This window comes from Canis aureus, chromosome 30 (genome assembly GCF_053574225.1).
Source record: "Canis aureus isolate CA01 chromosome 30, VMU_Caureus_v.1.0, whole genome shotgun sequence".
NCBI classification, from domain to species: domain Eukaryota; kingdom Metazoa; phylum Chordata; class Mammalia; order Carnivora; family Canidae; genus Canis; species Canis aureus.
Genome location: NC_135640.1, coordinates 28,161,555 through 28,305,733, shown reverse-complemented (window position 1 = coordinate 28,305,733; position 144,179 = coordinate 28,161,555). Strand labels below are relative to the sequence as shown.

Here is a 144,179-nt window from a genome sequence, read left to right as displayed (position 1 = left end):
CTAGGACAAGTTACCCTGGGCCTTTGAATTAGGATGTCTGTTCAACAATTTAGTCAAGTAACTAGATTTGAGGTTGTTTGGCAGAAGCCAGCTTTTCATCCCGTTCTTCCTTTTTGGAGCAGATGATGGAGCGGGATTCCTGTGGTGAAAAATAGATACTTAGAACACCCCAGAAGCTGTTTCCCTTTCTGAAAAAGAGCAAAGCCTTGTGGGATCAGTTTTGGGGGCTTCTCTGTTGCTCATAGCTCTCTCTGTGTCCAGTCACTCCTTTTGAGCTCCTGACATTGTTGATAAAGTCTGTGTGCCCCACCACTTCGGGCCTTAATTCAACCAAACAGCCATGGATGCCTAATCTGGGAAGGTGTTCTCCTAAAAGCATCCAAAAGATAAGACTGTGACCTCAGCTAGCAGTTGAGGGTGGATGCAGTGGGCAAAAGGACATTCAAAACAAGTAGAATAATAAATCTCCGTCTACCAAGTACCATCTGCTAAGTGGAGCCTGAGGAGAAGTTCAGTGGAAGAACTGACACTAGAAAAGGATTTTTTTTTTAAGTTTATTTATTTATTCATTTTTATTCATGTTATTAGAGACAAAGATAGAGAGAGGCAGAGACACAGGCAGAGAGAGAAGCAGGCTCCCTGCAGGGAGCCCGATGTGGGACTCGATCCCGGGACCCTGGGACCACGACCTGAGCCGAAGGCAGACGCTCAACTACTGAGCCACCCAGGGGCCCTAGAGAAGGATTTTTAACAGCCCAAGTAGAAGGCCTTCTAGGCAGAACAAACATTTGGTTTTAGTTCCCTACCAACTGATGCCAAGTTACATTTACAGTTTTGGTATTTGCTATTTAACCAGTCATTTAGTTAGACAATTAGTCAAATATTTGTGCACATGTAGGTTAATTATTACTGAGTAATGAGGGAAATGACCCCAACATTCAAGAAGTTAGCAGCCTATCAAGGGAAAAGAATTCCCTGCCACTATGGGAAATTCTCAGAGAATAAACTTTATGTTGGGAGGTCCCCATTGTGGGATGAGACACTGTTTCAACTATTGAAACCACTGGATTTAGATCAGTTGAAATGGTCAGGCTGAGGAAATTGTAACACATACAAAACTAGAAACTCATGACAGAGGTAGACTGAGCTACTGACTTGCTTGCTTTATTCATGATTTCACTGGACAAAGAAATTTTGATTGTGGATCACGGGTCAAAACTATGCCAGGACTTGGAGGCAGAGGATCTAGGCTAATAGTGAATATATTTTAAAGAATCCACAATTTGAGAAGCGAGATTGGGCCTCCAAAATGAAATCTTAATCTTGAGAAAAAAGAAACACTTACCTTCAAATAAAGGCATGTTAAGAAATTCATGAGGACTAGCAGATACTAAAGAGTCACATGGGATGAGACAGTTGGTTCTAGTGGAGGAAAATACATGCAGCAAAATCTGTGCAGTATGAGAGAACATGAATCACTCAACATATTTGTTGTTGTTGCTGTTGTTTAGAAAGAGAGAGAGAGCATGTGAGTGCACATGCCCAAGTGCAGGGGAGGGGTGGGGAATGGGACAGAGGGAGAGGGAGAGAGAATCTTAAGCAGGACACTGAGATCATGACTTGAGCCAAAATTAAGAGTCAGACGCTTAACCGACTGAGCCACCCAGGTGGCACCCACTCAACATATTTGTATTTAATCTAAGAACCCCATGTGGGACAGAAGGTTGAAAGCAGTAGATGAGGGTAAGAATGCTGTCAGGTCAAATATGAGGATGAAAAAGACACTAGGCATGAAGGGCTCATGTGAGGATGTGGTACGTTACTGTGGGAATATACCACAGAAAGAATTTGAGATAGAGCAGCATAGAAGCAATATTTGATATATAATTATGGTATATAATTATGGCATGGAGAATGGGTGCATTCTAAGGCAGAAACTATGTGGAGAAAAGATCTAAGGGATAGACCTTTAGAGTTAAGTAATATGCACAGACATTGTTGGGGGAGAAAACCAGGAAAAAGAACCTGAAGAAAGCCAAGATAAAAGATTGTTAAGATGGTGTCATGGAAGACAAGGCAAAGGACTTAACAGAGAGTGTCATGCATCCTGAAGGAGTCCTTTAGGATAAAAACTGAGAGGTCACCTGATATGGCAATAATAAAGTTGTTGGTGACCTTTACAAGTGTGAACTTGGCACATTGTTGGAAATGGAAAGCAAATTGCAGAGGGTAAAGGGGGAAGTAGGTGGAGAGGAAATACATGTAATGGGCGTAGAAAATTCATTTGAAAAATCTGGCAGAGCTCTTACCTGGCAATGAATGGCCACAGAGAGAACAGAGTTGATAGCTAAGTGAGGAAACATGTTATCATTTACTTTTATACATAATCCATGTGTTCGGCCCAAATCACCTAATCTCAGTCCCCGAGTGTGTACTTGGCATTTCCTCCTCTGCGCTTAGCTCCCTAAATTATTTTTGCCCCTTTCTCTTTTCATCCAAAGGGTATCACTCACTTAATTTAAAACCATGCTGTACATGTAGTAAGTGTCCAGCAAATTTTCAAACTGATTGAAAAGTTTCTTCTTTGTTTCATTGTTTGGAATTCCTGTGAATATAAAACAATTCCAAGAGAAAGACGAATAAAAAGTATTAATGGCATCTTGGAAAGAATAAGCATTGAAGATATCTCACAAAGGAGACATCATATCTCATCATATTGAAGGCATAAATGATTTTTTTCCTGCTAGTTTCTATGAGAAACGTGCACTACAAACTATAATTTTAGGCCAAATTGTTCACTGAGAAAAGCAACAGAGAGAAACAACTTACTTCCCCCCAAATTACCCAAAGAAACTAAATTCATATCTTGAATTACAGAGTTGTCATGGAATGATAGTTTGAAAATTAAGATCTGGAAATGCAAAGACCTAGAAATTTCCCTTCTATTCCTTCTAAAGAAACAGCTAACACTAAAAAATTAATAACAAGGAAATAGAGGTTGATTTTGTGTTTATTACGTAACAGATTATGCCAGGAGCTTTTATGTATGTTATTTTACTTCCTTCCCACAGCAGTCTTCAGAGAAGGGTATATTAGTATGGATTCAAAGATGAGTAAATTGAAGCTAGAGACACCTAGAACAGGTCTCAGGTGATCTTTAAGCCATGTTGCCTCAACACTGACATTATTATTATATTGTATAATCATTTTGTCCCAGAGTTTATATAAGGAATCACTAAAATGTTGATTTTCCCAAAATGACTACTTACTGTAAATGTTCAAGGAGCTAAAAAGAAAAAAAAAAAAAAAAAACCAGAAAGAAAGTGAAAAAATAAAACAAAAGCCAAATTCTGTTAATTGTGAGACAACATGTCTTGGAAATATTAGAAATATCAACACCAAAAATAATAGAAATGCTAATGATGATGCTACTACATTTCATTCTATCATATAGTACTTCAACTATTTTATAAATAAAAATTTTTCCCCCACATGTGCTTCCTATTCAGCTGTGTGGAACTGAGTGCTGGAAAATCCAGAATCTTGCTGCACTGTTTTAATAAGAATCTTCTGGTTTGGAAAATGCACTGAACTACGTATGGTAAAAAAGTTGAACACAACAAAAATCTGTTTCTTTCTATTACAACTGGCCAACCCTGAACATGCAGTAATATCAGAAGAGTGAAGATGGAAACTAAGAGCTTCATCTTATGGTAGAGTTGGTCCTGTGGGATTGGAATGTGGCTTGTGGGTCCCCAGCTCTGGAACACAGATGTCAAGCAGAGCTGGCCAGCTCTGGAAATTTTCAGAGATTTCTGGCTGGTTTGTTGGGGCCTGGCTGGCTGGCTTTAGGGAGGCTGTACTCTGGGTCCTCCCTGGTCCAGAGTATAGTGAGCATAGCCAGCTGGCTCCTACAGCTGGCCAAGTTGGCAGATGAGCTGATTCCACATTTGGGGGACCAAGAGTTAGAGAGGCCCATGATCAGCAAATCCAGGAACAGGGAAGAAGATGATAAATTAGAGGATAGATTTATTCCAGTCACCAAGGGTGGACTGAATAGCATAAAAGTCACAGAACTGACTCAGGTGCCAAAGGACATGTATATTATCATGCTTGGTAATTAATTGGGTCTCCAAAAAGCATGAATGTACTTTAGGTCATATAATATGGACATTACACAGATTCTAGAGGGGCAACCTAGCCAAGGTGCTTCCAGAACTTTGACCTATAGAAACTGTGAGATAAGAATGTTTATTAAGCTACTAAGCTTTGGGGTAATTTGTTATGAAGCAATACAGTGACCCACCTTTGCTCATGTGGCTGACCCATGTTTAGAATGAAATATCCCTGCTCATACATGCATATCTTACATTAATGTGTTGTTCCTATAGACTGTTAAGTTTAAAGAAGATAAAGAAGGAATTATCAAGGCTTTTTGTTTAAAGCAGAAGTTTCTTAACTGGCTGCTGCTATGGTAATAAGGGAAACAGATATTCTTACTTTTATTTCTTCTGGAGAGATTCCATCTGTTTGGATGTGTGCCATGGATATCCATCTTCAAATAAAATTCAAAATTCATACACTGAGGTCAGAAAATACTTAGGGATTCCTCTCACCTACAGTGCAAAATTATTTCCTAAAACCATGTAACTATTGACTGAATCCACATTTAAATGACTTCTTCTGTTTCACCTGAGAGGTCAAGTACAGATAAGAACTACCACTTCCACTTCTGTGGGGGACTTTTGTTCTTCGTTTAATCTACGTACAGATGATTTTATCAGCAGGTCAGCTGGGCTTGCTGTGGCCGGTGTACAGGATTTCCCCCGTATTTATCTTACTTCATCCACTTGACCGTATCCTGAGCACCAGGTTGGATATCATCTTCCACTCAATTTCAATCAGCCTGTGTCAGAATCTCTAAAATAAAATAAATTATTTGTGTAAGCCCTCTCCATGCAGTTAAAAGTCATTTATCTACAGGCTATTATTTGTTTTAGGGGCAATATGCTCAATAGCCCCTAAACTGGGGGAATATTTTGGAACTAAGTTTCCTCTCATCCCTGTCTGGGAACAAACAGCATTATCAAATAGCATTCAGGGAATGTTAAAGAACCCATTGCTTTTTCAAAGTTGGCAAATAAGAAAAATAACAACAACAACAAAAAATCCTTATACTTAGCTGATTGTTTTTCTGAGTCAAATGCTTTACCTGTAAGAACATAATAAATACAAAAAAAAAATTGAAATAGTTGTTATTGCTGTAGTGTTTTACAGATGAGGGAATGGAGGTACAGAAATGTGCAGTAGCTCTTCCAAGGTCACATAACTAGTCAGTGGTAGACCTGTGGTTTAAACCAGGGGCACAGATGGCTTCTGTGCTTGTGCTATCATCCTCTGCACAGGGCTGCCTCTCCAAAGAAGCTATGACCGTGTGCTCTATAAAAACAACTGGAATAGTAGAGTTATTCAGAGTAAGCAACCTTTTATTTGCCCTTCTTTTTAAAAATCCTGGTAGTGCCTATCAGTAAGAACCCCAAGAACAACCCGTGGCCCTTGACCATGATTTTAGAACTGCTTTCGTAGGCCACCCTTCCCCAAAATGCAAAATTGCCATTAGGTCAAACCCCAGATTGGGGCTTGAAAGATGCCTAAGAGTGTCTTACGTGGCCATATGTATGTGGTGAGTAGTTTTGTGTAGGCATGTGTGTATGTGTGCATACTTATGCATATACATACGTATGTAGACACATTGTATGCAGTTCAGAATGAAGCCTTAATTCTATTTTCAGTGAAAGCAATTTCTAATTGTGGTAGGAAACTAATGCCCACTCCCACCCTACCCCCCAAAGATATCCACGTCTGAATCCCTGATATAAGTGTATATGTTATCTTACGTGACATTTTACAGAGATTGTGCAGACTGGATTAAATTAAAGTATCCTGAGATGAGATTATTTTGGATTATTCTTGAATGTCCTGATAAGAGGAAGGCAGAGTAGAGAGACTGGAAGATACTATGATGCTGGCTTTGAAGATAGAGGAAGGGACCATGATCCAAGGAAGGCAGGAAACTTCCAGAAGCCGGAGAAAACAAGATTTTCCCTTAGAGCTTTCAGAAGAAACCAGCTCTCCTGGCATCTTGATTTAATTCCGGTAAAACCCATTTTGGGCCTCAGGCCTCCAGAACTGCAAGATAATAAATTTGTGTTGCTATAAGCTATTGTTTGTAGTGATCTGTTACAGCAGCAATAGGAAACCAATATAACCATCTAAATAGGATAATTTAAGATTGAATTTTTCCATGTTGAAAAATGAAGAAACCCAAATCTGTCTTATGTCCATCATATTGAACAATGCTTTGTTTTTCTCATGCTTATTTCTTTTCCTCTGAATTAAACTCTAATTGTTACTTATAGGCAGTTGACACTTGCTTTATCGATCTCATTGGCTTATCTCTATTTCCTGAATTGAGCATCTTGTTAGCAATTTTCCTGGAAAAATAACTATACAATAAACCAGAATGTAGTTCGAGAAATGATTGCCCATTTTCTCTCTCTTCATTCCTGTTTTTTGAAACATTTAATTTAAACTTAATTTGTGTCAAGATGACTCTCATACCAGAGTTATTACAGAATGTATGAAATACATTTTGAGAGAAAAATAACATAAAACAGATACTCCTTTTCTCCTGATGTTTAAGAAAGAAAAATGGATTCGTATCTGTCCAAATTTTTTGTGTTCATGAAAACTATTCTTGAACTCCCAAAGTCTGTTCCCACCTTCCCATTGGCCTGTGATTTTCTGCATATTTCTATACCCTAACTTCATTCTTTTGCTATGTGCTGTTTATTTAGATGTCTGAACAATGATGTTATCCAAGTTATATGCAAAATGGTCTACTACAAGGATATGTCATAAGTAAGAACTTTAATTTTCCATGGAATCTGAAGTACTAAAAGATGGCATTCTGATCTTCTAGCAGAGTTATTCCAAAAAAAAGTGTTTGCCTCTGCAAAATTAACTCGGTTTTTATAATTCGCTCAGAGACAGTTCTAACCTTGCACAGAAACTTGCTGGTATTGAAAATGAGTTGGCATTTTCCTTTATAAAAATTGAATTACTCATGAATTTTTGTACTGTGCAAATCATGCTTATATATTTTATACACACACATTTTGCTTTCTGAGAGTAAGGGCTTGTCTAAAAATGAGAAATCTTTTTCCATCTTAACTAGCTATGACTTGAAAAAATCATCTAATAACCAGCTTACTATATATATTATTTTGATAAGCAACTTAGATTTTAGTCATATTTTTTGAATATTAATTTGATGAACTGTGATTGTGATCTTCATCTAGAGAAAAGCCAAACAGGGCTCTTGTGGGGACAACTTGGTCACTTTGATTGCCCGTTTTATATTATATGTTTTTCTTAGGGGATGTCAGAGTCTATCCCCAGCTACTCTATAGTTGGGCTATTCCTAATTGAGAAGCAAAGGGTAGAAAGCCTAGCATAGGACCTTATGGTACAAATTACTCTCCTTAATTGAGAACCTGAAGGGAAGGTGGGGTGAATTTTAGGGATTGAGCACCAAATCATACTTCATATTCCTGACAGCTATTCCAGGATACCTAGATGATCTGATGGAAACTAATCACATACAATTCAAGAAAGCTAGAATACTATAATGCAGATGCAGGCGAAATAGTTTAACCAACCAGAAATAGAGATGTTATTTAGCAGTTGTGGAAAATTCATGCAAGAATAACATGGTGGCCTTTTGTGGATGATGTTTTAAACTGTGCATTGGGGGCCCAGGTGGCTCAGAGGTTTAGCGCTGCCTTCAGCCCAGGGCGTGATCTTGGAGACCCAGGATGGAGGCCCACGTCAGGCTCCCTGCGTGGAGCCTGCTTCTCCCTCTGCCTGTGTCTCTGCCTCTCTCTCTCTGTGTGTCTCTCATGAATAAATAAATAAAATCTTAAAAAAAAAAAACAACAACTGTGCATTGAGTATTGCCACTACACAGTGGCATGGATAGCTGGGGGTCCAGGAGGACTGTTCCAGCCTTCCCAGAAATGCAAAGTTTCTAAGCCATATGGAAGAGAGATACGCGTTAAGGAATTGTTAGAGGATGGCTGGGAAGTCTCTTCCCTCTAAGACTATGGGTAAAGCTGCTGGTTCTCGGGGATTCAAGAGGCAGAAAGTAAAGCCCGAAAGGCTCTTCCCTTTATTTTTTTATTTTTAAAGATTTTATTTATTTATTCATAGAGACAGAGAGAGAGTCAGAGACACAGGCAGAGGGAGAAGCAGGCATCATACAGAGAGCCTGATGTGGGACTCGATCCAGGGTCTCCAGGATCACACCCTGGGCTGCAGGCAGCGCTAAACCGCTGCGCCACTGGGGCTGCCCAGGCTCTTCCCTTTAAAGCACAATGACCTTCTTCCCTATACCTCTTCCCTCCTAGTAGAGCCCAGTGCATATCCTGGCTCCTCTAATCTGCTAACAAATGCTCCATATTTCGGAATGAGCTGACAAAGATTCAAAGATAGGGAAAGTGGGAATTTCCTTGCCGCTCTAAGCTAAGAGAAACTCTAATAAGAGGAAAGGGCCCTGGTTTTGCCCTTTAGCTGTGACCATTTTATATGTCATGTGTGCACTTAGAGGGCTGCGGGGAAGACATCAGGGGTCTTAGATTAATTATTCTTGATTAAACAGTAGAAGCAAATCCACACTTTAGTTGAACAACTGTAAGGCAAGAAGCATTAAGGCTCAGCCATTGAATTAGGACCTTTAGAATATCCATAAGTGGGGCAAATAGACTCAAATTTCTATTTTGAAGGTATTATATATGCTTTTATATATATATTATATATATAATATTACATATATATATATTTACTGGTTTGCAGAGACTGAGCTTGTGGTATTTACCAAGTTTTAAATTCATATCACTGACCATGCCTATCTATCTTTCCTATCAATCATCTATCATCCTTTATCATCTACTTATGTCATTAACCAAATAGCCATACAATCAGACTTTTAATCTTAAATTTGAATGGAGATGGTTTGGATTTTCTCTTTATCACTTGGCTATAAAAACATGAACCATTCAGGCATTTAGAAAAGTATATCACTTCCTGGAAAATTCTGAACTTTCTTTCTTTCTTTCTTTCTTTCTTTCTTTCTTTCTTTCTTTCTTTCTTTCTTCTTTCTTTCTTTCTTTCTCTCTTTCTTTCTTTCTTTCTTTCTTTCTTTCTTTCTTTTCTTTCTTCTTTTCTTTCTTTCTTTCTTTCTTTCTTTTCTTTCTTTCTTCTTTTCTTTCTTCTTTTCTTTCTTTCTTTCTTTTTTTTTTTTTTTTTGTTTAAGAGGGAAAGAGAGCACGTGTGCATGAGTGAGCATGAGCAGGGGGAAGAGCAGAGGGAGAGAGACAAGCAGACTCCATGCTGAGTGTGGAACCTTACACCAGGCTCAATCCAACAACCCTGAGATCATTATCTGAGCTGAAATCAAGAGTCAGTTGCTCAACCAGCTGAGCCACTCTGGTGCCCCTCAAGTAATCTTGATTTGAAAATTGAAATGTCACTTTTGGCTCTCTTTCTTTTTTAAACATAGGTAAATTAAAGTAGAAGATGTGACATCTATAATGTAATTTTAATCCATTTGAGATAATTGAGATAAATATTTTATTGCTAATATTAGCTTCTCTTAATTTTTCCTGAATTTAGAAAATTATGTAGTAATTTCTCATTTTGTGTACCATCTTACATTTAAATATGAAGACTGAATTCAACTTCTATATTGCAAAAGTTTATTTGTACGTTCTGTTAGGTTTGTACATTTGCATATTCTGTCATTCTGCAAACGATGTAAAAAATATTTATCTGACAATAGAGAAATGACTACTCTAATGGTCAACTTGCAACCCAGAGTTTGACTCTTTTATTTACTTAATTCTGGGGAAATAATTTTTGTGAATTTTATTAAGGCATAGTATTAACCACAAAGGTATTAAGCAAAACATGTTCTTACCCAGACCATTGCCTTGATGAAAGTTTTTTGGCTTTGTGGAGGACCCCACAGAAATCTGAATAGCCTGGGATTGTTTTATTTGACTGCTGGGGCTCAGTGCTTTTAATTTTCGGAGTGCTTAAACTTTTACTGCAAAAGGAGAGAGAAATCATTACACAGATGTTTTGTAACCCCTCTCACATATATCCTTTAGTGTATTCTTAAGCACATTTTCAAATTTAACAGGATTCTAACATAACATCTCATTTTTGTATATGGGATGACTTAGTGCCTGCTTCAGGAAGTTTATCCAGTGGTGGATTGTTTGAACCAAGTTAGAAACGCAATATTGGAGTAAAATTTTAGTTTCTTTTTTAACCATCTAATATCTGAATTCTCTCGTTGCATAAGAAACAGGCTCCAAACACACAAGACCACTATTTAAAACCTTAACTTTTTTTCTCAACAATACAAATAATAATTACAACAATAAATAATAAAATAATAATAATACAAATTCTGATCTCAAGACAGTGATGCACAATGTCAACTAGAAAAGAACTATACTGAAGTTGGACCTGGTAAAATCCAATTATAGATTTTCTCCAAAAAAAAATATGGCTTTAGTTTTCTGGTAGACCGAATCATGCCCATGCCCCTATCTGCGTTTAATATGATGTTCTATTTTTGGGCAGTTTTATAATCAAGTTTTTTTTTATTATTAAGTTTTTAAAATAGATATAGTCCATGTTTAATATTTAATGTGTTATTTCACATGGAAAAGGAAAGGGATGAAATAAATCTATCACTGCATAGAACTAATACTACACATATTTCAAATAAATATCAGAGCTTGTGTTTACATCTTAGATTTTATAACTTTGATTAACACCGTATTTAAAGCTATATGTCAACTTTTTCACTGTCAATTCATAAAGCCTCCTGAAGTTGAGAAATTTTCTATTCATGTACCCAACTCATAGCCAAGATTTTAAGGCAGAAAACTGAAGAGTGAGCTAGATGGATTACATTTCATCTGTAGCAGATGGCAGAAGAGACTCTAAAATAGCCACAGGTATATTCTGCAGTGATGAGACTAGCCCTGCTTTCTGGCACCTTGCATGATGGCTTGTCAGAGGATGCAGGCTACCTGGGAACTCCAGCAATGGGAAGCTCATGCTTCACTATTCTTATACCTGTGATGTCCCATGGCTCACAAGATAATCAGCAAGTAGAAGAGCTCAACGTTTACTAGACTGACCTACTCAAAGAAGGTGTCTCTTTCTCCAAATGGCTAAACACTTTATTCACATTTTGATTTTAGCATCTTTCATATATCTATGCAATATCTAACCTCTGTTGTTTAAGGAAATCCAATTTCCAGGGGTTTATTTATTTTGATTTCTTTCCTACTTTCAGATAATAGGATATAGTCAATTGAGTTTCTTACAGGTGTTCCATAAACACAGCCCATCTCTGGTGGGTTTGAGTGATCTCACTTGCTAATGATCTGTGACTACCTGCGTTCTCCGACCTTAGGCAGATACTTGCATGCCTTGGTCTCTGTATCCTTCTTTTTCTTCTTCATTCCTGTCTTTCCACTTCAACCCATTAACCTTCTTGCACTTACTTCTTTCTTTTTAGATCCTGTCTTTTGTCTATACAGCCTTTGTTCTCCTTCCAGCTGATTCCAACGACCCTGAAATCCGTGAGCAACACGGCATTACAGTGGCATTAGGTCAGCCATCTTTCACCAAGTTGCCAAAATGAAGATTCCCTGAATTTCCTTTTCACTGTCCAGCTCTCCCTGGAGAGTCCTGCTTTTGTCTCAGTGATCTGCATACCTCAGTCAAATAGACTGTTTTTTTTTTTTTTTTTTGTATGTAAGTCTTAGAGCTAACCTGCATCCATCTTAAATACCAGAGTTGTTTTTGTTTTTGTTTTTTTTATTTTTTCTCTTTTAGAGTCCCCTTTCAGGAGCATGTTTTTAGTGAATAATTGTCAAAGCATGACAATCAATTGCCTTGGATTTTCAATCTCCATGAAAATTTTTGTAAATATAGGTGGCTTCTTATTTTAATTTGAGAATAAGGCTTTCATATTTGGAGGAAACTAGATATTCCAGGAGTCCGTACTTCTAGAGTCCTTTTGCTTTTGTCTTTTCAGTTGTTTATTTGAAATATAAAATTGGAAGGAAAATTCTGCTCTCATTTCAAATCAGCAGACAAATCATGTTAGTCAGCCAGTTGCTGCTATTACTGGAATAGAGGTTATTCCCATTCTTCTAGCTAGGAAACATCCCTCTAGATCAAAGCTTGGCTTGGTGACAGCACATGTTTCTACTAGTTGATTGAGGTCAAAAGGTAGACAGCACTTGCATTGATTTCTGGATCAGGTCTGTGGCAGAATGTGTCTGACAAAGTTAGCAGGTAGGAAGCAGAGAGGGTATAGCAAGTGAAGTAAATCTATGAAAACTGGCAATTATCCATTAGATAATCTTATGTAGACAATCACTTGTGCCTTGCTGCTGCTGGGCATATTCCTATACCAGTGAAAATACCCAGCCCCCCCTTCTCTTTAAGGGTAATAGTGAATGTCACAACTTTTAACAAAATGGAAGATAGAATGTCAAGCAATCATGATCATAAAATAAGAAAGGTTGTCCAAGAAACCATATATAGTGTCTGATGGAGAATTCGAAAATTAGTAGTAGTTAGAAATGGGCTTGTATCAATCAATTCTTTATGCTACGAATATATATTTCTGCTCTTGTTTTGAGGACTGACTGGGTGGTTCTTTTGAGCTAGGCCAACCCAGCTGACATTGTCTTGGCTCATTCATGCGTCTACTGTCAGTTGTGGGGTCAGATGGGAATTGGTTGAAGATGTCTTCAGCTAGGATGATAGGTTTCTGCTCCATGTGGTCTTTCATCCTCCAGCAGACCTGGGCTTGTTCTCATGACAAAGACAGAGACCTGAGAGCATAAAGTGCACAGGGTCTCCTGAGGTCTAGGCTCAGAAGTGGCTCACTGTCACCTTTACCACATGCTAATGGCCAGAGCAAGTTACAACGCCAGCCCTGTTTTCAGTACTGGGGGGCATAGACATCACATATTGATGGAAGGAGATGCCAAGTCATATTGTAAAGGATGTAGGTAGAGGGAGGCCATTACTGGAGTCAACAAAACCCACCACAATCTTCATGCCACAGCCAATTGCAAAGTAAGAGTTGCTGGGGAAAAATAAATGCCCAGATAGACTGACAAATTAGAAAACAGAGCAAACACACACATCTAGAAAGTGAGCTGAGTAAATCATCTGAAGAGTTCCTCCCCTAGAGTAAGTTCCTTTAACACATTTTCTCAATTGTGGAGTGCAACCAAGCGATTTCTGCTAAATTGGCTATAATCATCCGTCACAGCTGGGTTAGGGGTTAGGCGCTGTCCTTCTGGTACTGGTTGGAAATTACTGTGATCCATGACTATTTCACATTGCCAAGCATTCCAGATCTGAATCAAACTGAAATATTAACAAGAAGCAGTTGAATAAAGAAAGGAAAGAAAGAAAGAAAGAAAGAAAGAAAGAAAGAAAGAAAGAAAGAAAGGAAGGAAGGAAGGAAGGAAGGAAGGAAGGAAGGAAGGAAGGAAGAAAGAAAGAAAGAAAGAAAGAAAGAAAGAAAGAAAGAAAGAAAGAAAGAAAGAGAAGAAAGAAAGAAAGAAAGAAAGAAAGAAAGAAAGAAAGAAAGAAAGAAAGAAAGAAAGAAAGAAAGAAAGAAAGAAGAAAAAGAAAGGAAGAAAATGGTGACTCAAATTATTAGGAATATATTCAATGTAACACAAAGGCTATGCAATACAAACATGTAAAAGAAGTTTTGAAGAAAGACAAATACTCATTTGTCCATTAGGTAAGAGCTGAAAGACACAGGCTTTACCTGCAATAAGGAAATACACAGTCATGGAAAAATATATAATTAAAACCATCTGAACAATGGAACACTAGTTAAAGATAAATTTGCAATCCCAGCCACTGGAGAATTAAAGACTAAATTCAAACTGTTTGCAGAGAATTTTCAGAGCACACTTTCTACGTCAGGCAGTTGGCTGGATGACCTCATTTAAGTGGTTTAGTAATTTTTTTTTGTCTTTTTCTTTCTTACCTTTTAGGTTTATCTTATTAGAGGGAGTCTGTTTTTCCGCCAAACATTCTCATGGCCAATTGAAGTTTCTTTAGATAGTTCCTTGCTTCCAGTTCTCTAGAATATCTATTTGGTATCATTCTAAAATTTGCTTCTTTATATTTTCCAAAGAGGCTTTCATAAAACTCAAATTAAAGATTAACTATCAGAGAGAATATTATTATACAAGAGACTTCCTGTTTATGGTCAATCATCCAGGAGTCAAATACCTGGATCTGGATTCTAGATTTCTGTTCTGCAAGTTGTGTAAATAAGACCAAGTTTTTTTTTTTTTCTCCTTTCCCCTTTATTCCCTTTCACTATTTTTTATATTCCCCAAATGAATGAGACCATATCAGAAAGGGAGACAGAACATGAAAGACTCCTAACTCTAGGAAATGAACTAGGGGTGGTGGAAGGGGAGGTGGGCGGGGGGTGGGGATGACTGGGTGATGGGCACTGAGGTGGGCACTTGACGGGATGAGCACTGGGTGTTCCATATGTTGGCAAATTGAACACCAATAAAAAATAAATTTATAAAAAACATAAAATAAAATAAAATAAAAATAAATAAATAAGGCCAAGTATCTTCAAGCCTACCTTTCTCCATCTGTAAAATGGCAATAAAAATAACAGTATTTACTTATGTCAATCTGAAATTGCAGCATAAGGAAAAAACCTACTCAACTGCTTAAAAGCAAGAACAGTAATTATCTCTTGTCATAGGAAGTCCTAAGTCAGGGATGCTGGGTTTAATGATATCAGAAGTCTCCTAGGTTGTCTCCACTGTACTGTCATTAAGAGTTGTCTCTGCTTAGACATCACATCTAGAAATTACAGTATTTAAGTAATGAAGTGGAGAAGGTCTTTTTCTTGGTTTCTCCTTTTATGCAAGCTATGAGCTTAATTGTGTCTCCCTAAAATTCATATGTTGAAGTCCTGACCCCCAATACCTCAGTATTTAGTTGTATGTAAAATGGGGCCTTTAAAGAGGTAACTCAGTTCAAATGAGGTCATTAGGGTGGGCTCTAATCAAATATGACTGGTATAAGAAGAGGAGATTAGGACATAGTCACACACAGAGGAAAGACCAGGTGAGGATATGAGGAAAAGGCAGCCATCTATAAGCCAAGGAGAGAGGCCTCAGAAAAACTCAACCCTGCCACACATTGATCTCTTGGATTTTCAGAGTCAAGAAATGTGAGAAAATAACTTTCTGTTGTTTAAACCACCTACTCTGTGGTACTTTGTTATGGCAGCCTGAGCGAAATAACATGTGAGATGAGAAGGCCTTTTTCCAGAACCCCTTTATCAAGATCTCCCTCACAAATCACTGGTCACAACTGTGCTACATATTCATTTCTAATTCACACACTAGCAAGGGGGAGGGAGGGGATGATCATAACTGACTTAATGAAGTCTCAACTCTGGAAAATAGAGGACACCAGGGAAAAAAGGAGGTTTTTTTTTAGAAAGGAAGGAAAAGAACTTCTAGCAAGGAAGAATCAACATGCAGTGATGTCTCTACCTTATGGGTTGTTTTGAGGATCAAACTAGAAAATATGTGAAGCATTTAGTGTGGTGTACTGAACAGTAGCCAATGATGATTAAGATTATTAAGCTTCATTTAGTTGGAGTTCAAAGCAACAATGCCTGGCGGTTCTTTAGAGGAGAATGTATTGCTCTTTTAGTAACACTCTTTTTGGGTAATAATATATCTCATTCAATATTCTTCTGTACTGGAAGCAATCCTAACTCCAATATAATTCTAACAAGAAATAATAAGAATGTCAGTATTTTATTTTTTCATTTGAAGAAAGGATTACATAATAGTTGATAATTTTTTTTATATACAAGCTCATGCCCTTTGTAGAGAAATAGTTTTGCAGTGAAATACAATCTCTGTGGCAGAGTGAAAAATAACCCATTATGAAATATGGCCACATTCTAATTCCCTGAATCTGTGAACATTACCTTATTTGAGAAAAGGGTCTTTGCTGATGCAATTAAGGTAAGGATCTTGAAATGAGATCATTTTGAATTCTCCAAGTGTTCAGTAAATCCAATGACAAGTATTCTCATAAGACACACAAAAGAGTGGGCACACAAGAAGAAGCTGATGTGAAGACAGATCAGAAGAGAGTTGTGGCCACATGACAAGGAATACCGATAGTAGCTAGAAGCTGGAAGCAGCAGGGAAGGATTCTCCCCCAAAGATTCAGAGGGAATGCAGACTTGCCAATACCTTGATTTGAGACTTCTGGCCTCCAGAATTGTGAGTGAATACATTTCTGTTGTTTGAAGTCTCCAAGTTTGTCACAGTTGTATGGCAACCTCAGGAAACTAACGCAAACCCCATGCCTGTTGACTTCAATTATTTTGATATATTGTTTGGCATGTATATATAATTCCTCAGCTACCATGATTTTTTAAAACAATTTCCTGTGTTGATTTATCTAAGGAGAAAGCAAAAGATGAAATCAAATTGAGCTACTATACGAGTATGAGTCTGAGTGTCTAATTTTGCCATAATTTTGCAACTTCTCCAAGGGCTTCTCTTCTAAAAGTTGAGGATTTCTTTTAGATGTCAAACATTTCATGGATAGTCCACATGCTAGATATTCACTTTTAGTGTCCATGAGTGGGAAAATGCATTTTTATCCCAAGGTTCCTTGTAGATAGCAATAATGATTTTCTTTTGGTGACTTTGAGAGGAGAATGAATTTGGGGATGCTCTTTGAAAGACAACTCTAGAGTTATGCTTAAAGAGGAGACTTTCTTCCATTATTGGCTATCTTTTCTAACTTTCAGATAAATTTTGCCTTTTATCACATATAGTAACCTAAAAATGAAATTCGTTAAATACTTGAGCAATTCTTATTTATGATTTCCTTTATCTATGTGCCTAACAAAGTATGAAAGTATGAAAAATTAACACATGGTCACAATGAAATTCAACATTAAAAAAAAAAAAAAACTAAACTTTTAAGTCAGACTAGGCACATACTGGCAAGTGCTGTTACTACTAAGAAGTAAAAGACACCCCAGTTTGGAGACACACATATACAAAAACAGAAAGAAAAAGAATGTCTAGAATTATAATATTGAATTGTACAAAAACTTTGGGTTTTTTATTTTGATTTTACATAATTGTCGTTCATCTTTTGTCAGTTTAAAATGATTCCAGTAGTGTGCTATTATTTGAAATTTTGTTTGTCTTTGTTTCTTGGTATTTATGTCCATGTTCTACAGGCTATGAGCAAAACATGTCCTTAATTAAGTGCCAAGTTCAATCTAAGTACAACAATAATAAAGACCTCCTAAAAGTGTAGGGATAGTTTGTAATGACTAGTTCTAGGGCCCCAAACACCCACATGGTGGAAACCTCAGGAAATTCCTGCCATTAACATGGTCTTTTCACTTACTTTCTAAAGGAAAACAAGGAAAATAAAAATAATTAATTCCTTGCAGGCACTAAACTCAAGATAATTCACATATTTAAGGCTTTATTTTATTACTTTCACTTGGTTTTGTTAAGGAGTAGTGTATTCTGGCCCCTTGAAGTGTTGCAGGGTTTATTCTAGTTGCAAAGGAAGAAAAGTGTGTCTGAGAATGCTGAGGTCTAAGCAGTTAACACTACAACCTTCTTCAGTTGCAAAGGAAATAGGGAAACTTGAACTTTTCTGCAAAACTGACTTACTGAGCTGTGCCTTTGTGTTGTAACTGTTAACGACTTGCTTTCCAGTATTCGTTTCATCTTTACTATCCCCACATCTCTTTGATTGTTTCTATTTCCTGGTCTCCAGTGGGGTTGTAATAAGGGCGAACTGGCAGGTACCATCTCTAATAGTTTCACTTGACTTACTTGCTTATTCGCAACAGTACATCTTAGGAGAAAATGCAGAGAAAAATTTTGTTATGACTCAGACTACTTTAATTTTAGTTTGCAGCAGACAAGCATTTGTATTTATATGGTGAATATTGTGATAACCCAATTGTGAAGCAGATGGGATTTTTCTTTAGCTCCTTTTCAACATACAATATGCCTCTTCAACCCTAATGAAAGTAAGGTCTTTATGTAACTTACTCTCCCTCTATCTTATTAACTTAGCAAACACGATGCTCATCCCTAATATATATTTGTGCTAGAGAAACTGTTGTGGGGAATTCAAAGAAAACGGGAGGGTAGTAATCTGTTGGGTGATAAGAAGTGTATATTCCCATAAACTATAATTTAAAGTATGATAAATCATGTACTAGTATAATTAAAGAAATGAGGAAAATGGCTTATTTTCGACTAATGAATTAAATGGCATCTTCAAAAATGAGGAAAATGGCTTATTTTCAACTAGAGTAAACATGAATTAAATGGCATCTTCAAAAATAGGTAGCGTTTCATCCAGTATATGTGGAGGTAAGGATGTTGGAAGACTGGCAAAGGGCAGTGGTGAATGTATGTAATGGGAAAGATATGATCCAGAAAGGAGGGCAGAAATAGTATGGCTGGTTGAGAGAGTTAAGTTTGAAAAGTAGATATGGGACATGTCACAGAGGACATTGGGTACTTAGAGTTATTAAACAAGTGGCATATGTTAGTTTTCCTTTAGTAGGATTCATGTGCCCATCACTCAGACTGTATGTAGTACATATTCACTGACCACCTGCATCAGAATCACATGGAGATGCTTTTTAAGTATGCAGATTATCTACTATATTGGTTTATCTGTGGGATATAGTGATCTGAAAGTGATTCTTATCTACAAGGAAGCTTAAGAACTATAGGAATAGAGGAGAACATGCTGGGAAGTTAGAAAACACCCTGGGAAGTAACTAAAATATTCAGGAGAGATTTAAAAAAAACCGAACTACAACTCGTGTAGATGAGGGGAAAGTATAGGCATTGGGTCAAGATATATCTGTGCTTAATACCATCTCTACCACTTTGGACTTTGTATGGCCTTAGAAAAATTTCTCTGAGCTTTAGTTTCCTCATCTATAAAATAACATTAACTCACAGGACTTTAAAACATTAAAAATATGTGAGAATATATTGTACTGAATGTAAAAACCAGGGGCTTAGAATATGATTCCCTATTCATCAAACTTGGATGATAAATGCATGGATGTGAGAGATCTTTTAATCTCAAATAATTAAGAAGATCTTGGAGATCCTTCCTTCACCTTTGGCTTAATTATCACCATGTGTAGTTAACAAAGTTTAACTTTTTAGGTCTGATCTTTCTTCCAAAATCCACACTGCTTACTTACTATCTCTTAGATGATTCAAAAACCTCTGTAAGTTAACATTCTCTAAAATCAACTCATGGTCTTTCTCAAAAATCTGTTGTCTTTCAGTGGTTCCTGTTCTGGCAAATGTCTCCACTACCCATGAAGGTACATACACTAGAAACTTAGAAATCATCCTTGACAAATTCCTTTCTCCACTCCCAATATTAAATAATCTCCTCCTTTTTTTTTTTTTTTTGTATTATCCTCTCTACTAGGTCATTTCTGCTAATATATAAACGTTATCCTCCTTTGTTTCTGCTCTTCTGTACAGTTATTTGACCCATTTCTTGGCCTTTTTGTAAAGAGCAAAACCTTTTATAGGTGTTATTGAACACACTAACTTTACTTATTATTCTCCCTTTCTCTTGAAGCTACTTCAGTCAGATTTTCCTCCTCAAACCTTCACCCAAACTGCCCTGATAAAAGCTCCAATGACCTACATGTTGTCAAATCCAACGGTCAATTCTAAGTCTTGATCTCAATCTGCAGTTGATCACTTACTCTTTTGGAAGCATTTCCTTCACTCAGCTTCTAGAGCACCGTTCCCTTGTCCTACCTTACTGGTTATACTTTTAATTTCATTTGTGGATTTCCTTCCTTTGCCTGATTGCTCTATGTGGAAGTGTCTCAAACCCCAGTGCTCTGTTTTGTTTTGTTTTGTATCTTTCATTCCTTCCAGATAATATCATCTAGACCCATAGCTCTGTAGACCTCTGGTGGCTCCCACACTTGTACCTCCAGCATAGATGGAATTTGAGACTGATTTACTCCACTAGTCAGTTTTTCTACTTAGATACTGAATGGATTAAAATATCCCAAACCAAATAATAGTTGCTCTTTCCAAATTTACTCTTATTCAGCCTTCCACATCTCAGTAAATGGCACAGATTTTGATGTGATTAAATTGTTTGTTTAACTCATGGTAAATTCATAGAAACTTTCATTTAGTGTATAAGTACTTTTACTTAACTCACAATTATAAGAATCTTAATTATCTTTTTCTCAGTCAGTAGCAGATAAACAGAAAAGTAAAAATAGAAAAAGAAGGCTTATAAAGAAGGAAGGCTTCACAGGAAGTCTCATAAAGAAATTCAGAAAAAAAAATGCTGAATCTCAAAGAGGAAGAGGGTTGATTTAATATGAAAAAAAGTGTAAGAGTTGATGTTCATTATTATGTTGATGCCAGCAATAGAAAGATAATTTGTGTTTCCTAAACACTGGAAGTGCTGAATTCACTTGATAAAGCTTTCCATCAGAATGGCTATGAGATAATAAAAATTGGGTGTATGAAGATTCAGGTTTAAAAAGTATTTAATTTCAGCATTTTATTCCTTGACAATGTCTTCAAAATAAAAACATTAGTTTGTTTCGTCATTTTACATTCTACTATTTGTGACTACAAGAAAAACACAATGTAAATGACTTACAAGAAAATCAACCCAACATCGTTTTTTTCATCTATAGTTTTTAATAGCTCTTTCCCTGCATCTTTCTGACACGAATCACAGCTTCAGTTAAGTGGGCTTAAGATTCCTGTTGTATTTTACATTTTTTTTCTAGGAATTCCTGCCTATACAATATCAACTTCCTCTTTCATTAGTGTTAAATTTTTCCTGTGTTCTGGATTTGTAACTTGTGATAATTATTTGGAATGATTTAAACTCTTGGACAATGTTAAGTTATTGTATTGGACATGCTAACAAACTTCCTCTGCTTCTTTCGAGTGCTACTGTGCATCACAAAGAGACAAATGTGCATCAATCTTATAAGTTTTACGGTGGAAGACAATGTAAATATATATATATGCACTACATAAATATATATAAATATATATATTTACACACATATGTATGTATATATATATGATGAAAATCTTTTACTTTTCTTTATATTCCATCTGGCTTGCTTACAATAAACTTAAAATCAACCATTTCATATAATCTCATAATTTATTGAGCAACTAATGATGTGCCAGGAACAATGGGAGATATAATTAAAATGGGATCCATGGTGTTAGTTATTTGGGTGCCTGAGTCTACTAGAGCAGAAAACATATACAGACAACAAATAGAGTTACCAAGGCTATTGAAGGAGGTTAAATACTTGGATAAAGTGATGTAGCCAATAGAGGAAACCCTATAATGTGACAAAGTGCAATGAAATGACTTTGAAATTATCTCTTTAAATTATGGCCACAAAGTGCTCTTACCTGGAACCACAGATATTTTCTTAAGTTGTTTGGGTTGGGAAAAAGCTTCTTTTTATTCTAATAAATTGTGAAACTGAAAAGTTTCAATAAAAGAACCAGAAAATAAGGAAAGGGTTAATAAATAATTCTTCACATTCTCTCAGTACAAGAAAATATGAAGAATAAATTCACTGAATGCCTTTGGGTCTTTCAATGTTTTTTTTAAACATCATAATTCATTATATTAATTCTTATGGTTTGGACAGTGAATTTAATTTTTGAAACAGCCAAAAAGTGTTTTATACCAAATAGTGAGTAAAGTAAGCCTGGGGACAAAAAATATAGTATGGTTATGAAGCATTTAAAAAAATCCTTTATTTATTCATGAGAGACACAGAGAGACAGACAGAGACATAAGTAGAGGGAGAAGCAAGCTCCCTGTGGGGAGCCTATTGCGGGACTCCTTCCTGGGTTTCCGGGATCACGACCTAAGTCGAAGGCTCAACCACTGAGCCACCCAGGTGTCCCAGAACTGTCTTTTGTAAGCCTATACGAAGCATACTGGACTTAATTTCAATGGTTGGATGTTTATCCTAAGATGTCCACTTAGTATTCTGTGACTTGGACTCTTCATTTAATCACATTTAATCCCTGTGAAAACACCTTAACAATGCTTGCTATTTCTGTATCATAGGGTTTAGAAGTAAGCTAGTTCCTAGAAAAGAGGTACTGTGTCTTATCCTTTTTGGCATCCTTAAAACCTAGTTCATTATCTACAAAGAAGGATGCTTGAGAAGTGGAAATAAAAGCAATTTATAAACTGTATTATATTAATATTTTACCTTATTCATTAAAAACCGATTTTTTAGGTACCTACCAAGCTGTCTGTTTTTAAATGACTCTGGAGCAGTGGATAATATTAAATTATTTCAACTCCTTTGAATACAACCCTACCACTAGTCATCTAGATATGATGCATTTAGATCATACATACGTCATCTGCTTCTTGTCCTCAGACTGGCTCAAATGTCAGCACCATCAATTCACAAGTGAGATTAAATTAGTACAATACGAATAATACAGCAGGAGTGCAAGTGGTTTTCACTAAGTTATTACTCTTTGTAAATGAGGCCTATCATTATGTCATGTCTTGATGTAAAGATCATCTAATGGCTGAATGGTGGGCTTGTCTGGAGCATGATTGTTTATTCCCAAATGATTTTACAACTGGTCTAAGCCAAATGCAGTATTCTAAGGCTTATCCTTGAACTAATTTCTTTGATGAGCACTAAATCCAATTTTCTGAAACATAGAAATTGTGTAAAATGAGATTGTGTTTGTGACCTTAACTAAGGAATTATGTTACGTATGCAAATATATTCTGTTTTTGTCTTTTTTTTAAAGCATAATAGTGTTTGTCACAGGATAGAAAAGCTTCCTGATCTAATTTTGAAAGGACAGACTGAAAAATGATCAGAAAATTGAAAGTGTCTGACTCAAAAGAGTTTATGTTGTGTTCTGAATAACTGCCAGTTAACTCTAAACATCACTCTCTAAAACATAAACTTTTCTTCAGAATCCATCAAGTGTTGTCTTTTAAGGAGATTTAGCAATCAAAACTTTATCCTGATGCCCAGGGTCTAGGGAAGGCACTAACCATGTTTTTTTAATAGACTTTCACAGACATGGTGGAAAAACTGTATTTTGGTTAGGATACAAGGTGCAGTGCTGGAACACAAAATAGATGCCTTTTAAGCAAAAATCCCTTAGAGTAGTGATTAGTAGGAATCACAACTATCTTTGTCCTGAAACCCTTCAATCTCATTTCCAACTTAAGTTTATATATGTTATTTCAGTCTATTAGTACTTAGAAAAGAAATGTCCATTACAGATTAGAGAAGTGCTGGAAAATGGGAAAGATTTTTTATTTGGACAGAATGAATTTATTCAATGAGGATTTGTTGCCATCCAATGAACAAAGACATCATTGCCTTGGTTAGTTTTCTGAACATTAATTAATTAAAGGTGATCATATAACGCAAAAATAGGCCAGAAGAATCCTAGCCAGTATGTTCCTCATTGGTTTGTCAAAATCAGCTCCAGCACTTCAGACCCCGGCCCTGTCAGAGTTATAAGGCCTCTTCCCTTACTGGCTGCATCATTGGTTTCGGTAATGCTCAAGTGGGTGCCTATATCAATGTGCAGTGCCTTTGGCACTCTCCTATAAGTTCTGTGGGAATAAAAATGACTACTTTTCTGGAGATAAGTTTGGCACTATTGATCAAAATTTCTTAAAAAGTTAATGTCTCCTAACTAGGTAAATTCTAAGAATCAATCCTAAAGAAAGAATTAGAAGTATATTAAAGATATGATCAAGTGTAAGTGTTCACAAGAATATTTTTTATATAAATAAAAATATGAAATAGAGGAAATTATAAAAATGTGATATTAAATCATTTTTCTACCATTAATTATCATGTGTTTGGAAACAAAGTTAATGTCCATCCATAGGGGAATTATTAAACTACATATGGCAAATCAATTATCTGGAATATTATGTAGCCATTAAAAAGCTCTATATTGAACTATACCAGTTGACTCAGGAAGTCTATAAGATATAGGTGAGTAAAAAGCAGGATTTGAAAAGTATTCATGATATGATTTCATCTAGATAAAACAATACAAGGACAGAGGAAAAAAAAAAGCCTTGTCTATTTCTGTATACATGTAAGCACCCATGTGCATAAATAGGATTATGTAGGCACAGAAGAGATATGGAAAGATAACTACTGGGGTGAGTACGGATTATGCCTTGGTTGAGGAGACATGATATTGAGTGAAAGGTAGGAAAGCAAAAGAAGAAAGGTGGAAAAGCAAAGAAGAAAAAATACATAGCTCAGGAACATGATCACATTTTTTAAATTAAGCAAATTGTATGTGTTCAGTTAATTTTTAAAAAAAATAAATATAATAGATTAAGTTACCCTTGTGATGGCATTTAACAGAAGGGAATGCTTAGGATCCTAGTGTATATAAAAAGGATAAAAAATCTTATTTGGATTCAGTCGCCATCCTTCCATAAAGACTATTCTTATCAAGGTCATCCATGACTTCCATGCTGCCCAATGCAATGGACCCACCTTTTAAAAATTTATTTTAGGCACTTTTTCTATAGCACTGGACAGAAGTGAACATTTCTTTGTTCTGGAAACACCTTCTTCTCATGGCTTGCCTGACTCCACACTTTTCTGAGTTTCCTTCTATTGCACAGGTATCTTCATATCCATCTCTTTTGCAGACCATTCCTTTTTGTGTGTGATCTTGAAATATTGGCATGTCCCAGTTTCTTCTTTCTATATACTGTCCTTCAGAAATATGATCTAGTCCTATGGCTTGAAATTCCATCTAAATTGATGATCATTTGTAAATTTTGCCCCAAATATTTAAGGTATATTTATCCAATTGTCTACTTGTCCCCACCCATATGTCCCCACCCTCCACCCCTCTGCTTTCTGACATCTTAGAAAGAAATTAGTATTCACTCCTTTGTTCTAACAGTAATTCAAGTGTTATCATCGACTCTTCTCTTTCCCTCACATCTATATTGGGTGCCAGGTTCTATTAAGCTTACCCCAGTGACAGATTTTCAGTCCAGGCACTCCTCTGTGTCCTACTTTTGCCATCTTTTGTTCAAGTTACCCTTGTTTCTCCTCTGGACATGACCACAATCACCTCCTGATTTGTCTCCTTCTTTTGCTCAGGTTCATTAATATTCCATTCTTCACCCAGTAGCTAGAGTGATCTTTTACAAATGCAAATCAGATCACTTTAACCCAGCTGCCTACAGCACTCCAGTGGTGTCCTGTTTTACATGGACTAAAACCCACACTACTTTGGATGATTTACCAAGCTCTACATGATCTGGTCCCTCTGACTTCTTTCCCCTAATACCACTTTTCCTCTCATCCAATGGACACCTTCAGCTGGACTGACCATTTTCTGGATTCCTTAAACATGCCAGTATCATTGCTTTGCTGAACCCTTTATCTGACTATTGATCTTGCCTGAAATAAATGGCTGATTCCTTCTTCCAACAACTCTTTTGAGATGCCTCCCTAACAATCCTATTTAAAGTAGCCACTCCATTTTATTTCTCCAAACTACTTTCATCTTTACATGATATTTGTCTTTACTTATTTGTTTATTGTGTGTCTTTATAAGGGAGAAGACCGTGTAAGGATCATTTGCCTTGTTTGCCTCATTGACCAGAACTTGCCACATAATAGATGCTCAGTAAGCATCTCTTGAATGGATGAACTTGCATTGGATGCTATAAACATTTTCCTTATCTGTAATTAATCTGATAATAATATTTACTGAGTAATAACTATGTGTCCTATAGCACGTTTTGTGTATTTTTATTTCATTGACCTTTCAAAAAATATGTGTGACTATAGTCTTCTCTATTTTACATAGAAAGAAACATGAGACTCAAAAAGATTAGGGGCAAAGTCACCCAGGCCAGTATTTTGTGTTAAAATAAGCTGTTAGGTTTATTTGCTTCCCAAATCCATGCTTTTTCCTAAAACATTGTGAAACTTCCTTGACATCTTACTGCTCCTCATTTACTAATGATAATACCCCATTTATATGGATAATAAAATTAAAAATTTATTTGTCTGCTACTTTTCATTGTGGGTTTTGGATGTTTGCCAGGGGACCATCTTAAAGCTATCTTGATGAGTTCCTCCACAAACGTGTGCTATTTCTCTTATGTGCAACCTCACTGGTTTTCCAAAACAGTTTTCTTCATTTTTATGTTTACTTTTTTCCTCAGTGTCTTCTTTTTCAAAACCTCCCCTTATTCTCTAAACTTATCTTCTCTCGTTTCCATCTCAACAAGCTATCTGATCTTTCCTTCTACTTCCCTAGTCTTTGATAGATTAGATTTCAAGAGTATGCTAAAGTTCAGGTCAGTCTATTCTTGATTGCTTCTCTTTCCCAGGTGTTCCTGATTTAGGCTCATTGTTTCAGCAATCTGGGTAGTGCAGATAGCTTCCAGCTTGTTAATATCCACCCTAATATCTGGATATTTCTATATAGATATTTTTCACACAAACCAAACTACATTCATCATTCCTTTTCTTGAAATGACCTCTGCCTTTATTATTTCTCTCTCTTTCACTCTATGAAGTGTTGTTACTTTTATTAATTTTTGCCACTGGCACCATCACTCTTTGGTCGATAGAGTGTGGTTTTGATACCATCTTCCTTTTCAATCGGTCTTAATTTTCATTTTTTTTAAAAGATTTTATTTATTCATGAGAGACACAGAGAAAAAGGCAGAGACACAGGCAGAGAGAGAAGCAGACTCCCTGTGGGGAACCCAATGTGGGACTTGATCCTGGAATCACTACCTGAGGCAAAGGCAGATGCTCAACCACTGAGCCACCCAGGCATCCCTGCAATCGGTCTAAAATTCCTATGTGTTCCACCTTTGCTTCTTTGATTTTAAACATTGAACATTTTCACTAAATGTAACTAGTAAACATCAGCCAATGGGTCTTAAACCTCTTTATTCTAACATTACCTTTTCTACTTGCCTTTGGGAGGCAGTAACAGACTTTTCTTCCCTGACATCTTGGATGGAGAAACATGAATTAAAATGATCAGAGGATGACCTTTTTAATTATAAGAACCAGGGGCTTGCTTGTGGTTTAGCTCTGGAACTTCCTGCATTCATTTCCTTTTAATGAGCCTTTTAAACTTTATCTCTAAAACTATGCAACTTTGACCTTTTGCCTCTTTAGGCTAATAATTACCTAATTAACTTTAAAGGCAAGTCTCTTGCCACAATTTATCCCTTTCCCACAAAGACATTTGGATCAACATTATTTCCACCTTTTCCTACCTTTGTGTGCACAATTCAGATCTCAATCTGCCAATACAAACATCCTTTGCATTTTTAGTTTAGCCTGAGGACAGAGGCTGAGGAAATGCCTGAAAACATAGACCTTTTTTGCACTATACTGAAAGAATTTAGTTCTGATGACAAAATTAATAATTATTCATTGTAGAACTGTTGCCAAACACCAGAAATCTTTTTCTCGTACAAACACACACACATACTCAAACATAGAGCCTGTATTCTACAGTATAGGACTTACAGTAGAACATGTGTGTATATATGTACAGACATAGATATTTGCATATAATATATGCTTAAGTAAGAACCCTCTGTGTATGCTGTTGGGGTAGCTACCTTTTTCCTTAATATTTTTCCATGTAAATAAACATGCTTCCATAATGCTATTTTAATGACTATAGTCTAGTATCATGTAATGATTTTGTAGGTGATTTTAAATCAATTTCTTGTTTTTGAGTTTACACATTGCTTCCAGTTTTTCACTCGAACAAGCAATAAGTAGATAAACACTTGTTAAAACTTAGTTCATATTCATGATTAGGGTAAATTTCTAAAACCAGAAATGTTAGGAAAAATGTATATGTGTGACTATATTTTTGTTCCATATTCATCCAAATAAGTTATATACTATTATCATAGTTTAATAATTGAAAGACTATCACCATTTATTATCTAAAGTTACTTTAATTCATATTTTTGATCAAAAGTGAAGTTGGAAGTTTCAAATATATTGATCATTCATTTGCATTTTTATTTCAGTAAACCATAGATTTATTATATTTTAACATTTTAATATTGAGGTTATTCATCTATTTTTCTAATAGGTTTGAAAAATTTTATAAATTAAAGGATACTATCTCTTTAGTGGAAATAATCTTTCCAACTTTTTCGAATGTCTTTTTTTTTTTTAAGATTTTATTTATTTATTTGAGAGAAAGAAAGAGAGAGGGAGGGAGAAAGGGAAGAAGAAAGAGAATCTGAAGCAGACTCCTTGCTGAGCATAGAGCCAGACGCAAGCAGGGCTTGATCCCAGGACTGGAGATCATGACCTGAGCTGAAACTAGAGTTGGACGCTTAACTGACTGGGCCACTCAGATGCCTCCAAATGTCTTAATTTTAATGTATTGTTTTTAATAAACATTAAAATTTTTTTATAGATGGCTTTTTTTTTTTTTTTTTACCTTCCTTTGCTATTTTTGTTTTTCTGGAATGACCTAATCAATGGATACATCACATAAATATATAAATTCTCCTAATTAACTTTTTTTTTTTTAAATTATGCCTTTGGTTGTATTGTATGACCTATAGATCTAATTTATTTTCTCTAAATCTAAGTATTCATTTTTTCCAGATCAGCTGTAAGATAATTCATGCTTCCTAGCAATTTGAAATATCATTTTGTTATATCCTCAATTCTTGTATATAATAATATATATAATTTGTCCTTCATTGTGGTAGGGAGTTGTTATATTTTGTCCATTTTTTTACCTTCTATTTTCATATATTTTTATATACATATATATATACACACAGAAATACATGTATATATATTTATAAACACACATAGTATATACATATATGTTCTCTTATTATGAATGTTCATCAATCTTTTTAGTACCTTCACCCATTTTTTTCTTCTAAGACTACTTGAAACAATGTTGAGTTAAAGCAAATTCCTTTGGGATTTTGAGATTATGTTAACATATCAATTAATTTGTAAGGAATTTGCAGTACTGAATCTTCCTATCTTAAAGATATTAGATCCTTAAAGTTTAACATTTTCCTTTTTATGGTACTCATTTTTAAAACTTTAATCTTTGGTATTTTACAATAGTTGTTGCTGTTGTAAATAGGGCTGCTTTTTCCTATTTAACTTCTTAAATGTTTATTTGATCCAGCCATTTTGTTAAATTTTATTATTTATAATTATTTTTAATGTACTATTTTAAGACATGACTAATTCATTAGCCATTTCCAAGATCTAGCAGCTTCAGGACACTTGAGCAGTTGATGGTCTGTGAGAAGTCCCTGTGGGAAATTTTGTTAGGACTGGTTCATGTTCATTTTGGTGACCATGCTGCTCTTGACGAGGGTGCTTCATATTGAATTGACTAGGTCGTCCTCTGTCCACTTTGGTATTAGACTGAAGAGAATTGATCACATTTGACCACTGATGATAATCTATCATCAGAGTTGTATTTGATCAAGGATTCCTTCTAGTTTCTTGTGGTGGCTTTACCGAGGAGCCATGAGACATCAGAGACAGGTGCCTAAGGACTGAGGCCATCCTCATCAGCTTTCCATTTTTTTCTGTCCATTCTTGTCCTTGGTCTTCTTGAATTAGTATTTCTGATTAAATTTGACACTAGTCTGTGAAAAGGATTTTAAATGTAGTGCTTAAATATTATTTACAGCCTTGACTTTTAAATGTAATTTAAAACAATTGTTACTCTACTCCTTGTGTTATTTGAGAACACTTTATTGAACTTCCTAGAAGCACTCTGTTAGTGTTTCTTCTTGAATGGTCATCATCTCCAGAAGCATCTGTTTTAATTCTTAAATTGCAGACTATTGTCTCCTAGAAAATTAATTAGAAAGCACTGTAACTCTGTGTTTGAATTTAGGGAGAGATCTCATTTTCATTCTTTCCATAAACATACACTAAGCACTTCATACATTCTAAGCACCATGCTGCAAGGTGGGAATACAAGCATGGACAGGACTTGTCATGGTGAAGCTTCAGAAGAAGAAAAAGTCATTTATATAAATGGACACTTACCATGCCATTAATGTGCATCTGTAGTGGAGGTGGCTGGTGAGAATGTGGGCAGAGCAGTCATAGGCTTGATAGTGGATGAGTACTTTAACCAAATCTTCCCAGTGGAATTGTCACCTGGGCTGAGCTTTAAAAGATTCACAGAGTTAGAGATGCAGATTTTGAACTTTCTGACAGTTCTGATTTTGTCCATGGAGCTAAGCGTAGAATGAGCTACATTTTGTCCTCTTGAAGCGGAACAGGCCAAGAGAGTTTAGGTTAGTAATGTGGCTCATTTTATAAACTAACAGGTTCCTTCACTCCTTCTATTTGAGTGTGTGTGTGTAACCAGTGGTGAACGATAAATCACATGAGTATAATACACAAAAGATTTTAGATTTGTCCTTTTGAATATTAATATTTTATTTTCCCCTTCAGTCATTTACTAAATAAAATAGTTTAAAGAAATTCACATTCAACAAACTGTTCTTAATAGCAATATCTAAATGTAGTCTCTTTTACTTATTTCTAGATATGTGATCCTTACTATTTGTGGTAAATGTTAATTTGTTCCTCTTAATATCATATGAATTTAGAATAACATGAAAGAGTATGATAATAGTTTGAAATATGTAAATTTCTATAGAAATATGAGGTGTTTATACTATTTTAAAATCTCTGTAAAGTCAAGGATACTTTCTATAATGTTTACTTTGTGTAATATTTATGTAAATCAGGCAGAATGAGGAATATAATATTTATTATGCTATTCACAAATTATAGAACTCAAGGGATGCTCAGTCACTTGTGTCTGACTCTTGATTTCAGCTCAGGTTATGATCTCAGGGTTGTGAAACCGAGCCCTGCATTGAGATCCACTCTGGGCATTGAGCCTACTTAAGATGCTCTCTCCCCCTCTCCTTCTGTCTCTTCTCTAAAAAAAAAAAAAGATAAAAATAAATAAATAAATAAATAAATAAATAAACTCAAAATAATTAAAACTATATCTAGTAATATCTCCTTGTAAGAGATGTGGAGATGCAATTCCAAAGAGGACATGTATTTAATCATAGGGCTGATAGGAAGGAAAGCAGGAGACTAGACTCCATTTATTCTCATTTTGATGTCCTTCACAATGATCTCATCAACTTCCTCACTTAATGTAAACTTTCAGTATTATTAAGTCAAGATAAAAACAAGATTGGATCACATTCTTGTATAATTCCCTTCAGTGGAAGGAGCTTCTTCCAATAATGCTAAATAACTTATCACAGTTTTAATTTATATTTCTAATTAATTATTCCATTAGTTTCTAGGAAAATATGGCTGGAGGCAGAAAACCCTATCTTCCCAAGACCCTACATGTTCTTTTCATTCTGAAATGCCTCAGAGAAAGAAGACAGTGTAAAAGAAGCTATGTTTGCTAGTGGGAGGAGTGTTGTTTCCTGGGAGACGTGTGTGTTTGTATGTGTGTGCGTGTGTGTGTGTCTCAGAAGTGAGGGGTTGGGTACCTATATAGGAAGCAATTTGGAGCCATTTGTATTTTTTTGTGTGTTTTGTGTATGTGTGTGTTTCCTTCATCCAGGTTGTCCAATTTATCTGTCTCTGTCTGGGATGTATTTCTCGGACTACCCTGAAATCTAAATAAATTTACAGAATGGGACTTGGTACTCTCATCTAATGACACTAATCTTAGACCCTGGGGATAAGACTTCTACTTTTCAAAGAACTAATAGATCTTTCATTCAACAAAACTCCGAGAACTCTTGGCCTCTGTAGAAGAGATTCAATTTGTAGAAATCAGCTATATAAATAGAGACCTGTAGAATACAATGTGATAAAGAGTGGAAGGTAGGTGCATAGAGCAGTTATTGGCAAACTCCTGCCTGCTGGCCAAATCTGGCCTGCCTCTTGTTGGTTCAAATAAAATTTTATTGGAACTCAGCAGCATTACTTTTTAACCCACAAATTTGGTGGCTTAATGACACACATTTATTCTCCTCCAACTCTGGATGTCAAAAGGGCAAAATCAGTTTCACTGGGATTAACATTGAGGTGTCCTGTATGGAGGAGACTCCCTTTTTTTTCTTTTGTCTTTTCCCTCTTCTAAGGATGTGTTCTTGGGACTCTGGCCCCTGTCTCCATCTTTAAAGCTAGTAGCATAGTATCTTGCTTCAGTTGTCACATTACCTTCTGTGTCTGTTTTTAAATGTCCCTCTGCCTCTCTCTTATAAGGAGATTTGTGATTACATTTAAAGCCCACTCAGCTAATCCCAGATAATCTCCCCTTTTCAAGACCCTTGGTTTAATCACATCTACAAAATCCCATTTGCCACATAAAATTAACTTTCACAGGCTCTAGGGATTAGGACCCGGATATCTTTGGGGACCACACCAGATGTGCTCATTTGTTACTTTGTTGCCTTTGGCTGCTCTCTTGCTACAATAGCAGAATTCAATAATTTTCAACAGAGAATGTATGACTTAAAATATTTACATGTGGCCCTTTGCGGAAAGAGTTTGCATTCCCTTGCTGCAAAAAAGAAGCACCTGCCTTGAAAGAAAGGGAATTTCTGACATCAGAAACCACTGTTCCGTGGTAGGGAAATGAATGAAGTCAAAATTCAATCACATCAAAATTAATTAAGTCAAAATTCTCTTCACCTTCATCCAAAGGTGGGGTCTTCAAGTGGCAGGAAGACTTTCTTCTCCTGCTTCACATGACTAAAATCTTTATTCCGACCCCCTGGAGAAAATATCCCTTCAGGTTTAAAATCAAAACACTAGTTTGGAGTCAGTGGAGTAAAAAATTCTAAGCTGTACTGATGGCATGCACCAACATAGTTTCCCAATGACATTTTGTCAAGCAATGAAGTAACTAGTAAAGCCCATGCTTAAACTAAAATATTTTAATTTTTCTCTTTTTTTTTTTAAACTAGCACTTCAGACCCACATCATGTCAGTCCTGTTATTGTACAAATGGAAATTTAAATTTCAGGTTTACGTAATGTTTACACTGCAAATATCACCCTAACTGCTGTAAGAGTACACAAGACATCTGGGAATACAGTGCTGTTTCGAAAACTATAGTTTTCAGAGTATCACAGCAATGCTCTCAGTAAATATGTAATTATAAGTGACCCCAAATTTGCAAATACTGGCAAAAACATGCAATCTATTTGATGAAAGAAAGTTGTTTATGTGGCTGAGTTTTGTGTGGAATTCTATGATTTGTAAAGATCATTGAATAATAGGCCAATAGTTGAGAGAACAAAAGCCAACTTTTTATGTTTAGAACCCTATTCATTCATTAACCACCCAGGTTTGTATTTTGTACATCCTTATTTTTCAGGTAATGATATCTTAGGGGTAGTAATAACTAATACTTACGTAGAGCTTCTCATGGGTCAGGCAACAATGCAAGTGTTTCATTCATGTAAAGGCATTTAATTCTTTCAGTTGGAGCTATTATTACCCCCTTACAGAGGTAAAAGTTGAGGAACAGAGGGACTTAGTAGCTTAACTAAAATCACACTACTAAATACCATAAGAGTAAATATTTGAACCCAAGAATACAGAAGCTATCCTTTTAACCACTACCCAGGGCTGCGTCTCACCTGTACATTTATGCTAAGGAGCTCTTGATCTCTGTGATATGCAGAAGATAGTAATTAGATCAGTAAGACAACAGTCCTGCTAGGCCAGAAGAATTTTCTTCTAGAAGTTCTGAAAGCCTTCTAGCAAAGGATTACTCATTATTATCATATACAAATATACCTATAATTCATCTCACATTCATCTTGTTAATTTTAGGCTTCTGCTAATCAGCTCTTAACCTTGACTGCATATTAGAGTGTTTGGCGGGCTATTAAAAATACCAGTCCCTGGCTCTATCTCAGGCCAAATACGTCGGACTCTCTGAAGGTGGGACTTTGAGTGTAGATATTTGGAGAGTGCTCTCTGGGTGATGCTAGCATGTCACCAAGCCTCAGAACACACTCTTGCCCCTTACATACCTCATAGAGGTAGTGCTGAGGTATCAAATACTTCACCATAAATTATAGCATTAGATGTTAGAGATGAGAACATTTTCAATTACCTGATTGTCAATCAAGCCTGAGAAACAGAGTTCATTGGAATAAATGCTTATATATTTCAGATTCAGTCTCTGCATAGTTTTTGATACTTTAAGCATTTTCTGGAGTCAGCATTCTGAGACTTCTAACATAGCTTCTGCATCAGAAAACTAGCTCTATGGAAAGAGATGGGGGGAATTCCTCTCTGCTGTACATTCCGAACCTTGCAGTGCCTGCCAACCCAGAAGTAGAGGGAATATGTATGTGTCTACCCCATTGGACTCTGTTGTAATGCACCAGCCTGTTACTATTCAGCACGCTGCATGGTCTGTTTCATTTCTATTAAAGAAAAAAAGACTTCTAATTCATAAGAAAAGCGCAAGGATTTGGCCAAACATTTCCAGAGTTCTGATTATGACACTGAACAGATCAACAGACTTTATTTCACTTCAATCAATGCTAACATCCAGCTCTGGCATAGACTTGAATGTTTTTTCTTGAAGGAACAAGTCTCAAGCAGGCCAGCCATGGAGGACGTATGGAGGACATTAAAACCGTTAGGGCTCATTAGCACAGTGCAGCAGGCTTGTCAGATATAGATGATGCTGAGATTTTCCCCCAGTCTGGACACACACACACACACACACAGAGTGAAAGAGTTCAGTTGGATGAATCTGCCAGTTTATTAATAACAATGAAAGAAATCATTACATATGAATGTGTAAAAAAAAAAAACCCCAAAGAACAAAAATAATGTTTTCCTCAAGTTTAGTGTCACTGTATTTATTAATTCTAGAAGAAAGACATACTGGGAGATGACATGTAATCATAAAAGATACTATCATTTTCATCATTTCTAATAATGAATCATAGAGCCTTGTTGTGGCTGGCTGGCTGGCTGGGCATCTACGTAAATTCCAGAGGCGTTCCTTGTCTTTGTCCTTGGAGATGCCCTAAAGTAGATAGTTTCATTTGACAGCATCCTGGACTGCTGAGGGAACCAAGAGAAAGAGTTGACATGATGATCTAATAGACCTTTTATGCTTCCTTCTTCCTTTATTGGGTGGAAATAGTAAGCATGCATTCAGAAATGGACTCTGACCTTCAATGGGTGAATAGAAGATGCCCATATTTGTGCGCACTTACTCTAAATATCCTTTCGTGCGTGAATTTCCATCATTGTGGACCAGTAGAAAAATCAAAGAACGGCAGAAATGCTGGGACTCTGGCCAGGAGTTAAATGTGGCCATAATAGCTCATGGGGATGAGAGACTATTGGCCACTGTAGAATTCTTTAAATGGGAAACTGGGTTTGGGCCAATAAGTTTTTCTTCCAGACTTACTTCATCTCTCAATACTTTTTTTTTTTTTTTTTTTACTTTGCCTCCTTTGGAATGGAACACTAGCAGCCACCTCTTTCTGGCCATCAGAGACTCTGATATTTTTTCAGAATGCAAGGGTCATTACTACAATTGGGACAACATTAATTTTAAATCAGGGTGGGGACATATCAGGGTCATGTCTTGACATTTTGATATGGGCATAGTTAGATGCTGCTTGACTTTTTTTTTTTTTCCTTAGGACTCTAAGTCTAGGATGAGGACAAGACAATTTCTCATAGAGTTTCTAAAATGTTGGGATACACATGAGATTATGTGGAAAGAATAATGTGATGCACAACTGTAGTGCTGTAGTGGTTTCAGAAGCTCATCAATCCAACAAAGATGTCTTGTGTGAGATTCTAGCCTTCTCTTAACAAGCTTATATAGCAGCTTTTGATTGTGTTTTGACTTCTGTCAATTGTCCTAATTCCCTTCCTTATTCCTTTGCTGAGATCATTCCTGCCATCTGAAACACCTGCTGCAAAAAAAAAAAAAAAAAAAAAGAAACACCTGCTGCTTCCTCTGCTAATTTGTGCTTCTTCAAGACAAGAAAATGATCACCAAATCCACCATTTCAAGTGTTATTCATATCTGATCACATCTTTACATTTGCTGGGCTGTACAATTTGAGATTTTGATATACCATTTTGGAAATAATAAGTCATTTGCATATATTTCTTCACAACCAAGTTTCAGTGTCTTTAAAACAGTTCTATTGACTTCCAACCCATTTCTCTCTTCCTCAGTACAAGTGAATGCCACCTAATTCAGGATAACAGACTAATTGCTTGGTGAATGAATCAGATATGCTTAGTAGAACTTTTAGTATTTTATACAGAGCAATAGCAATGGAAGCAGAATATGGAAATGCATCAAAATTTACACAAATTATGTGTATATCCATTGCCCATAGTCTAAAAGAATAAGAGTACATTCTGAAGAAATTTATGCTTTCAGCCCAAATAGGCCTTGTTAAATTTCACAGTTGCTTGCTTTAGAATACTTCCTTTTTTAAAAAATAATTTTTTTATTTATTGATTTATTGGAGAGAGAGAGAGTGAACAAGCACAAGCATAGAGGAGGAGAGAGAGGAGAAGCAGTCCCCACTGAGCTGGGAGTCTGAAGCAGGGCTCCATTCCAGGACCCTGAGGTCATGACCGGAGTTGAAAACAGACATTTTAACCAACTAAGCCACCCAGGCGCCCCCTAGAGTATTCTAACTTGTACTTATCGAATGATTATATATCATTGAATGAGAACCAAAGAGAAGTAAGTGATCAGCTCAGAGTTGTTATTAGAAAATAGTAAAGAAAAATGTTAAGTACAAGTTTATTAATCTGTTCCTAAAACCTTAGTAAGATCATTTTTGAGCCCTTAAAAATTAACCACAGTACTTTAAAGGCACTTTTAGACTTTGATTTGAATTTTTAAAGGTAATTTTGGAAAGACACTATGAATGAGGAAAAGTTGTGATGGAGGCAAGTATTTTTCTAAAATTTATTTCTAGTCACATTAAAAAAATCCCCCCACTTAAGAACTAGTTTCTTCCTTCTTTTTTCTTAAGATTTTATTTATTTATTTTATCTAGAGAGTGAGAGAGAGAGAGTGCAAATTTGAGCAAAGGAAGGGAGAAGGAAGGGAAAGTATCTCCAGCAGACTCTGCTCTGGGAGCCAGTGCTGGAACCCAAGGTGGGGCACAATCTCATGACCCTGAGATGATGACCCAATGAGTCAGACTCTTAACTGATTGGAGTCACCCAGGCATCCCTAATTTTTTCCTTCTGAGTGTCCATTCATGGTTAGTGCCTTTTAAAAATGCCACATCTGAGAAAAATAGAATTAAATATCAATTCCATGGTCTCAGAGATTACTGTATCTTCCTACCCAAATCACACTTGCTTTCTGGGAGTAGCTATGATGAATTTAGTACCTAAACCAGTAGCTGTTCAACAGGTTTCTGTGTAACTTTCTTAGAATTTGAAAATCTCTCTCTCTCTCTCTCTCTCTCTCTCTCTCTCTATATATATATATATATATATATATATTTCCATTATCCCTATTTAGTAATTAAAATGAATAGTTTGTGTGCTATTGCCATCCAAAAATGTCATTGGTTTCTTTTGTTTCTAATTTCAGTAGGTTGCAAAAATGGAGAAACTATTTTAAAATAAGATACTCTGAGGGGAAGAATTGGTTATTGTGGAACTAATGAGCTCATTCATTCTTGATCTTTTACCTAGATGAGAATCTGAGAACTATAATGCATTACATTAGCATATGTGTTTATGTAACTTAATTTTATTGGGTACTTGAAACCCATATTTGTACATGCAAATAGAGCCCCAAACATGCAAATACATTTGACTTCACCATGAAAATATTTACTTGTGCACATAAACAAATGAGATTTCCTACTTACAAGCTACACAGCTGCATACTTTCAACCTTAAATTAATATATGAATGTTTCTTTATTATATAGAAGAAATTAAATGTTCATGTATAATAAACATATTTACAAAATAATCCTTTAAATCAGACTTCTAATTATGCTAAATGCCAAAAAAAAAAACCCAAAAAACAACAACAACAAAAAACCCAAAACCCAACAAAACACCTTGGGCAATATACCTAAGGAAAATAAATACAATTCTACAGTTTTCAAAATAATAGAATAACGTGGCATGTTATAAATGGATTAGACTAAGAAAATAGAATATTTACAATATTAAGAAATGCTATTACAACTTTGTGAAAGAAACCATAACTGACTAGAGTAAAACAAAGATAAAAAACTATAATTCTCATAATTTGTCCTGTTTCCTACCAGTTGGGGGAATGATGCCAAATATTTCAAGACGTTCCAAAATGTAGCCTCTTTAAACTGATAGGGATGGGTGGTCTTATTATTCTGAAAGGTAATCTAAAATAACATGGTTGAACTCATTTAAATGATTGTACTACTGTAGTGGCTACTATTCTTCACCAAGAAACTTTCCACTTCTGCATAATGAGCTTTCAACAGTGAAATACCTGGGATGGACCTTGATTTTTTTTTTTTTTTTCAGTTGACTCAGTAATGTCTTTCAGTGATTCCATGTGGTTTGCAAAGAATATTTTCTTAATAAGGCTATTCATCAAGGATCAATATGGATTTGCCAATCAGAGTTCTCAGGCTTTCACCTGCTCAGTTTGGTCTCCCCTTTCCCATATGAATTCATTCCTATATTGACCTTTCACTGGAAAGAAAGGAGAAATGCTATTATATAAGTACTAGATAGAAGACTTGAATAGACATTTTTTTCCCCCAAAGAAGACATATATATGGCCAACAGATACATGAAAAAATGCTTAACATCACTACTCATTAAGAAGTGGGAGAAAAGGAATTCTCATGTACTTTCCAGGGGAGGGTAAATCAGTGCAGCCATGGTGGAAAACAGTATGGAGGTTCTTCAGAAAATGAAAAATAAAAATACCATGTGATTTAATAATTCCACTACTGGGTATTTACTCAAAAAAAACAAAAGCACTAACTTGAGAAGATATATGTGCCTCTATGTTCATTGCAGTGTTATTTACAATAGGTAAGATATGGAAGCAATCTGTGTCCATCAATAAGTGAATGGATAAAGATGTGGTACATACATACACAATGTAATATTACTCAGCCATAAAAAAGGATGAGATCTTGCCATTTGCAAGAACATGGATGTATATAGAGGGTACTATGCTAAGTGAAATAAGTCAGACTGAAAAAAGACAAATGCCATCTAAACCAAACAAATAAAAAACAGAATCAGATCTATTAATAAAGAGAAAAAAAGTGATGACTCCCCTCCTAAAGGGGGTTAGGCAGATGGGAAAAATGGGTGAAGGTAAGAGGGAGATACAAGCTTCCAATTATGGAATGAGTAAGTTAACAGGAATGAGAAGTACAGCATGAAGAATACAGTCAATGATATTGTAATAGTGTTGTATTCTGACAGTAGCTACACTTGTGGTGAGCATAGCGTAATTTACAGAGATAGTGAATCACTAGGTTGTACACCTGAGACTAACGTAACATTATATGTCAACTATACTCAAACAAAATTTTTTAAAAAAGGATGGATGGACAGATAGAAGAAAGGAAGAGAGAAAGAAAAAGAAAAAGGAAGTGAGGGGAATGCAATGGCAGAAAGGGATCTGAACCAGATGTCCTGAATGCTGGTTTCTGTTCTGCTATATATAAGCAAGTTATTGAACTCCTAGCACCTTAGTTGTAAAGGATGTTCTCTTCTTTTAGATTGGCTAAATTGTTTATTTAGGAGTCAAATTTCTGGGACACCTGGTGACTCAGTAGGTTGGGCATCCAACTCTTGGTTCCATCTCAGGTCATGGTCTCAGGGTCATGGGATTGAGCCCCAGTGCAGGCTCCTCACTCAGTGGGGAGTCTGCTTGAAGATATTTCCTTCTGCCCCTCCCTCCACTCACATGAGCATTCCCAAACTCTCTCTCTCTAAAAAAAATGAATAAATCTTTAAAATGTTAAAAAAAAACAACAACCCAAAACAGTCAACTTTCCAAGATTATGTGGTAAGAGGGAGGGCTCACAAATTTACTAGACAGATATACACTCAAATGGACGAAAACTTAGTTCTCTTAATTTACTATAACTAATATGATCTTCCTCATTAACAGCTGCTTTATAAGTAGGAGGGGCTGAATTATAACTTGGAATTAATAGTATCACAGTCCCTTCCAGTTTTTTTTTTTAATTTTTATTTATTAATGATAGTCACAGAGAGAGAGAGAGAGAGAGAGAGAGGCAGAGACACAGACAGAGGGAGAAACAGGCTCCATGCACCGGGAGCCCGATGTGGGATTCGATCCCGGGTCTCCAGGATCACACCCTGGGCCAAAGGCAGGCGCTAACCTGCTGCGCCACCCAGGGATCCCAGTCCCTTCCAGTTTATATAGTACTTTTGGATGCATCAGTCTTCTTTGAACTAGGGCTTAGTAGTTCAGATTTTTCTTCTTTTCTCCTCTTCCTCTACATGTGCATATGGGAAGGAAGAACTTAGGTGGCAGCATTCTCTAATCTATCAGATGTCTTCTGAATCCTGCTGGTCTCTGTTAGCTAGGGGCTTTTACGATCTCTTCCTTGAACCAAGGACCAGTGAAGTGGTTGGTTCTGGTCCTATTTGCTATGTGGCCAGTATTCCTTTCCCCATTACTGAAGTCCATAGTCATGGACATTTGCCAGTGGCGGTGACATTTTTGGACATTGTGGCTTTTAGCCAAAGTCCCCCAAGACTCCTGCTTGTTAAGTTTCTCTGCTTTGTTACTGGGCACATGGAAACTTCTACATGCCATTTATTCTATGGTTATAAGGAGGGACCCTTGTAATTATTGATCTAGGTATCTTTCCCAGTCAAACATGGACATAGCTACTTGAAGTCTTTCCAAAGTACACTCCAGAAAGTACCAACTATACCTCCCAATGATACTGGGTTCTCTTCTCACTGAGCTGGGGTTTCTTTTACACCCTTTCTTCTGTTTACCCTCTGCCTTTTCACACCAGAAGGAAGAAAGTGAAGACATTCCCCCTTAACTCCCCTCTTTTTCTTCCTTTAGAGTTTTCCATGTTTTCTTACTACCTAGAAAGTTCCTTCCTTAGATAGATTTTGTCTGTACTTTGACAACCACTGGGCATATACTGATCTGTGGATCTAACCTGAAGTCTGAAGGATTAATATAGGTATGGAATGATGAGGTATAACTATTACATTAAGGAGAATAATGCAAAAATCATTTTACGAACATAAAAGAGGAAGAAGGAGAAGTTGGAAGGAAAAGGAGAGGGAGGAAAAAGAATATTTGAGATTTGAAATCAGGACAACTCTTTGCCACCCTAAGGAAAATTATATTAAAGCTACTGTTTTATTTTAAGCCATCTCAGAAAGAATTCCTCCTTGTATTCAAGTAGTGAATAGTAGCCATTTGAAGGAATGTATAACTAGCATGAATCGACATTTATGTCCACAATTTTTTTATCTCTTTCTTTGTAATACTCATCAATTTCCTTCTTCATGATAAAAATTTACTCCTTTAAAACATAAAAGCAGTAGCAATAGGGCAGCCCAGGTGGCTCAGCGGTTTAGTGCTGCCTTCAGCCCAGGGCCTGATCCTGGAGACCCAGGATCGAGTCCCACATCAGGCTCCCTATGTGGGGCCTGCTTCTCCCTCTGCCTGTGTCTCTGCCAATCTCTCTCTCTCTCTCTCTCTCTCTCTCTCTCTGTGTGTCTCTCATAAATAAATGAATAAAATCTTTAAAAAAACCAGCAGCAATATCTTTGGAACAATACTGATGTATGCTGAGCAAACCAGTAAATGATTGCAGTAAATTATATTTCCCATGCACTCTTATAGAACTTCGCCTCTCCTAATAAAGATGTAGAACTTATCTCTCATTCCCTTAAATCTTGGTGGTGCTTGTGACTACATTAGTAAACAGAATTCAGTGGAGGTAGCCTTGCATGACTTCCAAGGCTGCTTCTTGTTCTCTCCCAGAACACTACTCTCTGAAACCCACCCACTATTCTGTGAAGACTCACTTTAGCTGAGTGTAGGTTTTCTGATTGGCAGCCCCAGATAAGAGCTGAACACATAGCTTACACCAGCTGTCAGGCATTGAGTGAACAAACTGTCAGATGATTTTCGGCTCTGGTTTTGAAGCCGTCCCAGTTATTCTGAGTGGAGCAGAGACAAGCTATTCCCTCCAAGTGCTGTCTAAATGTAGATTCCTGAGCAAAATAAACAGGGTTTAAGAAGCTACTCTTTTTTCACCCAGTCCTATTCAATTGAAGAGAAGAGTTGAGAATTGTGATCCAATAAATAGCCCCCAGCATGACATGGTACTAAATGAACACACAGAGAATGGTTTATGACCTCAGGTAAGAATGGAATTATGGAAGCTCCGTAGCTTTCTGTGATAACATTCCCTAAGCTTAGAGACAATTTACGATGAAATTAGCCCTTGAACTCATTAACTCACATTTTGTAAATTACACACATAATTACATATGAATTAATATAAAATATATAATTTACATATAATACTTTCAGTTGGAGAGAGGGTCATTCAAAATTACAGGCTTCATATTGCTGTGTACTTCTCTTTGCTCTCTTCCATGGCCCTTGAAAACTTTATGACTGTGATTACTGGCTAACTTTATCATCTCTCAGGTGAACCAAGACATATTACACCTAAAAACATGGCCTTTTCTACTACTTTTCCAACACTATGGTTTTCTATCACTATTTCCATTAGTAAAATATTATACCAGTTTCCTGTTTGAAACAAAATAAATATCAAAAGATCTAAGAAAGAGAGAAACATACCAAAACATAAAAAGCTTTTACAGTTGGTTGGTCCTGCATCTTTAGCATTTCCATTAATTTTAGGATTCCTATACATGCGTATTTAGGGACATCATTTTTTTTTGTTATGGCAGAAAAAAAAAGACAATTTATTGGCATTTTGCTGCACATTAGAGAATATTGACTCTCTTGGAATTACTCTGAGGTTGAGAATGATCTGGAAGGAACTAGCCTGAGCAGAAAGTAAGACTAGAGTACAGGCCCAGAAAATAGGGTCATGAGGTTATGTTTTTATATTTGGTCATTTGAATTAGAATGTGAGTCTGTAAAATATAAAACCAATTTAGAATTTAACCAATTTGAAGGAAAGGAAAAATGAGAAGTTCCCTTTTTTCTTTTTTCTTTCAGGCAAATCCACACAAATAGTAAATAAAAAGTAAAGCCTAGCCATGGTTGGCTTCAGCCAAAGGTATGGGCTCTCAAATTAACTAACATCTTTAAGGGATTTAGTCCAGTGCCTTCTACTTGATCCCAAAAGGATTTTACTTTTATACCTCTATCATCTTATGGTATCCATAGTTGTTTACCTCTTTTGGATGGTGAAACTGATCACCATTACTTGGCTTCATCATATATCTTTTTTTTTCTTAAATAATTGACAGCTAAGAACAATTATAACAAATAATGTCTGTGTACTTCTATTCTTTCCCTAAGTAATTTCATCTGGTCTCATAGCTTTAATTAAAGCCTATCTAAAAATTGATGACTCTAAAATGTATACTTAAGTCCTAACTACTCCCCTGGGATGAAATCAGACTATCCAGTTGCCTGCATGTAGGTTATTTATTAGAATGCTAAAATCAATCTGTTTGAAACAAAACATTGCAGTAAATGGGCAAAATCTGTCTCTTATATAATGTGTAGAAGTATTAATGCCAATTGTCAGGTACAAAGAGATATTCCTTTTTTCCTTTCATAAAACAATTAAAATGTTGGTCTGATATTTTTCTTTTGCAATAATACACCAAATGTGGCAATAATTATTATACAAAACAGTTATGCATCACAGATTGGATACTTTTTTTTTTGTTTCCTGTTTTCCTGTCATTATTTGAACCAGACTTTATAACTAATTATAAGAAGAAACATTCACAAACTAAATCCAACTCCCACGAACTGAATGGATTTACCTGACACAAAATAAACTAGAAGCATTTGTTTCCAGATACCACAAACTTGTGGATTCTCCCATTGAAAAGTTATTTTTATCTATCAGCCTCTCCAACACCAACTTCATCTGCTGGCATGTTTTTTCTTCTGTTTTGAAAACTGGCTTCATTTTAAAACCAGATTTAGAAATGCAGTATTAAAACCATTAGAATGGGAGAAATCTTAAGAAAAAATGAAAAAAAAAAAAAAAGATGTAAGGGGCAAAGTACAAGCAAAAACGTAACTTGAAAAGAATAAACCTGGAAAAGGGGAATGGCTAGTTTAAAGTCATTCCCAGCATTGACAAGACTCTATTTGAGGGACAAAGACAGTTGCTTCAAATCCCCAGCAGTTGAAGTCACCCCAGAGTATGTAGAAACTCAATAATACACATAATATCATTATTGGAAATAATAACAATAACTCATGTTAATAGAAATATATCAACAATCACTTAAATGAGGGCAATGAGCTTATACCAGACATGTATGGCATGATATCAAAATTTGTCAGTTAAGTTTAAGAGACAGATATTATGTACATTTTACAAATGAGGAAATATATTCCCCCACTTTCTCCCTCCTTCCCGCTCAGAGTGACTCCCACCACCATCAATTTTGTTCAACCCAATAAATATTTATCATATGCTTATGATGTAACACAATGAAAGATAACACAATTACTTTTAAAAGACAATAATTTAGTTCAGAGTGACAAAATAGCAAAGAAAGAGTGAAAAAAAAGGAAGGGAGGAAGAGAGGGAGGGACAGAGAGAGAAGAGAAGGGAAGGAAAAGGAAGGGAAAGAAGGGAAGATTTAAAAGACTTAAGTGATCATTGTGATAAAATGTGATAAAAACCCATTTACAAGATAGAGCTACAGCTCATGTAAGGTGTGATCAGCTGTTGGGTTGGTTTGGTTTGAAGGTTTGGTTTGGGGGCATTTGAGCAGTGATGATTGAGAATATAGTAATTGAACTGTGGCTAACTCTTAACAAGTAACTGAAGATGATAGCTCTTCCTTCTATTGTTTACATTTCTTAGCACTCCAACAGAGACATCCTGTGAGGTTCATCAGAGTCAGTGAGTAAATCGAACATTTGGCCATATGTTCCTAGGTCACATAATGATTCTTAGCTCTCCTGAGAATTGAGTAGTGCTGGAAGGCAAGGACTACTAAAGAAGAAAGAGAAGCCTCAGTGATGGTCTTCCCACAGATCTTGATTTCAATGGCCTTTGCCCTAATGACGCCCCTAGACACAAATGCATTGATGGTTAAGTTCTGACTTCAAGCTTTGCCTTTCCCTACTCTATTGTGGAATTCTCCCCTCAAATCATGATGAGCTTACCAGCCCTGGAGTCATTTCCTTACTATACTATAATTGCCATGTAGTATAATTTCTTCATCCTCTTTTAAAGGATTTTAATATTGAAGGCTTATTTTCTCTTCTTTTTCTGGCAAAGTTTCTTTCCATTGCTTTCAGCTTTATTGTCTTTAGAAATCTTTTAAATTCTATGACAGAGCACTAGAGGAAATGAGGCAAGAAGCTGAGTATATACCACCGGAAACCAGCCCAAAGTTAATGCCTACACCATTTCTCTTGAGTGGATGTCTGATTTTATAGCTTCACCCAAAGCACAAGTGATGAAATGAGTTGTGACTGATTGGAAAGGAGAATTCCAGGAACCCATCTCTCTGTCCATCTACAAAAGGTGGTGGGAAAAAGCTCTCTGTGGGACCTGGATGCAACGGGGCAATGGCTGCATTTCCCAGACACTCAGGGGCTCTTGTAAGGGTTCCAAGAGGTCACCCTTATTCCTGGCTAACTGACTCACTGCAGTGCAAGTACACATCTAGCTGTGAATGAGGTAGGCAGTGGAATGAGAGAGAGCAGCCAAGCAAGGGCAAAGAAGAGTTATGGCTCAGGAGTGTGCTTTGATACCAAATCCAACAGAAATATCCTAGATTTTACCACTATCTCAGAGGACTCAGTTAATGCATGAGGATTGGAACAACCTGTGAGTTTTATTGGAAATCACAATACACATTATTTAACAAATGCCAATGTAGGTTCTTTTGCTCTTTGATTCTGAAATAAATGTAAGGAATTCTAAGTCCCTTTATACACCAACAACTGGAGGTAGAACCTATTCCTTTTGAAATAGAGGCAAATTTTAGTGTCATAGACTTGCTCGTGTCTTATGAAGCATGCTAGTTAGCTACCAGTGTGGAAGATCTTAATCATCAGGTATATTTTTCTTTCACTAAGGGAGAATGATCTCTAACCAAAATGTTATCCTCTTCCTAAAAGGAGACTGATTGCAATCTTTTTTAGAAATCAGTTTCATTTGGGATGCCTGGATGGCTCAGTGGTTGAGGGTCTGCCTTCGGCTCAGGGTGTGATCCTGGGGTCCTGGGATCAAGTCCTGCATCGGGCTCCCCACAGGAAAGCAGGCTTCCTGCTTCTCTCTCTGACTATCTCCCTGTCTCTCTGTGTGTCTCATGAATAAATAAATAAACATCTTAAAAAAAAAAAGAAATCAATTACCTTTTATAACAACCATGGTAATTAGGAAATCCTGATTATCTAAATTATATTTCTTCTGCAGATGGTGTCATTTGAACCTATCTATTTCCATTCTATCTCCAGAAAATACAGAGAATGGTGGGTCATCATCTTTAAAAACAACAACAACAACAAAAACCTGACATAGTTCTTGGGGGTTATTAAGCCATTCATCAGCTTAGGTCTTTATTCTAAAATAGAATAATCATTATATATTCATATGAAATCATAGCTTTGAACACCAATCAAGAGCCTTAATTCATTTCTTTTCTCTCTCCACTCTAGCTGTTAGCATTTTCATCTTAAAGTAATAGAATCATAGGAGACCATGCAATTCCAGAAAAAGCAGGTAGTCTTTGACACTCCTTCTCCCTCCAACCCCACAAGTGCTCTCCTGCAGACATGAAATGAAAAAAATAAAACTGATATGTGGGGGGGGGGGGGGGGGGGAAAGGGCAACCATCCCAAGACTTGAAGAAGCAACTTCACTTTTAAAGAGATAGCCTAGGCCTTGCCTGATATGTCTTGCTTGAGAAACAGCCATTAAAGTTGACAGCAAGAATCTGAATTGAATTGCTCCCTGGGTGGGAAAATTTGACCCAGTTCAGGACAAGTTTGAAGAAAAAAGTCATTTTTTTAAAACATTTTTGGTGAATTAGATTGGTGAATGGTGCTGTATTTGAAGTTTTTATTTTATTTTTTTATTTTTTTTTTATTTTTTTTTTTGTATTTGAAGTTTTTAAAGGTAATTCTCTCTCTAGAATGGACATAATAGATGTCTATTATGCATTAATTAATTCTGTCTATATAATTATGTCTATTATTAATTATAAATAATTAATTATTCATGTCTATTATTAGGCATTATAATTAGAATAGACTAATCCAAGGATGGCAAAAATGGTGACCTCTGTAGCCTTAAATTGCTATTCATGGAGTTGCAGTGGTCTTGTTAACACTTTCTCTCTGGCTTCTGCTGAAACTGTAAATTATAACCCAAAGTCAGTCTAGCAGATGATTTTCAAGAGTCATGAGAGAAAGACTAACTTCCCAAATTTACATTGGTTTTATTCCTCATTATTATCTTCTCACTGGAGTGTTCTCTTCCCTGCCTTTGCCTCATGCTCACCATCATTGGACTATCCTTGACTTTCTCTACCAGGAACTCCTATACCACTTAAACATGATGAAGGACCACCCAAGCATTGCTCTACAACCCTAAGTTGTTCCTCTCCATATAGTATTCCATAAAAGTTGGTAAAAAGAAAATAGAAGTTTGTCCAATAAATCATTTTTAGTTCTTTTATCTCTTGGATTCTGAATTGTTTTAACTCCTCATATCATTTCTTATTTATTTTTCGGTATTTTACTGTAAAGTCATTACACATTTCTTCTCAATATGAATTTGATAATCCTAATTCAATTCACTAAATGATATAGTTTTTGTTTTTGAGATTTAACCTTTAGGCTTTGGCTTTTAAATTTTTTTTGAGCATAATTGACACACTCAATTCACTAGTTTCAGGTACATAACAGTGATTTGACAAGTTTATATATTATGCTACATTCATCACAAGTGGAGTTACCATCTGTCACCGTACAGCACTATTTCAATATCTTTGACTTAAATGATATAGTTTTGGATTTGAAATGAGGCCATTATCAATAATGAGCAATCTGTAGTCAGTGCTTCTACAATATCATACAGTGTATAATTTTGTTAGGATGCTAATGTTCACAAATATGATGGTAGTATTAGCACTTTAAAAAAGATTTATTTATTTATTTATTTATTTATTTATTTATTTATTTATTTGAGAAAGAAAGAGCTCCAGTATGAGTAAGGGGAGGCACAGAGGGAAAGAAAGAGAGAGAATCCCCAGGCAGACTCCCCTCTGAGCATGAGCCTGACATAAGGTTCGATCCCAGAACCTGAGATCATGACCTGAGCCAAAACCAAAGGTAGGACACTTAACTGAGTGAACCACCCATGTGCCCTCCCCCTATTTTTCAAAGCTTTATTTATATATTTTAGAGAAAGAGTATCAGCATTTTTATCAAAGTTTTACAGAATCATAATTGGGGACAATGATTTCAATGCTAAAAAACACCCTAATAACAATGGTGCCAATTTTCAAATTGGTATCCTTTTAGTCATAAAATATTTCCATATACCTAAGGAAAATACTGTCTTTTCATATCAAAATAAATAACTTATAATAAGAAAAATGTGGTCTATGGGTACACTGATATTTAAAAAATTTCTTCCTTAAAAATGATTTCTCATGGTAGCTCAAAATGGAATTTTGAAACCTTATTAAACTTTAGTCAAGTAGAAGTTGGACTTGGTATATTTTATTATGTATTTTAAAAATTCCAGGTTCAAGATAGCATAAACATTCCCAGAATTTTGCAAACACAGTTACCGAAAGTTCAAAACAAATAAATAGAACAAAAAAAAAAGTCAAAAGATTATTGCCTAATTCTGGGGATAGTAGGCCAAAGGAGAAAAGCTTTATTTAGCCAATTTTTATACTTCATTGATTATATTCCTTTTATACAAAAGACTACTGATCAAACACTTATGTTTAATAAGGATCTATCAGAATTGAAGCAGGTAGAATGTCTCTCATGAGATTTGACTTACAAGGTTATTTAGTGATGGGAAGGATTCTGTGGCTTTGTTCTGAGACAGGCCCTTTTCAAGAGATGCTCAGCACCACAGGGATTCACTTGAAGCAGCTGCAGACCCTCTGCTTTCCCATCTGTTGGCTTGGACTTTTTGTATTTTGACCAATGTGTCAAATTCATGGCTTCTGCTGTCTTCCTAGACAAATCTTTCATGACAAAGGAAAAACATTGCTGTAGTATCTGAGATCTCTCTGATTGAGCTTCAAAGGGCAAACAGTTAAAAGCCACATGGCAAAGTCTGCTTTCCGTTAGATCTTGTTGGTCATTCCGCCTTCCAGCTCTAAATGAGCATAGTCCAAGATTCCGCTCAACACAAGCCACACTGAATTCCTGAGGATGTGATCAAATCAAAACCCTATCTATTGTGTCTGGAAAAAAAAAGTGACATAGTGCTACTAGGGCTTGATTCTAATTCTAGGTCTGCAATCAAATAGTAACTGAAAGGCTCTTTTCCCTAGATATAATTTTAAAACATGTGTCTTGAGTTATTAGTAAATCAAGTATATGTATGATTCCAAATTATGTACTTTTTATTTCTCAAGGAAGTTCCTTCCCACTTAAGCTAGCAATTAGAAAATGTTTGAGAACAGGGCATGAGGAAATCTCAATTTCTTAAAATACTTGTTGGTCATATATGTTTAAGATGTTGGTAAATTTGAAATAATATGTCAGAATTTTTGTAGATTTTGTACATGTATAATATTTGTTGATTATGCAACTTATAATTTATACAATTAATTGAAAGACTTGTTTATTTACAGCTTTAAAACTATCCTTCCTTTTGTACTTATGTCTACCTAAGACAAGTCAGTTATTCAAAATAGCACTTCAAATATCTATAATACAGTGTGTATATTATATAAGAAAGCAAAATGGATATTTTGTCAAATTTTCAGAACTTGAATTAATTTTTTTAGTGTTACCTTATAACTATTAAACTTTCCACCATTACAGATTTCAGTAACTTATTTGATGTCTTTCTTCTTACTATAGCTATAAAATTGTAAAATAAAAAGATTTTTTTACACGAGAAACTTCATACCTGGTAAATCTGGAGGAACACCTGGAGTTTCTCAAACTGTATCCTTGGAATTTATTTTGGAATAGCTAATTCAAGTGTAAATATGATACACGGGCTTAAAAAGCAGTGGAACCCACTCTTTCCCTCTTAATACTGAAAGAAATGCACCAAAGTCTATGCATGAAAGTGTGAAAGTGTGGAATCATCCAGTTAGAATGCCAGGAGAAAAAAAAAAAAAAAAAAAAAAGAATGCCAGGAGAGTCCAGAAGAAAAGCATCCTACTTTTGCTTCCTGGAAGATGATGTCGAACAAAGTTCCTTTTGAACATATGCTATATTTGAATGTAGGCAACATTTGTCAACTGAAGGCCATCTCTATTTCTTCCTTTTTTTTTCATTCTCTTATGATTTCTAGTTCCATCATTGCTCCTAAACAAGGTTTTTGTGCCATCTTTATTGTCAATTAAGAACCAGTGGTCTAATGCCTTTTTAAAAAAATATTTTCTTTATTTATCCATTAGAGACACACACACACACACACAGAGAGAGAGAGAGAGAGAGAGAAGCAGGTTACATGCAGGAAGCTTGATGTGGGACTCGATTCCAGGACTCCGGAATCATACCCTGAGCCAAAGGCAGATAGATGCTCAACCACTGAGTCACCCAGGCATACCTCTAATGCCTTTTTTGAGGGAATTTTTCCTTACAGGAGTGGTTGTGTTGCCCAATGTAGGTTCAAATCTCTGATCTAAAAACTCTGAGACCAAATTTGGAGATTCAGAAATTTTAGAATTTTAGATTTAGATAGGTGATATATGTATCCCCCCAACCTTGCAATCAAATATACTAGTATTTTTTGCAGTGAAGTGTAGGAACTAGTTGAGATAAAGACTATAAATAAAGACTATACATAGCTTCAGTTCAGACTTTTTCCCCAAAAGAATTAAGGAAAAAAAAAACCCAAACTTTCAGTTACTTGGATTTCTGAATGGCCAATAAACATCTATGGACCTGTACAAACATCACAAGGAAATACAACCAATTGAATGATTGTGTGGGGAGTTGGAATGTTAAAGAGTGACACATAGATTTGAGCTTTCCCCCTTCCAATGTTCTCTAAAACACATGTAGGTTTTTCACCTTATCCACAAGGGGAGTGGGTTCTGATAGGCACCCAATTTGCTCATTTCAGGGAGATCAAGATCCTGCTTCCTTTAAAAAAATTCTTAAAGCATGCTAATACACAGTCCAACCCCCAAATATGCATGTTTGCACATCCACACAGAATTACACATATGGAAATTAAGTGATAATAAGCCTATTTAACAGCAGATATATTCTTAGCAAATGACAATGATAGTTTAATTGTAGAATACAGATACTATAATAAAAGCCCAATTTTGTTGAAGCCTTTAAAACATATTCACATTTAAGAGTGAAAATATTTGCTCTCCTTACTATTTATTTTTTAAGGTAAATATTAGTTAAGGAGAGAAGGGCTTTTTAAAAATTATTTTTATGGGTATAGTGAAGGAATCTTTCTTTGGTTCTTTTTGAAAGAAATTGATATTAGCTTTTGATACGACTACAGTCAGAAATGTATTGAGATCAATCAGGAAGAGCCAAACCCATGTCAACTTTAAAAGATGAAGAAGATTTGAGGTCATAAAATGTGGTTTTGGTAAATAAGTAACAACAATGAAATTTTCTTTAGAAACACAGGGTGGTTAAAAAATATCCATGTGCATTTAACTACTTTGGAATGAATAGGAGGCATTTTTAAACAAAAATCACTCCTTATCCCAACTTAAAAAATTCAGGGAAAAGTACAATTTTGCCATTCATGTTTATAATCATACATTTTAGTGAAGCAAATGTCCCATGGATACAGGCTTGTTCTGCATATTGATTTTATTGACTTCAGCATGGGAATAAAAGCCACTAAGAGCTTCATGGAAACTTAATGATGCTCCTGGCATCCTGGGAGAATTACTGCAGAGAAAATTGGGACTGCTACTTTTTTTCTCTCTAATATAGAGTAGGGTCAAAAGTTATTTCAGCCTCTTCAAGGTGCTATGGATGCACAGAGAGCTTATCCAGAGGCAGAAAGTAATTGAGCTACCTTGCCTTGATTCTGGCCACTGGTCAGTGTGGGAGGTAGAAGGGTGGGCACTTTGGTTGTAACACTTTGTGGTGTTGCTCAATGTAGCCTGGTCAAGCTGCAGGGAAAATAATCCCCAAATCCTCAAATTCCTGATAGAGAGTTTAATAACTTCTCCTCTTTCCCCTCCTCCCCCTCTTTCTCCTTCTTCTTCTTTGCAAGGCTGATGTTCAGGGCATTGTTACAAGGGAGGTCCTGATGGTGAGGAGGAAGTCTAGAGTAGTGTCAGCAATGACTTAAAGTTCACTGGGAGTCATATCAGTGGAAGGACGTAATAGGTTAACATTGGGGCTGCAAAGAGAAATTTCGAGAAAATTTCCAGCCAATGTCATTGGAAGGAGAAAGGATGCTGCAGCTGCAGAATCAGGTCATAAGGAAGTGGAGTGGAGAGCCCAACCACCACTGGAGGGAAAGAGCTGCAGAAATTGCCAAAGAGAACATCTACACTCTCAGTCTGGGGTGGCTGGGGAAGCGGGCACATAAACAGGCCCTTGGTGGCAGGAAATTGGTCTTTTAAGGTCTTTTCCAGCACCGTTTTTGTGATTTCTAAGCAAATTTTGGGGCGGATGTAACAAAATCAAGTTTCCACTGTTCGAAATGAAAGATTTTTATGCCTGAGCTCTTTTGTTATGTGATTACTGATTTTTCCGCTCCTGTGCTTTGTTTTCATTGGTCAAGGAGCATGAAGTGGAAGGAAACGTGGCTGTACAACCATCTATCAGTTCCTGCAGCTCTTCCTCTGGGATAGGCCTATCAGATGGGCAAACCCAGAACACTGCGGTGTCCCAACAACAGTTCTGCCAACTCACAGTACTAGGCTGCCTTTGAGCGAGAGATTCCAAAAAAAGGGAGAGGACACTGATCTCAGAGATGTTTGTTAATGGAAGAATGGTTCAGACTAGAGTCTTAAACCCTGGCGTGTTTTATTTTAACTGAGGCTCTTGCTGGAGATACATCTTAGATGCCTTGAGAAGTCCTATCTTGAATAGGAAACCAGTTGTGGGGTCAAAGACCGAGATAAAGGGTGAATTAATCCAGAAAATATGAATAATGTTTCTCAAAGGAAGGTTTTGACTTAAATACACCTGTCTCCACCATTCTCACGCCCCAGGTAAAAATATGAGGAATGTTTCTTCTGAGAAAATGATTTTATTTGTGCTTATTTTATTTATTTTTAAAGATTTTATTTATTTATTCATGAGAAACACACAAGGAGAGAGAGACAGAGACACAGGCAGAGGGAGAAGCAGGCTCCATGCAGGGAGCCCAATGTGGGACTCCATCCCAAGACTACAGGATCACGCCCTGAGCCGAAGGTAGGCGCTAAACCGTTGAGCCACCCAGGGATCCCCCTATTTGTGCTTATTTTAATACTAATTATTGCCTCTTATTCTTTTAACTGTAGTGCTAAAGTATGACAGCAAATTCTACCTCTCTAGAAAAGCAGTTTGAAATCTTACAGAAAGCACTGAGTGATGCTCTGTGCACAAAGGTTACCAAATCAGTGTTCTGCTACTGCAAATCAGGTTCAAGATAAGTTTCTTAAGTCCCTTTCCAAGCAAGGAGCTACTTTAAGTTCCCTCTTATATAAAAATTCCGTGCTGGCTGGATAGACTCCCATAATATCTGCTACAATCTTTGTAAATTTTCCGGAGATAACTTTGTAGTAACAATACTGAGAAAGAAATTTAATATTTCATCCCTCCATTGTGCTCCAGAATACACTTATTACTCAGGACTGGTTGCCAGCTCTCTCCAAACATTCACTCATACAGTTGACAAGTTGATAATATTCAAAAATATATAAAGGGCCATGAGTGTGTGGAATTGGCAGGTTAACATTGGAACTTTTGTATTTTCTTCCTAATGTTTTATGATTAATCTTAACATTTCTTAGATTTCAGGGATATTTAAGGGCTAAAATCTCTTTCTGAACACTTACATACAGTAGTGAAATCAACACATATCAGTTTGGCCATACAGCTAGAAATCAGAAGGCTGAGAAAATTCTTTTGTTTTTATGCAATAGACATGAGCATTCTTTGTGTAGTTTTTTTTTTTTTTTTTCAAGTTGAAATGCATAAACTTTAGAAAGTTTTAAAGTTTGGCTTACGTTGGGTAAATATACAAAAACTTAGAGAAAATGCTAAGGCTTCGAAATTTGAAAATTCTTCACAGCATCCATAGTGATATCTTGCCTTCACCTGTAAAATGTTACTAATCTAGATGTCCTTTTGCATGGGATTCCTGCCAGTTTTAGTTTCTGCTCCAAGCATAAGAGCCATTTAAGAGTAAAACTTTTGAGGACAAATCTTTAATCATGAAAAGTCTAAGCTTTATGAAAACTTTTATGTTATGAAATTTTAGTGATGTATTCAGTAAGGGATCCACAGGCTGAAGTTCACTCTTTTTCTATGTTCTGTTCTTTACATTTGCAGAACCCTATAATGCTGTATTATGATGTTGAATTCTGTCTAGAAGAGCAGTTTGAGATCCATTGTTCCAACTAGCACTCTTGATGAAAACAGAGATACTAGCTAGACACAAGATGGCAGTAGCATACCATGTAAACTGTTATGATTTTCTCATAAGGCTTAGAGTTGTGGAAATTAGAGATATTTTTACAAGATTATTTTTGTACTTTTTTGGGGAGAGGGATCACGGACCCCTTTGAGAATCAGATGAAATTAATGATTTCTCTCCACCTCAACCATCATATATATACGTTTTTGATAAAACCCTAGGTTTATCATTATCAATTTTTGATAATTCCAAGGTTAAAAATACTTGATTTTAAGTTTGGTCCTATGAAGACTAACTTATATCCTCCTTTTGAAAATAAATACATAAAAGAAGCAGAATAATACAAAGAGTTAAATAATTCAAGTATCAAAGGAAGAAAAGACTCAGAAGTCAACACCAACATTTGTGGCATTCCATCTTTCTTTCTAGGGAAGAATGATAAATTGGAGGCCTTGAAACAACTTATTGTTTCCCAGCACTTTACACTGTAAGAGTAGAGATACATCAACTAATTTAGTAATTATCTCTTTGTTATTGATGGGTTCTTTTTTGTTTGCTTTGTAATCCCATGAATGAAAATTTTACAAAAAATTGAAGGTTTATTTCACTTAATTATCTGAGTTCTAAAAACACCCACAATTTGTCCTAGATCCTGAAAGTTGCATTTTTTTTTGAAAAAAAAAATATAAACTTGTTTTCTTCTGTTGTTCTTATAATTATCTTTTTAAAAAATATAGCACAATATAATCACTATAGTTCAGAGTATCAACTAGTAATTCAGCAATTCAGGTGTACAAATACATCCTAAATTAAAAAAAATATGTTTGAAATAAAATAAAATAAAATTTCAAGCAGAATAACATATGGTTTCAATTAAAGTTTTGTTATTTGGCTTTACAAATCTTAGTAAAAATCCTGAGGAATGAGTCCTAACTTTGGCACAAGTACAGATAAAGTTACCAGCTTCCGTGATTGGCTTGTGCAAACTTGGGGGGAGGGGGAGGGGAGGGGCACAGTTGATTATTCTAGAATTCTGATTCAGAGCTACAACTTTCAAGTTGGCAAGAAACTACTGGCGATTTCCCAGAAGCAAGCGGCAACTCCAGACTTTACAGGACACCAGATGGCAGACTTGCTCTTTGTAAGTCACTAATCTTTAGCTTCAAAATTTAGAAAATTTAGTAAAAAAAAAAAAAAAAGAAAAAAAAGAAAAAAAAAAGTTGGCAATTGTCGAGACCTAAATATCTAAAAATTTTAAGGTGCTATTACATGTAACAAAACAAAATATGGAATATGAAAAGCTCATTTGATACTTGCTTCTTGTAATTTATATGAAGAAAGAAAAGTGAATACATTATGATTAGTTTTATCTTTAAAATGTGTTTAGTAGGTTACTAAAAAGGTGACTTAATGAATCTTTCTTATAATTTAATAGTGACTTGTGCTGTTTTTAGCAAGTTTCAATGGTTTTAATAATCAAATTTAGAAATGATAACTGAACAGGTGTCATTTTGGCAAATAATTTTATTTGAAATTTCATCTAAAGGCTAAAATGTATGCTGACACAGACTTTCCTACCTAAAAAAAATAAATAAATTTTGTTTATTAAACAAGTAGATCAAAATATCTTGTGATTGTGGAAAAGATTGCAAAACTATGAAGGCTATACATTTTCAAAATGTCATCAAATTAATAATTATTAATTAGTAATGTTAATAAATGTTAGTCATTCTAATGGACATTGTTTTCTTACCTAAAAAAAGAAATTTTATTTATCAAATGAATACATCAAAATACCATATTTTCTCACCTAAAAGTAATTTTTTTACTAAACAAATACATTAAAATATCTTATAATTATGGAAACGGTAGCAAGACAGTATATGTGAAGACTATACACCTTCAAAATGTCAATAATTGTGAATTATGCAACTTGTAGTAAATGTTAGTCATTCTTAGTAGATGTGACAAAAGGCATGTTTTGGAATGTATCTAAAAATGTAAAATCAATAAGATTGTTTATCAATAATGCCAGTAATAGTAATAGTAATCAGTACTACCAGTAAAATAGTTAAAAACTTTTATACTGTAGCAGAGATTGTCAAAGTTGTGTACTAGGATTAAAAGAACTTTGAAAAATTCAATCCAATGATTGAGCAGATATAGACAGCCTCTATTTTATTTCCTCACTGAATATTTATGAAAATGTAATTGGAAGTATAATAGCTGGAAATCAAACAATACACTTGGAATCTCTTAGGGGGTTTGATTTCTGAAACCTGAAAAATGCTCTCAGGTCTTTAATTTTGGAGTGTGACAAGGTAGTGTCCTTCAGGCCTGGGCAATCCTTTAGGTACATGAGAGCCCCAGGGAGAACCAATGCCCTGGGTTCTGGGACAGGCTCAGATATAGTCACATCGTCCATAGCCATATACCATTCACCTGACTGACTACTGGGGAAACCCAACTGGACATCTTCCTTTCCCACACGTCTGTAGCTACTTCTTGGCCTCCAGTCCCTCCAGGGGAACAGAGGTAATAATGTGGGCAGTTTTCAGTCTCTCACCTCAGCATTAGGTTATATACTTTACAATGAGGAAAGGTCATAGAAAGATCCTGTGTTTCTTTTACCCTGCAGCATGCTCAATGAGTTTGAGGCCTCATTTGTCTACTTTCTCACATGGCCAGGAGACTACTTGTGTCAATCCCTCTGCTTCCCACCATACTTCATGCTACTCTACTCTGATCCCAAAGAAAAGAGATGAGAGGGGATCAGAACTAAGAAAAAGGACACCGCCTCCCAGTGCCACACTGCACAAGTGAGTTTCAGGTGCTTTTGGGGTCCACATTGGCCCAGTGGAAAGGAAGTCTTTCTATTTGACACTAGTCTTTGTTCACAAGTACCCACTCCCATGCCCCAGCCTCTCAATCCAGCCACATGAGATAGAAGAGATATGTTTGTGTGAGTCTATCAATAAACAGATAATATCTGAAAAAAAAATGTACTTTAAAGATAGGCTTAGTTTGTCAATGTACAATTTATATAGGAAAGAAAAGGTCAATATATCTGAAAGATAGATTTAGAGTAGACATTCCATGGCATCTGTATATGGAATATCACATATAAAGAAGTGGTACATTTTTTCTTTTAATAAAGGAAAATTTATATTTATATATACTGATGTCTTGGGCTGCCATTTTGGTGTATGGGATGTGAAAGACGTGTGAGGAAGAAGAGAATTAGAATTTATTGAGGATATACCATGTTCTATACACTATGCTATTCATTTTATTCCCTTTACATTGTGATAGCCACTCAGTAATAACTCATCATGAAGTCTACAATGGCTTGGTCTCTGTAAGTAGGACTTGAACTTTTGCCTGTTAACTTTTCTATCTCTCTCCCATATTCAACTGTTATTTAAAAAACACTTAATGAGAGCCTACTTTATGGCCATTAGTGTTGACAGTATAAAAATCATGATCTTTTTTAAGAGTGCTGGGTCATACAGGAAAGAATATGTCTCCACTGGTAGAATTTCCAATCAGTGGCTGATGAGGAAATGGTTTTGGGTAAGAGGAGATAGCATGGGCCAGGATAACACTAATAAAACCAACAACTCTCTAGGCATAAGGTAGGTGCGTTGCAAAGAAAACCATCAACAAGATGAAAAGGCAACCCATGGAAGGAGGCAAAGTATTTGCGAATCATATATCTGAAAAAGTGTTAATATACAAAAGATATAAAGAACTCATAACACTCAATAGCAAACAAACAGACAAACAAACAAAAACCAGCAATCCAAAGAATTCAATTAAAAAATAGGCAAAGGAACTGAATAGACATTTTTCCAAAGAAGACACACAAATGGTCAACAGGAACATGGAAAGTTGTCCAACATTACTAATCATTAGGGGAACGCAAATCAAACCCCAGTGAGGTATCACCTTATACCTCTTAAAATGGCTCTTATCAAAAACAAGTGGTGGTGAGGATGTGAAGCAAAGGGAACCCTTCAGCACTGTTGGTGGGACTGTAAGTTGGTGTAGCCACTATGGAAAAGAGTAAGGAGATTTCCCAGGTTAAATATAGTTCTACCATAGGATCCAGCAATCTCATGTCTGGGTATATATTCCAAAAGAAATGAAAACAGAATCTTGAAGAGACATTGGCCCTTCCAGGTTCATTGCAGCATCATTCACAATATGGAAACACCCTGTGTCTGTCAACAGATAAATGGGTAAAGAAGATGTATATTATTCAGTCATGAGAAAGGACATACTGCCAGTTGCAGCAATGTGAAAGGAACTTGAAAGCAGTACATTAAGTGAAATAAGCCAGAGAGAGAAAGACAAATACTGATTGATCTCACACATGGAATCTAAAAAAAAAAAAAAAAAAAAAAAAAAAAAAATCTAATCATAGAAACAGAGAGTAAAATCATGGTTATCAGGGGCTGGCAGGTTGGAGAAAATGGAAGATCTTTGTCAAAAATTACAAACTTACAGTTATAAGATGAATAATTTTTTTATTTTTTTATTTTTTTAAGATGAATAAATTTTGAGAATATAGTGTACAGCATACTGATTGTAGTTAATGACACTGTACTATGTATTCAAAAGTTGCTAAGAGTAGATCTTAAATGTTCTCACAGCAGAGAAGAAATAGTAATTAGGTGATACAATGGAGGCTTAGCTAATGCTATGGTGGTAATAATTTTGTATATAAAAGTATATTAAATCAACACATTGTACACCTTAAACTTGCACAATTTTAAATCATACTGATGTCAATTATATGTCAATTATGTCAATTATATCTCAATAAATCTGAAAAATAAAAAAATAGTAAGGTAGGTATGTCATGTCCTCACATTAACTTTTAAAATACATTTCTAAGATCTTGCAGATCAGTAATTAATATGGTACAATTTTACCCATTCTTACGGTGCGTTTAAGTTAAAAGAAAATGTGTGTTGCTTTTTCTCTTTGAGATAGTGTTCACTCTTCAGTCTCTAAACTCTAAGTCTTTGAGGAATCTCTGTACATCCTAATTGTGCAACTCAAAATTCTCAGTTTCTCACTGTATCCCTGAGTTATTGTGAGTACAGCTGATGTACAAAACAACCATGATGGTTTAACAGAGCACAGAGCCCTATGAGATGAAAGAAGCAGACTAGTGTTTTATGGGTATTTTGTCTTGATTTATATTACCAAGAAGTCTCCAGTAAGAGATAGAAAGGTACTTTTTACATTTAATCCAGTTCAAAACTGTAACATCTCTGTTTAAGACTAAACATCTCCCTGAATTATGTTTGCCAGATTTTATAGTTTTAAGAAAGAAAAACAGTTACCAAAGATCCTTGGTAAACACTATTTAAGTCATTCAACTATAACTTATTCCCTGACATATTGCCAGAGTTTTCCTCCAAAACAAGTACGTGTTTCAAAACAAAAGAGAGTTACATTTTAAATTATCAATAAAAATAAGAACATTTGAAGCAAATGTCCTTAGGCCTGAACTCAAATATACTAATTAGTCTTTTATCAGTCCAGTATGTTTTGCCAAAACAATCTTCTGCCTGATTTTGGTGTTGTTTTTCAGTGAAGATCAGTTTTTGGATATCTTTCATGAAGAGTTAGAAGGAAGAATAAGGAAAACAAAATTGAACACAGAGGTTTTTGTCTGATATGACAACGCAAAGGTTATTATTTCATTAAAAACATGATATATAGCTTTTTGTACAATTTGAAACGAAGAAGACTATACATGCTTATTTCTGCTTGAATTTTAATCAAACCCATTTTTATTATAATCCCACCACGGCAACGAAAGTCTATGGATTTTTTATTTTATTTTATTTTATTTTATTTTATTTTATTTTATTTTATTTTATTTATTTATGATAGTCACAGAGAGAGAGAGAGAGGCAGAGACATAGGCAGAGGGAGAAGCAGGCTCCATGCACCGGGAGCCCGACGTGGGATTCGATCCAGGGTCTCCAGGATCGCGCCCTGGGCCAAAGGCAGGCACTAAACCGCTTCGCCACCCAGGGTTCCCTATGGATTCTTTTAAAACCTTCTGTTCTTTCTTATTAGGCCTCACCTACCACACTCAGAATACTGGTATGATTTATGGATGTGAACAAAACTAATCAAGTACAATATCTAGAGGAATTATGGAAAAGAAAAAAGGAAGCTCAGAGGTGGCAGGAGGGCAATTATATGAGAATGTCTTTGTTCCCCGGAAAAGCATACTAAAGTATTCAAGAAGTAGGGAAGTATGGTATCTGCAACTACTGTGAAAGCTTTAGATTTACAGATATATACTGCTATATTATTTACAAATATGTAAAAAGAAAAGGGAGGAAGAGAGAAAGAGCATGAGTAAGCAATTTTGGCAAAACATTAATTATTTAATGAAGCTGAAGGATTTAAGGGAGGTTTTTTTTGGTATGTTTTTAACAACTTTTCTGTAACTTAGAAGTTATTTTAAAATAAAATGTTAAATATAAAAATGGGAGCATGAAGGAAACCATTACGAGTTGAGAATAAAAAGAGAAGTCATTTGGCATTTAAGTGCTTTTGATATGTAGTTGCTTCAGGGTTGCCCCTTTGGTGAATTAGCATTCTTTTTCATTTTACCAGAAAAGCCCTGAAATCAGACATAATAAACAAGTATAAAGCAAATAAATGTTGAGCTAAGATGATTGAACTGGGACCAAGCTGGCATATCTATGTAAATAGTCTTTATAACAGTGTCAAGTTGTATGATATAATCACGTCTCCTTTTCTACAGTGCCACGGAGACAACTCCAGTGACACTCCTAGGAGAATGTTCAAATCAATTCTCATTTTTTATTATACTCCAAATGCTCAAAATAATGACCTATTTAGACTTCCTTCATAGTTTTTTCTTAAATTTTATGTATTCATGAAAGAGAGAGAGAGAGAGAGGGAAGGAGAGAGATATGAGTGAGAGGGAACAAGCTGGGGGAGGTTCAGAGGGAGATGGAGAAGCAGACTCCCCACCGAGCAGAGAGAGCCTGATAACCTGGGGCTCTCCCAGGACCCCAGGATAATGACCTGGGTTGAAGGCAGATGCTCAACCAACTGAGCCACCAAGTGCCCCCAGGTTTCCTTCATATTTTTATGAAGCTTTTTGTTACTATCTGGAGCTTCTAAATGTTTTTATTTTGTTTTGTCTTTCTTCTTAGGAAACAAACAAACATGTATTTTCTTTGTCATGTCCCTAAGATCATCTAACTTTTGTTCAGCCTATCTATTTTTTAAATATATTCTTTTTTTCCTCTAGAAGGCTACTGGATTCCTATTCTAATTTGGACCAGTAACTTGTTATGTGGGCCATAATTGCTTATGCAGATGTTTGTTTTATTTGGAGTTTCTGATTCATTTCTTTTTTTCCTCTTTTATTTCAGGTTTTGATCTACTGTTGTCTTTCATTTTGACATTCTCTCCCTCCTTTTGCTGCAATAGATTGTGTCAGTTAAGGTTCAATCAGAGAAGCAGAGCCACCATAGACTAGAGAATATATTATTGGGATCAGAACACACATAATTGTGGGAACTGGCAAAGGAGTTATGGAAGACTGTTGCTATGAGTGCCTTACAGTAGGAATAAGTACCTTTCACCTGGGAGAAAAGAACTCCTATCTGAAACTAAAGGAAGAGATAGAACAGGACCTGGAAGAGCCATGGGTCTGGCTTCTTCCACATGTCCACAAGGTGATCCAGTTGGGTCAATGACAATGTATATGAACTCCCGGGGTGTCTGGACTCCTGTAGGGGTAACTCTGACTTTCAGAGATTAACTGCCACTTCTTGGCTTCTGGTGTCCAAATTTTGTGCAATTTCCTTCTTGGCCTACCCAGATCTACAAATATATGAAAAACAGAATTGTGGAAGATCTAGTTCTAAATTAACGAAGTTGACATCATATGAAGCTCCCAGAGGCTTCCTCTTGTCAACTTGATATTCATATATGACTTCTAACTCCCAAATAAAGACACAGAAAAATCATATTTCTGTCTAATGAATGAGCCCATGCCATCCATATAACTCATCTTCGGTTATCTTTGGGTGATGACCTTTCATTTTCTACATGTCACATTCCCTCTTGGATATCCCCTTGGAGGTTAAATACTGAGATAAAAGATTAATTACTGGAATGCCCGGGGGGCTCAGTGGTTGGGTGCCTGCCTTTGGCTCTGGTTGTGATCCCAGGATCTGGGATCGAGTCCCACATCGGGCTCCCTGAAAGGAACCTACTTCTCCCTTTGTCTGTGTCTCTGCCTCTCTCTCAGTCTGTGTCTCTCATGAATAAATAAGTAAATCTTTAAAAAAAGGTTAATTACTATGAATACATTTGATATTAATACGGGAATGGAAGAAGAAAATTTTTAAAAAATTATGATATATATACTAATATATTTGTGTTAAAATAATGAAGAATATTCATAACAGTATAGTTCTTATTTCTGTAACTTGTCATGTTGTCACTACACATTTTTGGAAATACCAGTGTTATTACCTGTCTTCTTCACCAGAAGAAATGCTTTGCGAAAAGAGAGGCTATGTTGGACTTATTTATTCTTCAATTCCTGAGCACAACAGCTAATACAGAGCACACATTTAGATGGCTTTTAATTAGTGTAAAGTCAGTGTGTTTGTGTGTGTGTGTGTGTGTGTACATGTGCACATACATTCCTTGATGTCCCTGGGTGCTTTAATAAACACATATTTCAAAATGAATGCAAACTGAATAAATTTACCTACTATGTAGATATAATTTCACATGCTATTTCCTACTATCCACACCTACAAATGACTGCTTTTGCTCTTTTGTGCCAGTTTAGAGTGGTAGCCACTTGAAGTTCTGCTGTCTAAGGGTTTTATGATCATGTTAGTGCGAATTTCTCTTCATAAACATTTTCTTTCTTTTTTTTTACTTGGAGTTATTCTAGGAGGTACTCAGAACAGCTATTATTGTTGTTGTTGTTGTTGTTTTTAGGAAAGATTCAGAAAAGACATAAGTTGTGTTATCAGTTCTAGTAAGAACTCAAATTCAGATCTTTGCAGTCTTAGTCCAGTCCTCCTACCCCTACAGCATCCTAGTATTTCATGATTTAAAATGTTTACTAATGAACTGAACTTAAATAATATACTACTGGGAACATCATATGGATTTCCCTTTCCTATAGCTGTGGTTTGAAATCACGTAACATTGCTCAAGGAATAAACTAAATGTAGATTTTTTTGCTCTAGTTCAGTCAGCTGACATGAGATTAGAGGCAAATAAAAATTACTAATAAAGATGGTTACTGAAAGTATTTCTAGATATTTGACATGACCCATTTTAGCACTGTAAACTATTTTTGAATTTTGATCTTCATTGTACAAGATTTGGCTCTTTCTCGACCCTATGTCACTAATTTTGACTCTTTGGGTATATGCTTCATACCCCCACATCTCTGTGTTTTGGAAAACTGAAAGGAGCATCTCATTTTCTCTACTAAAGGACCTTCTTCATCATTTTGAAATGTTGATGACATTTATTGAACATAACCCTGAAAAAATAGCCATATGCTTTTGGTTTGCCAAATTCTTACCCAAAGCAAGTGCTCCATATGCAAAAAGATACTTTTAAAATGCCAACACAGTCGTTTTTAATTAGTGGGCATTCTTTTGTCAGGAAGGTAAGTTTTCACATTTTTTTTTGGTGTGAAGTTATATGTTAATATGCTTTAGTTTCTACTTAGAAAACAAACAAAACATCTCCACTTTATGATTAGAGAGAGAGAGAACTTAAGCTTCAAATTCAAATATTTATATTGTTGTGTGGGAATAAGTCATCATTCTATTAAATCTGTTCCTCATTACAAAGGGGTATCTATTACCTGAATAAATATTTTCAAGGTCTTTTTCCATGTCACTTAAATCGTGCCTTTGCCATGAGCCAGGGCACCGTTGCATTGCACAATCCAGATTATTCAAAGGAACCCAGAAACAGAATTTTAATGACTTTTAAGACGAATCATAACACAGTGATGATTTTGTTTATTCTCAAATGTTATTTACCATCTTGAAAAGGGAGTACTAAGATTGACTTTGGCTTAATGTGTTTCTATATTTTTGAAATGACAGGAATAGATCCTTCTCACTGCTTCAACATCCAGAAGCAAAGATAGCAGCTCATGAAACAAATATGGGTCAAATAACCTAGTACTAAATCTTGCTGGGGTTATAAACCAGTATTAAGCAGGTGGCTTCCAGGAATTAGACTTCTCCTACTCATGATAGAATCCAGGAAGAGATACTGATTGTGTGGTTTTGCCCTTCCTGGCTCCAGAATTTTGACTTTAACAGCCAGGTAACTCTGTTTTCTGAAACTCACATAGTTCATACCGATCTAGTAAGCCTCCATCTTTTCTGTGGTTTGATCCTTTTTGTCTCAGTAAAATCATCATATTCTATTTGCCCTTATATGGGTCATTTGCTTAAGGTCCTTATTTTGAGTCATGCATACATTTGGTTAAAGTTTCCTCCAAGTATGATTTTGAAAATTAGTCTTTCTCATAAAGATTTCTGCTCCTGGAAAGATGGAGTAGATGTACTCCTATGCCTACAGCTTAAAGCTCTTGACATTAAACATAAAGCAAAAATAAGAAGACTCTGAAAGATGGAGAGAAGAAGGCAAACTAGCTAAGAATGTTGAAACTCAAGAATGACATGGTGGTGAGTTCCCTGTGTTTTCTTTTTGCCTCATATATCTTAAACTTGGAGCTGAAGAAGCTGTAAACCCACATCTGCCAGAAGATGTAGAAGCAAAAATCCCCAACAAAAATCTGCTCTTTCTAACCAAAGGGCCAGCAAAGAGGCATGCTATCAAAAACCAAACCAAATCAAAACAAAATTTTTGATAATAACTGCTCTATTCTGGCCAAACACTACAGAAAAAACCTGGCCTCACTCCCACCGCAACCAGCAAAGGATAAGTGTGGGAGGATAGATTTCCCCCCTGCAAGACTGTAGAGAGGTACTACAAACTCTCTCTAGGGTGGTGTCTGAGAAGACTGAATAGGAAATTGTAACTTTAATCCATGTTAAGGGTAATTTGTCACCTTTACTTCTCCTGTGGTATCAGTGAAGATCACATGGGGAATTTGGGCTTTCATCCTGACCTAGCAATAAAGAAAATCTCTGCTTCCTTTCTGAAGTGATATAAGAGGAAGCCTGTAGGAGAGTGAGGACTTTCATCATTGCTCACATTAGTCTCTCTGTGGTGTCAATGAAATCCCCACAGGAAGCTCAATAAAGCACACCTACTCTTCCCAACTAGGCTGGTATCAGCAGATGTCTAGTGGGAAGGTAGAACTTCCACACTCATCCAGCAGTAACAAGCCCCTCTCCCCCTTAAGAGGTAATAGAATTTAAGTGGGAAATCTGGACTTCTATACCCACTTGGCAGTAACAAGGAAAACTACCTCCTGTCCCTGCAGAAGGAACCAGATAAAACAATTTTAAATAAGATCCATAGTCTCCTAATATAATACCCAAAATGTCTAGGTTTAATAAAATATCACTCACCATGCCAAGAACCAGGAACATCTCTAACTGAATGAAAGAAGACAAATTATAGGTGCCAATACCAAGACAATGAAGATGCTATAACTATCTAACAAAAATTTCAATGTAATCAGCATTTACATGCTTTGACAAGCAATTACAAACATACTAGAAGCAAATAAAAAAGTAAAAAAAAACCTCTCAGCAAAGAAACAAAAGATATGAAATATCTATAATAAGAACAGAAGATGTAAAAATTTTAAAACTGAAGAACAGAATAATCAAAATAAAAAACCCAACGTATGGCTTAACAGCAGCATGGTGAGAACAGGGGTAAGAATCCACGCACTGGAAGAAAGACCAATAGAAATTATCTAATGTGGGATTATAAAAAAGATTGAATATTTGTCTCATCAGAGTCCCAGATTGAGAGGAAGAAGAAGGTGGAACAAAAAATATCCAAAGAAAAATAACTAAAACTTTTCCAAATTTGGCAAAAGACAAACCTATTATAAATATATAATTAAGACACTTATGGGGCACTAAAGCACTTGGGTGCTTTAGTCAGTTTAGCGTTCCACTCTTGGTTTCAGCTCAGGTCATGATCTCAGGGTCTTGGGATTGAGCCATGCTCAGCGGGGAGTCTGCTTCAGCATTCTCTCTCCCTTTGCCCCTCTCCCTGCTTGCTCTTGTGCTCTCTCTCTCTAAAATAAATAAATTAACAAAACATCTTTTTTAAAAGAAGCTTAGAAAATTCCAAACAGGATAAACTCAGAAAAATCCATACCAAGACACATCACAGTCAAATTTCTGAAAACTAAAGGCAAACACAAATCCTAAAAGCAGCTAAGGAGAATTTACATCTTGCCTTTAGGAGAAAAAAATATGAACATTAGCTTTCTTAACAGAAATCAGTGGCATATCATTATTCCAGTACTGAAAGAAAAGAATTATCGGCTCAGAATTCTATATATAGTGAACATTTCCATCAGGAATGGAGGAAAAATTATGTCATTTCCCAATGAAACAAAATTAAGATAATTTATCACCAGCAGACCTACCCTAAAAATAAAATGGTTTAAAGAAGTTCTCTGTATTAATTAACTTGGGCTGCTATAACAAAATACCATAGAATGGGTGACTTAAATATCAGACATTAATTTTTGTATAGTTTTAGAGGCTTCAAGTCTGAGATCAGAGTGCCAGCTTGGCTAGTTTCTGGTGAGGTCTCTGTTCTTGGCTTGCAGGAGGTGGCTGCGGTCTCACTGTATGCTCCCATGACCCTTCTTCTGTGGGCAGAGGGAGTAAGAGAATGCAAAAGAGTCAGCACTAGCTCTCTGGTATTTTTACTTATAAAGGACAAATCCTATCATATCAGGTCCCCACCCTTGGGACTTCACTTAACCTTAATTACCTCCTTAGAGGCTCCATCTTCAGATACAATCACACTGTGTGTTAGGGCTTTAACATATGAATTTTGGAAGGATGCATTTCAGTCCATAGCATTCTCTAAACAGGAAGGAAATGATAAAAGAAGAAATTTATAACATCAAAAAGGAAGACAAAAAAAATGGTCAAACAAAAATATGATAAATAAAATATACTTTACTTCTCCTGTTTAATTTTCTAAGTCATGATTAATGTTGAAGCAAAAATTATAATACTTCCTGATGTTATCCTAATGTATAAGAATTATTAAGACAATTATAAGGGGGAAAAGGGAAGTGATATAAAGGGAAGTAAGTGATCATATCCCTCAACACTTCATTTGTACTGGTAAATGTTCAAAATTAATAGAATATAATAAGTTATGTATATATAATGTAATATCTGGAGCAACTACTAATAGAGTTATACCAAGATATATACCAAAAATCCTGATAGCTAAATCAAGAATGAATTATTTCAAAATGTCACATTACCTAAAGGAAGACAGGTAAAAGAAAACACAGAAAACAAAATAAGACTTAGATAGCAGACTTAAGCTCCAACATATTAATAATTACATTAAATATAGATCGTCTAAATACATCAATTAAAAGACAGAGATTCATAGGGTAGATTAAAAAACATGAGATAAATATGCTGTTCATAAAAATTCACTTCAAATATAATGCTATAGGTAGATGGAAAGTAAAATAATGGAAAATATATGTCATATAAATATTAATCAAAGAAAGCAGGGCTGGCTATAATATTATCACATAAAGGAGATTTCAATTCAAAGAACATTAGCAGAGAGAGAGAAAAACATTATATAATGATAAAAGGGTCAATACATCAGTATGTTTCAGCAATACTAAGCATACATATATGCTTGAAACAATAAAGGTGCAAAATATGTGAAACAAGAGATGATAGAACTGAAAAGATTAATAGACAAATTCACAGTATTGTAGGGGACTTCAGCACCCTTTTCTCAATAATTGACAGACTAACTAGACAGAAAATCAGCAAGGGTATAGAAGAACTCAACATTAACTTTTAAGACCCATAATTTCTGTTTATAGACTTATAGAACATTTTGCACCACAACAAGAGAATAAACATTTGTTGTAAGCGCCCATCGAACATATACCAAGTTAGATCTTATCCTGGCTATGAAGCAAACCTAGAAAAAAAATTTAAGATAATTAAAATCATACAGTATGTTTTCAGTTTATAATGGAATCAAACTAGGAACCCAGATGAAAAATTCAATAGAAAATCTCCAAGTACTTGAAAACTAACCAGTGCATTTCTAAAAAAAAAAAAAAAAAAAAATTCCATGGGTTAAAGAGAAAGTCTCAAGGAAAGTGATAAAATAATAAAATACATGAAATGCAAAGAAACGAAAGTATATCAAGTTTTATGGGGCACAAAGAAATTTAGTGCTGACAAACTTGTAGCACTAAATACATATATGAGATAAGAGGAAAATCTCAAATTAATAATCTAAGCCCTTACTTCATGAACCTAGGAAAAGAAAAGCAAAATAAGCCCAAAGCAAACATAAAGAAGAAAATAATAAAGGTAAAAGTATGAATTAATAGAATTAGAAAAGTAATAGAGAAGAAAAATGAAACAAAAGTTGATTCTTTCAAAAATAAATACAATTGAAACCTCTAACAAGATTGACAAAAAAAGAGAAAAAAATTGTCAGTATCAGGAATGAAACAAGGATATCACTACTGACCCTGTAGACATTAAAATGATACTAAAGGAACACTATTAAAAACTACTTACATAAGTTTGCCAATTTAGATGAAATGAGCCAATTACTCAAAAGGCATAAACTGCCACAACTCACCCAATATATAGTAGATCATTTGAGTAGCCGTAAAATTATTAAGGAAATTGAAATGTAATGAAGTCACATTTGTAACTAAACTCCAAAAAAAAAAAAAAAATCTTCAAGAATGGATGGTTGCCCATAGAATTCTACTAAATGCTTAGAGAACTAACACCAATGCTACACACTTTCATCCAAAAGAAGAATAATGAACATTTAAAAATTCATTTTATGAAGTGTGTATTACCCTGATACCAAAAATACACAACTACCAACAACAAAAACTACAAACCAATATTTCTAATGAATGGATGTAAGAATCTTTATCAAAGTATAATTAAAACATAATTCAGCCATGTAGAAAAATAATTGTATACCATGACTAAGTGGGATTTATTTCCATGCTTGGAGACTCATTTGAATATTCAGAAGCCAGTCAGTGTAATTTTGCATATTAATAGGCTAAATGAAAAAAATCACAAGATCATCCTCCTAAGGCTGCTGGTTTTCAGGACTGCTGTACAGCTATGGGGTTATAAAGAGGTAAGACAAAGTACAGACACGACAAACTTCAATTGTTTTTACACAGATCCACTTCTTTTTTTCATCAACAGGTTATAGATTATTGAATACTTTTGATTATTTCCAGAGTTGTGAATATGTTGATTTTGAAAATTTCTGCCGGTGTTCTCAAAGTTTTTATGGAGAAATGAATTTTCAGAGGTCTTTATGCTGCTGAAAGTGTTTCTGCTTTTCAAATCTTAATTACCCATGAAAATCAATTCCAGGGTTTTCCAACATTTACATAAAATACATGTCAATTTTGCATCATAGGAATTAATTCATCAAATACAAAGATTTTGTTTGCAAGTGTTAGAACAATGATGAGATATGTGGTAAAATCTTATGTCATAAATGCAAGTTGGCATCAGTAATAATTAATTGGTAAAGTGATCTGAGGTTAATTTCTTCTATGGGTATTGGAACTATCAGTGTCTGTACTGCAATGTGTTTATAGATGCCAAGATGTCTACAGACCTAGCATGGGAAAGTGTGAGAATAACAAATAGACTTACCAGAAGTAGACATTTTTTAGAATGAATATTAGTTCTTGTACAAAATCATAGATTATAGGAATGCCCTTTAAAAAGACTTAGCTTCCACGTTTTGGTCTATTCTTTCCTTCAAATGCATCCCCAACCATATAAAAGTTATGTATAGTAAAGCACTCAAAGACTATGCCAGAAAAGTCCATCTCCCTCTAAGCCCAGATTAAGTGTCTCCTTTCATATATAAACACCTATAATACTTGATTATTCACTTTAGAAAAATGAAAAACAATTGTTGATTCCTGATATGAACTACTTGGTTCACTTCCTTTAGCTTCTCATCTTCTCTCCTTTACCCATGTTTGGCATCAAGTTTAAAAATAATTTTGGACTATTTTAAACATTCTGGAAGATGCGGAGACTATTCTAACAAGCACAATGTACTCAAACGTTTATTTGTAGAGTTTGTGTCAAATATGTATTTTAGCCTCACTACTCTGTCTTTTCCTCCCCCTTGCTTGCCAACTGTGAGCCTGATGCCTCAGAAATTCCATTAGGAAGAGAGGCCCCCACTGCTTCAGCAGCTCTCCTTGTCTGGCCTGTGGTTATCTTGACCTGTTTCATTTGTTGACTCATTTCTTTACATTTTCTGACTTCTACATAGTGGTTGACTCCTTTTATTGATTGGAGATGTTTCTAGTTATCTTCACTTTTATTGTTAGTGTTTATTTTCCCTTTCTACTTTGAACTTCATTCATTTTTTAGTGAGATTTCAAAAGAAGAAGAAAAAGACATATATGCTGCCCTATGGTCTTCTTTTTAACAAATGAAATGAGGTCATTCTATTCAAATTTGTTTAACTGGCATATATGCTTATTATAAGGTCCTTGTACATCAGGATTTTAAAAATTTGTCTTCTTGTGTTCTATCTTTTGGTATATTTATATAATAGTTTTTCATCTTTTTTCCTCTTTAGTGTTTTGGAAGGTATAAATCTGGCCATAGTCCTTCTCAATTGAAATAATATTTATCTGTCTATGATCAGTGACACTCAAATAGTTTGATAGTCACTCATGATTAGTGAAAGGGTCAGGGTTCAGCACCGGGAAGAGTACAGGAAAGGGGAAACACGCTAGGTGTTTCAAACAGAATGGAATTTAATCTGGGGAATTTGATTCTTAAAAAAATGTAGAAATGTCTGGAAAAATAGAAGGGCATATTACTTTTCAGGAACATGTTTTTGCACTTATAAAGCTGATGACCAGGGAATATGACTTGAAGTCAGGACACTGAGAATACTTATTTGTTCAATAATGGGAAGGTGGCTTCCTTCTCAGGCTGACTTCTAAATTACCTTTGGCAGAATCTTGTATCCAAAACCAGTCTGGAAAATATAGTTTTTAGTTTTCAGTCTCTCTAAATAGAATTAAGGAGAAATAAGTAGACTGAGAGCCAATTCGTAGTCACCAGGTGGATGCTGGGCCAGCATCTAGGTCTTTTGAGTTCTAACTCATTCCTTCTACAAACTGTACTGTGGCTTCTCTCTTGATTTTCAAGGCACTCATGTATCACTCATCGCCTTGTTTTATCTTTCCCCCATCACTTATGTGGTGTCTGCTCCATTTTTTCCAAAGGCCAAATAAAATACTAAAAATGTGTAAAGCTTACATTATCCTATAATCATGTATTAACTATCTATCATATAACTGAAATTCAGGTATTTCATCCTAAATACAATTGCCTGCCTCTTTTGAATTTCCTTCATTCATATGGATACTAGAATATTGATTTCTTAAATTATATCTCAACCTCTATCTTTCTATCTTATTCTTTTTAAAAAATCTATTATGCTGAGTGAAATAAGTCAATCGGAGAAGGACAAACATTATATGGTCTCATTCATTTGGGGAATATAAATAATAGTGAAAGGGAATAGAGGGGAAGGGAGAAGAAATGGGTAGGAAATATCAGAAAGGGAGACAGAACATGGAAGACTCCTAACTCTGGGAAACGAACTATGGGTGGTGAAAGGGGAGGAAGGTGGGGGGTGGGGGTGACTGGGTGGCTGGCACTGAGGGAGGCACTTGACGGGATGAGCACTGGGTGTTGTTCTGTATGTTGGCAAATTGAACACCAATAAAAAATAAATTTATTATTTAAAAAAATCTATCTTCTATCCATCATCTATCATTTTTCCATGGGAAAGCTTTTATTTGTGAAGGGAGACAGAATTTTTCTTTTTTCTTTCTACATACCCATGTCTTATATTGTCTAATAATGATGTAAGATTTCAAAATGTTTTCTTTAGACAAGACAATGTAATCATGCAATTTGTTATTGTCTAAGGTTTAGGTCAATGCCTGGAACACAAAACAGTCTGAAACATGAATGATATGGTTACTATTAAATTAGCAAAATACTCTTCTGAAACTTTATTTCTCCATCAAAGTGAAAGAAAGATAGTCTTTTTTTTTTGAAGAAAAGCTATTATTTTCACATTTAAAAAGAGTGCACTCACCATTCTTAAAGATGACTTATTTGTAGGAAATTTTATTGCTTCTTAAGTTGAATTTGAAACTGCTTTTAGTGTCACAGTAAGTATAAGACACTTCTTAAGTAAAAAGTCAATCCTCTATTGTACATTTTTTCCAGTTTTAGTTTCTTTTCTTTTTTTAAATCTCTCCATTGTAGACTAATAGAATATATAACCCAACTTTTCTAAAAAACCCTCCAGATTTCATATATTTAAAAATATTCAGACAAAAATATTTTCTTAATTTTGGAGTTTTTACCTTGGAAGTGATTTTAGAGATTATTTTGAGAGGAGAGTAAACAGATAGCTCATAGATAATATGTCATTTAGGACAAAAATTGAGATATCAGGAAAAATGCAGTCATGTTCTTGAGTCATAAATTCTTTAAAAATATTTTGCTAGTTTATATATGAAAAAATTCATTGTAATTTGATGAGACATTGTAAAATCACATTTTAACTTTAGCTTAAATAATAAATCATCTGTTTTCATGTTAACCTGTTTCGATGACTGACGAATTTGTAAATACTGCAAGTGTATTTAAGGACATGCAGATTTTGCATCAAATCAGAGATTTAAAAGAATCAATTACAAAATGAAAAATGAAACTTGATTTTAGGACCTAAGAGATATAATTACCAGGGTGCTAAAATTGTACTTCTGAGTGGAAATTCATCAAGAAATCAGAATGCCTAAAATAACATTTAAAATAATAGGGAAAAGTTATATGTAACCATGACAAGTGTCCTAGTCTATTTAGGCTACCATAACAAAAATTCCCTAGACTGGGTGGTTTAAGAACACTTATTTCTCTCAGTTCTGGAGGCTGGGAAGTCCAAGATCAAGGTATTTGCAGATTTAGCATCTGGTGAGGACCCATTGTTTGGTCCATAGACAATTACATTCTTGCTGTATCCTCACCTAGCTGAAGGGAACATAGCTGAGGGAGTTATCTGGAGTCCCTTTCATAAAGATGCTAATCCCATTCATGAGGGTCTACCCTCATGACCTAATCACTTCCCAAGTGCCTCACCCCCCAATATTATCACATTGGACTTTAGTATTTAACACATTAATTTAGGGGAGACACAAACAGTCTATGGCATGATAAATGAAATTCCATCCATATATAATATTGACTTTTCATATCTACAATTGTTCTCAATTAGTATTTTGATATTCAGTGACAATATTTATATGAAATTAAAAGATATCTCACTCTCTAAGATACTACAAAATCTAAGTCACTTCATAGTATACATTGGAAATTACCACAATTATACATAATTTTCACCTCCTCTTTCAAAAGCAAAAATCCCCCAAATGTGCATCATATTCCATAGTTCATTGCATATTTGTTTCCTCTTAAGAGACATTTACAAAGAATTTGTTAACATCATGCTTTACTTTGAATAAATAACATCCTCAAATGATGAAACTATAATTTGGATGATAGCAGTAAACTTTGATAACAGACACTAAAATGATATAAATGGCTCAAATACAATACAACTTTATTTCTAGCTCATAAAATAATTCAAGATGGCTCTTTTCCATGGAGTAACTCATGGTGCCAGGTTCCTTCTGGATTGTGGCTCTACCTGGCATTGTATACTTGTATACATTATATACAAGTACAAGAGGAAGGGGAATGTTCAAGAGGGAAATCGATTTATTGAATTCTTTGCCTAGAATCATTGTCTTCATTTTTTGTTCATATTATTTAATGAGAACTGATCACATAACCACATATAGATTTATGCAGGGTAAGTAAATGTTTTTCTGAACTGGATAACTGCTTCCCAGCTGCAAGTGGATAGTTAAGGATAGGGGAGAAACAGCTACTCCCACAGTCCAGTTTTCTGACTACCAAACTTACCCTTAGTTCTTTGGGTGGGAAATGTGTATCTTTCCTCCTACCTGAAGTACACACCTATTCTGTTCCTAAGGAAAATATCCCAAATTCTGATTAAGAATTTGTATCTGGCTCAAAATTAATATTAAGAACTGTATCTAGCTCAAAATCCAGAGTCTCTGGGTGATGTACAGTCCTCTTTGTGGTCCAGATGTGGCTTCATTACCCTTCACTAGCCTGTTAGCTAATTGCACCTGTCTTCCCCGTTACCAAATACACAATGGTGGAAGAAAGGTAGACCATTATGTCAAAAATTCCACAGTAGGCACTACTTCTTGTCATAGTCTGCTGACTAGGCATTAAAATATCCCTGATAACAGATTATGGATTAGATTTGTATTCTTCTTGAGAGGGATTTTCTTGTTATTGTTCTACATGGTCCCTGATTTAATCTCTAGAATTTCTTTCCTCATCCATATCCTCCATGGCATCATTTGAAATGGACCTTGGAGATTCTGTGCCTTTGAGGGCTAAACAGCTTTCATAGCTGATTTCTTGTTCATCCACACTGGATGAGTCCAAGTGTTAAGGCTTGCCCATTAGTCACTGGCTCTTAGAGGGCAAGTTCATACTTTCTTTGTCAATATAATTTTTTCAAAATCTTGAAAGACTTCAGAAATATTTGTTTCTAGTTCGTTCATTTGGCCTCACATCATACCTCAAATTCTTTCCTGGACATTATTCTTAAGTCTCTCTTATAATTTTACTTTCTTTCTCCTATGCCTGTTTCTCTAAACTTAATATGTGCTATCATAAAACCATCTACAACAATAAGCTTGGGCGGGAAAGCAATGTTTTTAATCTGACCTTTGCCACATGGCTGAGTTCTTTTTTTCTAAAAAGTCTTAACAGAATCTGGAGAGCAAATATTCTGTGGGCTCCAACAGCCACTAACTTTTCCAGCCCTGCTACTTTTTGGTCAGTCATATATGAGCTAATTTTGTTCTTGAAATACTTTGCTAAAAACAGCATGTAAAGCCAACACACTCTAGTGCTCAGGCTTCTTCCAACAATTTCCTTAGAACTACACTTTTATGTATTCTGCTTTCCAAGTCATCTCCAGCAACAGCTTAACTAAATAATTTGACACTGAATAACATAGGTCCCCAACTTCCTACCCTATACTATCTTTTTTCCCCCACTGCCTAACTGCTAACTAAGCCCATACCATATATCCTAATGGGTATTTTCCTCCTAAATAGGAGCACTTCATTTCAAGGTATCAATTTCTGTATTAGAAAGAGTATGCTAAACAGTGATAAAATATATGTGGAAAATTTATAATACAATGGCTCAATGTTGTAATAGTCTTAGATGTGTATTCCTGATTTGTGGGCAATTCTTTTCTATATTGTTATTCAGAGACTCAAACTCTTCCCATTTTCTGTCAGTTCCTGGGGCCATAATCATTTTTATCTAGTTTGTAGGAAGAGGAAAAGAGAGCAGGGAGGATGTGTATGTTATTACCTTGGTCAGAAAATGGCACCTGTAATTTTCATTCCCCTGATATAAACTACTCACAAGGCTGTAGCTAGGTTCAGGGCGGCCTTGGTAATGGAAACCCTGCTTTCATTAAGCAGTTCCAGCTGTATACAGGAGAAGTGAAAGTGAAAAGGCAATTTTGATGGACAACAGCTGTCTCTACCTCATTATTTAATTAACATTTTTATATGCCTGTCTAGATTATAAAGCACTATAAATATAACATTGTATAATGTGAATTATCTTAGCAATTCTATAATATAAGAAAGATTATCCATAGAGAAATTAGTGGTTTGCCTAAGATCATAAACTTTGTAAAAGTTAAAGCTTGGATGTGAACCCAGAACTTCTCTTTCCAAATCTTATGCTCTTTCTGAGAAATTGGTTAGGGGAAAGAAAGGGAAAGAAAAGAAAAAGAAGTGAGTCTTCAATATGATATAAATTTTGAAATTAATACCTTCAAATCACCTAATAGCTAATGAATTTTTGATTAGTAACACATGGCCATAAATCTCAGATAGTTTAATATTATATTTTCCTTATAATAATATAGAATCTAATCCCATTAGTGAATTTAACATGGGTGTATTTTTTCTTTCATGACCTTAAAATTGACCAGTTTTCAACTAACCTTTTTTTCTTAAATGAAAGGAATAGAATGACTTTTTTTTGTGAATGGGAACTCACAGTTCATATTTGCCAATCTCTGAATAATAGATATATTTAGAGGTTCATTTAAGACTTCAAAATCAATTTTCCTAATGTGTAGTATATATTAGGAAATTGTTTCTTATTAGTCATTTATTTCTCTCCTATTTTTTTTAAGTCATTGAGAAATAACTGCTTGGAAGGAGGCTATGTACTAACTGTTCCAGTATTGAAAATACATAAAAAGTCAATGAAGATAAATTTTCCTCTTTTTTTTGTATTTTTCAAAAATCAAATATAGTCAGCATTATGGAAGGAGTTTTATTTGTTTTTATCCCCCTGCCTTATCTATATTATACTCTAAATCTATTAGACATTCACAGCATGAGAAAATTTAAAGTTGGAAAAGAGTTGTGAGATCATCTTTTCTGACCTCTCATTCAACTTCAGCAGAACTTAATATAGTTATAATAGTCTTAACATAGTTTAAAGAAATTAACTAATAGCATACAGACTTTTTTCTCTCATAGATTATGCAATTTGAGCTTATTTCTCTGGCCAAATGATTATTGATGATAACTTTCTAATTTTCTTGGCAGGACAAGGAAAGTTCTAATGGTCTGCCCTTCCATTGGACAATACTTTTGCCAACTGACTTTTTTTTGCATGTGGGAAAGGTCTTATGAATTCTGTGACTTTTCTTAGTGTTTGTTATTGCAAAGGATCTGAATATATCCTTTATGTGGAAGTGGTATTTTCTAATTTATTAAAAGCAAAATGTATTTAATGATCTGCATAAGGGAATCCTTTTTGATGGTGTTATCATAGCTCAAGGATTCCCTGCTGACTAAAGAAAAGATGAAAAATTCAGCACTTTCTTTGCACAATCTTGTTGACATAAAGACATTTGCATTCACTATTAAAAATTCCTTGTTTTTAGACCAAAACTTGCTATCTGTTTGTGAAGTTAGAATTCTCCAATGAGTAACTATGACTTCTCTAGATTAACCTAGCTTTTCTTAGATATTGTGGATTTGCCTATACAACAATGTGGACTTGGTAAATAGTCAATTAACAAATGCTCTGTAATAATGTTTTTACTAGCTTGACAGGTTACTGTAAGGTAAGTAACTGTAATCTAAGATGGTAAGATTCATCTTAGATTTTTAATATCAAAGATGCATTGAATTTGGCTATCTGTCATTTTATGTGATTATAGATAAGTGTTATTTGACATGAGTTCCAACTTTGTTAGAGATTTATTATTCATGCATTTTTCTTCAATGACTTTGGGAGAAGAAATTTATTAAAGTTATGTAACTACAGAATAGCCTCTACATTGGGATTTGTGGCTCACTGTCTGGAGCATGGTCTAGACAATAGCAAATTCCTCAGTTCTGAACAGGCTGCATATTGCCAACTTGAACATTGATTTAGCTGAAACATTGCATTTCATATTTCAATGTTGCATTCCATTTCATTATACTAAAATGTTGGACACAGAAGTAGAATTCTGGTGTTCTGATCCTATGGTCTTTCTACGAGTTTGTGCTGCTTGGATACAGCCCAGAAAACCTTGAAGACTGCCCAGAACACTGAACACACCAACTGCTTGACTGCAGACACTAGACTGTGTATGCTTCTTTCCTGTTTGTTCCATGTGAAACACCAAAGTGAAAAGCCCAGTACACAATGAATCACATTCTTCCAGTGTGTCAGTCATATCCTAGAAGCTAGGCAGGCCATCTTGGTAATTGAGTGAGTTCTCACTAAGGATATTAAAAAGTTCATTTATTGAGAGATATGGCTCCCAAAGTTATATACTTTTCTCTCCAAAAAATTTATACTAAGAAACTAAAGTCATGTAGGACCTGAAGCAGTATCTTCTTCAAAACAAGATTTTGATATAATATGTCAAATTCTTGTAATTCAATCAAAGAATAACTTTAAATGACTTTTGTATATCAAATTAGGACTGCTGCTTAAGGAATATATTATCACGTTTATCTTTCTTTCTGATTTCTAATGAATGCATTAAAAGAGATAAAATCCATGTAGTCAGAAAGAATAGGAAAGGAGCCATCACTGCAAGTGAGATTTCAATATAGATCTTCCTTGACTTACAATGGGGTCACATCCTGATAAACCCATTGTAATTTGAAAATGTAAGAAGTCAAAAATGCATTGAATACACCTAACCTACCGAACATCATAACTCAGATAACCTACCTTAAATGTGCTTGCTTATAACACTTACATTAACCTACAATTGGGCAAAATCATCTAACATGAAGCTTGCTTTATGATAAACTATTGAAATCTCATGTAATTTATTTTCACAGTAGTGAAAGTAAAAAAAAAAACAGGATGATTGTATGGGTACAGATTGTTTGTCAGTGTATTGCTTGTTTCCCCTTGTGATTGGTTGCCTGGGAGCTGCTGGTGGCCGCTGCTAATCACATCACAAGAGTATTAAATGAAATATTACTAGCTTAGAAAAGAATCAAAATTCAAAATTTGATGTAGAATTTTTACTGAATGCATATCACTTTAGTAGCATTGAAAAGTAAAAAAAAAAAAAAGTAATTTGAACCATCAAAAATCAGGGACCATATATAATCCTTAACTACTCACATAAGTGAGACCATAGAAAGTGAGGTAGTTTGTTTCACATAGAACAGGATATGGAGTCACCATATCTTTAGCGAGTCAGGGTCAGACAGGGTGCTCATTATAGGAGAATTGGCTGAAAATCTGCATACAAATGGATTTTTTTGGTATCCTCTCTAATTCCTGGCCCCACACAAACCCACCCAAGAATGCTGTGTAATGTAGAATATCTCAAGTCGATTCTGCAGACAAACTGAGCCTGAGGTCATATAGAAAGTGTCTTAGCTCAAGCTACCAAAACAAAATCCATAGACTGGATGGCTTAAACAATAGAAATTAATTTTCTTAGTTATGGAGGCTGGGAGTTCAAGATCAGGGTGCCAGCACTGGTGTGGGGAGAGCTCTCTTCCTGGCTGCAGCAGCCACCTTCTCACTTTGTGAGCACAATGACAGAGCACTCGTTTTTCTCTCTCTCTGTTCTTAGAAGGTCATGGTGTGGTCATTTTAGGGCCCTGCACTTATGACTTCCCTTAGCCTTAATTATGTCCTATAGACACTATCTTCAGATACAGTCACATTACGGGGCTAATCCGTAATTCAACATGTGAATTGGGGGTGGGAGCACAATTCAGTCCATAGAAGAATGCTAAGTACGTAACCAGTGTAGACAACTCTTGAGTCTATATGTGCTCATTATGTGTGCAACCTTGTCACTGTGTAATAATACACCTTATTTTTAGAGGTTTCAAAAATGCATAATTTCTTTTAAGTCCCTTGCCTTTCATTCTGAGAACTGTTGAGAGGAACACACAGATTTTACCCATGGAATGTGAAAATGTGGTTTATTTTATAAGAATAATCACTTGATTTTTAATCAAACACATGTATCCTTTAGAGTTCAGCTTATAAACAGGAGAACTAAAAGTTTATTCTAAAAAATAAAGCTTATAAACATGTAAAAGGAGCTGGGCATGTGAAGGTCTGGAACAGGGAAGTGAAATTCGGCAAAAGTCACTAACCAAGGGAACTTGTCATGGATGAGCAGGTCAGAGATGTAGAAAAATTCCAGAAAATGTGCATGTCTGGCCGCTGAATTGGAGTTTTAGCAGGGATGTTTGAGGAGAGGTCTGTGAAAGCTATCACCTTGGTACAGCTCAATCTTTGCCCCAGAGGGAGCATTATCTTTAAAATGCTGGACATAAAATAAATCTACCATCTACTTTGGAAAGATACACTATCTTTCTCCTCCAACTCTGTTTGCTATATAAACATCCTTGAAAAGATAGTCTGGTAAAAAGGCTGTCAATGTTTCTTCTCAGGAGACTTGAAAAAACATGAGACACCTAAAGAGAATTGTCTCCTAAGATCTAGATAGTGTCTAGTACATAGGAGGTTCTCAACAAACACTTCATTAAATGTAGTGTATACATGTACATATATATTTGAATACAATATTTTCATATCATCTTATATTGATACCAAGAAGTTAACAAATCCTGAGGATGATGGAAGTTTCATGTTTGATATCCTTCCAGACTTTGTGCTATGTGTCTTTGTCTATGACTGGTTCTAATTTGTATCCTTGGCTATAAAAAATGTGACTGTGATTATAACTGTTTTCAGTGAGTTCTGTGAGTCTTTCTAGTTGAATTATTGAACCCAAGAGTAGTTGTGGTAACCCTGGAATTTGTAGCCAGCTGGTCTGAAATGAGGGTGGCCCTAGGGACCTTCAAAGTTACAGCTGGTGCCTGAAGTGAGAGATGTCTTATGAGGACTGTGCCCTCAGATCATGCAGTTTGCCTAACTCTGGATAACTCAACTCTTTAAAGTAGGATTAAAGGCATTTGTATTTATTTGATAGGCTATAGAGTGTGTTGAATTTTTAACATGGTAGTCCTACTACTAAATTATTTACTTATTTTATTTATTACTTTATTTATTATAGTGATTCTAATTAATTGAAACTTTTGCCAAAATGTGACAGCAGACACAGTATGCCTCATTTGGCTAGCAGTTATTCTTGCACACCTGTTCCCACACACAGATAGTATAAACTCCTCATCAACTGAAGCAAATCCAGTCTTGCTCAGTTAATGTTTCCAACCAATCTGATGATCCAGTACTCTCTAAACTTAAAATACAACTTATCTGCCTCCAACTCAGTCAATACAATTGTGGAGTAGAAAAGGAAAATGACAATAACATTTCTCTTTTAAAAAGTACAATAGTTGGAAGGACACAGCAGTCACTGGTCCAGACTATGTTCATCCAGTGTTGGGCCGAAATAGGGAAGAAAATAGCAGAAAGATTTCCTTGTGGGGAGAAGAAAGTTAACCCATCTGAAATCTATAATAAAGGAGAAAGTCCTTTATTGGTTGCTTTCCTGGCTCACTATCTTCTGTGGTGACTCTGAGGAGGACATTGGAAAATTTTAACTATTTGGGGTGGTATAGCTCTTGACCCCACGTTCATTTTGTGATTTGGAGATTACTGTAGGGGTTAAATGGCTGATGCTAATTAGATTTTAAGGTTACCTTAGTTATAAAATTTCCTAAAAACTTATTTTAAATCCTCTTGTCTTTCACCTCAAGACAAATCCATATCTGAGTACACAGACTTAAAGACCTCATTCTGGCATAGTTTTTAAGCATGAAGATTTCAATCTTTTTCTTACTGCATTCCGTGCTTTACCCATCTCTCTTTCTCTAAACTTAGTGTTATTCCTAGAAAATAGTTGAGACAATATGCTTGGGTTGGAAAACAGATGTTGATCATGGTTTTGTCAGCAGAATTACTGTTCATGTTATCAATTGCTTTGTAACAAATTATTCCAAAATTTGGTGGCATTCACATCATTATTCAAAAGATTTAATTCCTTGTGGGCTGTTGAAGTAAAGTCCTCCTTTCATTGCCGTGTCAGCCTCTCCAACATGGCGTTTGGTTCCTCAAAGACATGATGATCTTTCTTTTCTTTTCTTTTTCTTTTCTTTTCTTTTCTTTTCTTTTCTTTTCTTTTCTTTTCTTTTCTTTTCTTTCTTTTCTTTTCTTTTTTTTCTTTTCTTTTCTTTTTTCTTTTCTTTCTTTTCCTTTCTTTTCTTTCTTTCTTTCTTTCTTTCTTTCTTTCTTTCTTTCTTTCTTTTTTCTTTCTTCTTTCTTTTCTTTTCTTTTCTTTTCTTTTCTTTTCTTTTCTTTTCTTTTCTCTTCTCTTTTCTTTTCTTTTCTTTTCTTTTCTTTTCTTTTCTTTCTTTTCTTTTTTCTTTTCTTTTCTTCTCTTCTCTCCTCTCTTCTCCTTTCCTCTCCTTTTCTCTTCTTTTCTTTTTGTAATACCAAACCAATGTTTTCGATATTAACAGTATTGAGAAATATGAAATAAAGCTAAGATTAAAACTTAGATTCACATGAAGAAGGTGAATCTGTATTTTCTGGCTGGATCTCATTTATTCATTTCATTTTGGTTTTGTGTCCAATCACTGCTTCAAACTGAAAATTCTGTACATGATTTATAGCTGCCAAATCACAATCAGGAAGAAATCTGTCTAGTATCATATAGATATTGAATATGGTAGAACATATTTTGAATCTTTGGTAACCTATTCACAGGTGTGACACTATATAATGTTTGTTGTATGCTATTCATTAGAAGCAAGTAACTAGGTTTTGTCCATAATTAAGGGGAGGGGATTATACAAGAGTATGAATATCAGGAGGCAGAGATCATTGAGCACCATTTGGACATCTACCTACCATACGGCTTCTATTTTATTGGTTAGAGCTTTAGTACAAGGCTGCATCTAGCTGTAAGAGAGGCTGGGAACTTTCATGTTTATTATAGGCTGCCATGTATTTAGCTAAAAAATGAGAGATTTGTTAAGAGAAAGAGAGAAAAGGAAAATTTCATATGACTAGAAGTTTCTGCAATCATGGCCTTGGCAATTTACTTTCATTTTCTAAGGCTTAGTAAATATTAATAACATTAGGAAAGTAACATATCAGGAAATGCAAAGTGCACAGCACATGGGAAGCAGCACATAAGTTGAGTTTCTTTCTCTTCTTAGTTTCTCATTTCTGACCTGACTTAACCTCCCCAATGTGAGAATTCCCTTTCCTATATTCTTGAATATAAGCAGTTGTTTATATCATGATTCCAATGATAAAAAGTCTATTTTATTATAAATTGAATCACTCCGTTGTTTAAAATCTCCTATGTTTGGATTGTGCAATGCATATTGAACTTAAATTAGTTTTCAGTAACTTTTACCAATTGATTTCTTCTATACATACTTAACAATGAATTTTATTTACTTATGTTTATTCCCCTAATGGTACAAATAGTTACAAAAAATGTATATCTGGTTTCTTAAATATAAACCATTAACATATTTTTACTTGGTTTGTTACTTTGGATTTTATCTTAATTAATAAATGCAATACCACAAAGTTAGGAGGTTCTTCACAATCACATTAGGAAATGAGCTGTTTCTGGAAGGTTTCAGCTTTTTCCCCCCTCCTTATTTAAGAGTTTCTTTTGTCATTAAAGGTTGTACTTGTTCTCATCCTTTCTTCTTAAATGGTACCTCTTCTACAAAGTATGATCAAACCTCTGGTTCTGGAAGAAATGCCTTGTAACCAGTTCTTTTTGTTTCTCTCCATACCTGTCACAATGCTGGACTGGTGCAGGAAGCACTCACAGCCTTTTCAGTCTGCAGGGTTTATAGTCTGTTACTCCAGACTTAGAGCTACTCTCTCACTGTCACTTCTTAACCAAGACCACCTGCTCTAAACTCTGTAAGACAGTTCCTCTAGAACAAACCCTGTTCCCTCCTCAGGGTCTTTCTTCTATCCTCAAGCAGCAAGAGACTGCCTCCTGCCTTTGCTGCCTTTCTTCAAACCTTACAGCAGCCCTCAAGGTTTTGTTTTGAGAGCAGACACTGTCTTGTACACTCAATCACTTGTAACATAAAGACAACCACTAATCTTGTCTTATTAATGTACTCCTTATTCACCAAACTAAAGGCATCTGCCCTACCTTGTACTTGCTCTGGACTTCTTCAACTGTGACCTCCCTCCCCACTCGTGATGCTATCTGCTGTTGACTTGTAATTTGACTGTGAATAAACTCTCCAACATCCTTGGGTTTTCTGAGAATGTCCCTTTATCCTTCCTCCTCCTTCCACATGAAACCTGAGACTTCCCTGAGGACAATGCAAAGACCCTGTTTGTGAAAGTTGATCATTGTTATATACCTGACAAACCAAGTAGTAAGGTGAGCTAGTCAGCACTCCTCTGGCTTCTGAAAGCTTCTGTCAGAATATCACTCCTTCCACCCTGAGACCTTTGACTAGCCTCTGTCTTTTCCCTTTACGATCATCTATGGATCTTCTGGACACTTCTCCTCAAATGCATGGATATTGGAGAACCAATCTCTTACAAACTTGCTCTTCATCCCCCTTTCTGCCAAAATCTTCAGGGATTTCCACAAGTGAACATCTCACATTAAGTAGCATCAGACTTCTGGGCTTTCTCTTCATCTCCGTGGGACCTTCACTCCACTTCATTTCAACTACAACCCTTAAGAGAGCAAAGAAGAAACTGATTACAATTTGAGTAATGTTTTAACTTTTTAAAATTTGAAACAGAATCATAGAGATTGAGAAAAATAAGCACATCAATTGCATGCTCTTGCTCCTTTTGAGATGGATATAAAACCAGAATTTCCATTCCATCCCTGTGCCCTGATCCACATTTGTAGTTGAAATGCAGGTGGTGTTCATAGTCATTTTAGATGACTCAGTTCCCTAAATCTGGTCAATCCTATTTTTTCTTTACTGACTTTTATTCCAAATTTCTTCAGAGTCATACAGAAAGGCTTTTATATGCCAAGAATAATAAAAATCAGAAGAAGGAATAAGCCAGGATGTCAACTGTCATGCAATATTTAAAATAAGTGACAATTTGACTTCTATATTTTTGCTAAATATTTATGATGCATTTTTAGAATGACTGGCTTCAGGAGGCTTCACAAAGCACGTAAGAAATTGAAAGGAGACAAATATTTTGTAACAAAGCTTTTTTTTTTTAATTTTGGGGGATGAGTTAGTTTTTTTGTCATAAAAGCTTTGGTTTATAATCAGGAGAACTCATGCCATAAAAATTTCAAAACCTAGAATTTGTTTTCATAACATTTTTGTTGTCCTGATAACAAGAGCTTGACACTTCAGTTTGGCTTTTGTTTTTAAACTTTCCTGTATATTGCCTGCCAGAGAAAAAACTGGAAGTGCCAGGTATTATTTTTTTACTTTTGAAATAAAGTCTTCTTTGGGGAAATTTTTATTTTTTTGAGTATGAACAAGCATCTACTCTGCTACTAATGAGTCTAAGGAAGAGATTCTGATTCAAACAATGATAGTGCATAGCATGGCCAAAAGAAGCAAAACTCCAGTCTTTTGATAATAGGCATTCTAGCAGATGTGAGGCGATAATCACATTGTGGTTTTGATTTGCATTTTCCTGATTATTAGTGATGATGAGCAGCTTTTCATGTGCCTCTTGGTCACTTGATTTATTCTTTGGAAAATTGGCTATTCAGGTCCTTTACACATTTTTTAATTGCGTTTTTTTTTTCTATTGAGTTGTATATAGTCCTTGAATATTTTGAATATTAACTGTTTATTGGATGTATTGTTTGCAAATATTTTCTCCCATTCCATAGGTTGCCTTTTCATTTTGTCGATTGCTTTGTTTATGTGCAAAAGCTTTGAGGTTTGATGTTGTCCCACTTGTTTATTTTACTTGTGTAGTTTTTGCTTTTGTTGTCAAATTAAAAAAAAAAAAATCATTGCCAAGACCAACTTCAAGAACCTATCTTCTATTTTTTTTTCTAGCAGTCTTATAGATTTTAGTCTTACATTTAAGTCCTTAATCCATTTTTTAGTTGACTTTTTTTGTGTGTATGGCATAAGATAGGACATGGTTTTATTCTTTTCTTTGTGGATATCTAGTTTCCCCAGCACCAAGGAATTAGACTATCTGTTACTCATTGTACATTCTTGGCTGTTTTGTTGACAATTAATTGACTACATATATGTGGGTTTATTTCTGGGCTCTTTATTCTGTTCTGTGGATCTATGTGTCTGTTTTTGTGCCAATACCACACTGCTTTGACTACCGTAGCTTTGTAATATAGTTTGAAATCACGAAGTGTGATGCCTCCTGCCTTGTTCTCCTTTTCCAAGATTTCTTTGGCTTTCCAGGGTCTTTGTGGTTTCTGAGAAATTTTAGGACCTTTTTCTATATTTTTGAGAAAACTGCCATTTTATTTTCAAGAAGGATTACTTTGAATCTGTACATCACTTTGGGTAGTATGGACATTTTAACAATATTTCTTCTAATCCATGAACACAAGATATATTTACATTTATTTTTGTCTTCAATTTCTTTCATCAATGTCTTTTAATTTTCAGTGTAATGGTCTTGAACCTCCTTGGTTAAATTTATTTCTAGGTATTTTATTCTTTTTCATGCTATCATAAATAAGATTAGTTTCTTTCTTTTTTTTTTTTTATGATAGTCACAGAGACAGAGAGAGAGGCAGAGACATAGGCAGAGGGAGAAGCAGGCTCCATGCACCGGGAGCCTGATGTGGGATTCGATCCCGGGTCTCCAGGATCATGCCCTGAGCCAAAGAGAAGCTCCAAGCCACTGCGCCACCCAGGGATCCCTAAGATCAGTTTCTTAATTTCTTTCTCTGATAGTTCATTATTAGTGTATAGAAACACAACTAATTTTTGTGTATCTATTTTGTATCTTGCAACTTCATTGAGTTCATTTATAAGTTGTAGCAATTTTTTTTTTTGTGGAGTCTTCGAGTTTTCTATATGTTAAGATCATATTATCTGCAGATAAAGTTTTCTTTCTTTCTTTCTTTCTGATTTGTATGCCTTTATATCTTTTATTGCTTAACTAGTCTGGTTAAGACTTCCAACATTATTTGAATAAAAGTGCAAGAGTAAGCATCTTTGCCTTGCTTTTTAGAGGAAAAAGCCTTGAGTTGGTCACCATTGAGTCTGATACTAGCTGTGGGTTTGTCATATATGGCTTTTATTATGTTAAGTTACATTTCTTCTATAACTAGTTTGTTGAGAATTTTTATCATGACGGAAAACTGAATTTAGTCAGATGTTTTTCTGCATTAGAGTTAATCATATGATTTTTATACTTTGGTTTGTAATGTGGTGTATCATATTCATTGACTTGCCCATGTTGAAACAGACTTGTATTTCTAAAATAAATCCCACTTGATACTGTTAATTTGCTTTGCTAATGGTTTGTTCAGGAATTTTGCATTTATGTTCATCATGGATATTGGCTTATCATTTTCTATTCTTATAGTGTTCTTGTCTGCCTTTGGTAATAAGGTAATGCTGGCTTTGTAAAATATATTTGAAAACATCTTATTTTATTTTCTTAGAATAGCTTAAGAGAGATTGGTATTAATAATTTCTTTAAATGTTTGATAGAATTTACTAGGAAGCCAGCTGGTCCTGGATTTTTTTTTTTTTTTTTTTTGTTAGGAAGTTTTTGATTACTGATTCAATCTCCATACTAATCATGGTCTCTTTAGATTTTCTATTTCATTCTATTTCTTTATGATTAAATCTTGGTAGATTGTGTGTTTCTAGGAATTTATCTTTTCTTCTATGTTATTGAATTTGGTGGTGTATATTTGCTCACAGTAGTTTCTTATGATCTTCAATATTTCTGTGTTACCTGTTGTAATGTCTCTTTTTTCATTTCTAATTTTGTAATTTGGGCTTCCTTCCCTCCCCTCTTCTTTTTTTTTTTTAAATATTTTTTTCTTTATTTATTTATGATAGTCACACAGAGAGAGAGAGGGGCAGAGACACAGGCAGAGGGAGATGCAGGCTCCATGCACCGGGAACCCGACATGGGATTCGATCCTGGGTCTCCAGGATCACGCCCTGGGCCAAAGGCAGACGCTAAACTGCTGTGCCACCCAGGGATCCCTTTTTTTTTTTTTTTTTTTGTATTTGGAAATGCTGCTTTCTTTTGGTTTCCATTTGCATGGGATAGCTTTTTTCATCCCTTTATTTTCAATGAACGTGTGTTCTTAATGCAGCATCTAGGGAAGTCAGATGTGCAATGTGCAGATTAGCCCCTATCAGGAAGAAGCTGAGGCTGAGTGTTTTTGCTTACTCACTCTGTGGTGAACCAAAAGAAATAGTTACTGGGAGTGCTTCTGAGCCCTAATAGAACCTCTTTGTTTTGTATGGTCTGTGAGGATCATGAATGCCAAGCTAGGTAGGCTCCCAGAGCAAGGTGATTTGGGGGGCCAGCTCTGTGAGTGACAGCCGTAGCAGCTGGTGTGCTAGGTATATGGACAGATTCATTTTGAAGGTGTTCTGACTCTCAGTTTTATTTTTGGCACAAGCCAGATTGAAAAGTGGGAGGAAGTGCCCTCTGGCAATTTCAGATTCTAGGGTGAATCACAGTCAGCACCTAGATAAGTGCTAACTAGAAGTCAAACCCTGGGGCATTAGTTTATAAAATATGCAGTCAAGTCTCTTCCAGGGAAAGACTAGGAGATGGGGGACATTTTTGCCTGCTCCCTCCACACTGGGTCTTGGTGTATAGCCATGATGAGTGTATTGTGCTCATTAACGACTGCTTCCTTGTTTGCTATAGTCCTGTGGGACTTGTAAACTAAGTCCTGTTGGCTTTCAGAGCTAGGTGATTTGGGGCCCTGTCCCTCAGGTGGCAGTCTTAAATGTTGAGGTGCATCAAACCCTTTGATTCTTAGAGAGAAGCTGGGAGTTGGGGTTCCCTCCTAATTGTACAGCACTGTGCTGAGGGTATAGTTTATGGTGTAAGAGAGCTTCTCAGTCCTTCCTCTGCATTTCAAAGGAGATATTTTCTCTATCACCTAATATATAGTAGTCACTCAGCTAGTTTTGGATTTCTCTCTGATAGAATTGCTCTGTGTGTGACTGTTCATTGCAGGAGTGTGTTGTGTTCATTGGAGGAGTAAATTTCGGAGAGCCTCCTGTGTTGTAATTAATATTGGTGACCAGAAAATACAGTGCTAACACAGACAAGAAAAATAGACAAGAGAAGCAACTAAACTCGGAAAATGATGATCTAGTCATAAAGAAAGAGATTACTGACTCATCTCTTATAACTTATATGTAATTTAAGCCCCTAGACCCAATCTGGCCATCAGTATCTGTCTAGTTCTGATGGATATAATTTTCTTATGGCCAAGTTAGTGGAGGTAAATTTTTTGTTGCCATATAGTGGCACATAGTTGTGAAGTGAATTGTATGATATTTTGTTTAGATTAGATTAGAATTTGTGTCAATTTTAGAATAAGGAAATGAATCTGAAGAGTAAGATAAGTGAGCATTTCCAAATATTAAAAAAAAAAAATAGAAAGCAAAAATGTGATTTGGACTTTACTTGATCTTCTATTGTCATCATATGAAGAATTCTTCAAGTTCTTCTGAAGAAAGGGAAAATGAGTAAACATGTTTCTTATACTTAATGAATTTTGGCCCCAAATTGACAAATGTTTTTGAAAATCAATTCAAAGCTATATGACTGCCAGCAATTGGCAATTGCACATTGTAAAATGAGTTTCAGTGGTCTGAAGGGAAATTCCAAGACTCACAGTTAGTGTACTAAATTCAAGCTATGTCCATAAAGCAAGACAAACACTACCTTGGAATAACAAACTGTCTGGTATTCCTCACCATTTTAAAAACACATTGGAATATTTAAAAAAAAAGTTAATCTGGTATAAATCGTGTTGTTTGAAGTGGTTTCCAATTCAATATTGAATGGACATGGTGATTTGGTAACTATGTGCAAATCCTTGGAACAACTGGTGCCTATGCCAATCAAACCTTTTGAGTTTGCAGTTTAATGGGACAATGATTAAAGCCTTAGCACTGTGGCTGGTATATAGAAAATCTTTAAGGAATGTCATCTATTGTACCACTTTCACTAAAGGCCCAGTCCCAGAGCAGAATGCAGAAGAGGAGAAATTATTAATCATGCCATTCTGCATGCTATTAGAGATGCCACAGATTTCTCTTTTGATCCTGCAGTAAGTTAATAGTAAGTATTTCCTTCTATCATGGAGGAAAAAAAATGGAGGCTTTTTTTACATGTATAGAGGATGAAGTTCTAGAATTCAGCTTCTTAAGAGAAATAGGAAGCATAGCTTATTTGCTGCTTATTTCAGGATATGTCTTCTTGGATATGCAAATCAAAGTAAACAGAGTTGAGATTCAGCATGGTGTGAGTAAGCCTTAGGAAATGAAGTAAATGTGGGAGAGACTTCTGGGAAACACCATTGTCACTGCTAACCCACCAGCTAACATGGAGAGCCTGAGTAGAGATAGAATAGAGGAGTAGGTTGACAAAGGCAGATAGGCTTCATGTAATGAGCCAAGCCTGAAAGAAGACTCTTTTGTAAAAGCAGAAATCAGGGGACAAGAACCAAGTAATTGCACTCAATGCTAATTAAAGAGGTCATTGGGTCAAATAATGTTGGCAAATGAAAATTAGAACTTAGAAAAATTCTGAGTATTTTAAGAGGCAGCTACATAGGTGCCATAAAAAGGTTCAAAAGATTAAAAATAAAGCAAGGAAAAAAGGAAATTGATAAGGACAGAAGTGAGAAATAAACAATCTCAGCAAGCTATTGGGTCACTGAGGAAGGAGATGTACAAAAAAAAAAAAAAAAAAAAAAAAAAAAAAAAAAAAAAAAAGAATGCAGTCATCTGTCTAGATAGAGCCAGAGGATGAGCATTAGGGGAACATATGTAATCAAAACCTATTGAAGTCCGGGGTAGGAGGCTACAAAGGTTGGAATCAATTCTATCCTGGAATGTGCAAATGAGAGCTATCCCAGTGGGTTCCTATGCTAGAAAAGGAAGCTCAATGTAAAGGCACTCAAGGGCTTGCTGGGGGTGGAGACAGAAAAGGGGAGGAGGGCACAGGAGTCCACATGGGTGTTGTGATTTTCATTCTGGCCATCAGCCTCAATAATCTGGTTGACATTGCCCTCAGGATGAAGTTGGGGAATCTAGTTGGAGTGAATCTGAGAATTCTCCAAGAGAGTAGAAACAGTCTCCTTCCCCAAATGGAGAAAAAAGAAAAAAAAAAAGTATGTTTCTCTCTCTTCTCATTATCAAGCTGATAAAACATCTGTTTACAGTTTCGCTCTTCTCAGCTATGTGCCCTCAATCTTAAGGTTTCACCTGCAAGAATTGACCAAAATTAGTCTAATTTTCTATGCAGGTTGTGACAGTGGCCCTTTCTCTTCTTGATTCCTGGCTTAAGATAATGGGAGAATAGAGTGAGCCAACCTCTCAAGAGGTGTAGGGCAGCTGATCGGCAGATTCTTGGTCAGTACTACAATTTCCAGCTAGCAGATTTCCAGGACTCCCTGACACCCTACTGGCCTCTTCATCTACCTGTACATGGTTCCAACTCACAGGGCATATAAAGCATATGGGGATCTCTTGGGCAAGACTACATAAAGGTTAAGAATATCTAAATATCTGGATTTTACGTATGAAGTGAAAAATGCCAGGTACCACCTTCTTTGATTAATGGAACATATAGAATTATCAAGGAAGAGAATTTGCAACATTAGCTTCAAATATAATTTTAAAAAGTGATCTTGTTCAAATAGAAGAACAAAGGGAAGTTAATCAAATATGATCTTAGAACATACACATAAAATTATTTATAAAATATTCCTGAGCCTCAGAAATGTTAAAGCTAGTAATAAAGATAAAAATACACTCAATGCCATTGTTACATGTATATTAAAAGTTAGCTTGAAAATGTGGGAAGAGGAAAGGAATAAAAAGGCAAGTCAGTTTGGGTGAAAAATAACTGTTAATGGTCAGTGAACTGATTTTAAACTTTAACATACATTTGGCATAAAAGGGAAGTCATAAGTGCGTGTATGTATGGACAATATCTCCAAAGATGGTAACACTAGTTAAATCAGGGAAACACTGAGTGATGGGGGTTCAGAATGGTAGGAAGATGCACATTTTGCTGTATGTAATTTTGTACATTCTCATTTTTATGCAATGTAAAAGCTATTTAAAATTATTACAAAGTTAATTGAGTGAAAACAGGAAGGTGTAGAGTGGTATCATATTAAGATAACACTTAAGCATATTTAAAAAAATCTTACCAGTTAAGCAGTGATGTATATCAGATATGTGTAATATTTATGTAAGTATAAGTACACAAAGTGACGTGCAAGGATGCAGAGCAAAATCATAGCACTTGTCTCGGGTATGCACATAGTGGGAGGATAAGAGATGGGAGAGCTATGATGGTTAAAGAGAAATTTGATATTATCTATAGGATTTTAATTCTTAAAAAAAAAGAAAGATTGGAAATGTTTGAAAATGTTACCATTGCTAACTCTAGAAGTGTGAATATGTCTATTTGTTATAATGTGCTTCTCCAAATAGTGAGTTTTATTAATTTCAAAGGGTTAGTTAATATTAGTTGACTTGATGATAGCAACAATTCATCCTTCTAGTATTTTTAGCTTTGTAGTTGTTACCTGAGGTTGGATGTGTTTATAGGTGATATACATTAAGGATCAAATGATAAAGAAGTGCCTATCCCCCAAAAGACACATTGCTGCAGAGTTTCTGGTTGTATGATAATTGCACTGGAGTCTTGTGGGTCCCCATAATTTAGGAGCATAAAATCAAAATAACAAACCAAAAGTAAAGATAAATATTTTCTTCTTTTTTTAAGATTTATTTATTTATTTGTTCATGAGAGACAGAGAGACAGAGAGAGGCAGAAACACAGGCAGAGAGAGAAGCAGGCTCCATGCCGGGAGCCCGACGCGGGACTCGATCCTGTGACTCCAGGATCGTGCCCTGGGTCAAAGGCAGGCGCCAAACCGCTGAGCCACCCAGGGATCCCAAGATAAATATTTTCTATTCATCCTGCAGAATTCATGATTTTTCTCCCTTTCTCCCTGCTCCTGTACATGTTTTTGATGATTTTGTTGCTCCATTTAGTCTCTTTATCCATCTTCTTCACTCCTAGCTCTTACTTTTTAGTGCTTTTAACATGCATCTTTTTTGTATCAGTGCTTTTGAAAAATGTGCATTGTGTGATATGCATATAATTTCAATTCATGTAGGTGTGTTGCTCCTATCTACTTCTACTATTTTTCATTATATTTACTAAAAACTTTTCAATATCCAACCACAGTATTTTGAGTACAACAAATCCATTGCTTCTAACCATTCCATGAGATTGCATGGTGTCCATCCATCATATCTTGCCGACCCAGCCATACTCCCCATAGGAGATTAACAGGTGGTCCTCCAGTTTTACTACTGCAATGAACCCCATGGCACATCTCCTATGAACCTGTGTGAAAATATCTGAGTCACACACCTACCAGCAGATTTGTGGGGTTATGTAGAGTATCATCTTTTTATTCTGCACATCTATAGACAGGTTTGCTCTCCAAAATGGTTCTATTTGCCAGCGCTCCTATATGCCTGAGTTCTCACCAGCACATGGCACATCCTAGCTTTCTAGTCTTAATCTAAAAGGTACAAAGTGAGATCTTGTTTTAATATACACATGTTATAGTACTAATGATCTAATCATTTGAGTATCTCTCTTTTTTAAAAGATTTTATTTATTTGAGAGAGAGAGAGCATACAAGGAGGGGGAGTGGCAGAGGGAGAAGGAGAAGCAGGCTCCCCACAGACCAGGGAGCCTGATGCAGGGCTCCATCCCAGGATCCCAGATCATGACCTGAGCTGAAGGCAGATGCTTAATCCACTAAGCAACGCAGGTGCCCCCATTTTGAGTGTAATTTTATATGCTTTTCTGATTTCTTCTAAAAAATAGTCTGTTCATGATTTTTTGCTTCTTTTCTCTAGGGCCATCTTATTCTATTTACTTGTTGGTCTATAGAAATCTATTATATAATTACATATATATTTGTTTATTATATATTGCCTAAATATGCCTCTATTATACAGTTTATGCGCATCACACATTTATATTTATATATTTATTTGGAAATGTAGAAATTTCAAATATCTTCTGCCATTTTGCAATTTCCTCTTAACTTTGTCTATTTATTCTATGATTCACTGTCTAGAAATTGTTTTTTTTTTTGATATAATAAAGGTTACCATTTTTGTCTTATATCTGCTTGTTTTTGGTATACTTTAAAGATATCTTTCTAAGACCCTGCCACAAAGATACTCTATGATATTTTCTTTCTAACTTTATTGTTTCATTGTTCCTATTTAGGTCTTTAATTGATCTAGAGTTCCTATTTGCATAGGATGTTATGTGGAAATCAAGGTTAATTTTCTTTATTTACAGTATGAACCATCTCCAAACTGAGAGCTAGTTGTAACTATAGGTAAAAAAAAAAAAAAAAAAAAAAGGATTATAACAACATTAATCAAAAATATGGCATTTTCAATAAAAATCTCCTGCATGGCCAAAAGAGGTACAGAACAAAGAAAGAGAATTACTTGGAAGACCCAAACAAATTTATACCCTGCCAAAATACCATTAGCCAAGCATCACTGCTTTATATTTGACATTTGTAGAATTATAGACCATTAGGAAAACATCAGACTAAGCTAACAGAAGCTACTGGCAGGGGTGGGATTTTTCTTGAATCTTAATGGCTTTCATGTGGATGTTGACTGATAGAAGGAGAAGGAAAACCTCTTTTTGATAAGGTACAAACAATTGTTTCAAACACTCTGACTTCACCTTGACCTGTTTCCAGATGATTTATTTGATCCTATAAATAGCTCCAGCTTAGACAACCCTTCACCCTTGGCTTTGCAACCCCAATTCCTTCCCTATTTATATCTTCGGAGACTGGCACTGCTTGTTCATGTAACAATGACTACTAAATCTAGATCTTTTTATCTTCTGCCCAACCTCACAAAAAATGCTGATGTTCAGAGTGTTGTACAGTAGACAGACTATCCATCAAGTCCGTCTTGCTGGCAGACTGGCTGACTTCTGTGTTTATGGAATTCAAAGACTTGCCAAGTAAATAAATATAGCAAAAAACACATCCCAAATTAGACATACCCCTAAATAAGTTATTGTAGGTAATTTGCCAAGAGCTTTCTTCCCTGACTTCCAGACTGCCTGTGTTTAAGGTCAAAAGGTTACAGCATTTTATGCCTGCCAGGATCTAGCATCCGGTCATCCCATCTGCCTAAAGAACTTTCCTGCTTATCACAGCAAGCCTAAGGAGTCTGTTTGAATTTATTGAAGGATTGTTAGCAAACCCGCCAGAGCTTCTGACCTGTTGTTCGTAACCAGTAGTATTATCTTTGAGTCCAGAGCACAGTTTATCTTTCCTCAGGAAGACAGATATTGAGACATTGAAGGGGCACACACTCTCTCTCTAGCCAATGATGAAAAATCGAGTCCAAAAAGTAACTCATATGAGGACTTATTTTGCTGTTTCTCAGCTACTGGATCAATCTGTCCAATTTCTAAGTAGTTCTTGCTTTTATTTTGTTTTTATTTATTTATTTTTTTAAAGATTTTATTTATTTATTCATGAGAGATAGAGAGAGAGAGAGAGAGAGAGAGAGGCAGAGACACAGGCAGAGGGAGAAGCAGGCTCCATGCAGGGAGCCTGACGTGGGACTCAATCCTGGGTCTCCAGGATCAGGTCCTGGGCTGAAGGCAGTACTAAACCACTGAGCCACCCAGGCTGCCCTAGTTCTTGCTTTTATTGGGAAACGTTCCTGCTTTGCAGAGAGCAGTAAAGGGGAAGGTATAGGAAAGCTGGATGGGGTAAGGAAAAGAAACTGGAATTCAAAATAACTGATAATGAGATGCCTTCCCGTTCAAATCCAACAAAAAGGAAGCTTTTGTGGTTGTTAAACTGGTCCAATTTCAATTAAATTTAAATCGTTAACTTTTAGAAGAGTACAAAGCAAAGGAATTTGCTAAAAATGTGTTATTTTTAAAAAATGATAACTGTACTTTGATATATTTTTAAAACATAAAATATTTTAGCTCTAATTCTAGTTGATTCTAGAAGGGCATGATTAAGGGAGGGCTTCACATGCTGCATAGGGAAACCTAAGTGACTTTCTATGGTGACAAGAGTATAATTTAGTAACATCACATATATCTGGGGCTCAGAGGTCTAACACGCTTTTCCTTCTTGAGCACTGCCATGAACTTGGATTTAAGTTCTAAACATGTCTGATGGCTAAAACAAACATCACAAAGCCCTGGAAGCCAATATAAATCCCATAAGTGAATCTCATGCCCCAGTTTGGATGATTAACTTGATTTTTAAAATTACTTTCTCCATTTTACATTTGAGAAAATTGAAGCACAGAGGTGTAGAGAGCAAGCAGGGTCTGTATTATTCTATTTACCCTACAGATGAAAAAACCCAGGCTTAACAAAGGAGTTTAAGTATAAAACCATAAGAGATACTTAACTATAGGAAACAAACTGAGGGTTGCTGAAGGGGAGATGAGTGGGGGATGGGGTAACTGGGGGATGGGCATGACTTGATGTCATGAATACTGGGTATTATATGCAACTGATGAATCACTGAATACTACCCTGGAAACTAATAATACACTATAAGTTACCTAAATTGAATTTAAATAATACACTATAAGTTACCTAAACCAATAAATATAATGCGGAAAAAAATATAGTGCCCAAGTTCTCACATCTAATATTTTAGTTTTCTAGAGAATGAATATGACTCAATTATGAAGAGATGTGCCCCAACAACCTTAACTCTTAGAAGCTTCCTTCTCAGGTTGTAACATGGAGGTGCCGCAGTACTTTGAGGCTGGAATATGTCCTAGGAAGGCCTGGCTTTATTGGCCCTTCAGCCGCCAGCTCTGTTTGTCAGTGTTGGTGGCTCCTCAGTCTTCCACCAACTTGTGATAAGTGATTGAACTAGATCAGAGGAGAGCCGAAGAAAGGCTAAGCCTGGGAAGTGGTTGGCTGAGTGGAAACATGAGATAGATTTGAGAAATGTTTTGGAAACAATATGTAAGATTGACTGAAAGGTAGACTTTCATCATGTACTCATTACCTCTCTGGGAAGTATCTCATGGCCTAATGGTGTCAGTTCAAGAGGTATCACTTCATTTGATTTATACTCCTTTAGTCCACAGTGTGTGTTTAATAAATAGTCCCCAGCCATATTTGCATCACAAGTATTAAGAATACACTTCGAATTGTTTTCTAGATGTATAGATTTTATGACCAAACTATATAGTGGCTGGGTTTCTACTTTAGAGAAATTAAATATCAGAAGATTACACTATACACTCACTGATGTCTTTTAATGATGTAACTCTTGATTAACACGGTCCTTTACAAAGTTGACCAGCAATGACAATACTATTGTATTAGTTCAGCCATCGGCAATTTTTAAAAAGTTATTACTGCAGCATAACCGACATGCAATGTTATACCAGTTTCAGGTGCATGACATGTTGATTTGATGATTCTACACGTGACTCTGTGCTCACCATGATAAGTGAGGCAAGCAGGTTTTCTGCAGTGAACTAGATCTCTCCTCAATGATTGAGGATATTACTAAATCATTTTCTTTATTGTGACCATTATTGTCATAACACAAGCAAATGCACCAAACCCAGATTCATCTTGCTTACTCTTAATCTTGCAGACATTATGGAGATCAGAAACACCTAAAGAGGCAACATGCCCTTCATCCTTCCTCTTTCCAGTAGCATCTTCATCTCCATTCTCCTGTTCAAAAAGAGCCAATTGCCCATAATAGATCAGTTAATCCTCATTATTTGTGATTAGGTATTTATAATTTTGTCTACTCCCTCCAATAGACTTGTAATCCACAAAACAATGCTTGCAATGTTTCCTGTCATTAGCAGACCCACGCTGAATAAAAAATTGGGTCACCTGATGCGAAGTCTCCTGAGGGTGACGAAGGTGATTCTCTATTTTCTTATTTTGGTTTTCCTTTCAGTGAACAACTATGCTTTTTCTGTTCTATTCAGTTTCCATTCTTTTCCCAATCTTGTGTGTTTTACTAGTAACTTAACTGTTTGACAAGATCCCCAAGAGCAGTAGTGAAGTGCTGTCTAGGACTATTGTGTGCATGAGATTGGGATGTGTGTTAGAGAAGTTTCATTTAGGAATGAGTTATGGTGTCATTGGCTGTGAGTTCAATGTGAGTGACTCAGCAATAGGAACATCCAGAAAAAAGGAAGAGAAAATTCTCCACCACCATGTGAGGCCATTCCAGAAAGAGCTATAGTTACATGTGGAAGAGCTGAATGCATGGGAAAGCTAGGGGAAGGATGGAAACCTGGCTGAACCTATTCTTGAGATGACTACTGAGAAAAAATGTGCAGTGGGGAGTTTGTTGTATTGCTGAAAGCCAAAGAAGTTAAAGGTCACATCTCCCAGGGTCAAAAATCTGTTATCCTTCCTCCACTAGGGCTGGAAATTAGTGCATTTCAAAAGGTGATATGTTGTGGGAAACAAAAAACAAAACAAAACCCCACATGAGGGACAGATTGTGCAGACCAGAAGGATGTGAAAGAATGAAAAATTCTATAGAAATGGGGTTTTGTGGAAGAGTCATTTCCATGCTGATGAGATAGGCTCCTTTTCAGAGGATGTGGGCAAACAAATCAATGTAATGCAAATGGTGTTTAGGTTGGGGAAGGTGTTTTGAATAGAGGCTTGTGAGAACCTAGCCTTGTGTTTCCCCTAGAAGTAATAGTTCAGTATTTGCAAAGTCTGTGTTCCAGGCAACTTAATAGTACAAGGTATTCCAAACAGAAGGGGTCTGGTGTATTTGTCTTACATATGAAAAAAGGGATACCTGTTTTACAAAACAGAATTTCAAAACTGAGTTTCAAAGAATATTAATAAGTGCTATTAAAAATGCTTGGTTCTGCAATAAACCTAGTACATTTTTAAGTACTATATTTTACTAAGCATTTTAAACAAAACAATATCCTGAATGTGAAGGATCAAACACAAATACTAGAGCTCAGTATTCCAGATCTTTTCTAATTTGGCCTTGACCTTGACCTACTTGTCCAGTCCTCTCAGGTCTCTTTGCCCTTAGACAAGCCCACATCCCTAAAGCTGGTTACCCATTGACCAAACCTCATGTTTTTTGTCATTGTCCATCTTCCATACTCAGATACTGAATGGGCTCCGTCAGTTCAAATGCCAATCACTCAGTGAAGCCTTACAGTACCCTTCCACAATGGAAAAGGGAGGAAACATAACTAATATGTGGCATGACTGATATTAATATGACTGTGCTGACTGCAATGTGGAGAATGGCTTGCAGAAGTATATGATGTTGTGGTGTTTGTTAGATTCAGATATTTATTTAATAGCCATATCTTGAGTTTATATTCTAATTTACTAATCAGGACTTGAAGATGGGGATCATGGGTTTGAATTTTTTCCCTTGTGAAATAAAGGACGGCATCTTAGATGTAATATACTATCATACATTATAAAGAAGTCACTTTATGTAAAAAAGTAACATACACTTTGGTATTGTGTACGTTAGAATGTTAAAATAAGGTGAATGTTTTTATTAGACAAACAATATGCTTATATGTACAAATGTCACTTTGTTGAAGCTTTTATCTCCTTGAGAATATAGTATTGAACTCAAAAAGAAACAATTTAAACTAGAATTTAGCAATAAAAAGAAAACAATACTTGAGTGGAAAAAATAATTCTCAAGTTTGTGTTAGTTGAGTCACACCATGAGCTAGTAGAGTTTGAATAACCTTTCACCTTTTTTTATGTAAATACAAAAGGATGTATTTTGGAAGAAGTCATAAGAGTTGGAAATTTTCATCTTCTTTGGAAATAAATCAACTATAAGAGAAGACATTGAAAAAAGACTTGGATAGTGATCAAGTTTCAGTTCACAACAAAAGGATATGCATCTGGCCAGAATTTAAACTTAATAAAATTTAATGAACATTTTTTTTTCTGTCTGGATTTAGGAGCAGGTGGTAGTTTATCATTCATAAATATTTACTTGGTTAATTTTTTGACCATTAGTGTATATATAGGAAATGTGTAATTCCAGTTGAGTAGACTGAGGCACTTGCCTTTTCCAAGTGTAGATTGGCTTATTTTCTGGCTGTAAATTTCCTACCAGTAGGATGAGAGACATAATACAGCTTGATGTCAGGCAGGCCTGGGTTCCATCTGTAACTTCCATATGTAGGGCCATTGAGAAAATTCCTTAATCCCTCTTACGAGTTTTCTATTCTGGTTGTAACAAATTACCACAAATTTAGTCATCTGAACGACACAAATTTATTATCTTACAGTTTTGGAGGTAAGAAGTCCTAAAATCAAGATGTTGGCACTGTTGCATTCCTTCTGTTGGCCTTAGAGGAGAATCTATATCTTTTCCAGCTTCTACAGGCCACCTACATACCTTGGCCCGTGGCTCCTTTCTCTATCTTCAAGGCCAGAAGCACAGCATCTGCAAATCTTTCCCTCTCTCTATTTTTGACCTCGTTTTCTGCAATTGCATCTCCTTTTTGACTCTCCTTCCTCCCTCTTCCGTTTTTAAGGACTCTTATGGTTAAATTGGGTTCACCTGGATAATTTGGGATAATTTCCCCATCTTAAGACTTTTAAACACATCTGCAAAGTCCACTTTGCCATGTAAAGCAATATATTCACAAGTTCTGGCGATTAGGAGGTGGCTATTTTTGGGAAGACATTATTCTGTGTACTACACCTTCTAATTCTCATTTTTATCATGTCTACAGTGGAAACCACAGATAGTGCCTCACTCCTTGAGGTGAAATAAGCTCTTAACATACAAGTTGACATAAAGAGGGCACTCAGTTGCACAGAATTATTGTGTAAGAGTCTATACTGTGATGCTCAATTTAGTTTGCATTATTTTGGAATAGAGTAGTATACAGATAAACATTTTCTAGGTGAGACATTTAATATTTTCAACTCTTATTTATATTTATTCATTGTAATGATTTTAAAAGTGAATCTAAGTGATGTACATGATTTTTCTTAAATAGTATATAATTAGATGATTATAATGACATTCTAACAAGAGGATAGAACTTTAAAATCCGGTAAACATGGGTTCTAATCTCAGTGTTGTCACTTGTCAGCTGGATAGCCCTCAGCAATTTATTTAACTTCTTTAATGTTGTTTCCATGTTTAAAAAAATAGGGATAGTAGCATTTACTCCTTAGGATAGCTTGGGGGGTTAAATTAAGAAAATATAAGATAAAATATCCTATTTATGTTTGAGGGCTGCTGTAACAGCCCTCTACTATAAGCTTAGAGATTTAGAGATTTAGAAAACCAGAAATTTATTCTACCACTGTTCTAGAGATTGGAAGTCTGAAATCCAGATATTGGTGCATTCTAGGAAGGAATGCTTCCTTCAGTTTCTGGAGCCTTCTGGTATTCCTTTATGGCAACATTACTAATCTCTGCCTTCATCTTCTTCCCTGTGTGCCTCGCTGTGTCTTCTTTTCTTATAAAGACATAAATCATTGATTTAGATCCATCTTAAATTCAAGATAATTTCATCTCAAGATCCTTACCTGATTATGTTTGTGAGACCCTATTTTCCACTAAGGTCATATTTTGGATTCCAGGTAGGTATAAATTGATGGAGATGGGGGCTCTATTCAACCCACTATAATACTATTACGTTGTCTCATATAAAATGTTTTATTATTCTCATTTTCTAAATCTCAATATGTTGAATCATAATATTTTGAATTTCATTTACTCAACAAGTAGTAATTGTCTAGTGCAATGGACTGAATGTTTGTGTGCCCTGAAATTTAGATGTTGAAGACCTAATGCTATTACCCAGGCTGTGCCCCAGAACGGGTGACCTACTTAGAATTGGCCTAACAAATCTTTCAGTTACAGGCAAAACCACAAAAGAAGAAGCGACTAACAAAAGCCAGTCAGAACCTGAATGATCCAAGATGGCAGCTGATTTGACCTTAATCAACCCCAGGCATAATTATAAGTGAATTATATTACATTAGCATGGTAAATGACACACCCTCAGGAGCCATGACAGTTCTGACCAAAGCCTATTAAGTAAGAAAAAGAGGTGGCACTCCAGTTCCAGGAAAGCCCTGCTTCTTTCCAAAATAGCTTATGCATAATCCTCCCCTTATCACCCTGACCTCATAAAACCCAAATGTACCCAAATAAGAAGTTGATTTATGAACTTGATTCCTGCTTCTCCATGTTTTGGGCACTGAATAAATTTTGGGCTGTTAAATGCTCAGCCTCAGTTCTGTTTTTGGCTTTGCTACATAGGATTGAAAGTAACTCACAAGGAAAGACAGGGAGTCTCCTCAGGGTTCCTAACCTATTACAAAAAGGGAAATTAGCAGCAATTCCCACTGTGATGATATTTGAAGGAGGGACATTTGAGGACTAACTAGGTTATGAAGGTGGAGCCTTCATGAATGGGATTAGGGTTTTTATAAGAAGAGTCCCAGGAATGAGCTCACTCTGTTTCTGCCATGTGAGGAACCTGGAAGAGTTCTCTTACCGGAACCCAACTATGTTGGCATTTGATCTTGGACTCTCCGTCTCTTCAGCTGTGACCAACAAATTTTTGTTGCTTATAAGCCACCCAGTTTGTGGTATTTTGTTTTAGGAGCCTGAGCTGACTCTGACTAATACACTCAGTAAGTCCTAGCACTGAATTAGGAGCTAGAAGCCCTGTACTCAGAGTTCCTTAATTTTTCCAAAGCTAAATTACTATACAATTTTATTTTTCACTTGGTATTTATCACATCCTTTACTGGATTCCAGCTTTCATACCCTCCTTCCCAGAGTTTGGCTCTTGCTACCTCAATTTGTGAACCCTGTGTTGTCTAGAGGAATGAGCCTTTTCCACAACCACACACTGACTCCATAAGTGTGGCTTCAGGCTTAGTTTTTTTTTTTTTTTTTTTTTTTTAATTTATTTTAATGATTTTTTCAGTGTATTTTTTTATTAGAGTTCGATTTGCCAATATATAGTATAACACCCAGTGTTCATCCTATCAAGTGCCCTCCTCACTGCCAGTCACCCAGTCACCCCACCTCCTGCCCACCTCCCCTTCCTCTACTCTTCGTTCATTTCCCACAGTTAGGAGTCTCTCATGTTCTGTCACACTCTGATTTTTCCCACTCATTTTTTCTCCTTTCCCCTATAATCCCTTTCACTATTTCTTATATTCCCTGTACAAATGAAACCATGTTTGTCCTTCCCCGATGGACTTACCTCACTCAGCCCAATACCCTTCAGTTCTATTCACATTGAAGCAAATGGTGGTTATTCATCGTTTTTAATGGCTGAGTTATATTCCATTATATATATAGACCACATCTTCTTTATCCATTCATCTGTCGATGGACACCAAGACTCCTTCCACAGTTTGGCTGTTGTGGACATTGCTGTTGTGAACATTTGGGTGCAGGTGTCTCAGTCTTTCACTTCATCTGTATCTTTGGGGTAAATACCCAGTAGTGCAATTGCTGGGTCGTAGGGCAGGTCTATTTTTAACTCTTTGAGGAACCTCCACACAGTTTTCCAGAGTGGCTGTACCAGCTCACATTCCCACCAACAGTGCAAGAAGGTTCCCCTTCCTCCACATCCTCTCCAAACATTTATTGTTTCCTGTCTTGTTAATTTTCACCATTGTCACTGGTGTGAGGTGGTATCTCATTGTGTTTTTTTTTTTTGTATATTTTTTATTGAAGTTCAATTTGCCAACATATAGCATAGCACCCTGTCAAGTGCCCCGCTCTGTGTCCATCACCCAGTTTTTAGAAATGACAAATACCCACCGTTTGCTTCAACGTGGATGGAACTGAAGGGTATTATGCTGAGTGAAGCAAGTCAATTGGAGAAGGACAAACAGTATATGGTCTCATTCATTCAGGCTTATTTTTGATAACAGGTCTTTGGAAAGCTCTCCTCCCATCATCAGCCTTAACTCATCACAAGGTCCCGTCTTAACCTCTGGGGCTGGATTCTTGTCCTGATAAATGTAAGGAGAGGTGCAAACAATTAAATGTGCTGGTGGTTTAGCAAGGAGTCAAAGAGGTGACAACATCTAGAAGAATGATTAGGGAGGAAAGAGTACCAACAAAGGCAGCAACAAATGTAGGGGCCCAGGGAGGGGATAGAATTCTGGGTGTTGAAGGAAATACAGGTGCTGTTTTTGGTGCACAGCAGTAGGTGAGGTGAAAACAGCAGGCTGGTGCAGCTTCACTAGAAATGTCATTGCTGTGAGCAGTGACAGACTCACAGCTCTTTGATCTGCTGGATTTGGCACAGCTCAAAGGAGTTTCCCTTTGATCCTTTGCCTCACAGTGAGGCTCTCAGAGGTGTTATAGCTGGTTTCGTGCACTTTGTGGCTAAGCAAAAATATAGTTGGACTCTCCACAACAGGAGATTGCTCTGGAGGAAGGACTACCAGACACAGATTACTGTAATATTCTTGATGAGAAAGGTTGACCCAAAGTCCTGGGAATAGAAATAGAATGGAGAGTCCAACATACCTATGAAATCTACTTTGTGGATGCGTAATTGACATTAATTAAGCAGTTATCTAAATGTTTGCCAAACTGCTTGATTCTAAGATGTACACTATTCTTTCTTCTGTTTTAACATCTCTGAAATTGCTATACATCTTAATTACTGATGGCCTGCCAGTAGCTGTGATGTAGTAGTTTTCCTTAATTGCTTATGCATAGACGTAAAAAATTCTGGAATGCATGATAGCATTTGGGAAGAGAAAGGTGAAACAACTTTTTTTTTTAAAGAAATATTACACCATCAACATTCCTGATAACACAGAAAATGTTATTGTATATAGACACCAACCATTCTGACCTGAAAAGTATTTCAGATTATTTGGGCTGTGAATGAATATGGAGACATTTTACAATGTTTTATTTTTGTGAAAAAGATATAAAAACATAGGCATAGATAGGCTTTTTAAATACGTATAAAATAAAAATTTCAAGTGATAGGAATGCAAATGCCGTAGTTCAATTGGCAGTATTTTTTGAAAAGAATGCATTTTAAAATTAAAACTTTGATTTGATGAAAATACAGTGACAATGATCACAATTGCACTTGTGATATAAAGACACAGGGAACACAAAGCAAGTCTAGAATGGAATGATAAACTTAGTCTTCTAATTTAGGCAGAGCTACCCTGAGGAAATAGTGCTAAAGATAAAACTTTACATATAAGTAGTTCATTTAGATAAGAAATAGAGGGAGAGCCCCTTTAAGGCAAAGAAGCACAGAAACTGGAATAGATGGGGAAGAGAGCCTTCTCTAGAACAGGTCCTGCTCACAACTTGATTGCAGAATTCTGGACTCTAGAACTGTGAGAGAAGAAACTTCTTGCTTTAAATCACCAAGTTTGTGATAATTTGTAGTGGCAGTCAGAGAAAATGAATACAAATGCTTAGGATGAGCTTTTAGGGAGAGAAGAGGACCACTGGGTTTGAATGAGACATTCTTACATGTAAAGGACTCTACAGAAGAACAAGTTGACAGAGAAATAAGAAATAAGAAATGAACAGAGAAAGAGAAGCATGGTGTCATGGAAGCCAAGGGATATAATGCTTCAAAAGGGAGGGAGTTGACAACTGCATCAAAAGCTGCCCAACTATGAAGTGGCAGGGCTCTCGATATGGTCCTTGGGTTCAGCTACGTGGAAGATATTAGACCCCACATGGATGTAAAACAGATTGTTTACCAGGAATTATGGTGCCATAGAGTATCTCCCTCAGTATTAGTCACCTCCTCTGTGACTACTTGTGTATAGAATGTGCCAGAAATGATGCTGTGTGACTTCTCAGGCTAGTTTTTAGAAGATTACTTTCACTTTGCTTGTTGGAATCCTTGTGAAGAGCCTTGAGCTGCCATGCTGTGAGGAAGCTTGCAGCCCACACAGAGACACCTATGAAGAAGGAGAAGCCATGAGACTATATAAAGAGAAAGAGGCTTACAGCTACTCCAGGCTATGGGCTCCAGCTCCACTGAACTGAATATTAAGAGATAACTGGATCCATCAAGTGGAACCTCTTCTGACTCAGAAAAACCTGGATAGATAATAAAATAAGTGTTGCTATTTTAAGCCACTGTTATTTAATACAAGAAAAGACATGAACAGAAATCTCACAGAGGAAGACATAGACATGGCCAACATGCATATGAGAAAATTTTCTGCATCACTTGCCATCAGGGAAATACAAATCAAAACCACAATGAGATACCACCTCACACCAGTGAGAATGGGGCAAATTAACAAGGCAGGAAACAACAAATGTTGGAGAGGATGCGGAGAAAGGGGAACCCTCTTACACTGTTGGTGGGAATGTGAACTGGTGCAGCCACTCTGGAAAACTGTGGGGAGGTTCCTCAAACAGTTAAAAATATACCTGCCCTACGACCCAGCAATTGCACTGTTGGGGATTTACTCCAAAGATACAAATGCAATGAAACGCCGGGACACCTGCACCCCGATGTTTATAGCAGCAATGGCCACGATAGCCAAACTGTGGCAGGAGCCTCGGTGTCCAACGAAAGATGAATGGATAAAGGGGATGTGGTTTATGTATACAATGGAATATTACTCAGCTATTAGAAATGACAAACACCCACCATTTGCTTCAACGTGGATGGAACTGGAGGGTATTATGCTGAGTGAAGTAAGTCAGTCGGAGAAGGACAAACATTATATGTTCTCATTCATTTGGGGAATATAAATAATAGTGAAAGGGAATATAAGGGAAGGGAGAAGAAATGTGTGGGAAATATCAGAAAGGGAGACAGAACGTAAAGACTGCTAACTCTGGGAAACGAACTAGGGGTGGTAGAAGGGGAGGAGGGCGGGGGGTGGGAGTGAATGGGTGATGACACTGGGGGTTATTCTGTATGTTAGTAAATTGAACACCAATAAAAAATAAATTAAAAAAAAAAGAATAGTAATCAGAACATGATGTATGGAGCTAAGTGAAGAAAAGTAATATGCTCTCATTATTTGAATCTGTTCTCAACAAGATCACAAACGGGAATTTCAGAACCACTTTGAATTCTTTAATTTTATGGAGCCAAATTGGCACTTGAAAAACTTTTCCCATCAAAGTTTTGATCACACTGCACTCTGGGATATAACTGAAAGTTGTTTTATTTTCTCATAAGATTCATAGTAGATGGATCTTACGTGTACAACTTAGCAATTTACTTCTTAGTTTTCAGCACATATTTGGCATCAATCCTGAGTTTGGGTTGTGAAAAATTAAGCTTTTGGGCAAAATTCCAAAACTAAATGGATGCTTATGCTAAATCTACAATTGCTTATCAAAGCATATTGATTCTAAATGTAATTCATAATTCAGATTAAAAAAATGTATAACACCTCTAACAGGGTCTAAGGTAATACCCCATAATCTAACATAAATTAATGTAGCAAAATGTACCATATTCACTCTAACTTAAACAAATACAGACTATAAAGATTTCATATCAAGCCATTGGCTTATAGCCAGAATAATTTGAAGAAAGAAGTGGTTTTTTTCAGGACATTTTGTGTTTTGGAATTATGGATAAAGGATTGTGCATCTACACCTGCCCTATTTCCCTACCCATGACCACCCACCATACCTAAGGAACTGAGCCTGGGGAAAGTTGCAACCACAGACTGACTGGTTTCATTATTAATTAATCATCACCATGTTCAAAGGGACCCTTGAAATTGCCTGGTAATTCCACCATGTTTCTTTGGTCTCTCATTAAAATTTCAAAACAATTATTTTTCTCTTTACTTGTAGTGGCAGACTTTGTTTTATAATTTCCAAAGAAAACAAGGCCATTGGGAGAAGATTTTCTCAATTTTCTGATATCAAACATGACTCCTGTTATAATAGGCATTTTCTATACCTTCTACTTCAGGCCCACTTTGCCCTATGCTTACAATTCTGTCTTCTTCTCCTTCTCAGGAAACTCCTGCTATTGATTTGCCCTATTTTAAACAGGATAACTCTTAGTTTTCTGTTTTTCAGTGTTGGATAAGTGATGATGGACTAGGTTACACTGGAATACTGGAAGACAAGGTAATGATATATCAAGGGTGTTTATGTGTTTGGGAGATACTAACTAGATGGATGGAACTGGAACCATTAATTCATAAGTTACCCATGAAGGTTATTACTGAAGCTTTGGACATGGGCACAATTGGCCAGAGCGAAATTGTATAAAGTGAAAAGGGAAGAGGATCCAGACCTGGGTCATGAGTTAAATAATCAGTAAGCTAGGGTGCTTTCAAAAGAGATTGATAAAAAGTATCCAGAAAGGAGGGAAACCAACACATTACGCTCCATACAGAAATGACAAACTTTTCCAGAAAATTTAATTGTAATGGGGCAATTAAAACCATAAACTTGTAGCTGGAGATGAATGAACGGAATATGTAGGGGTTTTCTTTATCCTTTTCACATGGGAGCACACTACATTATATGGCTACAAATGGGTTTCTTCCAGGGCATTATGAACCCTTAATTAAGGTTATGGTCAACAAACCTATTATGTCTTATTATTTATGTGCTGTTCTTAATTAAGTCCTAATAATTATTTCTATTAATTATGGTCAATAAACCTAATCCCCAACTTCTTGGTTCATTTGGGTTACTAGAAGTTGAATAAAGCATATTTGGTATTCTTGGTATGGTCACAGTCAAGTTGTATCTCATCATCTCATGATATTTGTAGAGTATTTTGTCCCTATACTGGTATGATTGTGGGTATAAATGCCACCACAAAGGAGGAGTTCAGGAAGTGAAGATTGAAGACATCTTAAAAAAAAAAAAGGGAAAATATAGTTCCATAAATATTGCCCTTTATTTTGTGATTAATGATCCACCTCCAAAACACCTTTGAAATTAGAGAGACTGAGTAAGGGAATAGTATAAAAGAAGGTGCCAAATCACCCTGGTTATGGCATAACGGTCTGCAAATGGACAGACTGCAAAACCTCAAATCCTTGTAATTAGAGTCATATGGTTCAGGTCACTTTTCTTCTGAAAGTACTATTTTTGGAAAATAGATCTTTAGTAAGTATTGTCTCTACATTTTCACCATAAAAACAACAATTTAAGATAAAATACAATCTCAGGAACCAATATCATGACACAGTGAAAGCACATCCAGTGTGCTGTAGATCCTGTATATCCTGACTTTTTGCACAATACATCTCCAGGAATATCTGTTTTAAAAAATAGATTCATTTTGTCTGCTTTCCTTAGGCTTGTTTAATATTGTGTTACAAACAAAGACAATTTCAGGAAAATTGTTGTATGTAAATTTTTCCAGGTTTCTCAAGGGAATGCTCAGGATTTATGTTCTAAATTATTTCTTAGTTGGACACATATTGCTTATCTTTTGAATTTCAAACCTTCTGGAGTAGAGAAATAATGAATTTTTTGTTATCTTTTAGGAAGGATAATTATCATGTAATAAATGATCTGTTTATAGTTTCTGTGGATGTTATCTAATGTAAAAAGTGAGTGATCAGTGTGAAGCAAAGCAGATGGTAAAGTGTCTGGTTTGTGTCTGAGAATAAGTGGGTTTGAGAGCTGTAAAGTCCTCACACAACTGTGGGTCATTGTCATGCCTTCTGGCAGATTCTGCAGAGGTTAGTTGAGCCTGACATCATTTTCAGGCAATTATTTGGAAACTCTGAGAGTAGAAATATTTGACAAAACATTAACTTTTTATGTTTTTTTGGATTGTTCTGTATCATGCACACCTGCATATACACACATAAGTAAAGGTATTGAGATTCTGCAATGAATGATTATAGCCAATTTAAAACATGAGACATGTATAAATTTTAGTTACCATAAAGTACAAGTTTTATGGAAATTAATATTGAATTTTGTTTTCCAAGTTGATATGACTTTCCCTTTTGTGCTTATAACCATTGTTAAGTTCTTTGGGCTGGAACAGTGTTTTACAGACTTTGGTACAAGATTCTCCGTAAGTACATACCTCTGCTGGGGGTTATTCTGTATGTTAGTAAATTGAACACCAATAAAAAATAAATTAAAAAAAAAAAAAAAGTACATACCTCTGGTTGATTTTCAACATTGTATTATAATCTGTTTCTGTGTGTGTCTTCCCGCTATGAATCCTTGAGGGTATAATCTCTCTCTTATTGTTGTAACCTGGCACCTTATGCATACCTTGGCACATCCTAAGTCTTGTATTAAAGTTTTCAATAAAATATAGGTTTTTAATATGTTTACCCATTATAAATCCATGCTTATATACAAACAAACAAATAAATAAGAGTTTACCTTTTCATTTACAATATACTTTTATTTCTCACAGGATCCGGAATGAGGAATATATTTAGTAAAATGCATTTATTTTACAATTCATTCAGTAGTAATTTTTACATTACTTTTATCATGCCAAATTCTGAAATAAACCTGAAATCCGTTCTAATTTTAGCATTATACTAGGTACAACTATCAGTTCGTATATATCCGTAAGTCAGCAGATGTTTATAAAGCAATTCACAAAAAAGCATATTTACAATTATATTTTTTGACTATAATAAACTGTTAGTCTGAGCTTTCCTTAGTACATCTTATGAAGTATGAGTAAAGTAAATGCTTCTACAAGTTCATGTTTAATGTTCGAGCTATCTTAAGATTTGCTATATAGTTAAATGTAGCAATAGCAGACATCGTTACTATCTATTGCCTTAAACTAAAGATAGTGAACTTGAACTGTGGAGGTGAACTTATATCTAATCACAATGATTATGTTCTTTCTCAGAGCGCCTTCCTAGATGGTAAATTCTGTAGCATCTCCCAACAACTTTTGTTAATCCAGGTATAATTTTACATGTACAAATCTTTACATGTGCAAATCTTTACATGTATAAATCTTTAATGAACTGGTGGGTTAGTTTTCACATATGTATTCACCCATGTAATCACCACCCAGATTAAGATATAGAGCATTTCAAGTAGGCTAGAAGGCTCCCACTCAATATTCCTCTCAATAGGTACCAAAGTAGCTATCACTAATTTCTATCTCCGCAGATTTGTCTTGCCTGTTTTTGACTGTTTTGAAATGTTTTTGACATTTCATGTATATGGAGTCATAAATGCACTATTTTGTGCCTTCTGACTTGATTTAACATTATGCCTGTAAGAATAAGTCATGTTGTTCTATACATACATCAGTAATTCATTCTTTTTCATTTGTTACTTACAATTTCATTCTATCAACATATACCACAATATATTTATTGATTCTACTAATCTTTTCCTCTGTCTCCATCTCTCTCAGTTTCCAAAGGAAATCAGACTTGTTGGCCTAATAAATGTTTGGCTGTATGTCTAAAAGAGAATGAGAATGCTCTGAGCTTTTATTTATCAATTTATTATTTTTATGTGATATTTATGAAACATTAATTCTATTAAATGTTATTTTTACAAGTCTACTGATGTGATAATGGAATAAAAGAGTAAAGGGTAGAGAAAGTTTTGACACTTGGATAATCCTTTTTCAAACTCTTAAAAGATTAAACCATACACATAAATCAAATACAGTTTAAATACTGAGGTTATAGTGATCACTACATTCATTTTCTTGTTTTTCAGTCATTTAGATTAGAGACATATTAAGTGGTCCATCTGTTGTACTGAAATAGCCACAGTATTAATTATTTAAGTCTATGACTTTGTTTTTATATATGTGTGAGTTGCAATTCTAGAAAGTGTAAGTAGAACGACCTCAGAACGGAATAATAGCAGAAATAGCAACTTGTCTTGCATTCCTGGTCTGAAACCAGGAACCCTACTTTCTTCCAAGCATCTGCTATTCCTTGACTCATTCAATATACAACCCACATTAAAAAAAGAATGAAAGAAAAGAAAATCTGTTTTGAATATCTGGAAGAATTTCTGTTTCTAATTCTTATTTTATTTATCATGCAATTAAAATGTCATCAACTGTAACTATCAAAAGGGTCAGCCTCATGATCATGCAGAAAGATACAGATCGTACTTCTAGGTGGCTTTGCTTTTACTAACTTTATGAGCATACTCTGTGCTCCCATAACCAGCAACAGAATATGCAATGGATCTGAACACAATTCCACGGTATACATAAATAACTATCAGATAATGCAATGTCTGCTTTGGAAACTTTTCTTTCTTTCTTTTTTTTTTAAATAGGCTCCACACCCAGGGTGGAGCCCAAAGTGTCCTTGAACTCACAGCCCTGAGATCAAACCTGAGCTGATATCAAGAGTTGGACACTTAACCGATTGAGACACCCAAGCATCCCTGCTTTGGAAACTTATTATTGCCTTACTTTATATGCATTGGTAGTTTTACCACCAATTCTATAGTTTGGTGCTTCTATTACACTTGACTAGAGATATAATATCTTTCTGACATTTCTTTCCATTTCCAAATTTACTAGAAGTTGCATGTAGCTTTATTTATTTCTATATAAATTTATGCAAATTTATTAGAAATTATATGTAACAAAAAAATAGTCATTCAAACACGTCTTTTATCTCTCTTATCATCTTATCAATTTTCACATTTAGTCTATTGCCAAAATATGTGTCTATCAAATATGATTTATAAATCTGAGTTAACAGTACCTCAGATATGCTGATATCAACCCATCATGAATATTTCAGTCTTCATCTATGTGATACAGGACATGAATTCACAGTTTGCTCACAATACTCATTTGCAATAATATCCAACAATAAGAGGCAGTTATTTATGATTCCAAACAAATGAAAAGGCCAGAAAAAAGTGAGAAGTTCTCCAAGAAATGGAAAACAAAGCAAAACAAAACATGCTAGTAGCAAGTCCCATAACTTCAATAATAGGAGTAGCCTATTTTCGAATTAAACACAAAATCAATTAAGCTGTGTGTCTTTCTCATGATGGTTGCTTTTTTCTTCCTTACTCTTTCTTGATAAGGGTGTCACTGGGTCACCATTCCCCCATTTTCCATATGGCCTCTTTCCACATCCTGCACCCCACTCATTCCTTCAAAAGAAGATGAAATAGTCAATTTTGTAATGGGAAAAGCAGCTGGGGTGCTAAGCTCAGCCCCTTTCACTGGGTCCCAGTCTGTTCATGAGATATAAGCTGATCTATTCTCTGCTCTACAGTAAGGGGCTTGTCTTCAAGGGTAGAACTTGCAGTGGAACAGTTGTGCCGGCAAGGTTACACCTCCCAGATACAAACCTATGTTCTGTAGTAGGCATGATCTCCATCTCTGTCTTTTCTATGTCATATCACAATTGAATCACAATACAGAAGGTGAAAAAGTTGCTGTTTGTTATCTTCCCCCAAAACTTTCAACATGTGTCTCTTCCATTTTCAGTTTTGTGCTTTTCTCTTCACTTCCTCCTCTACAACTTCTACAAATGTTAAGTCTACTTTAGCTTACTATCAGTCCTGCTGTTTCTTTCTTTTTTTCTTCACAGTCTTTTTCTTAGCATGAAAGCTCTCAAAGTGTATTTTGTATTTGCTTTTTTGATGGCTTCCTCTCTCTTACTCCCTCTAACTTCATTGAAGCTATTTTTGTAAGGATCTCCAAAGTTCCTCAAATCCTGTATCTTTTTATTAGTCATCTTCCCAGATAAAGGCAGATTCAAATTTGGCTATAGTCTTTCTGATGGAAAGACAATATGTCCAGTTATAGAAGAGCCTATGGTTTTGAGCACTAGAGTCTACAGACAGTTTCCCATTCTTAGCTTTACAGAGAAAGCCCTAGTATTGTAGTGAGGTATGTCTTTATTTGAGCAAATACACTAACTCCCTGTGTAAGAAAAAGACAGTCAGTAAAGGAGATTCTGCAGGTGTAGGCATGTCCCTGGTGAATTTTGAAACAACTGGGTAAAAGACTTGGTGCTCAAGCAAACATTCAATAAGCACCCCTTTGTTAACCAGATTTTTGGGGATTGGGGGGAGGGAAGAGAGGGAACCTTAAGCAGGCTTCACACCCATGGCAGAGACCAACCTGATCTCAATCTCACAATCCTCAGATCATGACCTGAGCCATAATCAAGAATCTGTGCTTAATGGACTGAGCCACTCAGGTGCCCCTATTAGCCAGACTTTTGAGATCTATCCTCTGTAAAATAGCCAAGATTGTCAGCATTCTGTGCTGCTAAAGGAAAACAATTGAGTATGCTTTAGAAATTAGGAAAAAAAAAATTCCTGTAGTTTGACCACCTCTTGGATTACAACCTTAATGTCTGTTAGTTTCCTATTTATCCTTCTAGCACATTACATTCAAAAAGTTTAAAAGAGAACTCTCTGGATGCCTGGGTGGCTCAGTGGTTGAGTGTCTGTCTTTGACTCAGTGTGTGATCCCAGAGTCCTGGGATCGAGTCCTGCATTGGGCTCCCTGCAGGGAGCCTGCTTCTCCCTGTGCCTATGTCTCTGCCTCTCTCTCTCTCTGTGTCTCTCATGAGTAAATAAAATCTTTAAAAAACAGAGAGAGAGCTCTCAACTATGTCAATGATGGAGAATCTCAAATGATTCTTAGCAGGAACAGAATGAGATAGTTGAAAGGAGGTTAGCAGAGGATAGTTTGGACCAGCTGCTCTAGCCATGGAGCAAAGAAACATTTCTTTCTGCAAGTGATTTTCTTAGGAATTACTTATTTATTTTTAAAGATTTTATTTATTTATTTATTCATGTGAGTCACAGAGAGAGGCAGAGACATAGGTGGAGGGAGAAGGAGGCTCTCCACCGGAACCTGATGCTGGACTTGATCCCAGGACTCCAGGATCATGACCTGAGCCAAAAGCAGACACTCAACCACTGAGCCACTCAGGCACCCCAGGATTTACGCTTTTGAGTTTCTTCATATTATATGTAGGTAAATATGAGGTTGTGGATATAGGGGAGAGAAGCCAAAGTTTTTTAGATGCTAACCATGATTCTCAAAGAGCAAAGAATCCTGAAGGCATACATGTGGCTACCTGTTCCTTGGGGCCTTAGAACCAAAGCCATATTGGGACAATCCACATGAATTTGTCTGACTGTCCCCCTATGTCTCTCTTGGAAATTCAGAGTACAGACAACTAGCCAATTGAAGATTCTTGGCTATACCTCTTTGTCTTTCTATCAGAGACATGACTAAAATCAAAAATAAATTATATGTTCTTTAGAGTTTCCTGATGAAAATTAGATATGTACAATATTCTTCTTAATTTTAACATCATGCATATTATATTTCATCTGTTTGCCTCCATAAAACTACATTATGCCACTTCGATAGACCTCATAGAATCTCACTAGTAATCCATTTTTCAATTGCCACAGAAAAAGAAGTCTCCATTGGAAATGGTAACTTCTTTATTAAACAAAACAAAACAAAACAAAACAAAACAAAACCTCTTCCCCCCAAAAAACAGTAACAACAACAAACCTAAATATTCTTGATTTTCCAAAGCTGTCAGCACGAGCAAACCACCTTTTGAGATTGTTTGATACAAATTATTTGATTAGTTGATACACAACAGACATTGTTGGTCTTTCAAAGTAAGTGTATCAGCTTTGAGGCTTCTTTTCTCTCTAAAAAAGCAATAATATTGAGAGTCATATTTTCTAAAATGGAACATGACCCTCTATCCTACAATTTTTTTTTAAAGATTTTATTTATTAATTAATGAGAGACACAGAAAGAGGCAGAGACACAAGCAGAGGGAGAAGCAGGCTCCATGCAGGGAGCCCGAGGTGGGACTCGATCCCAGGTCTCCAGGATCAGGTCCTGGGCTGAAGGCAGACACTTAACCATTGAGCCACCCGGGGCCGCCCTCTGTTTTATAATTTTAAACAAAACTGGATTTTGTATTTTTAGTCTTGCTTCAGTTTTTATTTTGATTTTAAAATAAATGTACCATCTATAAGCCGATGGAGTGAAAAAAAGAAAGTTTCATGGCTAAAGGCAAAACAAATATATTCGTCAGAAATTTTGATATTATTGTGGTAGAGACTTTGAAAAAGTAAAGACTAAAATTTACGTTTAAGTTTATTTCAACTCAAAAAAGAGTAACTGACTGCATCCTTCTGGATTTCTTGCTCCCATAAAGTTTCAAGGAAACAAATAACAATCAATTCAATCAACATGATTTTAAACCAATGTCTTTTAGTCAACTTTATTATGTGTTTCAAAAAATGAAAGTAAGCTATTGACCGATTCTTAGGAAATTAATGAGTCTGTTGACAACAATTGATTTCAAAACAATTCCAAATCATTCATCAGCCAAATGGCAGGAAGTAATTCAAATACCTTGGTATTTGAGGATTTGGGAAAAGGTTTGGAAAATTTGTTTGAACTTTTCTATTTCCTCTACCCTTTCCTTATCCTTTCAACCACTGAACTTTATTTACTAGAAGCCAAATTCTTGGGGAGGATATTCATTTTTTATTACACATACCCATGATTTTTTAATCAATTTGAACCCTATAGGGATTGGTATATTTATAAATAAGAAATAAAGCCGTTGTTATAACTACTACACACTTTTTTTTTTTCCTGGCTAGAATTAATAGCGATTCATTCATGATGCTCTTATAAAACCATCATTTTATTGAAAGGATTCAGAAAGTTCTCTCTCTATATAGGTTTAATTTTGCTTGATAAGGGCTCCTTTGCAAAACAATGGTTTTGAAGCCATGAATGTTTTCATATAAATCATAATCCTTAAAAAATTCTCTGCTAATCAATTGTAGAACACAGATGTAGATCAACAAAAATTTATATTATTAAAATTATAAGATTTAATTTTATAGTACCTTAGTGATCTTACTATGTATTTTTCAGTTTATGAATGTAAAATTAAATAAAGCCTCTGGAGACATAAAGTTAAATTTTGAAGAGTGTAATCTCTGCATCCTAAAGTACTCTTCTAGAACAAAGTGAACAAATGAATTAATATTTTTCAGGCTTTTCAGAAATATGAAAAGTTATTGTCACTAGTTTTATGGTCTACCAACTTCCTCTAAATTAATAAAATTGCCTCTATAGAAGCCAATGCATGAAAATAAAATCATTTTATACATTTAAGAGTTAGAATCTTGGGGGCCTTACTGTTGGGGCCCTTACCCCCTTACTTGGGGGCCTTACTGTTGGGGCCCTTACCCCCTTACTTGGGGGCCTAGGCAACTTAACCTCACTCTCCATCTTTTTTTTTTTTCTTTCTATAAAATGATCTACCTCCGAGGGTATGATGATCGAATAAGATGATACACATGCTTGACATATGGCAAGCACTCACTATTTGGTACCTATTATTATTACATCAAAATCTAACTGAAAGAAACATTTCTCATTAAGTGAGAAATTAAATCATTAGTTGTCACAAGCTACTAATAATGTATTCATGTGGACAGTAATTTCCTTGTTATCTCATCCAGCTTTCATAATAACTCCAAGTCCTGATAAATGTTATCTGGTAGTATATCATGACTTTATGTTAAGATTGTTAGAATAATAATCACAAGCAAGCTATAGATATTCACTGAACATTACATGTAAAATATCACATTTTGTAAGTTACTCTGACTTTCATTAGTCATTTGGGTACATCTTTTTGCAGAAGCCATTAACAATGTAAACAAATATATTTTTAAAAAGTCTCTTAAAAGTATTGGATAGCAGAACAGTCAGTGAATAAATACTATGCCAAAATTGTAGGGAAATCAGGACTCCAGATATGTGAGCCAGGTACATAGGATAAATCTATTTTTACCTCAGTGGCATGGATCTTCTAAGCAGATTTGGGCTATACATCTGGTGGCCTTGAAGAGCAAGGGGGACAAAGTCAAGGTCCTGGATCTACTAGGGTAGGGTAGCAAGAGTGAGTGAGCGAGAGAGAAACAACAAAACCTGAAAGGGATTGTTAACAGCAGACCCTCATTTCAGATCATGAGCTCAGTAGAAGAAAAGTGTGAGTGAGAAGCAAGAAAATGAAGTGTAAAGAAAACAGCAAGTGGGGGCAAAGCCGCATCAGGGTTTCTCTACACCTGTGCTATTTACATTTTGAGCCGGATATTCTTTGTTGTTAGGAACCGCTCTGTTCATTCTAAGACTTTTAGCAGCATTCTTGGCTTCCACCCATCAGCTGCCAGTAGCACCTCTCACCTCTCCCAGCCTCCCAGCTATGACAACCAGTGATGTCACTAGACACTGCCAAATGTTCCCTGCGGGGTGACATTGCCTCTGTTGAGAACAACTGACCTAAATGAATATTAATTTATAAGATAGTAATAAATAATGAATGTTTTGTGGTTAAAAAAGATGGACTTGAAACACATAACAACAGTAATATATATAAGTCAGGAATGAAAAAGGGATTTGATAGAAGAGGAAAAATCAGAAATGATAAGGATTAACCCAAAGGAAAGGGAGAAGTCACTACAGAGCAAGCAGGACACAGAAAAAACCCCAATTAAGATGGGAGACTCAAGCCTAAATAAATCAGAGATTACATTAAAACATTCTCTTTAATGGAATAACTGATTTCATTAAAGGCAACGCTCTCCTGATTAGTTAAAGGAATAAAATTTTAACTACATGCTACCAATGAGAAACACTTTTAAAACCAAATGGCAGAGACAATTTGAAAGTGAAGTAAGAAAGAAAAGATGAATCTTTAATAAAGGAACAACAACAACAAAAAAACCAAACTAACCTGGTATGCTATTTTGATCAGACAAAATAATTTTTAACCATCAAGGATTAGTTAACATTTTTATCTTGATTATTTCACATCTGTGATGCAATGAGAAGAGTCAGCCTTTGTTGCCCTTTCTTGATGTGTTTGTACAGTTTGTTTTGCACATGTAAATCCAGAAAAGAAACATGGCAAAAGAATAACAGGATTTTACTATAGCCAGAAGCAAAACTGATAACAGTGAGGAGAAAACATTTCTAGCAGTTTCTACACCAAAACCGGCTGGTTTTCATCTTAGTGACAGAAATAAAAACATCTTAGACAACATATATTGAAAATCTTTTGTTGAGAAAGCCGTCTTCCTGGTTTGAAAACACTGAAAACATTCTAAATTTAGAAAAATCATTTAGAAATCTGTGTTAACTAGCTTTTGGTGACTCTATCATTATGACCTGTCTTTCTTTCTTTCTCCCCTAGGTTTGCATTTCTCTCTCTCTCTCTTTCACACACACAATAATAAACAAGAACCAGCTATGGAGACATTTTGTACTCCCTTAGAAAGAAATCTGAACCTGTTTAAAAAATTGTTTAGCATAACCCCACAGAATCATCTGCTTAATTTTATTTATTTTGGCAAAGATGCTGTCACAGATGTTCATTATTACAAAATGAAAACGCGCTCACAGTGTAGTAGATGGCGTAAAGTGGAATGGAAGAGCAGTGCATGAAGCAGAGTCCCAATAAATTTTATGAGTAAGTTTATGTGTGACCAGGTTATGGGTTAGTAAGTGTGTAGTAGCACCTTGTAAGAGTCTGTCTGGAGTCCTTTCAGAACACAGAGGTAAATACACTTAACCCTATTAGGAGCTGTTGAGATAATTGAGCAATCCTGTTAATGGAAGAGGGACAGAATGGCACCAAGGTAAGAATGCCTTTAAAGGCAGGTTTTGGAAGATCTGAGGAAGATAAAATGCCCAGGCTACCCTTTTATCACTTTCTCATGCCAGTGTTCCTTTTCCTCAACCTGGGGAATTTGGGCCTTGAGGTTACAGTCTGTCTTCACACAGGAATTCTGCATGACCTTGTCAACTCTGAGGGCGGTACGATAAACAGCCCAGAGCTCTTAGGAATGACCCTGTTTTAAAAAATTCTATAAATAGACTCTGTGGTTAATTATTACTCTCTAGGCTGTCTAGTAAGTGAACAATGAAACTATCAACCTGAAAAGCCAATTCCTATGCAGTTTCAAAGCCTCTGAAGTTTGGATCAACTTCCTTCCTCATACTTGTTATTGACAGAAATTCTTGGTTCTCATCCTGTATTTAATGAGAGTACATGTTTCTTTTTATATCTTCATATTATTTGCATTGCTAATAAAAGCCCTGAATACAGAGGCAGCATCTCAATCTGATGAATGCATCAAAATTACTTCCTTACATTAAATATAATTTTTATGAGAATCTACTCTTCCGGAGGGAGGTATTTTGTATAGACCGTTATATTATACATCTGCTTAGGCTTGCTAAAATGCAATTTCAGTTACATATTATATTCTATTTTCTTTATTCTGATCTTGCTAATAAATATCATCTTTGTTAGAAACACTAGCTCTTTAGTCCCTAAAGGGAAATGTCTCTGCTGTTATGTACTCCTTGGACCTTCATCTTCTTCAACTCTTACCTCCTCAAACTTCAATATTTTGCAAAAGCCTTTTAAATTTTAAAGCAGCTGATATCATATTCAGATACAAGAAACCCAAAATGATAATTCTGAGACAACAATGTCTTTGTTTAAAAGATGTGCTCCTACGTGGCAGGACTGGTGAAAGCATATGTTACACAGAACTTCTCATTTAATAAAATTCACGGTAACTAAATCAGGCAACCCCTGTTACTACAGGCTACCTGCCAGGACATATTACACTTGTGTGGAACCAGCCATTACAATGGCTTTCCTTCAGATGAATTTGGCTTGCGGGGCCAAAAACATGTTTAGGCTCATGAAAATATTCGCTCTCCCCAGTGGATGATCTGCACACAGTGATCATACTCATTTTATCATTCTGATTGTAATTTCCTATATTTATTATTGATCTGAAAATTGTGTTGTCCTCTCTCATAAAAGATGAGGAATTTTTTAAGGTATTTCTCCTAGTTCTGTTTCCAGAAATGTTGGTTACTGCCAAATTCTTTCTTCTGTTATCATGCTGCATGAAAAGCATGCTTCTATCTCATGTAAAAGGAACACTCTAATTGTGCTAGGTGTGTTTAAGAGCTCTGACACCTTACCCCTGTCTCGCCCTGACATGTGTGTATTTTGTTGTCTCATATTCCCAGAGGACAGGGAAGTACTCATGTATATATCAATTTAAGAATGAGATAAGACATTGGGGATGTGAATAATAGTATTTCAAAATGTTTGGTAGAGGCACTTTGGTAATTAATTTTTATGGATAAGATGCATAAGACCTTGAGAGAAGAAGTGATTTGCTTCTATATTAAATCTCTGTATTTCAACAGCAAGGCAAGATAAATATGAAAGAAGCTAAAAATAGGCTGAGGTTTGTATTTTCATTTTGATATTATTTCTTGAAAATCAGATTAATTCAACAAATATACATAGAGCCTTTTTTTTGTTTGGGTCCTATTCTTGGTGATGGAGATGAAAAGACTCAGCTTCCAGGGTTGACAGCCTAGGGAAGTTATCAGCTCCCTTGAGTTTATTACACATGTATAGCTGCTAGAACCTAAGCTTTATGAAAACAGAAATTCTCTTCTGCTTTGTTCACTCGTGGATCTGAAATCTACAAATGGGCCTGAAAAATTGTAGAGACTAGTAATCATTTGTTGCATAAAAGAACAAATGTATGCATTCTCTATGCTAATGTTATATACCAAAGATTTATTATACTGCAAATGTCATTGAGTTTCTTCCAGAGAGCAATGAGGACAGTGTGCTTTGAGGAAGACATACCCTAATCAACAGTTCAGCTCCATTGAAGATAAAGATTGACTTGCCTGAAGTTTTAAAACATCTTAACCTGCATTTTGGTTAACACTTCCAAGAGAGCATATTTATGAGTATAATACATAAATGAAAAAATTTCTGCACTTCATACATAAATGAAAAATTTACCTTGTTATTGCTACTTAAAATCAAAACTATCAAAACTATGTTTTGATTTTTCACAGTTTAAGACCAAACGTAGACTTGAAAATTAGTCACACAATACTCCTAGCGGCACATCTGCATAGCGTGCTGAAGGGAGGAGGCAACAGAGACAGAAAATACGCCCTGGAATATGTGAGGGTGTCCACAAGCACAATACTCTGCTAAATGAAAACATTCCAGAAAATGATTACACTGTGCCATGTTCATAATAAGAATGGAATAAGCATGGAAGGCAAAGGCGGTAAATTCAGTTTTTTTTTCCTTCTTCTTCTCTTCCCTACTATCTTCTTTTCTGAGAAAAAATTCAAGGCACAGCCTATCTTGGGCAAAGTCAAAAATCACCATAATGAGTCATTATATAATACAAGTATGCATAATAAGTAGAGTATTGTTATTTGCATTATATTTCAGGAGCAAAGGCAATGGATTTAGAACAGTATGTGTAGCTCAAAAATAAAATTCAAAATATCACCTCCCCCCAACACACACCACTATGACAATGGAGGATCACATTGTATGAAGACTTCAGAGCTGCATTAGAAATGCTTGTAGATTGTAAGGCAAAAGGACCCTGTTAATTACTATTATGTACTTTACTCATAGCATGTGAATAACAATTTTCTGGCTGTACACTTTCTTTCAAGAATATCTCACGCAGTGGGCCAGAAAAACTGCTCATCAGTGAATTGTGTCTCAGTTAGCTACACTCAGGAATGTTCTGAAGTTTTGAAACATATCACGATGTACTGAGTGTGTTTAATTAATCCTATGACAAGTTTATTTAATTGAGCTCCTTCCCCATCTCTCTTCTTTTCTCCCACGTGGAGTTTCCACATTTTTCTCCCATGTGGAGTTTCCAAATTTTTTCTCCCTTCTTCTCAGTTTGACTATGAGATTAAACATATGGTTATGTTTCCTTAAGAAATGTAAGATGTCATTCATTTGCCATTTCTAATACCCACTGAGATGATTTGGCAACGTTATGGAAATCCTGTTCTTTTTTCTTGAAAAAATTAGCTTTATATTCATATTGTAAAAAAAAAACAATATATTTAAAATATGTTTACGGTGAGTGAAGGGAGTGGAACCATAATCATAATACTTTCCTGGTTAGGCTTGCTTCATACAGAATACATCATAGTAAATGTTTCATAGTTCTCTTAATTTCCATGAAGCCCATGACATTGTCTTCATATTGACCTGAATAAGGTTACCAGATTTAGAAAATGAAAATGCAAGATCCCCAGTTAAATTTGAATTTCAGATTAACAAAGAATATATTTTTGGTATGTCCCAAATATTGCCTTGTGCATGTGTATCCTAAGAAACAATTTCACTGTTTATATGAAGTCCAAATCTAACCTGTGTTTTATCTGATAATATGTAATGGAAGGGACTGTTCTCAATAACATCAATCAGATTTTTTCCTCTGCAAGGCAAAGAAAACATCACAAGAAGAAGAGTCATAGTAGGAGTAAGCCAATACTATGGCAGATTAATTAAGGCAAAGACAAATTTCCCATGAAGAAACTTAGCTCAGTATGGACAGTATGCTACAGTGAAAGTCTGTATGTATCATATCCTAAGTGTATATTGTTTGATTATAGAAATTCATGTCGGGGTGCCTGGATGGCTTAGTTGGTTAAGCATACGACTTTATTTCAGCACAAGCCACGATCTCGTGGTGGTAAGATTGAGCCCTGTGTTAGGCTCTGTGCTGGGTGTGGAGCAGTGGAGCATGCTTAAGACTCTCTCTTTCTGTCCCTTCCCCTCTTTTCTCTAAAAAAAAAAAAAAAAAGAAAAAGAAAAAGAAAAAGAAATTCATTTCATTCAACAAATATTTATCTACTCTTTGCTAAGCACTGTATAGATACCCCATGGTATTTCTAAGGAAACAAAGAAAAAGAAATTTAAAATTGAGGTGCATGCGTACTTCCCTGAACTGACAATGTTAGTACATATCAATTCACAAATAAACCGTAAATCTTTCTTCTTCCTTCTTATTCATTACTGAATTTGATTTGCACATACTACTTCGTATCTATTTGAAAATGTGTGATATGATCAGGTTTTCCGTTTATTCTTTGCATTTCAAGAACTCAGAGTGCACTACATTGTTAATTTAGTTATAACTTTAGTTGTTCTTTTAAAATTTTTATTTATTTATTCATGAGAGATAGATAGAGAGAGAGAGAGAGAGGCAGAAACACAGGCAGAGGGAGAAGCAGGCTCCATGCAGGGAGCTTGATGTGGGACTCGATCCTGGGATTCCAGGATCACACCCTCAGCTGAAGGCAGATGCTCAACACTGAGCCACCCAGGTGTCCCTCCTAGTTGTTTTTGATATGCTTGTTGTACACATACAAGCTTGCTTCACGCAAAAAATAAAATTTTCTTAATTATTTTGCCTTCCTTTAATAACCTGGATATCTGCTTTATTGAATGAAGAATAAATCCTGAGAAAGATTTTAATGTGCTTGGAAATTTACTCAGAAACTTTCAAGGTAATTGATATCGGCTAATATTTACTTCAAACTATTCCTATAAGGATAATTATATATCATGTAATCAAGTGATAATCAAGTAATAATAATAAGAATGAAAGTAATATAGAATTAAATAATCATGGTTAAGCAGGAGGGTTTTTTCCTGGTGTTATTTGTCTTTTATTTATGTATTCAAATGGACCCACACACATTCCTTATAGTTAGAGCAGCGTGGAACCTAGCAAGTGGATGAAACATTGCACGGTGTCTATTAAGTACAAGTTAATATATAATGATGATTTATATTGATTTTTTTTAAATTGTAATGACCTCAGCAATGATTGAAACACCCAAAGGTAACAGAATTTATCAACATGAAGCATTAACAACCACAACCATAGCATCACTGTACTACAATTCAAATAAGTGATGTAGAAGCTCTTTTGCACAGACGCCTTATCACATGCTCTAATTGGAGACTTTCCTATAAAACCGGGAAATGCATGTGTATTTTTTTTTTCCATTTGGCGCATACCACTACACCTTCACTTATTTATTTTGTCATGCTTCTAATGAAATATTGAATATTCTTTAAAAAGTGGCTCATTTTTTTGCTTTCTGGAAGGCACTTCATTCTACTCATTGTCCTTTTACCTAAGTAACTCTTTAATGATAGGATCATCAGTAAGCTAAGTGACTCTACATTTCATAAATCATTAATTAATTTAAATTAGCTTTTGTGAGAGGGACCAAGAAGCCACATGTGTTGATTAAGACTGAGCAAAATAGCAACCTGAAATGTGGGGAAGCTTTTGACCCCAAACACAAACCAAAAGGAGATAAATCCTTTGCTGTGGTTTTAAGTAGTGTGGCGCCTAAGCAACATGATAAATGTGCTGATATTTACAGAGGCCCCAATTAGAGCCAAGATATCTTAATGCACTCCTTGGCATCTCAGAACACACATACTCTATACGAATGACTTTTAGATTTATGGTGTGAAAGCAGCCTACCATATGGGACACACTTCTTTCTTAGCGCTTTCCTCCAGGATTTGTACAGACATGCTCTTTTGTTTTAATCAATCCTTTCTTAACCATTTAAAAAATACGTAGACTACGTATTTTTTCCCCTAAATTCTTTCAACTCTTTTCTTCTCATTTCAATCTTCCAATATCCTTTTAAAATAGAAGACAAAGGTGCTTATGCCCATCTCACTACTGATTACAGTAGTTCTTACGTATAACTAACTGACCTATGATCTTTCCCCCTGTAACACTGAATTAGCAACTTACTCTTAAATTATTTTCAAGACAGAGTGGGTGGGAAGGTGGGGAAAACATGTATGCTAAACTTTTTCTTATGTTCTTGATGACATTTACTGTGTAGTGATTTTCACTAAGGTAAGTACTGCTTAAAGAAAAATAAAAATTGAATCACATAATCATGATTTTTAAGAATCACTAAGATGGGGGCACCTCGGTGGCTCAGCAGTTGAGCATCTGCCTTTGGTTCAAGGCGTGATCCCGGGGTCCTGGGATGGAGTCCCACAACGGGCTCCCTACAGGGAGCCTGCTTCTCTGTCTGTGTCTCCGCCTCTCTCTCTGTGTCTCTTATGAATAAATAAATAAAATCTTTTTAAAAAAAGAATTACTAAGATGTGTGATAAGCATTTCAATTAAAAGACCCTCTCAAACACAAAATGATTAAAAAGCTAGAGATTATTTCTGAATTGCATTTGTTTAGAATTTAATGTGGTAGCTTGCTTATAGTATTTCCCATATCACAGTAATCATAGTCATGCTGTTTGGAGTATTTTAGGTACTAACAATGTCATAAATGGGGGAAAGCTAATTATTTTCATGATGTGTGCATCTTAATGTTTTTTTTTTTGAAAGTGATTAACCATATTGAATTCAAGGTAATTTTGTTTAAAACTATCCCCGATTTGTTGACCTCATGTGGATTGATTAAATCTCTTTTAAATTCAGATGGTCAGCATTCATTTAAATTTAACAGACTAACATGATAACTTGGGAAAGCTCTTTGATATGTGAGTTCACGAGGGCTCCTTGCATGATATTTTACGATTTCTTAAAAGTCTATCTAAAATGACGATTGCATTAGAAGTTAGTTTTCCATATTTATTAAGTGTAAGACTCACTATGCCTTGAAAGTGAGTAAAATATAAAATCAAATTTATGAAAGTCACATATATAATTAATATCATATAACTGTTTTATATTTGGTAATCAATTTTTTCAGTGGAATTACTATGTCATCACATGATGATAATTCTATATCCTATTCACTGTAACTCATTGTTTATTTACATGTCATATGATGTTAATTTTTATTTTTGTAATATAATCCAAAATTAGTGTTTTAAAATGAGCATATTGCCTACAAAAATAGGTTTAAGGAAACTGATTACACAGCTATTTTAAAATATTTTTGTAGATGAAATGCAGATTGTCAAATTTTTTTTTAAAGATTTTATTTGTTTATTCATGAGAGACAGAGAGAGAGAGAGAGAGAGAGGCAGAGACACAGGCAGAGGGAAGAGCAGGCTCCATGCAGGGGACCTGATGTGGGACTTGATCTTCGGTCTCCAGGATCAGGCCCTGGGCTGAAGGTGGCGCTAAACCGCTGAGCCACCGGGCTGCCCAAGATTGTCAAGTATCTTAATATGATAATAGTTATTTTAGGTTACATGTTTGTTTAACATATACTCAAAATATATTTTCTTAATTATAGTAGATATTCATGTTTCATAGAAGATATTTTTTGACATTTTATTTTATTTTATTTTTATTTATTTTATTTATTTTTTGTTTGACATTTTTAAAAAGTCAAATAAGAACTTAGAAATATTGTCATGTAATTTAAATGCAGAATCCTGTGGTGCCAGGGTGGTTCAGTCAGTTAACCATTCTCCTTTGGCTTAGGTCATGATCCCAGGGAGCCTGCTTCTCCCTCGGCCTCTGCCTGCTGCTCCCCTACTTGTGCTCTCTCTTTCTCTCTGTCAAAAAAATAAATAAAATCTTAAAAAAAAAAAAAAAAAAGAATCCTTCTAGGTCTTAATTCTTTCCCCAAGCTTTTATACCTTCTTGTCCACATCCAAAACTAATAGCAATTTTTATCATTTTTTGTAAATTATTCCATTATTTTCATTGAAATAGCTTTTTTATAATTATATTTAATCTGTGCATGTATAAATGAATATGTATGATTAAAATAACAAGAATAAATAATATAAGCAGATTTAAGGAAAATGTCTTTGACTTTTCCTAAATATAAAATAAATAAATAAAAATAAAATAAAGCGAAGAGGGAAATAGTGTGTAACAAATGAACTGGAGATGTCTTGTTAGGGGAATAAAGAGAAGTAAGCAAACTGATAGAATTTCATTAGGACTGCTTCTATTCAATTGCAGAAATATGAAAAAGAAAATAAAAACATCAATTTCCAAGAAAATATCTTTAATATTTTGGATATACCTTTCCAGATGTAGATAGCTATATTTAGCTGGTATGTGTCATGTTTACTCTGCTAGGCAGGAGGCTAAATAATGGATCTTGTCTAAATATCAAGACAATTAGATGCTATTCAGTCATGCCAGTTTACAACCTAGTCAAGTAGTAGTTGAAGTCGTAGTTGAGTTGTAATAGTCCCCAGAGCAAGGACACAACTTACAGATGGGGAAAATATTTTCAGATTAGACTACTCCTTACTGGCCCTCATATCTCCAACAAAGTCATTAACTTAGACTTATTGGATCAAATAAATAAATAAATAAATAAATAAATAAATAAATAAATAAAACATTTTCCTTTGTTGTTATAGTAATATATTGACACCATCATAAGATTATATCCAAAGTGTGTTACTATAAATATGATAAGGAAAGATATGTCTGAGCTGGGTAATAAATGCCCATTAGAGTAAATAATCTAGAAAATTGGAAATATATAGAAAAGCAACAGAACAAAACAAAACACCCCCCCAAAAAGCATCAAAACAAAACTCAAAATAAAAACAGTTACCTATAGACTCACCATCCAGTTGTAATGATTACTATTTTGGTGTCTAGTCTTTTAGTAATTTTCTATGTGCTTGTGTGTGTTAGCAACACATGATTAGCCCATGCAGGCAGTTTTGCTACATCACAGTTGTCCCCGCTTCGTGCAGCAGGAGAACATACCTCAATGTTGTATGGTGTTTAAGAGCTCAGGTTCTGGAATCTGACTACATCAAAGATGAAATTCTGATTTTGTCTCTTGCTAGTCATGCGGCCTTGGCAAATCAAAGCTTCTCCTAAGCCTTAAAGTCTTCATTGCCAACATGAGAACAATGGAATAATGGTGACATCTAGCTGATAGGTTTAAACTGGGGTAACACCTGTGAAATATTTGGTTTGGAAAATAGTAATTTTTTTCTTTCTATTTGCAGCTTAGTGAGCCATCATTTTTAGATGCTTAGATTAAATGAATGCACTGTTGTTTCATGGAAAATCCTTTTTTAAATTAAGGGGAGCATGTACATGTTGATGCACTCATTTTCAAAAGATGTGATTTTTCAACCTTTGTGGTAGTCATTTACATAGCCAATTAAATCATGAAAGGAGCAGCCTCATCATAAACAAAACACAAAGGTAGATACCAACTGAAATAAGAAAATAGTTTAAGAATAAAATTAAATTTTAAGTCCTTCATTTAAGTGGACTTACTTCCTTCTATGTTACATTTATTCTTTTTAAAGGAACATATACTGGAAAAAAGGAGAGTATATCCTGGGTATTTGGAATTTGAATTTCCAGAATGTGATCAAGGTTTTCAACTGGTTACTAAGCCTGTGTTGATAAAAAATTTAACAGATTAATGGGGCATAAAATATTTTTAAAGTTGTCGTTCCTGGTCTAACACAGTGGTTAATATTTTACTGGCTTACATGTTTTTCCTGTTCATGCTTATTGAGTCTCGTAAGTCCCAGGATTCAAAGAAATTAATTAACTGAAAGAGTTTCTATTTGCAAGCATGTCACTCCTTGGAATTAATGTGTCTACAGTAAAATCCATGTCAGTTTTTATACTGACTAGTATTACTGGACAAAGTTGAGTCATACAATATCCATTAATTTTTGAATGTCTCAATAACTTATTATTGAACCAGAAAGTTCAGTTTTTCTCCAAGATTGCATGCTAAATCATCTTGGGGATTTATAGGTTGAGTTTGTGAGTACCAAAACAAATGATGGCTTCCAATTTCTATTCCCTCTATAAGATCACAAATGGCATGTAATTTTCAAGGACATCTTTTCCTTCCCATCTTTATATCCTTGTGAATTTCTTCAGTCCTGTGGGTCTCTGCCTCTTTCCAGTGTCCCTTTTCTCAAGCACTTTATAGAATACAAAAAAATCTGGAAGCACTATTTTAAAGTATTGGAAACTTTAATATTCTCAACCATCTTGATTCATGCTTGAGGGTCCAAACAATTAATATTCTTTCCTTTGTTTATAAAATTTTTAGTTTGGAAGGCTGATGTGAGGTTACCATGATCAAAAGTTCAAGAATTTCTGAAGTTGTAATTGGCAAAGAAGAGATCTCAGTAATAAAGCAGTTGGGTGCCGGAATGCTTCTATCTCTGATTAATAATCTACTAAACTCTATGTCCCTTGAATGGTGAGATATTTTGTTTTTCTTGGTATTCTGAATATGTTTCTTGACCCATAATATTGGCTTGATAAATATTTGTTGAATAAGTGAATGAGAAAATGAATTAATTTCCTAATTCAACTTCTCACTTGAGTAAAGAATCCGTTTAATATCCTGACGAATCAGTATCCAAATTATATTTAGATTTAATGTCTTGAATCTCACCATTCCACAAATTGTTCATTCTGCCTCTGGGTACTAGATCTTATTTCTTCACTGTGTTCTGGGAGATCTTTGGCAAAGAATTTAAATACTTCAAAAGTCAACTTCATTATCTGTACATTTATTATATGGTTGTAATGTTCCCTTCAAGACTATTACAAGAATTCAATTAAGCATGTAGAAACACTTGAATGTAGCATTGGGTTCTCAGTTTGTGCTCAGTATATTATAATTCAATGTCAAATAGGTCTTTTTTTTCTTTTTTTTCACTCTGTTGCCTTAAACAAATGTTCCTGTTTGGAGCCTACTGTTCTTTCACAACTTATTTTTTTTCCCTGAATCTTTCAGTTGGTCTTGTTATTGAAAGAATACATATACCTCCTTATTACAACTGACAAGTCATTCTTAATCATACAATTTGGGAAATGAGTCATTTTCTTCCTGAAGAAATTTTTGGTACCATATTACTTCCTGTTCAAATCATTCTGATTTCTTTTCATGTCACTCTTCAGTTTGGATCATTCTCTCAGATCCATTACTTCTTTTTTGCTTCCTTTTTTGGTTTTCTGGATTATAAATGTAAATTAAAAAAATGTTTTCAATTGTTTTCAGAAGAGACTCGTGGACAACATGACCTGGCAGCAAAAGATGTTTTCTTTTTAACTTCCTTTTCATATTTAATCAAAATTTTCTTGTACATAGATTTTTGGATTAAACATATTTTCTGGATATTAAGTTCATTTTTTTTCTGATATATAATGGTACTAATGGGAAGTCTGATGTTAAGCTCATGCTCTTTTCTTTGAGGATTACTTTTGTTACCATTGGAACAAGTTTTATGATTGTCTTTTTGTGCTTGAAATTCTGAAATCTCACAACTCTCTCTTTGGGTTTGTACCTCTTTTCATTTTTCCCTGTAATCTGTGAAGCTCTTCAATATGTGTTTTTCTTAGAGATTTGTGTTACATTATTTCTATGAAATTTTATGCCTACCAGTGGTCTCTCTTCTTTTTCCTGGTTCTCCAAAGGTCTGGAACATTCTGGATATAATCAACATCCAAATTTTCTACTACTTTCTATACCCTAGTTTTTTAAAAAAAGATAACGTTGTCTTTTTCTTCCAGATTAGTAGTCCAGGATTGCCCATTTTCATTAAGTATCCTTATTGATTCTGTTCAATTAATTTTGGCAACCATATTTTCAAGTTCCAGAACTTCTTCCTTGTTTGCTTTTTTTTTTTTTTAATTTTTTTTAATGGCAGCTTGTTTTAATTTCAGGCATGCAATATCCTCCAAGTCTGTCTGAGTTTACAAGCATGGATTTTATCTATCTATTTCTATATCTCTATCTATCTATCTATCTATCTATCTATCTATCTATCATCTATCATCTTTTTTACAATAATTTATTTATTAACATGAATTTAAAAAAATATTTCTATTTTTTGCATTTCTCCATTTCTTTGGTGATCCCTTGGCTTTCTCTGATGAGGTTTTACAACTGGTGAATCCCCATGTATTACTAACTTGTGAATTGGCTGCTAAACTGATGAATCTCAGCAAGCAGGGTTTGCCTTGTAGTTTGTAAGTCTGTTGCCCTAAAGGCACCTTCCTCTGTGGGCAGAGGTCTGACTGAGCCAGGCAAGTTTCCCTTTAGAGTAAAGCTGCTCTTTAGAAAGACTGGCAATGATCATAGGTTAGAAGACTACTCTGAGGGTGAAGCACTTTGATTTATTTTGTTCTGGATAGAACTGCTTCATCTTCCCTATGCTTGACACCCAACTGCATTGAACAGCTTCAGAGCCACCTCTGCTGTTTTCTGCCCCTCCTCTCAACCTCTATAACTGCCAATGTGGGGCCATGTAGGAGAGTCATCTGCTCAAATTGAAGATGAGATCCTTAGCTGGAAAAAGATAGTGGCTAGCTACTCTGCACCTGTTGAGGAGGGGGTAATGGCTGAAAGACTTAGCAGCTCTCTATATGGGCCTTTAATTAACTACTGCCAAAACTACCAAGAAGTATCTCTTGTTCTCTGTAATTCTTAACTCCATATTTAGAGCCACCTAATATTATTTTTTCACCACCAAAAATAGCTCCAGTCATGTGTAATCTTCACCCATGCATATATTAAGCTGTGATTTCTTTGATCTAGATTATGCTTCTATTCAACTCTATTTCTCTACTATCTTCTAAAATTTTGTTGACATTTCTTTTCTGCTTAAGGCAGAAACCCTTTTCACTTTTACTGCTCTCATGGGTTTATTATTTTTTTGTAATATATATCTATCCTAATTTCAATAGTATATTGAAAAAAGATTATACAGTATGCTGTGTTATAAAAGAAAATGAGGTATTTTATAAATATAATTTAGATATAGGCATAATTTTGAATATCTATAATTTAGATATAGATACAGTTGACAACTGTATATCAGTCCATTGTTTTTGCAGAAAGAGGTGATAATCAAAGGAGTTTAGTAAAGTGAGAGTTACTTCTAACATTTTGAACAAAGTTTGGGAAAACCAATTTGGGGTGGAATAAAACCCAGAGAGGTACTAAAAATGAGGGTAGGTTTACATCCCAAGCCTTAATTAAAGAGCCCTAAAGTGGCAAAGGAAAAAGGATTTACTAGAACTCAGAAGAATGATGAAAAGATTGTCTTATAGGATCTGTGGCCATTGATAGAAGGATATACTCTACCCACACGAAGGAAATGAAGAAATAAACACTTCCTCTCACTTTTCTTCCCCCTTACTGTTATCTACTGGTGATCACATGAACTGAAACCAACTGGTGTTTAGAAGGTGAGAGAGCTCATTGATATCTCTTATATAGGTCGATCTCCAAACAACACAAAGGATAGAAAAAGATGAGGAGTGTATCTGGATGAACAAATGGAAAGTATTAGGCAGGGCTCTCCCTTCTGCATCCACCCTTATACTTGGTCCAGATGAAATATTATAAGCTCAACACGGACCACTCATATTCCCATCAGCTAAGTTGATGGTAATTCAATGATCTACCCACTTAAAAGCTTAAAACAGGAGGAAGTGGGCGGGGGGGGCGGGGGTGACTGGGTAATGGGCACTGAGGGAGGCACTTGATGGGACGAGCACTGGGTGTTATGCTATATGTTGGCAAATTGAACTCCAATAAAAACAAAACAAAAACAAAACAAACAAACAAAAAACCAGGAGGATCACCAGTGTGTCCATATAAGGCAGGAAAGTGAGGAAGTAAAGGAAGTAAAAAATAAACAAATAATTTACATAACATTTTACTGCTAGGTTCTCATTTCTGATGCTAGTCATGGGCCTAATTTGGTAATTATAGCCTCCTTTCTTCACCACTCAGTCCATTTTTGTTTGTTTTACTTTTTTTTAAAGATTTTATTTATTTATTCATGAGAGACACAGAGAGAGAGAGAGGCAGAGACACAGCCAGAGGGAGAAGCAGGTTCCACGCAGGGAGCCTGACATGGGACTCCATCCCGGGTCTCCAGGATCACTCCCTGGGCTGAAGGTGGCGCTAAACTGCTGGGCCACTAGGGATGCCCTGTTTGTTTTACTTCTGTCAGCCACTTCAGCTCTATCTATGGAATTCTTTATCTGGTGAGATGATCCCGCATGATCTCGGTCCATGTTGGTTTCATCTTTATTGTGTTGCTGTAGTTTCCCTTGACCAGGATTCTTGGGAAAGGAAGTACCAAGAAGCACCCAAGTAAATGCCCTTTGTTCCACACACAGACCTTGTCCCAACCATGTAGCAGGAATTCAGTTGCTCTCTGGTGATTAGGATCCATCACTCAGTCGATATGTGATCTTCTCTTTCTTAGTAGTTTGAGAAGCCCTAAATGGCCAAGAGGAAGTTGTAGCTTTCAGTTAAATAAACCATGACTGTATTCCCTAATTGAAACGGTTCTTTCTTAAAGAATACAAGTCCAGTGGCTCAGTCAGTTAAGCAACTGACTCTTAATTTCAGCTCAGGTCATCATCTCAAGGTCATAAGATCAAGCCCTGTGTTGGGCTCTGCCCTAGGTATGGAGGCTGCTTAAGATTCTTTCTCTCCTTCTTCCCCTACCACCCCCTCCTACTTGCTGATTTATTCTTTTTTTCTAGGGAAAAAAAGAATACAACTCCAAAGCCACTTAACCTAAGGTTATATGGATTGGAAGTAAAAATTTTTCCAGTGAATAATTTGATAATAGTAAAAGAGTTTATTCTTAACTCTGAATTTTAATTCCTTTTCCCATATATTCCAGTTATAGGAGTGATGGCTCCATATATAAAGCACTGGCTTAAACCATATAAGCTGTGCTGTAGGACAGAACTTCAACCTTGCAAGTTGTTGTTTTCCATTTTGTGGGTCAATTGAGTCCTTAGTTGACCATCACATTGTTATATTAAGGCAGTAGCTCTTGGGTTATGGGCACATGCTAAGGCCAGTAAGATTTGTGGCTATGAGTCCATTGTCTTATTTCCTTCACCTTAAAGTGTGTCTCTTTTTTGGACATGATATTGCCTGGGGGTACATGGTAGTGGACAAAGTTAACAATGGAGATACTTTCAGGGGCAGAGTAGAGTAGAGAAGAGTGGAGTGGATCTGTAGAGACAAATAGCAAATATTCTAGCACACAAGGAGACTTGGAATGAAAAAGAAGGAGAAGGAAAATGAAAAGGAAGAAGAGGAAGAAGAAGAAGGAGGAGGTGGAGGGAAGAGAGAATGCAAGATTAAAGGTTGTTTATTTTTTATTTTTTAAAAAGATTTAATTTATTTTTGAGAAAGAGAGAGAGCATGAACAGGAGTGGGGAGGGAGGGGCAGTGAGAGAGAAGGAGAAGCAGACCCCCCACTGAACATGGAGCCCAACGTGGGGCTTGATCCCACCAGGACCCGGGAGCATGACCTGAACCGAAGGTAGAGACTTAACTGAACGAGCCACCCAGGTGTCGTTAAATGATGTTTAGAAAAAATAACTCACTAGAAGGGGTATGCAAAAGATTACCATTAAGAAATTTTTTTTCCCTTTAGCTTTTCCTCTTAAGAATACAAAAAAAAAAAAAAAAAGACAATGTGGATTTCAATTAAAAAGCAAGTAATAATGGAGAAAAATTAAGTGGACTCTTCTGAAATTCTAGAACATCATCATGGGAACTCATATCTACCATAAGAGCAATATGATCTTTGCTGTCTAAGTAGTTATGTTAGGTTGTTAAGATCAAAGAAAGTAGTCCAAGAAGTTTTCCTTAACTAGTGAAAAAAATCTGTCATTCAGTCAATTGAGTACCTACCATGTACCATATACTGCTCCAAGTACAGGTAACAGGAATGTAAAGCTCTTGCCCTTAAGAAGCCAATAGTGTAATAGGCAAGCAGACATGCAAACCAACATATAATACAAAGTGAAAATTACTGTGTGGAACCTGTGGTGTGACCAAAGGGAAAAAAACTTGGCTCAAAGTGCTAGAATGGGAAGGGAGGAGTGTCATAGTAGGTTCAGAGAAAGTTTCACAAAATATTTGTCTATTAGGGGGTAAAAGGTAATATCCTAATAAAGAGTGAGGGAGAAAGAGATTATAGACAGAGATGAAAGCAAGTGCAATTATAGGGAGGTATGAAATAGTTAGGCGACTAGTTTGGTATGGTCCCCAAAGATTAGGTGAGAGGAAGAGGTAGGAAATAAGGCTTGGGAGGAGACTCTTGGAGATAGGAGGCTGAAGGAAATAATTTGCATTTTTCTTTTTATCATTATGTACGAGTGATTGGTATCTGAACTTTCTTAGGCTCTATATTCACGAGACTAGAATAAGCCACAAATAAATTTCCTCTCTCCTTACCTGTTCTAATAAGCTATCAAATTCTGGACCAATCTTATGCTTATATCAGAGATCTATTGTTGAGAACCATTTGCATCTTTGACCTCTTAAAATTATGATAATGGCATCCTTAAATCTGCTACAGGTTCAATCATATTGTATTTCTAAGTAATATATAGATGTGTGGCATATTAATTACTGTTTAAGTTAGTTATAATGTTTCTCAAATGAATTAAAACTATTTCAAATATACAGAATATACCATCATACCCTGTATTAGACTGACTTATTATCTTTAAAAAAATTTTTTTTTATTTGAGAGAGAAAGATAATGAGTGGGAGAGGCAGAGAGAGTGAGAATCTTAAGCAGACTCTGAACGATGTGCAGAGCTAATGCAAGGCTCAATCTCATGACCCTGAGATCGTGACCTGAGCCTAAACCAAGAGTCGGACAGTTAACTGACTGTACCACCTAGGTGGCCCTATACTCAGTTGTTGTCTATTTACAATAGCCTCTAAAACAGCATGTACAATAACTCAGAAATTTGAGGCAGAGAAAATTTGGAACAGTGTACAAGAGTTTGAATCTACTTCTTATTGATTTCTGTATCAAAGCTCTTAATGATATATTGGTGTGGCCATAAAATCATGAGAGCATTTCTAGAAATGTTTAATGCTATTATTATTATAATTTACACATTTTAAATTCTGTGTATCTAATAAAATTATCATAGTTTAGTTATTTTTAATATATATTTTAAACCTTTAAACTAGAATTCTAAGTGAATTTTAATTAATTTACCATAATTTTAATTATTAATTCACCTAACTTTTAAAGAGAAAATGAGAAATATGCTTCTGTGTTTAGAAAATAATATTGACTCTAAGTAGTTAAAGTTAAATGGTATTTGAGGTTCTTAGTGTTATATTTATTTCTGGCATACTTAACTTATTTACAATATAACTTATTTATTAGGAATATTAGTTTTAATTAATAGATAAGTAAGTTTAGTGATGCTTTCTGACTTCTGTATATAAAATCATATTATATGGCAAAGGTGAACACTTGATAATGTATATGAAACAATTTACTAAGTTTTAAAAATTTCCTCTAGATTTTTTTCAAAACTTCCACCCACCCTTTATCTTCTATCACAAATACTTACGATCACTGATGAGAAAAATAAAATGTGTCATTTTTGGAAGGACATGTGAAGATTGTCCATAGTTTTTCATGTTTTCATTAAAAAAGAGAGTGAGCAGTCTCTAGAGCCTGAAGCTGGTACATTTAGCCATGCTTAAATTCTTAAAGCAAACTCAAGAACAAATAGTTCAAGTACATACATGACATATTCCTAAACTTTTCTTGGAAATGTTGAAGTGATATTTTTAGCCACTGAAATATTAGCTCTTATTTTTTTCTAGATCCACTGGTAGCAAAAGATACCTACATAACTGTTGATTTTTTTTTGCCTATTTTAATTTCTTATGTGAAAATATATTCTGTACAGACAAAGCATGCTTTCATCTATAGAAGGAAGAAAGAACCAAATGTGACCTACCTGAGAGCTGTGGATTCAGTTTTCTATTTTCTGTTGGACACACTGGTGCCTGAATGGATAAAGCTCAGTAACATTTTAATATAGAGCACTTGGGTGCATATTTACACACATACACACACTCTCTCTCAAAGATTTGCATATACAGATAATTAACTCTACTTTTTTTTTTTTAAGATTTTATTTATTTATTCATGAGAGACACAAGAGAGAGAGAGGCAGAGACATAGGCAGAGGGAGAAGCAGGCTCCATGCAGGGAGCTTGATGTGGGATCCGATCCTGGAACCCTGGGATCATGCCCTGAGCCAAAGCATACGCTCAACTGCTAAGCCACCCAGGCGTCCCTTAATTCCACTTTCATAGCTGATAAAAACTAAGGAGGAAAAAGCTTAACTATGAAATTACAAGCATCAGGAATAATTCTCAAGAAATAGAGTGATGTTTTCCTAAGCAGTTGTCCATCCAGCACCTTCAGAATCTAGATAGATAATCTATATACACAATTTATGTTTTCTCTTTCCCCCTAATGTCTGCTAGTTCTTTTCTTTAGTGAAACCAGTGTGACATTATCTCATTTTTATGATACTCTCTCCTCTTCAAATATTCTCTTTCACTCTATACCATGTGTGTGCGACTCAATCTAGAAGCCTTTCTGGCACAAGTTGAAGTATTTATTTTAAAAAGAAAAAAAGAGGAGTGCCTGGGTGGCACAGTTGGTTAAGTGCCTGACTCTTGGTTTCAGCTCAAGTTATGATGTCAGGCCTTGGTATTGAGCTCCATGCCAGTTTTCACACTCAGCACAAAGTCTGCTTACGATTCTCGTCCCTCTGCCTCTCCCTTAAACTCCCTCCCTCCCTCTCTCTCTTTCTCAAATAAATAATCTTAAAAAAAAAAAAAGTAGGAAGAAAGTTTTTCCAGAAGATATTTGATTATAATTTGTACCTGGAGGGACGCCTGAGTGGCTCAGCGGTTGAGCATCTACCTTTGGCTCAGGGCATGATTCTGGAGTCTCTGGATCAAGCCCCACATCCGGCTCCCGGCATGAAGCCTGTTTCTCCTCCCTCTGCCTGTGTCTCTGTCTCCCTCTCTCTGTGACTATCATAAATAAATAAAAATAAAAAAAATGTTTTAAAAAAAGTAAATAAAATCTTTTTTAAAAAATAATTTGTACCTGGGCAAAAAGCATTATTATTATTTTTTTAAGATTTTATTTGTTTGAGAGAGAGTGAGAGAGAGAGCTTGAGTAGTGGGAGCCAGGATCCTGATGCAGGGCTCAATCCCAGGATCCTGAAATCATGACCTGAGCCGAAGGCAGATGCTTAACCAACTGAGCCACCCACACACTCTGGGAAAAACCATTATGTAAATACTTAAAATGTCATCATCTAACCTATAACAACATAGTATAAATGTTAGCAGAGTATTAATCCTCTATTGATAAGATTTGTCTTTGAACACTTGAATATCCTATTATTATGCAAATTATGTACCACTGAAGCTTACACTAATGAATAAGTGAAATTCATGAATTGTGTTCTTTTTTTTTAAGATTTTATTTATTTATTCATGAGACACACACACACACACACACACACACACACATACACACACAGAAGCAGAGACAACAGTCAGAGGAAGTAGCAGGCTCCATGCAGGGAGCCCAAAGTGGGACTCGATCCGGGGTCTCCAGGATCACGCCCTGGGCTGAAGGCGGTGCTAAACTGCTGAGTTCTTTTTCTGGTTAAAACTTCAGGATCTTTGATCTATTTATTTCTTAAGTAGAAATTATTTTGAGATCTATCAGCTTAATGAAAGCACAAATAACCAACATTAAGTATATGCATTATCCGATAAATTTTCAGAAATATATGTGTGAGAGTTATAGCTAAATCCAATTAGGCCATTTTCACTTAAAATTCTTTAGATAATCTAGATACTATAATAATGTCAAGTTACTGTGTTTCTATATCTTTAATAGTACTATAATGTAATCATAATAATAAACAGAGTTGCAATAATAATTTAGTGTCATAATAGCAATGATTGGTGAAGAAAAGAGACTTAGGAAATGGCCTTCCAGTGTTCCTGCTGGGACTGGTGAAGGTCCCCTGACTCTGAAGTCTGTCCATTTATAGCCAGTTTGGAATTTGTCAATTCAATCTCAGTTTTTTTCTTTTCTTTTCTTTTCTTTTCTTTTCTTTTCTTTTCTTTTCTTTTCTTTTCTTTTCTTTTCTTTTCTTTTCTTTTTTTCTTTTCTTTTCTTTTCTTTTCTTTTCTTTTTTTCTTTTTTCTTTCTTTCTTTTCTTTTCTTTTCTTTTCTTTTCTTCTTTTCTTTTCTTTCTTTCTTTCTTTTCCTTTTCTTTTCTTTTCCTTTCTTTTCTTTTCTTTCTTTTTTCTTTTCTTTTCCTTTTCTTTTCCTTTCTTTTCTTTTCTTTCTTTTCTTTTTTCTTTTCTTTTCTTTTTCTTTCTTTTCTTTTTTTCTTTTCTTTTCTTTTCTTTTCTTTTTTTCTTTTCTTTTCTTTTCTTTTCCTTTTTTCCTTCTTTTCTTTTCTTTTCTTTTCTTTTCTTTTCTTTTCTTTTCTTTTCTAAGATTTTATTTATTTATTCATGAGAGAGACAGAGACAGAAGCAGAGACATAGGCAGAGGGAGAAGCAGGCTCCATATGCAGGGAGCCTGATGAGGGACTCGATCCCCAGACCCAGAATTTGTCCCTGAACCGAAGGCAGATACTCAACCTCTGAGCCTCCCAGGTGTCCCTCAATCTCAGTTTCATAGACACTTGGAACAGAGAGATTATAGGGGGCAAGTGAGTGAGTGTATGGATTCTATCACCCCTTCCTGCATGCTCTATTCTAAAGGAAGATAACATGGTCAAAGGAAAACTCTTCTTCCCACCCCAATGTTGCTGCCTTCCGTAGTAGCAGGAGGACTGATGGCCATGAGAAGAGCATCTGGAAGTGCTCCAGTGACTTCTGGAACATTCAGCCTTGGTGTTCTCACCTCCCAAGAGTGAGGTGAGGACTTTGAGGGACATCTGGCTGTCCTTTGAAAAGCTTATGTAATAAAATACTTTTTTAATCTTTCAGGCAAAAAATTTTAATTAAGTTGACGTCAGTTATTTATTGTCTGTGCAAACAAGCAATCCTGCAACTCAGGGCTACAAGTTTGGCTCTCCGAACTGTATGAAATCATACTGCAGCACATTGAATGTTCATCCTCATCCAGTCTCTGCACCTAAGAAGTTTTGCCTCTCTGTGGCCAAAAGCATTCCCCTGGCCAGATAGTGCCTAGGATGAACCTTTACTTTTTCTGATATATACTGGAGCTCAGATCCATCAGAGACCATTGGAGCATTTATTTTAAAGGGCCAACTGTTTTTTTTTAAAGATTTTTAAAAAATTTATTCATAAGAGACTCAGAGAGAGAGGCAGAGAGAGGGAAAAGCATGCTTTCTACAGGAACCCAATGTGGGATTCTATCACTGGACCCTGGGATCATGACCTGAGCCAAAGGCAGATGCTCAACGACTGAGCCACTCAGGTGCTCCTAAAGGGCCAACTTTTAGAGTAAATACAGAGATTAAACAGAAGTGCAATTTATGGTCACTGAAAAGCCAGTCTTCTCACCAAAGTGCAATTTGATAATCATGTGTGTTGTTTTCATAATTTTACATGTTATCCATAATATAATTCCATTACGAGATTGGTTAGAGCCATTTTCCCTTACAGTTTCTGTAGCAATCAATCTAAATTTGGAAGAATAATATTTATATGAAGAACTATGCCAAAATTTTTAGCTTGGCAAGTAAAAACATTCTAAATATTTTTCAATTTTTCTTACTAGGTAACTTGTAGGGCAGCCTGGGTAGCTCAGCGGTTTAGCGCCACCTTCAGCCCAGGGCATGATCCTGGAGGCCCGGGATGGAGTCCCAAGTAGGGCTCCCTGCATGGAGTCAGCTTCTCCCTCTGCTTGTGTCTCTGTCTCTGTGTCTTTCATGAATAAATAAATAAAATCTTAAAAAAAATAGATAACTTGTATAAATACTATCTTATATGTCTAATTATGACTTTAAATGTAGAGATAATTAAATAATAAAAAAGTAAAGCTATGTAGAACTTATCTACCAGTCTTTTTGAGATGATTTTACACATTAATAACTTATTTAATCCTCAGAATGACCATATGAAGTAGGAACAAGTGTTATCTATAATTTTCCATGAGTAGTTGAGGCATAGAAAGATTATGTAAATTTCCCAAGTTGTATGAATAATGAGCTGCAGAGCTGTGGTACCAACCCAAGTTTTCTGGCACCAATATTCATGATTTTAATGACTGCTCACTAGAGACTGAAGATTAACATAAAATGGAAAATTCACTGCAAGTGCTTGGTAAAACAAACAAGCAAAAACTGCAAAATGAAATTAAAAAAAAACTTTAATATTGGTTTTGTCTAAGTTTGGCCTTTAAATAATTTGATAGTGGAGACACCTGGGTGGCTCAGTGAGTTAAGCATCTGCCTTCAGCTCAGGTCATGATCCCGGGGGCCTGGGATAGAGGTCCACATTGAGCCCCACATCTGGCTCCCTGTTTCTCCCTCTCCCTCTGCCTATATCTCTCAAGCTGTTGTGCTCTCTCTCTCTGTCAAATTAATAAATAAAATCTTTTTTAAAAAAGTTTAAGAGGGACGTAAAAAAAATGGACAGCCAAGATCTATTTTGATACTCTAAGTATGGAGACAACCTTAGTCACTCATCACTAAATATAAAGAAAAATAAATGTAGGAAGCAAAACACACTTTTACATAGAAAGTACTTGATATTTGAAAAAGGTGGCTGATAATTTTTGTAAAAAGTAGAAGTAAATGATGTGTTTTTTCACTTATTGGTTAATTAATGACTAAACCTAATTCCTAATTGCATGCCAGTGCAGTTAGTTGAGTGCATTCATTTTTAACTTTAAAAGTTGCTCAAACACAGCTCCAGGT

At 35.6% G+C, this 144,179-nt stretch overlaps 1 long non-coding RNA gene across 1 annotated transcript; it reads left to right on the top strand.

Annotated features, from left to right (window-relative positions):
- Window positions 1-56,371: 56,371 nt before the first annotated feature.
- On the top strand, window positions 56,372-131,576 carry LOC144301625 (uncharacterized). Its single transcript, XR_013368381.1, has 4 exons — window positions 56,372-56,478; window positions 57,976-58,156; window positions 109,614-109,664; window positions 131,473-131,576. It is a non-coding gene; the product is annotated as an uncharacterized LOC144301625 (long non-coding RNA).
- The last annotated feature ends 12,603 nt before the right edge of the window (window positions 131,577-144,179 follow it).